This window comes from Gymnodraco acuticeps, unplaced genomic scaffold, assembly GCF_902827175.1.
Source record: "Gymnodraco acuticeps unplaced genomic scaffold, fGymAcu1.1, whole genome shotgun sequence".
Classification (NCBI taxonomy): domain Eukaryota; kingdom Metazoa; phylum Chordata; class Actinopteri; order Perciformes; family Bathydraconidae; genus Gymnodraco; species Gymnodraco acuticeps.
Genome location: NW_022991958.1, coordinates 209583 through 353761, shown reverse-complemented (window position 1 = coordinate 353761; position 144179 = coordinate 209583).

Sequence of the window (144179 nt, the reverse complement as noted above, 5' to 3'; positions counted from 1 at the left end):
TATATACAATTATTATTATTAATAAAAATAAATAAAAAGAATGTTCATGGTTCGATCCAATAAGAGGCTTTTTATGTTACTATTTTATTTGTATTCCTCTGCTCTCTTGTTCTGAAAGATTGGCAAGTGGTCTAAATGTTTAATATTGCTGGAGTGGAGCCTACGGAAGTATGGGAGTCTCCTCATTTCTGCCCTACGCTGCTCCTCACTATGAGGATCAAGCATGTTGAGTAACCCAAAGTCTTTAGTTACCTAGGGGGCTAGCCATTAAACGCAATACAGCACCGGGCCTATCCCTCCAGTCATATATCTACTCTGCTCATGCTAAAAAATTAAAAAAACAGTCAAAAAACCCATTTGTTAAAAATACTGTTTCTGTTTGGCATGAAGCACATGTCTAGGAGATGCTCCCAAACTATCCCAGTTCTCCCCAATATAGGGTAATGACAACTTTGTCCCCGGAAGAGCGGATGGGGGATTCAAACAATGGGCTGCCAAGGGTCTGAGTAATATAAAATACTTGTATACAGAAGGAACACTTATGTCCTTTGATCAGTTGGTTCATAGATATGCCATCCCTAGAAGCCACTTCTTTAAATTCCTGCAGTTAAGGATCTTCATATCAGCACAGACTAAATGCTTAGATGAGCCACCATTGTCAGTTGTGGAGAGGGCCACTCTAAATGATATGGATGCTCGAGGCCAACTATCAGTCATTTATGTTCTGCTGCGGTCCAAATCAAAGGACAACTCACACTCAAGACTCAATGCTTGGAGAGATGATTTAAAAGTAGACATTACAGAGACTGAGTGGGAAAATGCTTGTTTAAAGGCACAAACCCAGATTATACTCTAAAAACGAATTCAGGCGACCTTTCACCTCCACTTAATTAAATGCATGGTTGCAAGATAAAAATGTGAGTTAATTGATTTAGATAAACATTTTAAGTTGCAAACATTAATTTATAACTTGTGTTGACGTAATAATGTTGGTAATTACATCAACTTAATATTGTGTGTCATTTGAACTCTGATTTCTGCGTTAATTGACTTAAAACTAAATTCAAGTTGTAGTAAGTAATGCAATTGGCTTGATAACTTAATTGTTCTACACCTTGAGTTAAGGATTTCAAGTCCACTCCCACTTAACATGCCTGGACAAGTTCCCACAGTTAAGACAAATAGAAATATACAAAGGACATTTTAAGGCGAGTGTCATCTTTTGTCATTCAAATACAGTAGATAGCCTTGTAGTTGCACTGTATAGGCAAATTTCTGTTTGACCAAAATGAGCAGCCTTTGAACTCTGAATAGTTCTGTGAGAGGGTACAAAGTAGTAGAGGCTACTGTGAGAATACAAATACTTTGGTTACTATTGTGATATCGCTTTTTATTCAAAATGAATCTCGGTGAAGCAGATCAAGGACATGCTTCTTGAGGTAGGATCGTTATTTAGAGTTGTCATTGAAATGCAAGTTGTTGGCAGTCACCCATTCAGAATATATTCATTTAGGTCAGGGGTGGGGAACCTTTTTCCTCTCAAGGGCCATTTCAATGTTTTCAACATCCTCCGAGGGCCGTACAAATTATTGACCTCTGCTTAAAAATACTAAAATCACAGCCCACTCATTTCACCTTTCTTTCATGCTGTGCAAAGAAAAAGCAACCTCTTAATCCTGATATCTTGCCATGACTCACGCATGCACGTGCTCGGTTGTGGCATGACCACCCAAACAGAAAGATATGGACACAAGATGTGTGCAAATGTATTTAGACTCCTGTGAACATGATTTAAGTGGGGGGGGGACCTAACCTCCTCTAGGGGGGTCTGGGTGCATGTTCCCCAGGGAAGATTTGTTTTTTTAAATGTTGAAGTTAAAAGCATCAATCTGGTGCACTTTGAGAGCAACATTAGGAGATCTATGGATACATCTCTCAACACCCAGATGAAACAGAACTGTAAGCAGATTTTCTTTTTCTTTATGGATATTTTACAAATCACTCCCCTTTCAAACTGTATTCTTGTTTATTAATAACAACTTTTGTTTACTGTCATAGTATTTTATACCTGTTTACTTTATTCTCTTATTTGTTTTATAACTATAATGATTATATAAAGATGTGCCTTTACCTCACTGGTTGTAGAAAAAGCTTCTTATATTCGTTAGCATTCGTAACCAGATGCTAATAACAACAAAGTTATTGACTGTATGATCAGTATGACAGATGAACAGATCGCCACTGGGCTTTCAACTAAGACACAGCCACGCAGAAACTGCAGCATGTGTACGGCTCCTTATGGGTACTGCAATTTTTGGAAGTGCCGGAGCGGAGCGGCGTTCTGGTGCTCTCCTACTACAAAAACCTAGGGGTACGCAAAGATGATTTCAGTCTAGCAAGGGTAACAACAGCAGAGGTACTCATTAAACTGAGCGCCCTCCAACCTAACAAGGCCACTGGCCACGACAATATCCCCTCCAAATTCCTCAGAGACACAGCAACCGCCATCTCACCAGTCATAGCTCACATAATTAACCTCTCCATAAAACAGGGAAAAGTACCCAAAGACTTCAAAATTGCAAGAGTAACCCCCCTGCACAAAAAGGGCAGCAAATTGGACCCAGGCAACTACCGCCCTGTTTCTATACTTACCTCCATCTCGAAAGTCATGGAAAAAATAGTATATGAACAGGTCGAAAAGTACCTCGCGGAAAATAAACTAATCTATGAATTTCAATCTGGCTTTAGAACATCCCACTCCACTGACACATGCCTTCTTTATTTGAGCGACCACATCAAACAAGAAGTGGACGAGGGCAAGTACTGCGGCATGGTGATGCTGGACCTACAAAAGGCTTTCGACACTGTCAATCACCCCATTCTGATTGACAAGCTAAAAGCAATTGGTTTTGATAAACTATCGGTGAGCTGGATGCGGTCCTACCTGGAGGGGAGAGAACAGATGGTGGATGTAAACGGTACTCTGTCCCCCCCCCTCCCAGTGAGCTGTGGTGTTCCACAAGGAAGCATATTAGGTCCGTTACTGTTCCTAATTTATGTAAATGACATGTCATCAGCATGTGACTGCAACTTGTTCCTGTTCGCGGACGACTCAGCCCTGCTGGTCTCTGACAGGAACAGGTTGCAGGTTGAAAAAACCCTCAGCTCCGAGCTCGGCAGAATCTGCACCTGGCTCGCCGATAATAAATTATCATTACACCTGGGTAAAACAGAGTCCATTCTCTTCGGTTCGAAACATAATCTCAGCAAATCCGACGACTTCTCAGTTGCAGTGGGCGACATTATTGTCACAAGTAAGAAGGAAATTACATACCTAGGATCTATTCTTGAGGCAAACCTCTCCTGTGATAAAATGGCATCCAATGTAATAAAAAAAGTCAATCAAAGAACTAGATTCCTATACCGGATCTCCTCTCTGGTAAACAAAAACACCCTGAAAACTCTGGCAGGAGCACTCATTCAAGGGTACTATGACTATGCTTGCACGTCATGGTACCATAGCACCTCCAAGGCGCTAAAAATAAAACTTCAAACATCGCAAAATAAACTGGTCAGACTACTGCTTGACCTTTCATCTAGAACCCACCTCACCTCTGCCCACTTTGACAACCTAGGATGGCTTAGAGTAGACGACAGAGTACAGCTACTTGCAATGGGCCTGGTCTACAAGATCCACTACACCTCTATGGTACCCATGTACATGTCAAAATTCTTCCCAAAGGTCAAGGAATACCATGATCATAACACCAGAGGGAGCTCCACAAATCATGTGAAACCCAGATTTGGCACAAAAAAGGGGGAATACACGTTTCGCAATTATGCCACATCAAGGAGAAACGCTCTTCCCACAACTGTAAAGGAAAGTAAAACTATACTTACCTTCAAAACCTCTCTTAAAGAGCACCTTCGGGGGAGAGCATTGCAAAACTGGCCCCGGTAATGGTACAAATCTCAACCTGTCGTTCAATGGACAGCTTCCCCCCCACCCCCATCTATGTATATACTCGCATTTTAGACTCTGTTACTAACTGTATATCTGTAGACTTGGTATGTCTTAAATGTCCGGTTAGGATGTATTAGAATTTAGAACGAAATCTAAAATGAAAATTGTAAATAAGCAATCTGTATATAAAAAACCACCTGTATGTAAATTGTAAATAAGCCATCTGTATGTAAAATATGTCTTATATGTCTTAAATGATATGATGAATTGGAAATGGGGGACCCTGATGTAAAGAAGACGAAAGTCTTTCTCTGGTCTGCATCCCCTTAACAATTGTATCTTTTGAGCTGTACTGTACTGTACCCAATATACAAGCTGTTAATAAACTTTTCAATCAATCAGTCAGAACTACACCCCTGTCACACGAGACATATACCACGTGATGACACATTAGGCTTGTGTTGTGTTCAAGGACCCTGACCTTGGCCAGGAAAAACAGGCACTCACTTGTTTAATTATTTTGCAGTCTAGATTTCTTTAATTTTTTTCTTTTTTGCGTGTGTTTATAAATTACCTCGAGGGCCACACCAAATGGTTTCGCGGGCCGTATACGGCCCGGGGGCCGGAGGTTCCCCACCCCTGATTTAGGTCATTTCTCTTTTTTTCCTTTTTCAAAAATAGCACAATACAATTGAAGTATGCAGAGAACTATAGCCATCCGCTGCCTTGTCGTGTACCTTGGAGAAAAGGAAGAGGACCTTTTCAAGGAGTTTAGCGGCGTATTTAAACATCTTGAAATAACATAAAATCCATGGGCACAGTGACACAGGACAAAAGCACTGCTCTCTGTCAGTTACATTCTGAAGCATATTGAACTTTTGGCCACACCCCAATCAATAATAGCTTAGCAACATTCAGCATGGATAGGTGTTGACAGCAATGGCATGGGAAAAGGATTGTGTAACATTTGAAAAGTGGCTTCTGCTCTTCTCTGAACCAGTTCACATATTGTATGGAACCTGCAAAACAGATGAGAAGATACACTAAAACTTGCACGGTTGGGATTGACAAAATCTGTCCACATGCATTTAAACACTAGGCAAAGTACTCAAAAGCACCTCTGTGTGTCTTCAGGACCACATTGCCTTGACAACACACACATGCAGACTCAATAGGTGAAAACAATACCAGTGTTGCTTTAGCAGCTGGTAATAATGGCTCTGAATTAGCTAAGAGTGACAGTTTAAAAAGTATGCATTACCTAATTCATTATCTCTGATGCGCTAACCTATGATTTAATGTGCTTCAAAAGGACATGAATATCGCCTTCATCAGTGACCGGTCCACCCCAGGATCTGACCATACGATGGCAACCATCGTGGTCGAGGGAAACAAATGAATGAGCATTCTGCGTTAAATGTGTTCATACTGTTTGAAATAATGACTGTCGGCAGTGCAAACATCTTTGTTACATCTCTTGTGAAATGGATGTGTGTGATCTGCAGACTGGTGGCCATTGAGAGTTTGTTTCTGTAGTTTTACAACAACTTTACAGATGTTACATATTTGGCACTGGTTTTAAATATGCAAAGGCCTCTAACTTCGTTGTGATGGCAGCATGTATTTGCTGTGTCCCCGTGTCCCATGGTAATATGGCTCATGTGTTTATTTATTATTTGTGGGGAAATTAAAATTTGTGTTATTTATCTTTTTTTTCAAGATTGAAATGAAGTCAGCGCAAGTTCTTTCAGGAAGACTGGGTGTGTATACATTCACTCCGCAGCTGCATATAATCAGCTCATCACAGGCGTTCTCTTTAACCTATTACATTTCATCTCATTCTCCAGCAGCCAATCAACGAGCTGCAGCCAAACTATAAAATGGTTCTCCTCTCTCCTGCAGTCAGCTGTGATTTCAGGTGTTCATGCACCTTATCATATGGCATGTGTCAATAAATGTTCAAACTAAATGAATTCTCTCCTGATTGAAACATCATGTGTTGAAATAAACAACTGCAGTTCAAAATAAAAAGTGAATTGCCTAATATTTTTGTTGTGGAATCAATTAATTTCTTTCTTTAAAGGCAAACACATGAAAAAGCTAGAAAACAAACAATTGAATACAATATATTTGGAACAACTTCATTTATAAATGGTTGTCAACTTAAAAATGTGTGTTCACAATGATGGTAATTAAGTACATACAACTTCAAATTCCTTTTAAATCATGTGGTAAAACTAGTCGGAACAACTTAATCTTTGGAGTAATCAACTTCAAAACTTGTGTTTATGCTACCAATTATTAAGTAAGTGGTAATTAAAAACACCTCTGATTGTAGAGGAAAAGCCTTCTCCCCTAACTCAAATAACTTTGTTGCTTTAAGACAATTTCATTAGAAGTTGTCTTTAACTCAATAAAGATCGATGCAAACTGTTGCGTTGATTTTCTTTGTTGAGCCAAGGCATTTGTTTTTAGAGTGTATAAACACTGCACTGAAACTGATACAATATAAATGGCTGTTCAGAACCTATGTGACACCTGTTAAACTGAATCTGTATAATCCTAACATTCCTGATAACTGTTCCAAATGTGACGATAATGTTGGTACTCTGCTGCACTGTATGTGGGAATGCCAACAAATCCAATCATTCTGGAAAGATATAGTTAACCTGATTGCACGTGTAACTGCTATACAGATTCCTCTCGACGCAAAGCACTGTATATTAGGTATATATCCTGACCAATTTGTACCAAGCCATAAAGCAGTGCCCTTGATTAATATTTGCCTACTTAAGGCTAGAAGAGTAATTGCACTGAGGTGGAAAAATACGGATGGTCCTACACCTGCATTGTGGCTGTGGGAAATGGCGTCCTGCCTCGCTTTGGAAAAATGAACCTATGTGATCAAAAATAAATTAAATAAGTTTAAGTAAATATGGGACACATTCATGCACTTCCTTGAAAGTGATCAAATGGAAATTGATGAGGGAATTTGATGGATATCGCTATCAAACACTGATAAATAATAAGGAATAATAACAATGCTGCTCCTCCGCCAGAGGAGTTTAGAACGAAAGACGGATTACGTCTTTTTCACCTTAATGTTCGCAGCATGATTAATAAGATGGACTCCATCAGAATATGGGCCGATTCGACTGACTCTGATATCATTGTCCTTTCTGAGACGTGGCTCAAAAAGTCGATTACAAATGATATGATAAATATAAAAGATTACAATGTCTTTAGAACAGACCGTGTGGGAAAAGGGGGCGGGGTTGCGATTTATGTTAAAAACCATTTAGACTGCACCTGCATCGAATCCCTAACAAAACCAAAATGCTTTGAACTCTCTGTAATTAAACTATCGCTCCCAAGTGGTTCAGACATTATAGTGGTCGGATGCTACCGCCCGCCCGCTGCCTCAAGCGAAGCCACGAATATACTCTCCAATCTTCTCCATAACTGGACTAAATCCGAGATGGTTTTACTCGGAGACCTAAACTGGGACTGGCAAACGGATTTACAAAACTCTTTCAAGGACACTTGTGACTCTCTCTGTTTGGTGCAACTAGTTAACTCGCCAACTCGGTTAAACCAAAAAGATTTAGAGAAGTCCACTTTGATTGATGTTATTCTTACAAACGCACCTCACCGTTTCTCCGCAGTAGGCACGTTTTGTAATGATATAAGCGACCACTGCGCAATTGCTTGTGTGAGAACCTGTAAGATCCCTAAAGGAAAGCCACGTTTCATTCACAAGAGGCGATTCAAACATTTCGATGAGCAGGCGTTTCTACATGATGTTTTTAATAGTGATTTACACATTGTTTCACTTATGACCGATGTTGAGTTAGCATGGAATTATTTTAAATCCACCTTCTTGGCTATATGTGACAAGCATGCTCCTTTTAGGACATCTAGGATAAGCGGTAAAGACAACCCCTGGTTTAATGATTCTATATCCTCTCTCATTCGACAGAGAGACACTGCCTGGGCTAAAGCAAAGAAATCGAATATTCCATTAGATTGGAATCTGTATAGGACATTAAGAAACAAATGCACTAAGCTGATTAAAGACTCTAAATGTGCCTACTATCTTAATGCAATACATGACAATTTGAATAACCCTGCAACGTTTTGGAAACTTGTTAAATCCTCCTCAGGTTCTATCACTCCAAACAGCCTTCCTGATCTCTTAAGGGTAAATCAGAGTGAAATCAAGGGCAAAATGGATATTGCAGACAGCTTTAATAATTATTGTATTTCTGCTGGCTCAATCTTTGATTCTAGCAACTCAGGGATGATTGCTGCAGAAGGAGAGCCAGGTCCTCCGCCACTTGACCCTGATCAACTGTTCACCTTTGCCCCCATCTTGACCTCTCAGGTTCACAAAGCTTTAATGAGCCTAGATGTAAAGAAATCTTCAGGCCCAGACAAGATAGAGCCGTTCTTCTTCAAAGTTGCTGCAGGTCTGATTGCAGAACCCATAACCTCTATTTTGAATCTCAGTCTTTGTGCTGGTAAATTGCCTAGCTCCTGGAAGTCGGCCATGGTTCTCCCCTTGTTAAAGGGCGGAGACCCCTCTGACCTAAATAGTTATCACCCTATTTCCAGACTGTCTGTAATGGCCAAAGTCTTTGAATCTCTTGTAAACGAACAACTGAAAAAGTTTCTAACTGACCATAATATTCTTAACGAGTCTCAGTCAGGCTTCAGATCAGGCCATAGTACTACTTCAGCGGCTATGCTAGTCTCAAATGACATAATTGAAGCACTAGACAAGAAAAAACACTGTGCAGCATTGTTTGTTGATCTGTCTAAAGCTTTTGATTCTGTGGATCATGCATTGCTACTGCAGAGGCTTGGCTGCATAGGTCTTGGCAAAATGGCTTTGAGCTGGTTTAAAAACTATCTATCTGAAAGAACTCAGTGTGTCTCAGTAGAAGATTATACCTCAGCTGCTCTTACTGTAAACAAAGGTGTTCCACAAGGTTCTATTTTGGCCCCTGTCTTATTCTCCATCTTTATAAATGAACTAGGAAATGGGATAAACCCAGCACGGTTTCATTTATACGCCGATGATACAGTTGTTTACACAGTGGCTTCCTCTTTAACCCAGGCCATAGAGCTTCTACAGGATGCTTTTAATACACTGCAACACTCCTTGCTAAGGCTAAGACTGGTCCTTAATGCAAAAAAGACCAAGTACATGACCTTCTCTCGCTCTCGAGCTAATACAGCTGTCCCTCCGATTCTGACACTGGAAGGGACATGCCTTGACAAAGTAGCATCCTACAAATATCTGGGCATATGGATTGATGAAAAGATGGCCTTTGATGTTCATATTGGGAACCTACTGAGAAAACTTAGACCTAAACTGGGCTTTTTCTTCCGTTTAAAGAAATGTTTCCCGTCTGAAGCCAGGAAGACAATTGTGCAGAGTTCCTTTCTGTCTGTATTAGACTATGGCGATGTGATCTATATGCATGCTCCTTCCTCCCTGCTTAAAAAGCTGGATTCTGCGTACCATACTGCTATACGTTTTGTAACGGGTGCAGGCTCTCGCACCCACCACTGCACTTTGTATCAATCCCTAGGATGGTCCTCTCTGTACCAAAGAAGACAATCACACATGTTGATTTTTATCCTTAAGTCATTGCTAGCTAAGCTGCCCTTATATATCTCCAGACTTATGTCCCTTTATACTTGCTTTTTTAATACCAGACGAGCAGCAAATGGGATGCTTTTAAATGTTCCTTTGATGCAGTCAGAGCTTGGTAAAACTGCATTCTCCCACTATGCTCCCTTTTTATGGAATACGCTGCAAGTAAAACTTTGTCGAGAGGCACTTCCTACTGTAAATGCTTTTAACGGTATGCTACGATTAGCCCTTCATGAAACATGTAACTGTTTTACCTGATGCTATTGCTGATGTGATTATGCTTCTTGCCACTGCACAAATGGCCTTCTGTATTTATATTTGAATTGTATGTTTTTTGTTTAATGCCCTTGTTTTATGTTGAAACTTGTTGTGTGCCGTGTTGGTCAGGACTCCCTGGAAGAAGAGATCTTGTATCTCAATGGGACATTCCTGGATAAATAAAGGATAAATAAAATAAATAAATAATAATAATAACGATAATAATTATCTCTAAATATAGAAACAAATTATTCTTTCGTATACATTTTTTGTATTATTGTTTCACATCCTTTACTTATATCTGATTGTATTTACTCCTGTTTCATTTCAATCTGTGAGGTTTCCCTGAATGTCCGATGTTGAGGGTGGAGGGAGAGAAGGGTTATTTTCCCATGTGTCAATGTATGTATGTATGTTCTTTCTATGTTGAAAAACCCAATAAATATAATGAAAAAATATATATATATCGCAATATGGTTTGTTGAGCTGAGTTGATTATTGAAGCTTACTGGTTAACGTTCATCATATTAAACGAACAAACCCAAACCTTTTTGTTTTTATTAATATTATTACCAATACTTACTTATCATTACTCTGGAGAAACCGACTTATTGTGGCAGCAGAACGTGAACATGTAACTTAATGCCTGCATTTAAGGACAACAAATTGCGTAGTCAATGCTTTAGGGACAAGGAAATGATTTGTTTAAATATTAGATATGACGTTATGTGTGCTTCTGTGACAATTAAGCTTATTCACTGCATTACATTTGTTAAATAAGTGTGTATTTTACCCTTACGTGTGTGTTACAAATGAATGTGAATATGGCATAGGACAAATATTTAAATTGACTGTCTCATGAAAAACGATTCCAAAATAAAAAGGACCCCAACTAGACAATAATACACAATCCAACTGATAAGATACAGTAAGGGCTGTGATAACAAAAAGATTATCACATGAAGTTTGCAGTGAGACAACTGAACAGCATGACACTATAGTTGCACTAAGTTCTGATAACAGTTGAATATTATTTAATAATAAGATATATTTTAATTTTGATTAACTGCAGACTGTTCATTCATAATCTGATTATCTTTGTAGCACAAAGTGATGAATTTAAAAAACACATTACAATAAAAAAATATATTATTTCTACAGCCGCTTAATAAACAAACACACCTGCTCTGCAATAATGTCATATGTTTGATGTTTCTTGTCATTTCTGTTAGGAAAGGACATACCTGAAGGACACGACTGCCTCACCATTTTCTCCGAAGGGCCAGAAGAAAATGAAAAGCTGATATGAGATTAAAGACCAATACAGGACATTCACTAAGAAAATACATTTTATTGTGAACACAAAGATCTGCACACTGAATAGTGTGTAGTCAAACAGGACCATCATTTGTTTGTGACAGTTGTCCCCAGTATGGGCTCACAGATGCAGTTAGGTGGTTTCTTCATCAGGCCTGGTCCTCCTCCATCAGGCCTGGTCCTCCTCCATCAGGCCTGGTCCTCCTCCCAGAGAAAGACCGCTCCACCTCAGTCCTCTCCAGCAAAACCCACAGACAGGACATCCGTCACGCTGAGGTTTCTCCCAAAGTCTCTGCAGCTCTCTGGACACCACGCTGTCTCAATTGATCCACACTGAATATGAGAGGGGAAAACGTGTGTAATAAATGCATTAGACAATAAGAAATATGAAGTTAACTGTAAGGAGTTGCTCCGTTTTTTTAAATAAACAATACTGTAGCTCTTTTCACGACACAGACACAGGTCGGTTCTTTAAAACGGGCGTTTATTTCTTGGGAGTTTTCATCCTGTAGCCTTCCCTCTTCCGTTACGCCGTGAGAACTACAACACCGAAATGACACGTATATAATAGCCAAACATATTAGCATATTGTGCTACACATATGAATGAAAATAAGAAAATGAAAACATAAAACTAATACCTCGTTGGCCGCTTGTCGTGAAAGGAGATTAATTTAGTTCCTTTTCTGCATAACTTTGTCACAGACTTCTTGTCACATTAAAACTTTATCACAGACTTCAGCAGAGCTTCAAAAAAGACGTCAACCCACGTTGAGTTGTACAGTGTAACAGCAAAACACGCAGTACCAGCACATGAATAAACATTAGTTCCTAGGCACAAGAAACACACACGCATATCGGTTTAACATGTAAAACAAACTGTATTAAATCATGTCATATTTATCGATTATAAAATAACATGAAATAAAGTATTTATTTATCTAATTGAATTATGACATTAATTGTGTTATTCTTTTTAATTAAGGCAACTTCGTTACGTCATTTACAAATACTATTACTGAATTTCAATATCTCACGTCTGAAAGTTTGATTTAAAAGAAGAAGAGGCATATAAAAGGAAGATTGTTATTTCAATAAATGTAGTTGATTTTGCCTTTTTAATTGTTTAAAGTAGATTGAACAGGTACTTAAGAGTTTTAATACAGTCTGGTTGCGGAGGAGGCACACAGGTAAGAGCACTAACTAGCTACCATCACATGTAATTAAGCTTGCCTTGAATTTATTAAAAGTATAATTAAGTAACAGCAAACAATCAATAACTAAAATGTTAATGATGATGTCGGCTACTTAACATAATGAACTTACAAACGTTACCTTAAGGGTCAGTTTAGTAAATTAAACAATGTAACTTTTAACGCTCAGTTGTAACGTAATCAGAAGTTTTGTTTCAATTAATCACGTTTAAATCTAAGAACACCTCGCTTTGTCTCTAGCATTATAATGGCAATGATCTTTGTAAAGTTGTATATCTCCCACACACAATGTCATTAATGTGTCTGTAGGAAAAACCTTATAGGAAAAAATGAAACACCAATAAGAATATTTGTCAAAGGTGTCTTTTTAGTAATGATGGGAACGCAGTTCCATTGTGTACTTTGGAGTTTTCATAATTGTTACATTGAAGTTTGTTCTGTTTGTAGAAAAATAAACAATCCATGTTAAAATGTAGATTGAAGGAAAATAGTGCCCCTTCAGTTTTGACCCCACTGCAAGCAACTTAGTACATGACAATGTGGCTTGAATGTACAAGGCTACACTATGTTGAAGTGTGTATATATTAATTACAAGCATATGGGAATATTGTGTCCTGCATGGATTTGTACAGGAATAGTGATGGTTAATATGTTTAATGTTGACCAGCTCTGCACAGAAAATTGGAACCATAGGTGATGCCATGCAGACTTCAGTGGAAAAAATAACAGAAACTGCTCTCACAATCTATCTTCACCTTTCATGGGAAAACGTCTCATTTTGCCAACAGTGTACTGTAGTATCTATCATCCGGAGTGCCTTTGCCAAATGCTGAAAGACTGAAGGAAGGTGAAGGCTTTTTATTTCCATTTGATCACTCTCAAGTTGGATCTCCACCACAGAAGGTCTTTGATATCCTGCAAAAGGATGTCTCAGAGGAAGCCTTTTATGATAAGCCAGGCTGGGTCGACCCTGAGAGCGTAACATGTAACTCGCCACTAAGCCAGCCAGCATGCTCATTTTCACGCCTCTTTAGGCTGGGCTTTCCTTTAGTCTCTCTGTGCTGCAGTTGTTGCCCGAGAGAACAGTGAGTACACTTTGTTCTCTCTGTAAAATATGGCTCTGTGGTCGGAAATACTTCTACAGTTTATGCCAATAAATCCCAAGACTCAAAAGTGTTCAGCTTGGCACACACAGGCATCTACAACTTAAATGTAGCGTGTTCTATGGAGAGGCTTCAAATGAACATTCAGAGCATTGTCATGGAAGCGTCCATGTTGGGTATGATGGTAGTGGTAGAATATTGTTTTAGCAGGGGCATTCCTGGAATTCAAGCAGAGGAAAAAAAACATTACACTCAGAACTTAGTCACTTAAGTCAAAGCCCAACAGGTAGTTAAGTACAGTATAACTCCAACCTAAAGCACACGTTTCACGTTGAATTCCATGTTTCCAATGACGTTTGAAATTGACTATTTCACTGTAAGAATCCGCTGATCATTTACACCTTATGATCTGACTTGCTCTAACTACAATGGCTTGTGACAGATGATCCTGAAGTTCTCATTGTAATGTATCAGAAAAATGTATGTGTTTTGCAATTTTGAAGGCTGTTCTGCTTTCAATATATTTATTTTCATATGAACAAAAGTTAGAGAGAAGCAGCTATTAGCAAAGGAGAGCTTAATGTCAGGCTACCGACAACAATGCTTTCAAACAAATATGTATAAAACAGACGGCAAAGCAATACATCTGTACAATACCTCACCTCTGGCTGGCAGAGAACTCCCTGCTTCATTGTCAATTAAGTTTCTCCCTTTCTATAATCATGAACAATTTGCACATACTGTACATATTGTAGCCTATTTACACTACCTGATGGGATATACTTTTAATTAAAAGATACTGTGCACAATTGTATATTATATTGTAAGTATATAGTACCCCATTTGTACATGTTGTCACTTCAGTTGGTTGGTAGTAGTAGTCCCATGGTGGAGATGGGGGATTGTCTGTCTTCCTTTAGTCTACTGTCCGCTCCTTAGTTTTGCTGACGTTAAGAATAAGGTCCTGGCACAAAAATGTCCTCTCTGTATGCCATCAGGAATTGAATGGATGTATGTAACTGTCATGGTTTTGTCACCCATTTTTCCACCTTTTTATTTAGAAATATCTTGTGGCTTGTCTGATCCTACTTCCTGTGTGTGTTTGCCTTCCTGTCTTTAGTTTCCCTGGTGTGTCTGATTGTCTGATTGTGTTCACCTGTTGCCCTTGTGTTTCTGCCTCCCCTGCCAAGCTGTTTCTTGTCCTGTGATTACCCTTCTGTGTATTTAGTATTGTCTTCCCCTGTGCTCCTTGTCTGTTCATTGTCTCTTCATGTCCTTGTTCCCTGATCGTCTATGCTTGTCCATGTTACCTGTAGTGATGGCGAGATGAAGCCTTATGAAGCTTTGAAGTAGTGATGGCGAGATGAAGCCTTATGAAGCTTTGAAGCTTTCCAGTCAATTGGTTTGCAAAAGGGTTCATCTCATGAGGCTTCATCATGGGCTTCATTTGAACACAAACCCCCTGTTGGTCAAAGTGTGTAAAACAGGCAGATTGGACATCTCAACAGTGTGCTCTATCTCATACCGAGTTCCCATTGAGTAAAGCCTTAGAATAACTCTAAACAACCAACATTAAATCATATTTTCATGTTAACAATATTGTATTTATTCCAGTTTAATGATTGTGATTGAAAAGCCTAAGGAGGCTGGTAAACATTGCCAAGAGGGATTTGTATTCCTTAATAATATTCGTAAACTTAACCATGTTGTAGCCTGAGAAAGGCTAAACCATATCAAAGAATACATTTATTAACTACATTATCTCATTTAGCTGTAGCTTTTATAAACAACAAAAAAGACTTATTAACCAGTCGTTGAACCAGGGACCCTGCGGTTGTGAGTCAACTGCTTTCCAGCTGAGCCACAACACACACACTGAATCCTATTTATTCCTGTATTTATTCATTTATTCATGTTTGTATTCCTACATTTATTTATGGTTTCATTTATTTATACTTATGACATGTTCCGACCTCTATATAAGTGAGGGTCTGAGCTCTCTTAATTCCATCGTGTCACCGGGCCCGGGTACAGGAGGGGTAATATCGTTCTTATTAAACATCCATGGGTAATATGAGCGTTGTGGTTCAACCGATCTAAAGCACTTTCTGAAGCAGTCACGTGGTATTGAGGGGCAGCGAGGCTTCGTTTGTCATCGGTGACGTCACTGGCCCAAAACGATACAAGCCTCGATACATGCTTCACAAAAAACTTCCGGGATTACTTGACACACGCTCCGAAGCCTCGGCGCAATACGTAACATCACTAGTTACCTGCCGTTTTTGAAGTCCATGTTACCTGCCGTTTTTGAAGTCCATGTTACCTGCCCGTTTTTGTCCATGTTCCTGGCTGCTTATAAGTTTGTTATTGACGTGCTCCCCGGTTTTGTTTATCTTAAGTAGTTTCTTGTTTTTCCTGTTTTCAACTTTTTAATAAAGCTCGCCTTTTGTTACTTGACCTTTTTTAGTCCTCTTACTGCATTGGGGTCCTATTCTTCCCCAACCCTGACAGTACGAACAGACCAAGTATGGACCCAGCAGTAATTTTTGAGGATGCTCTTGATCAGCTTTCGTACAAGATTGTGTGTATTTTTGGAGTGTGGAGGAGGGCTCCTTGTAAAGAGGCTCAGGAGGCCGCTCTTTCACATGCACGCCGGGAAGTGGCAGATAAGCCCTGGATGGGAAGCTCACTGCCAGAAATGTTGAGGACATTTGTGACTTCCCCAGCCAAGCAGGCTAAGGCCCCACCACCTTCTCAAGTCCCCTCTAAAGTCCCTTCTCAAGTCCCTTCTCTAGTCCCTTCTTAAGTTCCTTCTCTAGTCCTCACTCTCAAGTCCCCTCTCAAGTCCCTACTCAAGTCCCTACTCAAGTCCCTTCTCTAGTCCCTTCTCAAGCCCCCTTCTCAAGTCCCTTCTCAAGTCCCTTCTCAGGTCCTGTTTCAAGTCCTGTCTCAAGCCTCTTCTCAGGTACCTTCTCAAGTCCCATCTCAAGTCCCTTCTCTAGTCCCTTCTCAAGTCCCTTCTCAAGTCCCTTCTTCATCGGGGGTCCCGCCGACTCATGTCCCAACGCCATGCTTTGTCCCGTTGGGGGTCCTGCCGACTGCTGTCCTGCCGGGGGTCCTGCCAACCCCATATCCTGTTTCATTGGGGGTCCAGCCGAGACCTGTTTTGTCGGGGGTCCTGCCAACTCCATGTCCTGTTCCGTTGAGGGTCCAGCCGACACCTGTTTCGTTGGGGGTCCTGCCAACTCCATGTCCTGTTCCGTTGAGGGTCCAGCCGACACCTATTTCGTCGGGGGTCCTCCCAACTCCATGTCCTGTTTCATTGGGGGTTCCGCTGAGGGTCCTGCCAACTCCGTGTCCTGTCCTGTTGGTTGTCCCACCGACACCTGCTCCACCGGGGTTCCTGCCAACACCATGTCCTGTCCTGTTGGAGGTCCCGTCGACACCTGTTCTGCCGGGGTTCCTGCCAACACCAGCCCTTGTTTCGTTGGGAACACCTGTCCCGGCAACACCGGTGACTATCCCGCCGATAAAGTGTCCTGTTCCGTCGGGGGTCCCACTGACACCAGCCCATGTTCCGTCGAGGATCCCGTCTATGCCTGTCCCGCAGGCTCCGGCTCCTGTCCTGCCGACACCGGGTCCTGCCCGTCATCCGGAGCTGACCCGTCGGCGCCTTCCTGTCCGTCCTCCGGAGCTGTCTCGTCACTGCCTTCCTGCCCGTGCTCCGGAGCTGTCCCGTCACCGCCTTCTTGCCCTCCCTCGAGTCCGGCCCCCTTACTTTCGCCGCCACGGCTTTCGTCCTCGAGCCCGGCCCCCTGACTATCCCAGCCGCTGCCTTCGCCCTCGTGCCCGGCCCCCTGATTTCGCCCGCTGTGGCGTTCGCCCCTCCCCGAACTTTGCCTTGCCGCCGGGCCGTCCGCCCGAGACCACCTTCTCGAACTCTGCCTTTCCCTTGGGCTGTCCGCCCGAGACCCCTTCCTGGTCCTCTGCCGTGCCCCCGGGCTGTCCTTCTGCTTGTGCTGCCTTACTAATTATTAGCTATCATTCAGTTATCATATTTTTCTACGGGGGAAATATTTCACATAGTTTCCTGTGTTTTTAATTCTAATGAAAGTCATATTAATTCATTATTTGTTTTTAATTATTGTCAATCAAGACTTTTTGCATCTTATAAATTGCTACTTTAACTGTAGATTACAGTGATATATATTCCCACATTAGCAAAGATTACTCTATAATTAGTAAACAACACCAAGATTAAGAGAAGCAACCACTGCATCTTCCCCAACAGAGGAACCATTTTTTAAATGCAGGTTCATTTGAGCAAGAAAGCAGGTTTTGGTTAAATTGGGCCAGGCTGTCCGGGGCTAAGCCCCGGCACATAGGACGATGCTCTGACGTCATCACCCTCGCACAGTCATATGTTAATAAAAAATGATATATGTTAAAACTTTTCTCGTTCTTAATATATGTTATATTTAGGGTCGATATGTGTTGACTTTACTTTAAAATAACAGATCACTGTGACCGGATATAGTTTTTTCGGCTTAGTGAACGTACGTCTCTTCCTTGGAGGAGCAGCATCGCCCGGACTCCGCTACTCCTCCGTGCAGAGAGTTTGCAGCGGTGTGTGTCAACGATGTGCAGTCAAGGGAGGCATGGATTGGCCATCGGGAGAGTTGGGACTTATCGCGGTGGGCCGCTGCCTTTGGTGGGCCGCTGCCTTTGGTGGGCCGCTGCCTTTGGTGGACCGCTGGCCAGCTGTGTGTTCTGGAGAATCACAGAACGGCCGGACGTCAACGGCCCGGTTTGCTGACGACGATTAAATTGTTTCATTTTACAACTTGTTTTATTGTCTTTTTTCTTTAATCCTGTACCTTTAGATTGAAATCAAGCTTTACTTTTAGTTCCCCTCAGTGTAAGTGGTTAAACTTGCCTATCATAATTTGTTATGATAAGTTCTATTGCCAGCAAGCTTACTGCTAGCATGCTAAGTAGCTTGCAAGCTCTCGACAACTTTGGTAGCTTGCAAAGATAGCAGGTTTGTTTACGGCAAGGGAGCTAGCCTTATCGCTAACTGCAGTGTAAGATACCACATTTATTTCAAGATAGATTTGTTTTATCCACTCCCGTCTCAAGATTGACAACAAACCAGCGACGTGCAGTCAGGGGAGGCAGGGGAGGCAGAGCCTCACCTGTCATACTCCAATGTAACGGAAAAACAACTAAAGAAAAACTAAATAGTAATAATAATAAAATGTCTCCACTGATCTGTGTTGTAAGTGTGATTTCTGTATGATTCCAATCGCTATTTATAGTCAAAATCAGCAAATTTACCGAGCTCCGCTACAACTATGGGGCGCGATGAGGAGTAAGGCAGGGACGAGCTCTGCCTCTCGTAAGCCCACAGTAACTTGCTGGAGCGCCGGCACTAATGTAGCACGGGCACTTATTTTGTGAGCGCGCTCAAGCCAGTTACTGTGTGGTGAGGTGAGGCACAGATGAGCTCTGCCTCACCTCAGAATGCGTCACCCCACAGAAACTGTCTGGAAAGCAGGCCCTAAGCGCATGCCTGTTACCATCTCACTGTATGTCGCCAATGTAATGTTTGTAGATCCCTTTATTACATTTATCCTCGCCATCCATGGTCTCTAAATAACTTATTTCACATATATGATATTTAGGCTCGCTGGTCTCATCATACAACAGCAATGAAAAAAGCACCAGGGGAGGCAGCCATAACCTCTGCCGCACTGTAAAACCACACTTGTAATGAAAATGGGATCTTACTAAGAGAGAACAATCCAATATTTAGATTTTGGGTATCCTTTTGTTGAACGGTCTGTTTAAAATGAATTGAAACATCAGACCAAAAAAGCTTTTGAAAATAACAGAATATTTCGATTAAGGTCAAAATATAATATTTGTAAATCTGAGAGTCAGTGCCTCACCAGCCTCACCAGCCTTTTGTGGAGAAGTTTATACATTGATAGCATGCCTAGCTATAGCAGGCTTGTTAACAGAAAACTCGTAAATTAATCCATGCAGAGATTTGAGCACTGTGAGTATCTTGTAAGGTTTATTTGTGAGCGTGTTTTTTAGTAGTGGTGGGGGGGGGGAAATCATCTAGACGCAATAGAAGCACGTTTTTCTCTCTCTTCCTTTGATTTGTATCTGCAGTACGTAGGTGGAGCTCAGCAGCAGAGAAAGACCGAGGGTGAATAAAACAAGAAAATGAGAGCAGTGCTCAGCCATTTTACCCTCATGTTGATTTGTATTCCTTTCTTAGACCATGAAAATGTGTTGTTGTCTCTCAAGCACCAACAGAAACACTGCAATTTTATTCCATTTGTGTCCTGCCTCCCATCCTCTGTAGTGATGGCTCTTCAGAGATCTGCGTCTGGCTGCTGAAAGCTTCTTCTTCTTCTTTCATGGAACAATGCCGATACCTTTTCATTCTTTGTATAATAATAAGTCGACTTAAAAGAGACGCATGTCAATTCAAGAAAAATGCAGCCTTGAGAAAACAACATGTGAACACCAGTTGAAACCTATTACTTGTGCGCTTACTTACATTGCCAGCAGCATAATGCTTCCTGTGGGCTCTCAGTTCTAGGAAAAGTCTAAATGAGTTGGGATAATGAAAAAGAGAAAAACATTCTTGTATTCCTGCTTTTCCTCATTTAACAAAAAGTAGATGTTGTAGATTCATGGTTATACGAAAGTTGCTTGCTATAATTGCAATACTACTATATTATAATAATAAATGTCACTACAGTTGTAGTAATAATATAATAATTAAAAAGGTAAAGCGTGTATTAACCCACCCTCAAATAATATGCCCCTGACCTAAACTGTAACTTTTTGGAGACAGCATTAATTGGGGGTGTCGCTACAGGCACAAGCAGTATATTTTTCTGTATTGTCGCATTCATTTCAAAATAAGTGAACTGTTAACTTAACTGTTCCTTAAATGGCCAATGCTCAATGGTCAATTTAAAATGTGATTGGATAACAGTAACACTAAGAAAGAAAGGTTATGGGTAATGGGAGGCTGTGGCTCAGTGGGTAGTGTGCTGGACTTCGAATCACAGGGTATCAAGTTCGAGTCCCACTGCGTCAGCATGTCGTTGTGTCCCTGGGCAAGACACTTCACCCCAAATTGCTCCTGTGGGGATTGTCCACAGTACTGAATGTATGTAAGTCGCTTTGGATAAAAGCGTCTAACAAATGACATGTAATGTAATGTAATGTTATATTATAAAACCCTAGAAACAAGTGTCTCAAATAGATACAAAAATAATAATATTTGCGTATCGCTTATGTGTCTGAAATGTAGTGGTTGCTAACAAGTGACTAAATGAGACTACGAGACGTCATGAGCTGTGCCTTTAGCTTAGCGGTGGTGATGCGCAGACATGTGACTTTGATGTCGTTTGTTTATAGCCTAATGTTATCTTTTTATTTCTGAAGGTTGCAATTATGCTACGCAAAATAATAAGTGTTGATTATATGTGAAAAAATCTGTTAGTATCATAAACGTTGGTTTGCCACAGATCTTATTTCCTGCAATATTAAAAAATCTAATGAAAATCGCGTTGCCGTTTCATTGAAGGAGCCCTTGTGATGATAACGTCATCACTGCAAACACTGAGTTTTTTAAAGGGTGTGTTAAAAATAACGTATGCAAATTATTCTAAATTTAAAAAACAATGCAATCCCACACTGTTGCTTTGGTAAAAATTAAAAATAAATGTGTCAAGTGATTCCAAGCAATTTTAAGAGTTTAGTCAACTTTTTGCATTTTTTGAGTTGGTGAAACGTACTTTTTCTGTTTTCCTCTACTAAAACTTTTTTTTAAATGTGTCAAGCGGTTCCAAGCAATTATAGGAGTTGGGTAAACTCACTAATGTGATTTTTGCTGCAGGTGAAAAGATGAGCTGAGCCTACAATTAAAAGCCAAGATATTAAGTGTAACCAATGCGAATAACAATTTGCTAAGAACCACATAAGACATGAATAAATAAAGTAAATGATAAAACACAATTGAGTTGCCGGAACCTATACGACAAACTCTTCCTGATTTCAATCCAACCCTTTAAAGTGTCATGCTATATTTGAAAAATATATTGTAGGGCCATAGCTATATAAAACATGTCTGTGAAGTGTTTTTGGGTCCTTAGAGTGAAAAAAATAAGAGGAGGCGGAGCTAATGCCTGACCAGAATTCTACCGGAGATAAAGTTAAATTTGGTGGTGATAAAACGCCATCCTGTTTAAACCACGTCAAGGATTATTTCTGAAACAGTATGGAGTTCAAATGCTTTTTCTCTTGCGGGTTTATCACAAGGTGAGTTCCTTTCTTTATTTCCTGCTTTTTAAACACATGTGCTCTCTAGGACAGGTTAGCTCTGAGTGTTAGCGAGGCTTGCTAATGTAAACAAAGACGTCCAAAACACGTCAGGCATTGTTTCTGTTAGCAACTTTCTGTGGGTCCGCCGCCGAATTGACGTTAATTTGGATGGAAATCTGTATCCGCTCGTTGTACACCCGTTTTTAAAAGATTTGGGTACGGAGAAAAAGCATGGATGTATAATAAGAACTGGATACGGCGTGGGAGGCGGGGCCTCATTCATTCCTATGAGAGTTGCTCATTAGCGCATGATGATAAAATGGCCCGTCACAGATTACCCGGCATGCCTGAGAAGTACCCGTATGTGCGCTCATAGCGTGTCACGGAGGTGATCTCTGGGCTCATAGATCTCGGCCTCCGTTACGGGTTGTTTAGTTTTTTGTTGTTGAAAAGTGTTCCCTTTCCCCATGTCTGTCGTTGATTGTGTGCACCTGGTGCCCTGTGTTGTCTCCTCCCCCTCACCTGTGTCTTGTTGGGTTGATTGGGTTGGGCATTTAGGCTCTGGGGTTTTGCTGTTAGAGAGGCAGGTAGTGTGTGTGAGATCCTTGTGGCTGCAGGCTGTGCTGTGCTCAAGGAAACAACAGCAGGATTAAGGCTGTGTGTGTCATTGTGTTCATGCTGTAATAAATGCCCACACCGGGTTGTATTTTGGACGTTCTGCCTCTGCCTCCTTGCTTGGTCGGGCCGCTCAATTGTCAGCCTCACATAGCGCATGCGCAACTTTAACCAAAATGCTCGTTCACATCAAGCACGTCAATTTGCGTACACGTAACAGCACCGCACGTTCATGACAGCATGGTAATGATTTGTTATTATGATGGATTTGATATTAACGAGGCGGCAGTTAGCAGCTAGTGGCTAGCTAGTGTTAATCTGTGTTCTTATTCTCGCGTCCAGGAAAGAGAAGCTTACAAAGGAGACTAAATTGAGTCTCTGGAGGTTCAAATTTGGTACTTTAATTAATAAAAAAGGCGCGGTAAAGTCACAAACAGGATTGTTCATTCAGAAAAACAGCTGTGTTCTGGCTCTCTGGTGAGCCAAGGGAAAAGAGAGGCCGAACCGCTCAGGTGCAGCTGTTATATATCCTCTGCTGGCTCCTCCCTGCGGGCCGGCCCTCCACATCTTAATGTCCGTTGTTACGTTAAACAGAGGATTCAGACATTGTACATTCAATATATACTTAAACACGCCTCTTCTCCTCATATTGTCTTTCATCACTTTTCCTTTAACACATTCTAAACGTTGTAGTTAATATTCTAAAAAATACAGAAAATACTTCACGGCTGGTTTGGTTCTGGTCATTCCGGAAGTTGTCACATCTTACCCACGTCTGTAAACAATAACTTTATTCAAATAAACTGTACCTTCATTTAATATTCAGCAATAATAATACGTCTATAGTTGCAGTGTTAAAATCAGTAGGTTTTTGTGTGCATCACTCCATGTCATTTCGCTACTAAATTCACCTCTATAAGAAATGGTAAACTAGCCACATGCTAACTGCTAACCGGAGATGAAGGATTTTCAGAATAAAAGCTTAACAACTGGTTGTGCACAAGAGTTTTCTGGTTTTTCAGTATAAAACAGCATTTAACTGACAGTATGTTTAAACTACATATATACCATCAAAACATTGATTTTAATTTCTAACACTAGTAATTATGCTAATGTACACATCAATCGTTATGTAATTATATTACGCTGTAACAGGATCTAGTGATATCCAAGCAACAGAGCTTCATTTACTGTAGCATGAAAGAATGATTGCACTGTATATATATATATATATATATATATACTTATAATAAGTAATATTAACTTTATTTAATACAACATTTACGGTACAAGATTTAATCATACAGCCCATGTAGTATGATAATGAATTATAGCAAATATATCCATTATTACAGCTCCGTGGGGTGGCAGTAAGACGATATGGGTCCTTTCTTATTGTGCATCCATGGGTAACGATAGACGCAACTCACATTGGTTTCTCAAACAGCATCTCTGTAAACTACGTGTATTCACTGAATTTCACTCTCTGCCTTTAACGGCTCGTTGTAGCTCCAATAGCTCCAGCCCCCACCCTCCCTGTGAGCACAGTGTGCTCTGATTGGTCGGGACACGTAACATGAACGTGCCGGGCGGCGCGGTCCCGTGGGTTAGATGCGCGTTCTTAATGCAGAGGGAAATAACTCTCAGAATAACGTTATTAGCACATTTTTACAACTTGAGGAACGAATGTTTTTAATAAGGGCTATACAAGTGTTCATACTGGGTAGTTTATTTAGTTTAAAAAAAATTATCCAAATATTTACAGACCACTCTTTCCCCATGTAAGTCAATGGGGGAAAAGTGTTTCCGGGCCTGGCAACCAAACGGAAGTGTAGTACCGCTGTTTGGCCAACACGAATATTTTCATCTGAGTCCGACGCACTTCCTGGGGGCTTGAGGAAAAGAGACAGGGTTTTATTTTCTGACGCTGCGTGAGTCCCCCGACGCACCGGGGACACATATTTATGTATAAAAGACATCACAAAGTGCATTTTGCATGATAGGTCCCCTTTAAATATTTGATAGCATTGAAACATTGCAGATTAAACAAATACATTTAAAAAACAGAAAGTTATAGACATGTTGTTGTGCAGCGCCACTAAATTGGAACAGTCTGCAAACATGTTTAAAACTGAGCACTTTGGTTCCCCTGCATCATTTTAAAACTCAGCTGGGTGACATGCTGTTTAATTCTCATGGTACCTGTCACTGTGAATAGAGTTTGTAAACTGTACCCTGTACATTATGTTGTATATCATCCTTATTGTTGTTCTGTTGTTTTTATGTTACATGTGTAACTAATGTCCTGCAGGTCACCCTTGAAAAAGAGATCTTTTGATCTCAAGGGGCTTTCACCTGGTTAAATAAAGGCTACAAACAAACAATGTTAATACATTTTATAACAGTTTTCATAAGACAGTAACAAGTTTGTTTAAAAGCGCAACACATTAACATACATGGAGACACATGGTTATTACTTGATGGTTATTCCAACTGCATCTGGCTCGTGAGCAACATATAACTTCATGCTGTGCATCACGAGCCTGTTGCACTTAGACCTCTGCTGTTCCCTGTATATACAAACAAAACACTAAATTGAGTACAAATCAGGACACACCATGTGTTTTCCTCAAAACAAAAATCAAATCCGTCTTGAAATCATAACGAGCCAGTTTACATTAGCTGTTAACAGACGGTATAGAGATGCTATTCACATGCATTACAAGGGGTTTAAGCCATTAAAAAAAGGCTGGTTGGCAAGAAAATGAACCACATAGTCATGGTATTGATATAGTTCATAAAATGTCCAACTACTTATTTTTAACCCCACCTCATGCTCAGAGATTCACATACATTGGCACATGGGTCCTAGAATGAATAACAACAGACAATGATTTCAACTTTTATCTTGATAAGTGAGAGCACAGGCCAGTCTACATGAATGCAGGGCAAGGCACGTTTCTGTCCAAAGGTTCCACGATGGAGTAGATAATGTTTTAAAATATCACTTTGCGTGGTGACACTAGTGCTGCATAGTTTACATCTTCATCCCATCTGTGATTCAAAAAATAGAAATGGGTACGTTTACCCTGGGGTAGACATTAAGGGTAACATTCAGGCCAGTGGAATTTTATTATCACTGGCCCGACCATTGTAACCACTGGCCCAAGAGCATTCGTCCAAATATTCAACTAATAATGAAGAAAATGAACACATTTGTTGCAATAGTAATTAATGCACAAACTACATTATTACTTTGAATCATCAGTTCTTCCTCATTTTCCTCAATTGTTCATATTTGGTTTATTAAAATAATTATATTGTGGTCATTGTTAAAAAAATGTAATAATGCGCTTTCTGCCTTCCTGTCATTAGGAGTTAGACATGTAATGGTTATGTACTAGCCTAGATTAGAACCCTCATTATCCTTCTGGGACATTTCCCTATAGCGAATACCTTTATATTTGTCTACTCTTCAATCAATGTGTTAGGGTGTCAGCAGGCAGGACCCAAATGCAGAATAAACAGGAAAAAATAACTTTATTTCAAGGTCTTAAGGAACAAAACAGAACACTACCTCGTGAACACAGTCAACGACAAACAATGAACCAACAATGACAGACAGAAAAACCAGAACTGAAATGCACACAAGACTAATCACACAAACAAGACACAGGTGAGGAGGGAGGAGAAAACACAGGGGCACCAGGTGAACACAATCGGGTAATCAGGTAGGAGGGAAAACTGAGGTTACCTACTGTAACCCCAGCTTCTATGAGTAAATGGCGCAGCCCTCTAAGGCTATCGCTATTGGGTTATCCCCCTGCGCCCCCGCGCAGCACTGAAACACTTGTAGTCCACGCCCACCCGCTAGGTGGGCCCCACCCTCGGGCCTCCTTCCGGTATAAATAGGAAGGGGGCCCGGCACTCTGCTCCCATACAAAATAACTTTTCTTCAGCTATTCGTAGAGCCAGTGGGGCCCAGTGCTTAGAGGGCTGCGCCAATACTCATAGAAGCTGGGTTACAGTAGGTAACCTCAGTTCTATTTCGTATATGGCTTCGCCCTCTAAGGCTATCGTTATTGGGTTAAGGGCGAAGCATGATGTAGTCTGCGCCCCACTGGGTCCGCCCGGCACTAGAAGCACAGACACACCTGCTCAATAACACCCTGTTGTGCCATGCGTAATGGCGCATCACCGTCCCTGGAACATAGCAAAACATGCCTATCTTCCCGACGGGCTGAAGGCTGGGAACAATACATACCGGCCGCTGTGAGAAAGTAGAGACGAAGGTCCCACCTTGCCCCGCGACCATAGAGGGGGAACAGCAGCTCTCTGCGTGCGGACAGGTAGGAGTCAGCGCACAGCTGGATCCCTGACGTGACTCACTCTGACCGGCACTCCGTACAAAGTGTGTCAGAGGAAAAAGGAACATCCCTCCTATAAGAGGGAAAAAGGGCCGCTCTCCGCGTGCCGAAAGGCAGGAGAGAGGCGCACAGCTGGCTCCCTGACGTCACTCACTCCGACAGGACACCCAGTACAGGAAGTGTCAGAGAGGAATGGGAGACATCCCTCAAATAAAAATGAATACATGGACAGGGAGAAGACCAAGATGCAGCAGTGCAAATATCTTCCACTGACATTCCTCCGTGCAAAGCCGTGGAGGAGGACATTCCTCTGGTGGAGTGCGCAGTGATGTTCTCCGGGGGCCCCACCCCAGAGGAGACATATGCCTGCGACACAGCCTCACACACCCAGTGTGACAGCCGTTGTGCAGATAGAGGTTGCCCGATCGAGCGCTCTCTATAATGCACAAACAGGCACTGAGAACGGCGCAAGGCCGCCGTGTGCGCCACATAGTAAGACAGCGCGCGCACAGGACAGAGGAGATGAGACGTGGCTTCTTCCTCCGACCTGTAAGGAGGGGGGAATAAGCCAGCCAGGGTGATCACTCTTGACCTAAAAGAGTTGTGATGACCTTAGGCATGAAGCCGGGTTAGGGCGTAAAACAGCTGCCTTGGATCCGGAGACCTGACGGAGCCACAGAGAGAGCAGAGAAATCACTCACCCTTTTCGCTGATCGAGCCAAAAGTAATAACTACTTTGGCTGAAAACAGTTTAAGGGGAACCTGATCAGGTTCAAATGGGGCTTTGCTGTAGTGCGCGTAACACCAAAGCCAAATCCCACTGAGGCACCAGTGTGCGTGACACAGGTCTGAGTCTCCATACTCCTCGCATACAACGGCTGCTGCGTTCTGCGAGCCCCTCTGTTAATTTCGCCCGGAATATACATTGCTCTGATGGAGAGCAACGTGTGTGTGCGCGCCCAGAACAGCAGCCGCCTGGCTGCGTTCAGAAGCTGCACAGATCGTACTCCTCCCTGGCGATTGAGGTAGGCTGCTTCCATAGCCGTGGCCTGTTGTCTGTGCAAATCAACACATGTTTGATTGTACAGCAACGGGACGACTCCCCCGTTCTTTTCCGAGATTTAGAAAATAGCGTGGGTAAAAACCGCGCAAGACACTGTTCCTGGGATAACAGGAGTGTTTCTTGTATCCCATGGGAGAGGCTTCTCTGTGATGTGCCGTAATGGTCGTCATGGTGATGAGCCACGCCATCGCCGCCGCTGCCCGTGAGGCAAAAGGGCTGCGAGGGAGTTTCCACACGCTGCATTTCACTCCGTCTCTCATCATGAGGCGCGTACACGCCCAGAGGATGAGAGGTGTGTGTATGCTGTCCACACGAGGCGTTATAACGGCGCTCGTGGATTTATTATGACCGTGTGTAGGAGGTATATCTCGGACAGAGGAATGCCGCGAGGTCTGTGGTTTCATAACCGAAAAGTTATAACCACCAGGCCTCTGCAGCGAACCCTGCTGCCTTCTAATCAACAGATTGGAGGCAGCTGGCGTAGTTACCGCGCTCTGCAGCTTATTAACCGATAGATTCAAATGTGCAGGCTTTTGTAACGAACCCTGCTGGCTATTAACCGATAGGTCATAGGCAGCTGGTTCACCCAGAGTGGGGGATATGTGAAACACATTTGAAACTGATGACTCAGACAACATGTTGGGAAATAAGCTTCTTTTATTTTCCTCACACTCCCCCCCAAACCGTCAAGGCCGGCTCTGTTTCCTCGGCGGCTCTCGTGGAGCAGACGACGAACGGGAGTACCTCACTCCCTTTTGACCCCCCCTCTCTGCTGGTGGGGGGGCGGAGGCGCGGGACGGTGCCCCTGCCGCCGCCGACGGACGAGTCTGACGCCTCGGCTGCGGTTGCTGTGAGCGTCTCTCCTGTCGCTGTGGCCGCTGAGGCTTCGCCGACGTACTGGCGGATATTATCCGCCTGCTCCGCTGCCGTCTTCATGGACTCCACCATGGCCAAAAACTGGGGTCCGATCAGCCCGGACGGGCTGTTCGGACCCCAGTTTTTGGCCATGGTGGACCTTCAAGACCTTCCTGGCTGACTCTGTAACAGCCGCCTGTTGCAGCCAGAGGTGGCGCTGGATCTGCGTCATCCATGCTGCGATCCTCGCCTGGGAGACAGCCACGGCTGCGCACAGCGTGAGTGCCGTGCTGGCCGCCTTGCCGATCTCCTCCGCCTCCTCTGGTGCCACGGTGGTGGACCGCTCCACCAGCGTAACCACCGAGTTGGCCAGCAACGTGATGTTGTTTGCCGCCGCAGACGCCTGAAACGCACATTGGTGCGCCCGGTCAGCCTGGCGGGCGACTGGTCCTTGGGGGAGGCCAACATAGGGCGCCGTCCGGCGATCAAGTTGGCCTGCCTAACCCCAAAGAACGCCGTCAAGCTCGGTTCCAGAGCGGGGGTGGTTGGGAAACCCTCCTCTGTGAATCCCTCCACCTTAGTGAAGGGAACAAAGGTGGCCACCGGAGCCCTCAGGGTCATCGGGTTCGCCGCCGCCCCCTCCTGGTACCTCCTAATGGCGGGGAAGTGCGGCCAGATCGGGTCACTCCTGCCCGTCTGAACCCGGGAAAACACTCCGGCCATGTCGTCCAGAGCCACCCTGTGCCGTCCTGGGGGAACGGGGAGACCTCTGCATGATGCTGCTTTGCCGATGATCTCCGGCAGCTTCAGCATAATGCCACCCAACGCCGGTAGCGCCGTGGCAACGGAGAAGGGGACCGCGTGCTCGGCCGTCACACCCGTACCTCGCTCGGACCCCGTCTCCCCCGTCCGGGGGAGGGGAGAGCCGCATGGCGAGCCATGGAGGGAGACGGGGTAGGAGTTGTCCGACTCCTGCCCCGCACTCGGCTCCAGAGACAGGCTGTCGTCCCTGCTCTGGACGGGCCAATCGTCCTCCTCAGCCACAGCAGCCAGAGCGTTCGCTCTTCGCTTCCTGTCGGCTGACGGGAGACGGGCACAATGCGAACAAGCGACCTGCTGGCTGAGAGCCGCGTCCACGTGCTCTGGCCCCAGGCAGGATTCGCATATCTCGTGTAAGTCATAACTCATGATGTACCCCGTCTTACATGAGGGACAATCACGGACACAGTTGTTGCTCATGACTCGATTTTTCCTGTGCTTCAGTACTGTGCTGGTTGCTGAAGAAAAGAGGGAGCAGAGTGCCGGGCCCCCTTCCTATTTATACCGGAAGGAGGCCCGAGGGTGGGGCCCACCTAGCGGGTGGGCGTGGACTACAAGTGTTTCAGTGCTGCGCGGGGGCGCAGGGGGATAACCCAATAGCGATAGCCTTAGAGGGCGAAGCCATATACGAAATAGAACAGACAGAAAGCGACAGGCAAGACAGGAGGTGAAGACTTTTCAAAAATAAAACATGAAACCAAAGACAGAAAAAGACAAAACACAACACAGACAGATCGTGACACAATGTTTATTTATATGGCCCAATATCACAAATGTTACATTTGTCTCAGTGGTCTTCACAGTTTGTACAGAATATCAGTATGACAATACGACACCCTCTGTCCTTAGACCCTCACATCGTACAAGGAAAAACCTCCGGAGAAAACCCACAGTTTAAAGGGGAACATCGGAGAAACCTCAGGGAGAGCAGCAGAGGAGGGATCCCTCTCCCAGGACTTGATACAAACTTCCGTTCGAAACAGTGAATACAAGAAAAGTGAATAACACTTGCTAGTTAAAAAGCATTAATTAATAACTCAGGTGGTATGCTTACTTGTTTTACGATGATTTGAAGTAGTTCAGAAGCAGGCACATGTACAGCTGCCGATGAATCGTTGTAAAGAGGAACAGGCAGTCTCACACCGCGGTATTCTCATTTGAGGGCGTGTCATGACCGTGGCATTGACAAAAGCATTTTTATGAAGTTTTCATTTCATTTATAAGAAAGTTCAGAAAATGTGACTATTAATTTATAAATGAATGAGTTCTTAAAACATGTTCTCATTGTTCCTTAAGTGTTACTTATTTAAACGCACATTGAAAAAAAATCACTTTAGGGCAAATAAATTACATTAGAAAATATAGTTGTATTGACTTACAGTGCATGAGCTTAAAATGTAAGTCTCACTATGCACATGAGACCACATGTGGTACGTTTTAGCTGCATGTTAATCATTTAAAGTGAACATAACTTTGCGTGAGTTCCTGCTGCGTGTTGTGAATGTGTGTCCATCTCCAGCACTGACCGTCCTCCATTGACTTTATCCATTCACACTGAACAGAGGGTTGGAAACAAACACAGCATTACTCCTCCTCCTCCACTGCTAACGTCTGGATCAGAGCCAGGCTCTCCATCCAACCCCCTCATCCTCCTCCCCCCTTTCTTTCCTCCTCTCTTCACAGGGTCCTTGCCTGGAGGCTGGAAGCGCTCCAAGTAGCGGCGGGAGGGGGAGGGAGATGGAGAGGAGGGGTGGCTTGTGACAAAGAAGAGCAGAAGCTCTGAGCATTGCAGGGCAGAATGAATTACCCTCAGCCGCCCCAAAGCCTGAGGGACTGTTGGCTCACTGATGGCTCTGTTCATGACATCTAGACGCAGATGCTGCAAAAGTTTGCAGGGAAAAGACAGTGCTTCCAGGGCAGCCCTCCGAACACCCCAAGGGGGGAGAGAGGAAATGTGTAGGCCATCTCTTCATGCACTGTAAAAAATGCAAATGACTTAACCTTTCTTCTGGATGTATGTGGAGAGAATCCTACTGCACTGGCAGATCATGTTGTACTATTCTATAGATCTTGCTTAGTTTATGTTAATGTGACCTCTTTTTACAAATCTTTATGAGACAAGGAAATACATAGCCAAATGGAAAACATGCGTTGAAGCAGCACCAGGCCACTGTGGGTCAGGAAGTGGAAACATGTAAACTTACTCTTACAGAAAACATTGACTGTATTTGCCATCAGCAGATATTGTAGAAATAAGCAAATAAACTATGGTAAAGGTATGGTTTAAGTTATAGGCAATTAAAACATTGGGTTAGAGTTAGGAAGATAATGTGATTCTATTAACAAAGAAAAGGAAAAGTTAATTGCAAGTCTATCATAGGACACTCCAGTGTCTGACAGGCTACTTGCAAATCAAGCAACCCAATCATGTCTGACTATGTTGCAAAAAACACAATGATCTCCTCAATAAAGACTTAAATTATGAGTTTTCTTGTTTATATGATGACAGCATTGACTTTTACATCACTGGTTTCTAGATTTAAGACCAGTAAGTATAATGGATCCAAAATTGGCTAGAGCCGGCTACAAATTCTTGAAATTGCAGAGAATTCTGCACCAAAAATCTCTTCAACAATTGCGCATTGTGAGTAGAGTCATCACAGAGTCTATGCACTCCTGTAGATAACCTGTGATGATTTAAGGTGGTCAAAAGTGTACATTTGATGTTAATCTGAGCACAAAATAAAATCACTTGTTTGCAATCTTTTTGCAGTGTGTCCATCTGGCCCCACCGAGCACTGCGACAGAAACTGACTGTCGAGCCATCTGATGGCACTACGCCTTGCCCAGCGGGTCTTTGCAACAGAAGTGGCCCAGTCCTGTTTTGTCTGACCCACAATTCATGAGGACAGCCTCAGAGACAGAGAATATCCCTGCCAGAAAGCATAGCAAAAAAAATACCGGGCTAAACCAAGTGTACCACATAAAGGAGACAAGGAACTGTATCGAGAGAACAAACAACCATGCAACCATGCAAGAAAAAAACTAAAACCACACAAATGCATCCTGAAATAGTTGTCTTTAAAGAACCACACATCCAAACCAATTCCACACAAAGGCACCAGTGAAGGCCTCTCACCCATCCTGAATACACTACAAACACTGCCAGCTCCCAGAGGAAAGAACATCATTCAGTTTTCAACAGTATGCAGATAGATGAAGGATAGATGTATGTCTGTTAGTAACAACGTTCCAAATCAATGTGTCAATATTTGGTACAGTTGACTTAAAGATAATACACAGTGTGGCTCATTACTGGTGTAAAATCAGATTTTGTATTTTGGTCATCCTTATTAGAATGGTTCCAGACTTGTGAATCACTGCACATATATCTGAGTTGTTCAGTGATTCACACAGGACTGCTGTTGTGCAAACTGTTTCAGCTGGTTGGTGGTTTTGTTCTTTGTAGATAATTGGCAACAATTGACAGTGTGTAGGTCTTTTACTGTAATGGTGTACTTTGGCTAGCAAAAATGTGAACTCTTGAATTCTTTCAACGTCCGGGTTGATCTAAAATCATGCCAGCAGGACAAACATGACATTCACTACCAATAGTTTGAGAGAAATAATAATTAAAGTTGATGCTTTTAACAGTCCAAATACTTAACATGGCAGTGCTAGGATTAGGCTAACAGAAGGAAATGTTGTACTTATTGTAAATAAACTATGGCTATACTTGTACACCTACAGCACTTACTTACTCTGCAGCTGTCAGACTGAGCAGTGAAGCTCATTTAGATAAAGTGTGAGAGCCAGCATCTTCCGGTTGGTGCTCATAGTAAAAAAAACATGCTATATAGTAGCACAAACAGATGATGGATTCCAAGGGGGCCCTGCTAGCCTTTCTTACAACAAAGGTGATGCGGAGTTGAGCTATTGTTGTCAGTGGCGGCCGGCCCATAGGGGCGCTATGGGCGCCGCCCCCCCTCTTCCCACATGTTTGATTGTCATTACAAATAAAATATAAATAAAAAAATATATTTATTTTTTATTTTTAATGAACAAGGTAAATATTATATAGTTGGTATCAGTAAAATGTATAATCTACAATAAAATCTCGTTTTAAATTGTTTTACGATGTCTAAAGTTTGTGACAGTCGCAGATTGATCTCAGTGTTTCTAATAAACTGTAGGGGCAGGGGAAAAGGTTAAGGCATGTAGTTTAGATTCAAATGAAATGAAAATCTATGATGCATGTGTATTATCCTTGCAACTACAGTCGTTAAATGTCCACTTTTATGTAAGGTTTGAGGGTGTGGTTCTGCAAGCCTCATTTGCATATTCACCTGTCGCTGCGCGCCCAGAGGCTTTTTAGTGGGCGCGTCAACAGGATGCCAGGGGTGGTTCTCACGGGAGCAGGGGCGGACTGGCCATCTGTAGAATCTGGAGAACCACAGAACGGCCGGTCGTCAAGCGCCGTTGACGGCCGGCACTTTAAAAAAAAAAAGGTTTAACGTCATCATTTAAATTGCGCTGACAGCCGACAGAGGGCGACAGCGGCCGCTAATGCAGTTGTGTGGTTTTTATGTCAAATAATCACACACGAAGAAGAAAAAAGACCGGCCACATGAAGAGAAGGGATTAGACGCCACGGCAGACAGGGAGAATGAAAAAACATGGTTAAAAATCAAAGAAAACGAAAAGAAAAAGGTGGGGCCGAGAAGGCAAGAGAAAAAAAGATGAAGTCAAAGGCAGGTGAAGCATATAAATGTCGCAAATTGACAGACCTTTTTGGCAGCAGCGCTGCTACAAGTACTATCAGCAGCAGCAGCTTAGAACAAGTGCAAGATGATGAAGAGAATGATGTGGGCGCGAGTTCAGATATACAGCCAGCCTCCTGCGTTCATGATGAGGGACAGAGTTGAGCTGGTGGAAGAACCAGCTCAACTGGCACGTATACAAGTGCAGGGCAAGAGCAAGAGGTGGCTGAGAATTATCCCTTGAACTCAGTGGCGTTTTCTCCTGGAGGCCAAGGGATGCCAGGCTTCCCCTGTTTTTTTGTATTGTAGTTATAATATTAATAAATACATAAAAACACTTCGTTTAGTTTCGGTAATTATGCTGCCGGCCCGTCTCTCCCCCATTCTCATTGAGTATTTTACAAAGAGTGAAACAGCGCCCCTCTAGATGTTATGGTGAAACAGTAGATTGCACTCTGTTGTGAGAGGAGGCCAGCCGAAATTGGCTTCCCTTGGTGAAAAAAAATGGAGGGATTGACCAATCAGATGAGGCTCACGTCATGCCTCACAATCCAACCAAATCGCATCAACTTCTGTTCGTACTGTAACTGTCATCACTGCCCTTAAAAAGTAGCAAGCAACTGAAGCAAGTGCAATTATGGAGGGTGGAGTATTTCATCAAAAATAATTTTACTAAACTTCCGCTACAGCAGCAACTAAAAATGAAATCTGATGACAGGCCAATGCCCAAACTGGAGCTGTGTACTGAGATGAAAAAAGGAGCAAATCGGACGTAAAACTTTAAATAATAAACAGCGGATTTCTAACATTTGACATTTCATGTGGCCGGACTGGGTCAGTTTCCAGGGCTGAATTTTAGTCCCAGTCCGCCCCTGCACGGGAGGAGGAAGCCTGTGTGTGGTGAATGTGGGTATTCAGCGGGATAGTTAGCATCAGAGGCTTCGTGAATAAGAATGTTGAAGCACTGGAGCATCATGTTAGGTCAACTTTGAAAAACTTTGAAGAGAAACTGGTGGACTGTTTACAAAGGCGTGATGAAAAATGGAAGGCAGAAATCCAAAGGCTGAAGCGCGCCAGCCTCCCTGCTGTCCATAGGCCCTTTGTCAGTGCTGGTGCTAGTTTTCAGACGTCTTATGGTCGCACCACTCCAGCTCAACCACCTCTCATTAGTGCCTCTCACACCCATGCTCCTTCTCTTGGTACTGACACTCAGGTGTCGGGTCCTCAGATTAGTTATCCCACTCCTACTCATTCTGTTCCCTCTGCTGGGGTTTCTGTCGGCCGAGCAGAGATTGCCAGAAGATAACTTGATACTATTGATGCTGCGCCACACTGCAGGACATCATTCACTGACCTACTTCCGCTGGGACAACCACCAGGAGTTATTGACAACACAAACCCCATCACACCTGTAGGAGCAGTATACCGCCATCCAAGCAGTACGCCGGTGGTGTATTCAAAGCCTGTCATTCATATGGAGTTCCCCTCTTTTGGTGGTTCCAGGGAGGTTGGAGAGGTTTTGAACTTTGTGGATCGCTGTGAAACATTCTTTGAAGTTAGGCCATTAACAGATGCAGAGCTAATAGGGGCTTTATCTGGGGTTCTTAAGGGGCCAGCGCATAGTTGGTGTGTAGCAAAAAGCACAGTACACAACTGGCCAGAATTCAAAGAAGCTTTTCATGCAGCTTTCCTACCTCCTGATTACCTCATGGAAGTGGAGGAGAAGTTGAGGGATATGGTGCAGTTACCCGAACAGTGTTTGAGGGATTTTGCCTATGATTACCGAGCCCTTTGTCTACGATGGAAACCCGATATCACCGAGGCGGAGTCGGTGAGGAAAATACTCAACAACTGTAATCCCAGAATAGCTGGTTGCCTTCGGGGCACTGTCAGAACCGTGGACCAACTGGTGTCAATACGCACATTAGTGGAAAAAGATTGCACAGCTGCAACAAAAAGCAAAAGAGAAATTGAACAAAAGGCCCCAGGAAAAGTGGAGCGCTAAGAAACCTGCTGATGTAGTGACCATAGTGCAGCGAGGAAAGCGAAATCCAGTAAGTCTCCTACATGTCCCCGTAGAGGTGAGAGGAATGCAGTGTAAAGCTGTTTTTGACACTGCATGTACATATTCCCTCATGCGGCACAGCCAATGGCTGGATGTAGTCCGGAAAGGGGAGCAACTGAAGCCCAGTGAGAACCAAAGCTTTGCTCTGGCTGACGGGAAGACATGCCATGGAGCCTTAGGAAAGGTACAGCTACTCTACGGCTGGCATGACATGATGTGGTCGCTAGAAACATACATCATCGATGACAACAACCTGGCATTCCCCATCATTCTAGGCTTGGACTTCCTTACCAAGACCTCAACCATTATCAACCTGGGAGACCGAACATATGGAGTAAAGGGGCCAAGGGATTACGTGTTCTATTCATTCCTTTCTCAACCTGCTGAGATCCCGGCAGCTCACCCCAGTGTTAGTCTCATAATAGCACTTCCGCTATCCAAGTCATTTCAAGAAGAGACTGCCCCAGATTTTTCAGCTCATCCACCAGAGGTTAGAGAAATCTTGAAGGCTTGGCCAAAGGTGTGTTCAGGCAGTTTAGGGAAAACTAAGGTAGAAGAGCACAAGATATTTACTACAGACGAGGTTCCAGTGCGCTGCAAAGCATACAGGGTATCACCCCACAAGCGTCAGATCATAATAGACCAGGTAGAGCAGATGCTTAGGGATGGCATTATTGAACCGTCACAGTCAGCCTGGGCGTCCCCAGTGGTCTTGGTGCCAAAACCTGACATGTCCCCAAGATGTTGTGTTGACTTTCGACCTCTAAATGCTAAGACTCGGCAAGATGCCTATCCTATGCCACTTATTCATGAGTTGTTGGAGTCATTGCATGGAGCCTCATTCTTCAGTACCGTTGACCTAAAATCAGGCTACTGGCAAGTGGCAATGTCAGAGGAAAGCAAGGCCAAGACAGCAGTAATCACACCGATAGGCTTCTACCAGTTCAAGTGCATGCCATTTGGGCTGAAGAACGCCGGTGCATCTTTCCAGCGATTGATGGAAAAGGTCCTGGGGGAGCTGAGGGGAAAAATCTGCTTTGTGTATATCGATGATGTAATCATCTTTTCACCCTCACAAGAACAGCACCTCAACGATTTAAACGCTGTGATGAAGAGACTTCATGAGGCCAATTTAACACTCAATCTGAACAAATGCCATTTCTTCCAGCAAGAGTTATAAAGTTCCTTGGCCATATAGTGTCTGAGAAAGGGGTTCAGGTGGATCCAGAGAAAACACTGGCAGTGAAAGAATATCCTACTCCTACAAATATCAAGTCACTGCAACGATTTCTGGGACTTGTGGGATGGTACCACAAATTAATTTCCCACTTTGCAGATATGGCAGCTCCCTTGCATCGCCTGACAAGGAAAGCGGTGGAGTGGATATGGAGCGAAGAATGCCAGCAAAGCTTTGAACACTTGAAACAGGCTATGGTCAGCGCTCCCATCCTAACACAACCTGACCACTCAATTCCTTTTGAGGTGCAGACAGACGCTAGTGACGCCGGTTTGGGTGCAGTCTTAGTCCAAGCTACTGAGGAAGGGGAGCAGGTGATAGCTTATGCTTCACGGGGATTGAGAGGAGCCGAGTGTAACTACTCCACATCAGAAAAGGAATGTCTAGCTGTTGTATGGGCTGTTGAAAAGTGGCGACATTTTCTTGAGGGAAAATAATTCACTGTATACACAGACCATGCTGCTCTGACTTGAGCCTTCAACTGTCCGAAGACCTCTTCCCGGCTGACTAGGTGGATCTTACGACTCCAGCAATTTCAATTTAGGGTCCAATACAGAAAAGGCCTGCACAACATAGTGCCTGATGCTCTGTCCAGAGCGGTTGCACATCCATCCGCAACTGCTTATGTTGTCTCAAACACCTCTCACTGTACTTCTGACTTACCAACCACCCTATCAGACATACGAGAGGCCCAGGAAAGGGACCCTGAAATCAGTGACATGGCAAAACAGTCTGCTGCCATTTGTAAGCCAGATAGGATAGGGTACACTGTGTTACAGGGTATTCTGTATCGGCGGTCGCCTGTGAGAGTAGACGGAGACAAATATCAGCTAGTGGTTCCCAAGAGTCTAGTAATATATTTTCTGGAGTACTTCCACAACCATCCCCTGAGTGGACATCTGGGCAGACTTAAGACTCTTCTTAAGATCCTTGAGGTGGCTTGGTGGCAGTCTGTTAGGAAGGATGTGTGGGCCCATGTAAAGTGTTGCAACACCTGCCAGGCCTACAAAGCGGATAATCAAAAACCAGTGGGGTTCATGCAGCCTACCCCTGTGGAGGAGCCCTGGGAAAAGCTGGGGATTGATCTTATGGGACCTTTTCCCCGCAGTAAAAAAGGCAATTGCTTTCTCCTCGTGGTTGTGGATTATTTCACAAAGTGGGTTGAGATGTTTCCCCTAAAAGACAGCAAAACTCACAAGATTATCGCTGTCTTGAAAGATGAGATCTTCACCCGTTTCGGTGTCCCACGTGAGTTGGTTTCTGATCGGGGAGCGCAGTTCACTGGCCATGAAATGGCCAACCTATGCATATCCTGGGGAGTCACACAAAAGTTCACCACCAGCTATCATCCTCAAGCCAATCTCACGGAACGGTCCAACCGGACCATCAAAACGATGATTGCTTCTTATGTGGGGACACAACATAAGAACTGGGATCAGTGGATCAGGGAATTTCGTTTTGCCGTCAATGCTGTCTATCATGAGACAACGGGGCAAACACCTGCAGTCCTGGCACTCAGAGGATCCCTGAAAGGCCCACTGGAGAGGTTGATCAGCCCTCCACCTCCATCTCATCAACCTACATATACATTACTGGAAAGACAACAAAAGATGGTGGAACAAGTAAAAAAGAGAGTTGGAGTATGCCAAGCCAGACAAGCCAAGTATTATCATACCCACAGGAGAGGTGCACAACTCCTGCTGGGAGACCTGGTCTGGGTCCGCACTCACCCACTCTCTAAAGCATCAGAGAACTTCTCAGCAAAGCTTGCGCCTAAATGGTCGGGTCCAGCTAGAGTGGTGAGAAAATTAGGCCCTATCAATTACCAGATAAAGTGGAACGGCCAAAACAAGAAAATGGACACTATCAATGTGGTCAACCTAAAGCCCTACTTCGGGGTGCAGCCGGGGGGGGGGGGGGGGGGGGATCTGTGACAGTCGCAGATTGATCTCAGTGTTTCTTATAAACTGTAGGGGCAGGGGAAAGGTTAAGGCATGTAGTTTAGATTCAAATGAAATGAAAATCTATGATGCATGTGTATTATCCTCGCAACTACAGTCGTTAAATGTCCACTTTTATGTAAGGTTTGAGGGTGTGGTTCTGCAAGCCTCATTTGCATATTCACCTGTCGCGGCGCGCCCAGAGGCTTTTTAGTGGGCGCGTCAACAGGATGCCAGGGGTGGTTCTCACGGGAGGAGGAAGCGTGTGTGTGGTGAATGTGGGTATTCAGCGGGGTAGTTATGTTTACTCAGCATGTATATATGTTAAAATGCAATGGGGAAGTGACTGAAAGTAACCGTATGTGGATATTGCATCGACCGACCTGGAAGCACGTCTCCTTGGAGAGGACGCGCACAGATAGAGAGAGATTCTCTCCGACACAGGGTGAGATCTCTCCTTTGTGCTGGACCTCGTGTTTCCTTTTCTTTGTGGAATATAGCCTGAAAAGGCCTACAAACATTTCTGTTTTTGCCGCCGACGGGTGCAGGAGCAACAGCCTTTGTTGTCAATGAACAATAGCCTGGATTAGGCAGTAAAGACACTTTTTGTGTGTCGCAGAGCGGACTGTTTAATTTTGTTTGTGTTGTTTGGCTGGAAAACTGTCAATATAATGGATCCATGCATGAAATCTGTCTCTGTTTATTTTGTTTAAGGAGCAGATTATCCGTTTATTATTTATGTTTACCTTTATAATATTATTTCATTCAAGAACCCCTTGTGCGTTTAATTAACACAACTATTTTAAATAGTTGATCGTTACAAGTTACTGATAAGTCACATGTTTCCTGCCTGGCCGCAGCGTGTATCATTACCCTCTCTCGTCCGGGCGGTAAGAAAGGAGCCCTCAGCCAGAGCAGCAACAGTCAACAAGCTGACTGTTGCCTGTGTGTCTGTGAGTTGTTTGGACTCGTATCAAAGGTGACGCTACAGTAGTTGTCGAGGATGGCTGCGTCTGCAGGTGGAGACTCCGGTGCTAGTGGATCGCCGGAGCTGTAGATTAACATTTACATGCTTATAGTAGTTGTAAGAGCAATGCCTGTAGCACCAGCATATGTGTGGGCTGGACCTGTATTTTTACAGGAAAGGAGTGAGCAGAGGGACGAGTTGTCGATTCTTGTTCAGTTTTCATCTTCCTCACCCTCTCAGACTTTGAGTTGCGCGCGCTGCTAAAGAGACGCGCTACCATGGAAACCAAACAATGCTGTAGCTGTATTAAAGTTTGAGTGGAAACAATCGTGAGTAAATCTGATTTTGTCAGAAATCGGGAGAAATGCGGGAGAAATATGACACCGGGAGAGGGCTATGAAATCGGGAGGGTTGGCAAGTATGACACACACACACACATAATGTTCGTCTTTAGTCTCCTGATTCGAAATGGGAATTAAATAATTTGAGTGTTCCCAAAGCACCAGTGTTCTGCAGTTTGTGTGGGCATACTGTACTACATACTGCCCTAGTATGGTTTGGTCACTATTTCCATAGCCCCACCAAAAATATTTTCCACCAGCCGCCACTGATTGTTGTCCTAAAAACAATAAGAAAGGGCTGGGAGCATTTTGTGATGAAACACTGGGAGGAGGCTCTACTCTGTTTATACTTTTAGAAATGGAAATATTGGTTTGCTTGAAAGACTGTTATGAACTTGGTTACACAAGGATAAGGACTCAAATGCACGACCCGGGAGCCAAAGGTAAAGTACAATTAAGATACTTTATTTGCACAAAAAAGGCAACAAAAGAAGATCACTCTTAAGAGATGACAAAAAAGGTTTGAGCAAGGCAAAACAGAAAATCACTCACAACGTGAGGAACTAAACTTATAATAAGTTTCAGGAGCCAACATAGGCTTTGAATCAAAACGAGCTGAAGAGCATAGCTCTGTCATGAGGACAAGACGAACTGACACTGAACGCTGGGAGACTGGGGAATTTAAACACTCAACAAGACACAGGTGAACACAATCAGGGGCTGATACTGATGAGGGCGGGAGAACACATGAGGAAAGGGAGTCAAGGGACCTGAAATGAGACGTGACAAAAACAAAACAGGAAGTGAAAAACAATACAAAATAAACATGAAACATGATTGACTAGCACTTTTGAAGGTGCACAACAGTACCCCCCCCTCTAGGGCCGACTCCTGACGGCCCAGGCCGATCATAAAAATCCTGAATCAGGGTTTTATCCACAATAAACCTCGCAGGGACCCAGCATCTTGCCTCGAGACCATAACCCACCCAATCCACCAGGAATTGTTTTCCTCGACCCTTATTGCGGACCTCCAGCAACTTGCGGACCTTGTACGTTAGGCCACCTTCGAAGAACTGGAGTGGTGGAGGGGGCTTGGAGGCGGGAATAAGCGTGCTCTCATGAACTGGCTTTATCTTGCTGACGTGGAATGTAGGATGTACCCCCATGGGTCTGGGAAGTCTTAGGCGCACAGACACCGGATTGATGACTCTTGACACCGGAAAAGGCCCCACAAACCTTGGAGTCAACTTCTTGGAAGCCACCTGAAGTGGTAGGTCCTTGGTGGAAAGCCACACCTTTTGACCCGGTTTATAGATGGGAGCGGCCCTGCGGTGGACGTCTGCTACAGCCTTCATCCGAGTCGAACTTCGAAGCAGAGATTGGCGAGCTCCAGCCCAAACTCGGCGACAGCGTCTAATCAAGGCGTGAGCTGATGGTACCGTAACTTCCCCTTCGTCGGTTGAGAACAGCGGCGGTTGATAACCATTGGCACAATGGAAAGGCGAGAGACCTGTGGCCGCCGTGGGAAGAGTATTGTGGGCAAACTCCACCCAAGTGAGGTGGTCGCTCCAGTTGGTCTGGTTCTGGAAAACGAGACAGCGTAGTGTAGTCTCCAGTTCCTGATTCAGGCGCTCCGACTGTCCATTTGATTGAGGGTGGTAACCTGAAGACAAGCTGACAGTAGCACCTATGAGTCTGCAAAACTCCTTCCAGAAGGCTGAAATGAATTGTGGACCCATGTCGGAAACAATGTCATTTGGAAATCCGTGGATCCTGAATATCTGGTTCATCATGACCTCTGCGGTACTCTCGGCAGAGGGGATCTTGGTTAGCGGAATGAAATGAACCATCTTGGAGAACCGGTCCACCACTGTCAGAACCATAGTTTTGCCTCTGGACAAGGGGAGACCTGTCACAAAGTCCATAGGTATATGTGACCAGGGACGTTGAGGAATCGGCAGTGGTTGGAGCAAACCCATCTTGACCTGGGACGAGGTTTTATTGCAGGCACACACCGGACAAGCTGCTACATACTCCTGCACTTCCTTCTTCATGGCTGGCCACCAGAAACGCTGCTTAATCCTGTACATAGTCCTTTTAACTCCAGGGTGGCACGAGATCACCGACGTGTGGGCCCAGTGGATGACCTTGGAGTGGAGAGACACAGGAACAAAGAGCAGGTGGTTTGGACACTTGCTAGGTACTGGGTTTAATGTGTTAGCCTGTTTAATGTCCAACTCTAGTTGCCAGGAAAAAGCTCCGACCATACGGTTTAATGGAAGGATGGTCTTGGGCTCTACAGAAAAGGGTTCTGGTTCGAAAAGGCGAGACAAGGCATCAGGCTTCTGATTCTGAGATCCGGGGCGGAAAGAGAGAGTGAAGTTGAACCTACTGAAAAATAGAGTCCACCTGGCCTGCCGAGAGTTGAGGCGTTTAGCCTTTCTGATATAATCCAGGTTCTTATGGTCTGTCAGACTAAGAACGGCTGTTCTGCCCCCTCCAACCAGTGTCTCCATTCCTCAAGAGCAGCTTTTACAGCTAACAGTTCCTTATTTCCCACATCGTAGTTCTTCTCTGCCGTCGTCAGCTTCCGCGACAGGAAGGCACATGGGTGTATCCTGTTGTCCTTCAAGGATTTTTGGGACAAAATGCCTCCAATTCCCTCATTGGAAGCATCGACCTCGACCACAAACTGGCGCTGGGGATCCGGAATGGTGAGAATCGGAGCTGTGGTGAACCTCTCCCTGAGGAGCTGGAAAGCGCAGTCAGCCTGGGGAGTCCACTTGAAGGGAACTTTGGAAGAAGTCAGAACATGCAGAGGAGCAGCTACAGAACTGAAGTTTCTTATAAACTTTCTGTAGAAGTTTGCAAATCCTAAGAACTGCTGAACCTTCTTCCTGGAGTCTGGTGTTGGCCACTTGGAAACTGCACTGACTTTAGCAGGTTCCATCTGCATCTGGTTTGGTGAGATTATATATCATAGAAAGGCCACCTTTTCTACGTGAAACTCACACTTCTCTGCCTTGACATATAATTGATTTTCGAGTAGTTTCTGCAGAACCTGACGGACATGGTGAACATGGGACTTAAGAGTCTGGTGAGAAAATCAAAATGTCATCAAGGTACACAAACACAGAAACATTCAAAAATTCCCGCAAATCCTCATTCACAAAACCCTGAAACACAGCCGGTGCATTACACAGTCCAAAAGGCATCACAAGGTATTCATAGTGACCGCTCTGAGTGTTAAACCCTGTTTTCCACTCATCCCCTTCCCTTATTCTAACCAAGTGATATGCATTTCTTAAGTCCAGCTTGGTAAAAATCTTGGCAGTCTGAAGTAGCTCGAAAGCAGAGGACATGAGTGGCAGAGGATAGCGGTTTTTCACCGTAATGTCATTAAGAGGGCTGTAGTCTATGCAAGGTCTCAGAAAACCGTCCTTTTTTCCTACGAAGAAAAACCCCGCTCCAGCTGGGGAAGATGAAGGACGGATAATCCCTGATTTAAGAGAAGAGGAAATGTAGTCGTCCATTGCCGCTCTCTCTGGCCTTAAGATCGAATACAGTTTTCCCTTGGGAATGGGAGCCCCCGGTAAGAGATTAATGGGGCAATCAAAAGGTCGGTGAGGAGGTAACGACATGGCTTTTGATTTGTTAAAGGCTTCCTTTAGATCATGATAACATGACGGTACTTTCTGTAGGTCAAGATAGTCTGGGTGATCTATGACGATCCTACTAGGGTCTGTTGGTGCTTTAACAGAGCGTGAATGTTTACACCTGTTAATGCAATCCTCTCCCCACTCCTTAACCTTTCCTGAGCGCCAGTCACTGTGTGGGTTGTGGATTTTTAACCACGGAAAACCCAAAATAATCGGATGCTGAGCCGATTCAAAAATGTGAAACTGCATAACTTCAGTGTGGTCATTATTTACAGTGATCTGGATAGGTTCTGTGCAGTGGGTGACTGTAAACAACAAACGTCCGGCTAAAGCACTGGCGTTAATGGGGGAAGATAGAGGAACCGTCTTTATACGAAGCTGTTTGACTATGCCCCAATCCATAAGACTTTCGTCCGCTCCTGAGTCTATTAGCACTCCTTGGGTAATGACCTGATCATTAATACAAATGTTTACCTTGGTAACTGGACGAGGAGGAAAGTCTGTGGGAAACTTGCTCACCAGCGCCCTCCTCTTGGCTGGTAAACTTGCTCTTTTCCCGGACATGACGCGAGTTGGTGACCCGGCTGGCCACAGTAGAAACAACACCCTTCTCGTAGCCGGCGCTGTCTCTCCTCCATGGAAAGCCTGGTCCTTCCCAACTGCATGGGTTTATCTGCATCAGGCGGAGGTGCTGTCCTACAACGGACCGAATCCGCTGGCTGGAAAACCTCCTCTGGTGGAAAGGCACGTGGAGAAAAGCCCTGGAAACTGGGATGTCCGTCACGGCTGCGTCGACGTTCTCTCTCTCTTTCCCGAAGAAGGTTGTCGATCCGGATGGAAACGGCGATGAGAGATTCCAGGTCCCGGGGTGCCTCCAGGGGAGCCAGCTGGTCCTTGATTGGATCTGATAATCCAGTCAGAAAAGCGTCGCGAAGAGCCGGAATATTCCACCCGCTGTCCGCTGCTGCCGTGCGAAACTCGATAGCATAATCCACCACCTGGCGCTTATGCTGCCACATCTGGAGTAGTCTTCGGCTGGCTTCTGTTGCAGGTGATGAATGGTCAAAAATACGACTCATAGTGTCTCTGAAGTCGGGTAATGAGTAACATAGTTCTGTGTCTCTGGACCATTCTGCAGTAGCCCAGGCTGCAGCTCTTCCCGTTAAATGGGACACAATGAACGCCACTTTACCATGGTTTGATGAAAAAGCACCTGGGTTGTGTTGGAAATGCAGGTCGCACTGCACCAGGAAAGCTCTGCAATTGATGGAATCACCGGAAAACCTCTCCGGGAGAGCCAGCCGTAGTGAGGAAGACACAGCCTGGCTTGGATTGACAGCGTCAACAGGATCCGCCATGACTGACGTCATCGGCGGAGCAGTCTGAAGGTGAGTGATGAACTGTTGCATCTGATTCGTCAGCTGTTGTATCTGTGCAGAGACGGAAACTTGAAGTTCGGCCTGGTTTCCTACCAGTGTCTGCACTCCTTGGCTGATTAATCCCAGCTGTTCCTCGTGATAACAAATCCTCGCGCCTTGGGCTGACAGGGCGGCGTGAAGAGCTTTTGGTTCGGCTGAGTCCATTGTGGTCAGTTCGTTCTGTTAGCGATGCCATGATCTTAGGGCAGGAATACCGTGAACATAGTTAACGTGACAGAGGAATAAATACACACATAAACCATCAGCTGTGCTTCAAACGGAAGTGACGGAAGTGTTTTATTGCGCATGTCCCTTTTATCACGGGAATACAGGAAGTGATTAGTATAAGAGTATTAAATAAACAGAATTCATATATTACATTTCATAATTCAACACCCCCACTTACTCTTATACTGCACAATTTCTCAACATGAATTCAAATGTAAACACCTTATACACCTGCACAATAACACAGTGTTTGAAACTTCTGGGGTTATTTACATTCCAAACAAATACTTTACAAATGTCTCACTTTTTACCTTTGTTGCAGGCTTAGTGAAAATATCAGCAACCATATCAGCTGTAGGGCAATAGTCAATGGTTATCATGTTATCACTCAGTACAGTTCGAACAAAATGATCGTTGACGACATACTGGGTTCTTGGATAGAGCAATTGCACCCTGGTTATCTTCAAAGATTTTTACAGGAGTATATTGACCCTCACTATCCATGCTCTCTATTAGCTGCACAAGATACACACTCTCTTGTGCTGTGGCAGCCAGTGCCATGTACTCTGCCTCACATGTCGACAAAGCTACTGTTTGCTGTTTCTTTGATCTCCAAGAAATAACAGGCCCATTGCTAGTTAGACTAAAACAGTACCCTGTTATACTCCGTCTGTCATTTTGGTCTGTTGCCCAATCCGCATCACAGTATGCAACAAGTTTCAGTTTTTCATCTTGTTGTTTAAAACATAGCTCCTGATTAATTGTGCCCTTTAAGTACCTCAATACATGTTTAGCAGTTAACCAGTGTTGTTCTTTTGGCTCTGAAAAATACTGTGACAGTTTACTGACTATCCAACTTAGATCAGGCCGTGTAGATGTCATTAAATATATTAAGCTGCCTACCACTTCACGATATTGTGTTGCATCAACAGCTTCACCATCATCATCAAAGTTGTGTTTCTGTTCACATGGGGTGGACCTTGGCTTACAGTCATTCATACCAAACTTTTCCAGTATTTTTGTAATGAATTTCTTTTGACCCATCTTTATTTCTCCTTTTTCCTGAGTAAAGTCAATGCCTAGGAAATGTTTAAGTTTCCCAAGATCCTTCATTTTGAATTTTGTGCTCAACATTTCTTTCACAGTATTAATTGTGTGAATATCATTAGCTGCGATAACTAAGTCATCCACCCAAATAATCAGAATGATCCTCTCATTTTCTATTCCTTTACTGTAGACACAGTGATCAGCTGGGTTTTGTGCAAAACCGTTCTCACAGAGATGATCATGCAACATTTTATTCCAGTTTCTTCCAGATTGTTTTAACCCATACAGTGATTTATTCAGCTTGCAGACTAGCTTTTCATCTGTGTCTGACTTGACCTCAAAACCTTCAGGTTGCTGTACATAGAGCTCACAATCAATTGGAGCGTGTAAATATGCAGTTTTAACATCCATCTGATGTAGGTGTAAGTCATGTTGAGCTGCCAATTGCATCAAACTTCGTACTGATGTCATGTTTGCAGTCGGGGAAAATGTCTCCTTATAGTCTATTCCTGCCACTTGACTATATCCCTTGGCAACATATCTGGCTTTATATATCTCAGTCTTTTCTGTGTTTTCTTTGATTGTATAGACCCATCTACCCCCCACTGCATTTTTGCCCTCTGGTAGTGTGGTCAATGTGAATGTGTCATTTTCCTTAAGATAATTCATTTCCTCCTGCATAGCATCAGTCCAGAGTTTTGACTCTGCTGAATTCATGGCCTCTTTAAAGGTGTTTGGTACATTACACATTACTCTGTAGCAGTAGTCAATATTTACATACTTCTGGTCGTCACACTGTACTTTACATTCATAGTCCTGTAAATACTGAGGTCTCCTCCTTTCTCTTTGGGGATAGCTTCTATTTTGACCTTCTGCTCCCTTTCCTGTCTGAGTGTTTGTGTCATCTGTCTCAGTTCGAGCCTCCTGTGTCTCTTTTGGACACGAGTCAGTCCCCTGGGTTTCTGGCTTGGTGGATACAAACCTTTTCTCATAAAAATCACCATCACTTGCCTCAAAATCAGTCTGTGTATGTCGCTCGACTATACTTTTTGTGACAAACTTCACTTGCCTGTGTTTTCGAACACTACCAGTGTCTGGGCTGTTTTTATCATACCCTACAAAAATACCCTTCTCACACCTCGAGTCTAACTTTTTCTTTTCCTGCTTGTATGCATAGCATACAGATCCAAATATATTCATTTTCGAGAGGTTCGGCTTACGTCCTGTCAGCATATAATAAGGTGTCTGTCCTACACGTCTGTTGTAACATCTGTTACGTATTACAGCTGCAGTCATGACGGCATATGTCCATAGCTTCTTTGGTAAATTGCTCTCAAGAAGCATGCATCTTGCCATTTCAAAAAGTGTTCTCCAGTTTCTCTCAGCTGTCCCATTTTGATGGGGTGAGTAAGGTGCTGAAGTTTCATGTCGTATTGCATGTTGTCTAAGGAGCGATTGAAAGTTTGTCCCGGTGAATTCTGTACCGTTATCAGACCTTATACATTTGATTTTACCATAAGGTGCGACATCAGCAATGAATTTTTCTGTGGCTTTGAAAGTATCACTTTTAGCTTTTAGGAAATACACAAATACTGCCCCTGAAAAGTCATCTGTAAAAGCCAATGTGTATCTGAATCCCTCCTTAGCCTCTGGCTCAATGGGACCTGCTAAATCAGTGTGTACAAGATTGAGCGCTGCTTTAGCTCTTGCATCTGGTTGTCTGTTCCTACTCTGAGCAAATTTACCTTGAGTACACACTTCACAGTTAAGGTTAGATTTATCAATCCCACCCTTAATTTTCATCCCCTCAGTGACTTTTTCCAGTTGTGACACATCATCATAGTTACAGTGACCAAGTATTTCATGCCATGTTTGAATGTCATAACATCCATAACATGCATCGTCCTCAGCTTCACAGTCCACAGTATTTAAAAAATAAAGTCTATCATATTCCTTGATGTCAAATATTTTACCTCTCTGGTGAATCAGCTGGTTACAACCCTGACGAAAGTTCACTGATGCTCCGTTGGCTGTCGCTGCTTTAACAGAGAAAATGTCTTGTGGATAGGACGGTATATAGAGCGCGTCCTTCAGCATCGCTGTCACTTGTCGTCCCTCCGTGTCTTGCAGGCAGACCTCCGCCTCTCCTTTCTTCAAAGCGACACCACTTGTTCTTGTCCCGTCAGCCAATTCAACAAAATGGTCTTTCGGTTGAAAAGTCTCATCGAACCTTTTAAACTTGTCGATGTTCGTTATTATGTGTGACGTTGCTCCGGTGTCGACCATCAGCCCTTTATGTGTAACTCCGGTTACTGGACTGTCACGTACTTTAAAAACAAATGAGTGGTCCTCAACGTCAGTTGCTTGTTTAGCATTGTCTCTCTCTTTGCGTCTGCAGTTTGCATCTATATGTGTGGAATTTTTGCAAAAACTGCACCACTGTCTCTGGTCTTTGCTGCTCGCACTTCGACACTCACGAGCCTGGTGTCCTTTCTGACCGCAGTTGTAGCAGGTGATATTGGGGCCATCTCTCCACTTCACCCAGCCACTCGCTTTCATAATATTATCAGATTCCTCACTCAAGTTGGCATTGTATTTTTCTGTGCTTTCATAGCTCCTCAACTTTGTTTTGAACTCACCAAAAGTTAGCTTCTCATCCCCTTGTGTAATGTGGATGGCAAACGGCCTAAAACAGATTGGCAGTCCCTTTAAAATCATGGCTATCAGCAGCCCGTCGCTAAGAGTCTCTTCAGCATTTCTCAGTGCTGTAATTGCCGTTTCGGCACGAATAATATAGTCAGTGACGCTCTCATTAGCGGCTTTCTGCAGCGACGTTAGTTCAGTGAAGAGCAGGGGTGCCCAACCAGTCGATCGCGATCGACCGGTCGATCGCGGGGAGATTCCCAGTCGATCGCGAGATGTGTCTAAAAATAGAACAACAATATTCTGTTTTATCGTTAATGTCCTATGACATAATCTTCCTGTGCCAGAATAATGCACTTGAACGCATCAAAGCTTTGTGATTGGCCGGCTAGACCCCATGTGTCGGGGCGTGGCTGGTCGGCAGTGGGCACTATTTCGCTGAGGTTGTCCGTGTCAACAGGAGTGACAGTCCGCACACACACAAGACCGCAATTATGGCAGAAGCAAAAAAGCCCAAAATATATAATTTTCACTCCGAGTGGGAGGATGATTATTTGTGTATCTATTCCAATTCAAAGTCCATCTGTCTCATCTGCAATGCGAGCGTGGCTTTATCGAAGAAGGGTCATTTAGGAGCGGCATTTCAAAACAGTGCACAAACGCTACGAGACGGAATTCCCTCCTAATTCTGCCCTACGCTCCAAAAGGGGAGGGGCCTGAAAGGACAGCTAAATGCACAGCAGTCCATTTTCACCAGGCCCAACAACAAGAGCAAGGCTGCTACCATAGCATCTTATCGTGCCGACGCGCTTTTGGGGGACAGTACAAATAACAGTAGCATTTCAACAGGTTTTTGATATAATAAAAACTCAAGTTAGATACCGTTATTAATCAGCTGTAAGTTTTAGTTTGTTTGAACTTATTCATTATAATTATTGTACAAAATGGTATAAGAATGCAAACTTAAATTGATTATAGTCTATTATCAATTCAGGTTAAGAAACTAGTGTTGCTTGCATCCTATTTTAAAGGCATTTATTTTTATACTCTACTAAAATGCAACAAAAAAAGGGTTTGATTCTATTAATTTTGTCTTTTTTATTGCACTTTGGCAGCAGATTCCTGTGTAGCTTCAGATCTGAGTTGTCTTATTACTATAGTAAGCCTAATTTTAATGGCAAAGAAAGGGTTCAGAGTCTTTTCTTTTTCCTGTGTCATATGTGGCAGCACTGTTCAATGTTTCTTGAAAACATTACCCACTGTAGTATGTGACGTGTGAATGAACTCCAACTCTGTATCAACAACACTGTTGTGTAACTTCAGTTAAATACTTGTATGTGTGTAGATTAGAAAGAGCAGGTAAGATAAAGGATCTGCAGTATTTTATGGAGTATTAATCGTACAAAAGTCAGTTTTATACAAGTAGAAGTGTGTATTTACCTGTTAGTTTACCTGGTCAGTAATGGCTACGTCTCTCTATTTGGACTGGTAGATCTCGGCAGACTGGCAACTTTAAAAGTAGCTCTCGGTTCAAAAAAGGTTGGGCACCCCTGGTGTAGAGGCTGATCACCCGTGGTTTCCCTTTCCCAGCGTAGTGGTCCCTCAATATTTGTAACGCTTTTCTTCCGTTGTCCGCTGCTTCTCTCATGATCAGTGAAAGGCTTTTATCGTCCAGTACCTGGATCAATTCCGCATAGGCTTCTTCGTTTTTCTGATCATCAGCCTCATCCTCTTCACCTGGCTCCTCTATGATGGCAGCCTTCAATCCTAGCAGTCGCAGATGACCCAAAAACTTTGTCTCCCATAACTCGTAGTTCTTCTCATCTCCGTCGAAACACAAACGGTTCCACCGGCTTCCATGGTCCCTCCTGGGCCCATAACCTGTTAGCGATGCCATGATCTTAGGGCAGGAATACCGTGAACATAGTTAACGTGACAGAGGAATAAATACACACATACACCATCAGCTGTGCTTCAAACGGAAGTGACACGTTTTATTGCGCATGTCCCTTTTATCACGGGAATACAGGAAGTAATTAGTATAAGAGTATTAAATAAACAGAATTCATATATTACATTTCATAATTCAACAGTTCTGTTATGAACTTGGTTACACAAGGATAAGGACTCAAATGCACGACCCGGGAGCCAAAGGTAAAGTACAATTAAGATACTTTATTTGCACAAAAAAGGTAACAAAAGAAGATCACTTTTAAGAGATGACAAAAAAGGTTTGAGCAAGGCAAAACAGAAAATCACTCACAACGTGAGGAACTAAACTTATAATAAGTTTCAGGAGCCAACATAGGCTTTGAATCAAAACGAGCTGAAGAGCATAGCTCTGTCATGAGGACAGGACGAACTGACACTGAATGCTGGGAGACTGGGGAATTTAAACACTCAACAACAAGACACAGGTGAACACAATCAGGGGCGGGGCTGATACTGATGAGGGCGGGAGAACACATGAGGAAAGGGAGTCAAGGGACCTGAAATGAGACGTGACAAAAACAAAACAGGAAGTGAAAAACAATACAAAATAAACATGAAACATGATTGACTAGCATCAAATTTGCGTGGCGAGTTCTCGCGTTAGCCCAGTGGTTCTCAAACTTTTTCTGTCAGGCCCCCCCTTTGGAAAAAAAAAAAAAGTCGGGCCCCCACAACAGAAATAGTCAGGTTCAGTGGCGGCGCCAGAGATTTAATTTGGGGGTGCTGTGGGGAAGCTTGACGTTTCATAGAGGGTGCTCAAACATTTAGGGTTTCCCATTAATGTACCGGTCGCTACAGTGGAATTTTCTACTGCAACACTCCCCACGCATACACACAGTGTACCCGCCGCGACTGTTACAATGAAGGCTCGATAATCAGCTCACGGCATAGGTGTAAGCAGGGGTAAAGTGCTATTTTTATAGGTGGTGTGTGGACCTCACATACTGGGGTCCGGGGGCAAGCTCCCCCGGGAAGATTTATTTTTCAATATTGAAGTTAAATGCATCAATCTGGTGCACTTTGAGAGCAAAATTAAGAGATCTATGGATATCTCTCTCAACACCCATTTCAAACAGAACTGTAAACAGATTTACATTTCTTTATGGATATTTTACAAATCACCCTTTTAAACTTTATTCTTGTTTTACTGTCATATAGTATTTCATAGCTGTTTTTCATTTATTCTCTTATCTTTTTATAACTATAATGATCATATAAATGTGTGCCTCGGAAATAATTGTTTACATTAATGGTGACCAAAACGTTTGAGACCTACTGAGATAACACTGAGAGCCCTTTAGCTCACTGAGTCTCTCAGTCTGACAGGAGAGGATTCTCCTCCACTTTGTTGTTGAAAAAACTCCTTCTATCCGTTAGCGTGCCCCCCACTTTGAGAACCACTGCGTTAGCCAATCAGCGTTTAGGATCTCAGCCTGCCGTCACTGACTTTGGGTCAGAAAACCAAAACATCAGCCGTTAGCTGTTAGCACACAGAGCTCACAGCTCTTCATATATGTTAGAAAGTTATACATTTACAAACCACAGACTGTCTATGGAATGGCGAATATGGTGGCTGCTTTATTTATGTCTTTAGGACGTCGTTGTGAGTGTGGACGGACTAGCAACAACGTTAGCTTAGCCTGATCGATCCGATCTCCTTTCAGGAAACACACATTTAAAAGAGTTTCGTCTGCCATCTTGTGTACCAACCCAGTCTCACAGCATTTCGTGTTATAGTCACGAAATGTAATATATTGATTCGTGTTCACCAACACGATTTTCCCCTTTTTATCGTGTCACACAGAACGATTTTAAAAGCAATGTATTTCTATTGATAGAATGTTTCGTGCCTGCACCACGTCTTTTTGTCCGGTCGGGTCTTGGAAGACCGAAAGTTCATAAAAAACATTTTCTTACTCAATATCAAGCCACGATTATTGTTTTTATTTTAAATTATATAATGTCGGACTTTTTTTGCAGTCCGTGAGGAAAGGAAATGGGGCTCAGAGCCTCAGAATACTGAAATATGTATTTTTAAAATCTTTTTTTCCTTCTAATTTGTTATTATTTTCTAAATAACACACTGTTATTTACTTACCAATAACACACAATTATCCTTGTTTTTATTCTATAATATCGGGCTTTTTTGCCGTCCGTCAGGTACTGAATTTCAAAATAAAGTCACCGGAAACAGACGTAGGCGATACACACCCACTGAACTGATTACCCAAGATCTATGGTTGAAGCTCGGTGATTGGATGTTTTAGCCGCAATGCACATTGGGATATGGTGTTTATCACCAACTATCAAATATCTCGCCTGATTGTTGGCACTTGACAATCACCTTCCCTGAATTTTACTCAGGTGTAACTAAAGTCTGATTTAAGGGTTGTTTATATTTCACATCATTACTCAGAATCTGCAAAGTAACTCAAATAAATGTAGTGGAGTACAAATACCAGGTTAACCTCTGAATTGTAGTGGAGTAGAATTACAAAGTAACAATGAGCTGTCATGTGGGTGTTTATTAATGCTGCGCATTATGGACACAAGCGATTTTCACCCATTTATTAATTATGTTTTACATTTGATAACACCAATGTGTTTCTTTTCCCTACATACGGTGGCCGGCAGGTGCAAACGCAAACCCTGAAAACAAATACAAAAAAGAAACGCTGCATTTACAGAAATGATGCAAACTAAATACAACACACAAGTCCTGAAAACAAACGCAAAAGAAAAACGCTGCAAATACAAAAATGATATGCTAAGTCAATAACACAAACAAAAATAAACATACTGGAAGTGCTCCGCCTCTAGGGGGTGTGCTACGTGGAACAGATTGATGTCTGACCAGACCATGGATGTATAATATCGAGGCGAAGTCCCTCCCCTTCCGGTGGGCCTCATGGGACCTTATTTCGGAAAAATTATGTATTGAAGTCAATGGAGAGAGAAAACGTATCTTTCGATCCCGTTTGAATTGTGCCATGAATTACACATCACGAAATATGACTACTACTCTTACTGTTTAACATTTTGGGTTACTTAATGTTACTTCATGTTAAGGCTAATAAAAATGACAAGGCTAAGGCTGTAATGCTAACTAACGTGCTTGCTACTAGCTAGGTAGCTAACTTGTCCAGCCACTCCTGGTCCTTTCAGCAGTTGGGAGGCGAAAGAACGAGCAAGACCCATTGCTGGTATGATTACAACCTGGTACAAAGCACACAGGCATCTTGTTAAATTACATTTTCTTATCTTAGCTATCTCTTATATTTTAGCGGAGGAAAACAATTATGACATCAGTTATGACATCACTTACGCGACTCTGGGATTTGTAGTCTTTCTAGTTGCGTATTTTTCATAGTCTTATCCCTTACGCAAAGAAAATATATTTCCCCATATATTAACTGTCAATATATTACATTATTTAGTGTTCTGATTTACTGGTTAATTGAAAAGATTTAATAAAGTAAATCTTGCTGTTCGCTACACCAACTGATACTGATTAATAATCAACATGAACAAAATATGTATTCATATCTGCAAAATATAGATATATAGAATAATATATTGTGTTAATATATTACAATATATTGAAGATATATATAATAATATATTGTGTAAATATATTGCAATATATGGGATAATACATCAGTAATTGCCGCTTTTCATATATTGAGTAATATATGTAAATATATATAATATATTGGTTGTGTATATATGTGAACATACATTTACTATATAACATTTATATGGGGACATGTATGTACTATATATTCAGATGTATATGGGGACATGTATGTACTATATATTCAGATTTATATGGGGACATGTATGTACTATATATTCACAATTATATGGGGACATGCATGTACTATATATTCACAACTCAGGATAGAGGATCCAAGACACAGGACTACAGCAAGAGGATCAGCCTCGACTCCGGATCCCGGCGTATATATAGATACAAAACAAGAAAAAAGATTTGGCTGGGTTAATCGGAAAAAGAGAATACACAGACACAGACAGAGAGGGGAAAGGTAATTGGATAAAAGTTATTCTTGATAACTCTCTAGAAAGATCTCATGAACTTCCCCACTCAATCTATCAAGACCCGAACAGTTCTATTAGATATAGGATAAGAAACAGAGATAGGGAGCACAACAACCTATCTCTTCGTCAGATGCACTCCCCCACTTATCTAAGCGACTCTGTACCCCGTTACCCTCTACAAGGCCATTAGTGCCTCAGCTTGATTGTTTATTTTACTTGTTTTGCAGGTACTTCACCGTGTTAGGCAGCCTATCAAACAGATTTGCAAAGGCCTTAAAGAAACGGGAATCTGGCCGCTTGTTTCAAATAGGCCAGATGTCCACCCCATATTATTTCCAAGAGAGAAAAATGATGAGCTGAACTCACAGGTAAGTACCATTTTATTTATTGGATTTATGTTATTCAAGGGATTTGTGTGGTGTCTCGTCAATTGTGTTAGTTGTGTTTGTTTTATGTCTGTCACTTCATGTTTAGTCAGGTATGTAATTCCAAGTCTAGTCAGGTTTCTATGTAGAGTCAGGTTTTCTTGTTACTTCACGTCTTGTCTGTCTATTTTATGTCTGTCATCTCTAGTCAAGTCCTCATGTTTCATGTCATGTCTCATTTTCCCATTTCCTGTTTTATTTTGTACTTACCTCTGGTCTTTCCTTTCAGGTCCTGTTAATTCCTCACTTTGGGTGATTTTCTGTCATCGTCAGCGTCTGTCCCGCCCCTGATTGTTTCCACCTGGTCCCTATTCCCTCATGTATAAATAGTCCTTGTCTCCCTTTGTCTTGTGCCAGTTCGTCTTGTTTCAGTGTGCTTCCATGTCCAGAGACCCAGCGTTAAAACCAGAGAGGAGAGTTTTGTTTGTTTGAAAACGAGAAGTTTTGTATTGTCCTCGCATGAGTGATTTTTTGTTAAAACTTTGTTTTATTTTTTCATTAAAATCTGAGCCGTTGCATTTGAGTCCAGTATTTTTGTACCCCGTTCTAACAGAACGAACTGGCCCAACATGGACTCAGCCGACTCAGAAAGAATTAAAGCGAATGTCGAAGGACAGAGAGCAGAGCTTGCTCACCATGCTGCACAGCTGGTCTCCATTAACAGAGGAGTTGGTAACCTCACTGATCGCCAAGCAGAATTCCAGGAGGCTGTAACGAATCAAGTTAATCACCTGGCGGTTCAAGTGCACGGAGCTCTTGCCCAGCTCGAAGCTGGATCATCTACACGGTCTCCTACTATGCCAAGCCCATCCGCTGGTGCTGCTGCAGACCACATTCCCTCTTCTGGAACGTCGCTTCGCCTTGCATCTCCAGAAAAGTTTTCCGGGGACTCTGGGGACTGTCGCCCCTTTCTGGTACAGTGTGAACTGCATTTCACCCATAACCCCTCAGCCTTTATCTCAGACCAAGCTAGAGTAGCCTTTATGCTGTCCCATTTAACCGGGCGAGCTGCCGCCTGGGCTACGGCCGAATGGTCCTCTAATTCTCCAGTGTGCCAGTCAGTGAACATGTTCTCAGAGACTCTAAAGCGTGTTTTTGATCACTCTACACCAGCCAGAGAGGCCAGCAGAGTGTTAATGCAGATTAAACAGGGATCCACAAGAGTGGCAGATTATGCGATACAATTTCGCACTTTAGCAGCAGATAGTGGGTGGAACACCCCAGCCCTTATTGATGCATTTATGAATGGATTAAAGGATTCTATTAAGGATCAATTAGCACCCCTGGAGCTACCAACAGATCTTAACTCTATCATTGCAATGTCTACCCGCATTGATATTAGACTTAATGAAAGGAACAGTGAAAGGTTAAGGACCAGGGTGCGCCCATCTGCCCCACAACGCCCATGGATAAACAATACACCTCTGACAACATCATCCGAGGAACCAATGCAGCTGGGCGGAGCCAGGATCACGGCAGTGGAACGACAGCGCCGTTTCCGTGAAGGATGCTGCTTCTACTGTGGACAACATTGCCATGCTGCATCTTCCTGCCCGTTAAAAGGACAGGCTCATCGGCGCGACGGAGGGCGCTGGTGAGCCGATTTTCTGCAGCTGACTTTCCTCCACGTTCATTGACCAAGGTACAATTACAGTTACGTGACCACACCATGACTCGGGGTACTAGTGGATTCAGGAGCGGACGAAAGTCTGATGGACTGGGGTCTTGTTAAAAGACTGGGCATTACTACTGTTCCTTTGACTTCTCCTGTAGATGCCAGTGCCTTAGATGGCAAGCTGTTATTCAGAGTAACCCATATAACTGAACCCGTTCAAGTAACCATAGATGACATTCACACAGAAACATTAAGATTCCACTTATTTGACTCTGCACTTCACCCTATAGTTTTGAGACTTCCATGGCTCCTCAGGCACAATCCGAATATTGACTGGCGGTCGGGAAACATAAAGAACTGGGGCTCTGATTGTAAAGTAACCTGCTTAGCCTCCCCTGGGAACTCCAGACAGTCTGTTAATCAGACAGACATCCCCAATAGAGTTACCACTGACATCAAGTCAGAGTATGCTGACCTGTCCAGAGTGCCTGCATGTTATCTGGACTTAAAAGAGGTTTTTGACAAGACTAAGGCTACTTCGCTACCACCTCATCGACCTTATGACTGCCCTATTGACCTTTTGCCTGGAGCTCCGATCCCTAGAGGTCGGCTTTACTCCATTTCTGCACCAGAAAGAGGGGCCATGAAGACGTATATTGACTCTTCCCTTAAGTCTGGACTCATTAGACCGTCATCATCACCTGCGGCTGCAGGCTTTTTCTTTGTGGGCAAGAAAGATGGTTCTCTCCGTCCATGCATAGACTATAGTCCACTCAATGCAATAACGGTCAAGAATAGATACCCCCTTCCACTAATGTCTACAGCGTTTGAACTGTTGCAGGATGCCCAAGTATTCACCAAACTGGACCTCAGAAACGCCTATCATCTCGTCAGAATTCGGGATGGGGATGAGTGGAAAACAGAGTTCAACACTCCGAGTGGCCACTACGAATATCTTGTTATGCCTTTTGGTTTATGCAATGCTCCAGGTGTTTTTCAGGGTATGATCAATGATGTGTTGAGGAACTTTCTTAACAAGTTTGTCTTCGTCTACCTTGACGACATCTTCATTTTCTCACCGGATGAGGAAACTCACATTCAACATGTCCGCCAAGTACTCCAGAAACTGTTGGAGAATCAACTGTACTGCAAAGCTGAGAAATGTGAGTTTCATGTCAAGACGGTCTCCTTCCTGGGTTATATCGTCACCGCTAACCATGTTCAGATGGATCCAGTAAAGGTTAGTGCTGTGGAAGATTGGCCAACTCCCACAAACAGGAAACAGATCCAACAATTCTTAGGCTTTGCCAATTTCTACAGAAGGTTCATAAGAAACTTTAGCACCATTGCGGCGCCATTACATGCACTAACCTCTTATGTTGTTTTTAAGTGGAACACTGAGGCGGAGAAAGCCTTTCAAAGACTCAAGACGCTGTTCACAACCGCTCCAATCCTCACAGTGCCTGACCCGCAGAGACAATTCATTGTGGAGGTGGATGCCTCGAACGAAGGCGTCGGAGCGGTGCTCTCCCAAAGGTCTGCTCAGGACAACAAGCTCCATCCTTGTGCGTTCTTGTCACGGAAGTTGACAGACGCAGAGAGGAATTACGATGTGGGGAACAAGGAACTTTTGGCATTAAAGATAGCCTTAGAAGACTGGCGTCATTGGTTAGAGGGGGCGGAACAACCATTTCTAGTATGGACTGATCACAAGAACCTGGAATTCATTAGAAAATCCAAAAGACTAAACCCACGCCAGGCTAGATGGTCATTGTTTTTTAGTCGCTTTAACTTCACCTTGTCATACAGACCAGGCTCTCAGAATGTGAAACCAGATGCTTTGTCACGCATGTACGATCCTGAACCTGCTGCCAAAAAACCTGAAAGCATCCTTCCACTTCATTGTGTGGTTGGGGCAGTGTCATGGCAAATATAATCTGTGGTGAAGCAAGCACATGGTGAGAGCCTGCCCCTAGTGGTTGCCCGCAAAATAGGTTGTTTGTACCTGTTTCAGTTCGCTCCCAGGTAATTCACTGGGCTCACACGTCTTTGCTCACCTGTCATCCGGGGGTTAAACGCACTATCTTTATGATAAAGCAACATTTCTGGTGGCCGGCTATGGAGAAACAGGTGGCAGAGTATGTGGCAGCCTGCACCGTTTGTGCCAGAAACAAGACCTCCAAACAAGCTCAGATGGGTCTGCTGCAGCCTCTTCCTGTTCCACACCGTCCATGGTCACACCTCTCCATGGACTTCGTCACTGGATTACCCGTTTCCGAGGGAAACACCACAGTCCTGACGGTGGTGGACAGATTCAGTAAGATGGCACATTTCATTGCATTACCCAAGCTCCCCTCTGCCAAAGAAATGGCAGAGGTCATGTTACGTGAAGTTTTCCGCATTCATGGTTTTCCCAGGGACATCGTATCGGACCGAGGCCCCCAGTTCATCTCAGGTTTTTGGAAGGAGTTCTGCCATCTCCTGGGTGCCACCGTCAGCTTGTCTTCGGGTTACCACCCGCAGTCCAATGGCCAATCAGAGCGGATCAACCAGGAGCTGGAGACCTGTTTGCGGTGTCTCGTTTCCCAGAACCAGGCATCGTGGAGCAAGCACCTGGTGTGTGTCGAGTATGCTCACAACACACTGCCCACCGCAGCTACTAGACTTACTCCTTTCCAGTGTGTTTATGGGTATCAGCCACCCTTGTTCCCTGCCAATGAAGGTGAGGTCACGGTCCCGTCGGCACACGCCATGGTCCGTCGGTGCCACCGGATCTGGGCAGGTGCTTGTCGTGCTCTCCTGCGCAGTGCCAGCCAGATGAAGAAGGTGGTGGATCGGCATCGCAGACCTGCTCCGTCCTATAGGCCTGGACAAAGCGTTTGGCTGGCTACCAAAGACTTACCCCTTCATGTAATGTCCAGAAAGCTAGCCCCAAGGTTCGTGGGTCCTTTCCAGGTGTCTAAGGTGATTAACCCAGTGTCTGTGCGCTTACGTCTACCCAGGTCGCTCAAGGTCCATCCAACGTTTCATGTGGGGAAGGTCAAGCCTGTAAGAGAGAGTCCTCTGGTGCCCGCCTCTAAGCCCCCACCGCCTCCCCAGATGGTTGATGGTGGTCCTGTCTACACTGTTAAGAAACTGCTTGGAGTCCGTAACCGTGGTCGAGGGAAACAATTCCTCGTGGACTGGGTTGGTTACGGTCTCGAAGAAAGACAATGGGTCCCTGCAAGCTTCATTGTAGATCGGAGTTTGATCACTGACTTTTATCAGGATCATCCAGGAGGGTCTGGGACTTCCGGAGCAGTCCCTAGAGGGGGGGTACTGTGGTGTCTCGTCAATTGTGTTAGTCGTGTTTGTTTTATGTCTGTCACTTCATGTTTAGTCAGGTATGTAATTCCAAGTCTAGTCAGGTTTCTATGTAGAGTCAGGTTTTCTTGTTATTTCATGTCATGTCTCGTTTCCCATTTCCTGTTTTATTTTGTACTTACCTCTGGTCTTTCCTTTCAGGTCCTGTTAATTCCTCACTTTGGGTGATTTTCTGTCATCGTCAGTCCCGCCCCTGATTGTTTCCACCTGGTCCCTATTCCCTCATGTATAAATAGTCCTTGTCTCCCTTTGTCTTGTGCCAGTTCGTCTTGTTTCAGTGTGCTTCCATGTCCAGAGACCCAGCGTTAAAACCAGAGAGGAGAGTTTTGTTTGTTTGAAATCGAGAAGTTTTGTTTTGTCCTCGCATGAGTGATTTTTTGTTAAAACTTTGTTTTATTTTTTATTAAAATCTGAGCCGTCGCATTTGAGTCCAGTATTTTCGTACCCCGTTCTAACAATTTGTTTGCAAACACTATCATGCAATTTTATTTGTTGGGGGCTCTTACACTGGTGTGTAGATCTTAAATCAATGCTTTACAATTTTAAGATAACTCTGTAGCATATAACATGAGCTTCAATCTTAGCAAAGAACATGTTTGTATTTGATCCCCTATAGACTATGATCCAGAACATCCACTGGCCACAGCCCAAAAGTGACAGCGATGAGGACAAGGACGACGCCGTTCCATTGGAGAAAGTCAGTCTTGTCACAGGCTTTGGGCTTGTGTAGCTACACACTGACTCAGTTTGTTTTGTATTTTTCTGGAGAAGGGTTTGCCTCTCTATTCAATACACTGTGTGAGATACAGGGTTACAGTTGGTACACCTACCGTGTTTTATAAATAAAGGACATTTGGAAAAAGACTGTTTGTCCATTATCATTGTTACACTTTAACAATGCCCGAACCCTTGAACAGTATACTCCAAATAGTTATTTTACAAAAATGTTACCGAAAGTAAAATGAATGTAATTCTGTTGCTCTGAAACGGTTTTTGATCCTGACTGAAAATGCATCTCAAAAAACACTTCCATTAATTTCTCTTCCAAAGTATAAATAAGTCAAAAGAAAAATGTCAAATCCTGCAATTGAGATTAACTTAATCAAGCATAAGCTATGTAAATATAAAATGATTAACCTTCCATCATTGCCAAATAACTGAAATCATGACACAAATCATACTTTAGTTGTTAAATGTAACAACTATCGGTGCTCAATTAAGTTCTCAATGTATTGGACAGTATTGAGATATATGTCCACTCCGAAACATTCAGATTCTTCCAATGGATCAATGTTGTCTTGCAGTTGCATCATTTCAAGGTCTGAGAGAGGGAAGTTCAGCGTAGGGACATTGACCCCGGTATGATGCTCATTTGTGTATCCACTCTCTTCCGATTGAATCTCTGGTATGAGTAAACCCTAAAAAAGACAAAGTGCGTGTACAAATATTAAAGCAAGCACTGTGCCATTACTACTTCTTATTACAAAATATGTGATCAGGTGAAATAAAGGGGATATGCAATTGTTCTATAATAATAAAAAATGGAGTGATTGTGGAATAATGTTAAGGTAATAGTGTAATATTATAGAAAAGTGTTCTTGCTTGCACCCAGCAGAGGCTTTTTTAATCCAAGAAGGGGAGTTAGATTATGAATCAGATAACTTATTATACTGTTTGGGTTTTTATTGATTGATAATAAACAAGAGATAGTGATGGTTTTGAAAATTCATAATTTACCTCAGGCTCTGGATCTGCAACAGGATTCAGGTGCTGGCCCACCTGCCACAACTGATTGGGTGTCAGATGTTGCTCTGTCCTGGTGGGATGGTTGGCCCAGGCCTCACTGAACACATCCAGGTTGGCTTGGATGCGTGGCAAGAAAACGTAGTGGCAGCAGAAGATGTGCAGGACGTTACTGATGTCAAGCAGGTGTTGTTCCTCAAGAGAGTGCAGGGTGTTGTAAAAGTCACCCGTAACACTCATGAACACATCACGCCAGAGGCGTTCAATTCTGTGAGAAGGAAAACACAAAGAAATGTTAAACTTAAAAGAAAATTCAAACTGTTCACTATGAACAATTTAAAGTTTCCTAGTCATTGAATCAATGGCAATGTCTCTAACTGAAAATTGCATTTATTTAAAAAAAAAAATCAACTGACTTGACAGGAGAGTAAAACATAACATTAAGTGAGTTTTCAAAGTTTTCAAATGTTTGCGTGGCTGGTAAATTTCTGTGAAAATTGTCATTTTCTTCTTTGTGAAGGAATGGTCTCAACATGTGCTTATGAAGGTTTGTTAAAGGGAATATTAAGAAGAAGAAATATGCTCATAAGCTTACAAAATTAGGTTTAACTCACCGTTGATTGTGTACGCTTTTCCCTGCAATGAAGCTGTTACTGTCAGTTCCACGAACTGAGAACATTAATTGTGCTACTCCCACATTTTCTCCACCATGATCTCCTCTCACTCTGGAAAATAAATCAAATAATTATGCATAGTTAAAATGTACGTATTTGAAGGTCCAAAAAACGAGGGGTTCAATTCCATAATGATCTACATCCATAATGTGATCACAAATGGCTCTCTGGACATAAATATTTGAGATATCTGGACAGGTCCTTAACTGTAACCCTTAAGAGTTCTCTTTCACTTTATTAAACCTCGAGTTATCTTCCACACCTGAATGAGATTTTGAATAGATTATATTTTAATATTTTTGTACAGTACATGAATCTCAGCTGAGGGATGGGAAAATCTGACATGTAGCTTATATATTGTCATATGTGAGGGGCTCACATAGAATTAACAATTGATATGGCTGTGTCCGACAGCACTTTTGTGGCCTGGAAAGGTACAGTTTATAATGGCAATTGTTTTAATTTATATGTTCAGATTGCCTCTTTGAACTAACAGTAAAGCACGACAATATTTGCAATGAATGAGTCCCATCAATAATAAGTAAAGTGGTCATCACTGATGCAGCCATTGGAGAGGAACATCTCCCTTTTTAGCCGCTCACTGTCTCAAAATCTGATTCTAAATGTTTAATGTTCTCTATAAAGATAGAACTAATACACAATTATGAATGTATAATATAAGCTGTTTTGTGTATTTAATCATGCGTTGGTCTACAATTGAATGATGGCTTCTACATATTTCACATAAGCAGACAATGAAAACATTTGTCCTTCATGCTGATAACTAGTGTATCAATTACTATTCTAAACAGAGTAGTGTGTTGAATCCTTATTTCTTGCATTTGAAACAGGTACAATAAAAAAGTGAACTTACTGTTGTGTTCGACTTCAGCCAGAAACTGTACATGTTTGCTACAGGAGCCACAGAACACTTGAACTGTCCCCTGATGGTCCTTTTTCCGTGGTACTCACGTGTTATTTGCCTGCACTTGATTTGTCATCTCTTTTAACAATGTTCTTCCCTCACTTTATCTTCTCTTCACGTGAAGCTCTCCTCTCTTCAGCTGGTGTAGTAGTTACTGTAGGGACGCTAACGCTAGCTGCGTAAATATGACGCTCTTTGTATCAAAACGAAACGTACCTTCTTAAATAGGCCCTTTCTCATTTCATCAAATCCCCCTCCTCGACTCCTCGACTCCTCGGTCCTCCGGTAGTGACCCGGAAATGAATTGTAGCGCGCCATGTTGAAGGACATCTCATTTCTCTAAATGCACTTCGACTTCGAGGACCGAGGATCGAGCGTCGAGGAGGCTCTCTGGAGGAGCTATAACCGAGGATACACTGATGGGTCCTCCACGGTCCTCCACGGCTCCTTCGTGGATGTATTACCGGGAACAGAGATGTTTGATTGATTGATTGATTGAAAAGTTTATTAACAGCTTGTATATTGGGTACAGTACAGTACAGCTCAAAACATACAATTGTTAAGGGGATGCAGACCAGAGAAAGACTTTCGTCTTGTTTACATCAGGGTGGTTTCAAAGAGTCGTGACGCACGGCCGGACTTATCTCAGCCAATGACAGCTCTGCATGCATCCCCTGGATATTATTTTATTAACTGCTTTCATCGCAACGCGTTTTTTACAGTGAGAACAGCTGTAAGGTCCATGCAGAAAGCAGAGCAGTGTGTATAATATATATCACTCAGTATAACAGGCCTACTCTTTTTATTTGCTGTAGTTTAGTAGATATTGTGGAAATTGATGTAAAGTATTATGCAGAAAATGTGATGCAGCATATTTTTGGTATATTCATTTTAATGTCACCCATATATAAGAGGTGTATTGCATCATGTTATCCCTAATATATGTGTGGGTATATACATTCCTGTGTGTTAATAGTTGAAGGAACAAAATACATTTTTCCTCTTTAATATAGAGAGGTTTTTTATAGATTCCTGAAACAATGTTCCCTTTTTCTTAAAAGTAGATTAGCGCAATAGTCTTTTTCTTCCACTTTTACCCTTTTATCAAAAGGGTGTTTTTAGGCTATTTTTGAGGAGGTAAAATGCAGAATCACTTGTGAGTTCTGTTTTGAGTGAAAAGATTACCCCTTTGAGTGTTTTTCTTGGTTAACCATTAATAGGCTTTGCAAATTAACAAGAGAACTGTGAGGGACATTTTCCTCAGATATAATGGTTAAATTCTTCTTAAGTTAATGATGCGCATCCTGCAGGCCTTGAGAATTGAGTCACACAGTTAAGAGAGACAATGGTCCTTCTGATTGTGGGTGAGCTGACTTCGGGTGGATGGAAGTTCAGAGAGGGCCTGGGGGTATGAAGACAGTTAGGCGTTGTTGGTTAGCTGGCCCTGAGGAGGTCATGATGATGACTGTTAAATTCCCAACAAGTATGGCTTTCATAAAGAAAAACCTATGACTCTTGTGTGATAAGCTACATGATAAGATGTGTTTTGCTGCAAACTGAGCCTGTTTGGTTCTCTGCTGGCACGCGCTGATTCGCTGTGACACAGCATCTTTTGCATCTCCCAATGAGATGACCTGAAAAGATGACCAGCTGACCCAACCCCTCCTGTTTGTTTTGGTATGAAAGCCTGGTCGGCCTTGGGTTCTCTCTCTCTTCTCGGGCTGCCAGGACCGAAGGATCTAAGCAGCACGCGAACAAGGGCAGGAGTACTCCTTACATTACAGTATATTATATTGTATTATATTGTATTGTAATGTATTATATTGCATTGCATTATTACCTTTTATAATTAAAACAGATTATTGTTTAACTGGTATCCTGGTGTTTTCTGATTTCCTTCCTGTTATGATTTTAAGTAGGACTCGCCAAAACGACACGCGGAGCCGAGTTGGGTTGTAAAAACCTCAAGACTCACAACAGGTGGTGACCCAGACGTTTGCGAGTGGGAGTTCAGAGGGAGTCACATCAGCAGCCAGCGGACGAAGCTGTCCAGGGTGACACCTCGAAATACTTTCTGACAACTAAAAACAGAGCTCTATACAAAATATCAGGTAAGCACGGATACCCGTTACACTCAAAATCTGTGATTTGGCTATATTCAAAATGTTTAGAGTTGTCAGGAATATTTCTCAGTGTCTAGTCTTCACGCTAAAGATAATGCAATACATATTTTAGCATCGATAGGTAACTAACTAATAATAATAAGATTAATAAAGCAACGGTTGGAAACCTCGTGGATTTTTCAGAATCGCACGACTGACTCGTTAGCTACACGTGAAGCGATGAGGAGTGTAAGATGAAGGTGAAAGGCCCCGTGCGTTTTTTTCAGAAATCGACACGGCTAACCCATCGGGGGAGTTCAGTGGTTTCTAACGATTCCATCCAGAACAAAATTGAATAATGTTTTCCAGTCTCATAGGAACTGCAGTTGCATTATAAGTGAATCCAAGAGGAGATACGCAAATTTCAAATAACCATTTTGAAAGGACCGGAATCTCGTTCTCTTGTTCTGTGGGGTTAATCTATCTGGCCAAACGTGACGATAAAGAGATAATGAGACCCCATGATAATGCCACATCGCTGAAAAGCGATGTCGAAGCGCGTTTGAACGTCCGTTATCTGTTGAAATAAACATCGCACCATAAAGCTGGATAGACTGTACGGGGAATAATTTTCTGTGAATAATTACTAATAGATAAGGGAGAAAAGTCAGATAAAGACGCGAAGTTTAAGCTTGTTGCTCTCAGAAGCATTCTTCCCCTCAAGTGAGGTGGAACTCATTCCTGGTGAGGTGCCGCCATCTGCTGGACGTATTTTGTAGTATTTCTTGCATACATTACATTTGACTGGCGCCTTTATCCAAAACGACTCACAATAAGTGCGTTAGACTAGGAAAATACAATCAAAAACAAAACAGGATCATTAAAATATATCTGGGTTTATAGCCAAAACATTTCAAGTGCTACTCAACTGCCTTTCGATAAGCCAGTCCGTTGTTAGTATCATAAGTGCTTCTGTTAGTACTTCTTGGTTAATATAATATATATATATATTAATATATATCATTCGAAGTGGAGGGGTAATACTTGAGTTTTTACACTCAAAATAGTTACACATTTGGATTAAGGGCAGGGCAGTTGAATAAATACATTAACTACGTTGGGAATAACGACAAGTATTGTCCATTATATTAATAAATACCACTGAACACACAGCAACCTAGTCAGATAAATATGATACAATCACTATGGAGGGACAGTTTAAAAAAAAAATGATTTACACGTCCCAATTCCCGGAAGTTTCCGAGAGCAATGGGGACAGGCTGAGAGATTGATTCTCAGTGGAACCAAACAGGGAGACAAGAAGAAGGCTTGTGCCGACCTCGGGTTCCTCCATAAAAAAATGATAGAAGAAGACAGAGTGGGAGGAGATGACACTCTAGGAAATCTAAACACAGCTCTAAGTGTTATGAACTGGTCTTGGCTGGTTACATTTTTATTGAAGCCAGACTACAAGTCGTATGGTTTCATTTGTATGAAACCATACGACCACTACACGGACCACTATTGCGGTAAGCATGTTGTAACTTCCGGTTGTTGTCATCTCCGGGTATCCCGTGTGCCCGTTCTGTTGCTGATAGCTTATTATCTTAACTTAATCGATCGTTTTAAAACTCTTGATCACGGCAACTGCCTGACGTTGTAATCACACGTTACTATAACTTAAGCTCTCACAACTCTCCTTCTCTTAGCGACTGTAACTTCACAGTTGCCTACACTCTTTTCGGGTTTGCTAACGGTAGCTACTTTAGCTTGATAGCTAGCCATGGCTCTTTCCCCACCCTCGGGTGCTATTTCCTGCTCTAACTGTCTCATGTTTGGTTACTTCCCTGCCTCCTTTACTGGTACCGGTACATGTGTTAAATGTAGTATAGTTGTTAGGTTGGAGGCGGGAATCATAGCCATAGAAGCCCGGCTCCGCATCTTAGAAAGAAACTCAGCTACAGTAAAGCCCATGTTAGCCGGTGCGGACCGGCAAAAGGTAGCTCCTATTAGCCGTCCCCCGGCAACTCCCGAGCAGCAGGGAGACTGGGTGACTGTTCAGAAGGGGCATAACGCGAAACCCGCAGGTCCCCACCAACCCGTTCACGTATCTAACAGATATTCCCCACTCAGCGAGACACCCGCTGAGAAGCCAACTCTGGTTATTGGTAGCTCTATTATGAGACACGTGAAATTAGAGACCGAAGCCTCCACAGTCACATGCATTCCGGGGGCCAGAGCGGGCGACGTTGAGGCGCATCTTAAACTGCTGGCTAAAAATAAACGTAAATACAGTAGGATTGTTATTCACGTCGGTGGTAATGATGTTCGTATACGCCGATCAGAATGCACCAAACTTAATGTGGAGTCGGTGTGTAGTTATGCTAAAACAATGTCGGACACCGTAATCTTCTCTGGTCCCCTCCCCAATCTGATCAATGATGACATGTATAGCCGCATGTCATCATTTCAGCGCTGGTTGTCTTGGTGGTGCCCAGCAAACAATGTGGGCTTCGTAAATAATTGGACAGCCTTCTGGGGAAAACCTGGTCTGATTAAGAGAGACGGCATTCATCCTACTTTGGAAGGTGCCGATCTCATTTCGGCAAACATTTCAGGGCTTTGTGGACTTAATCCATGACAAACTGGAGTTGAGACCAGGAGGCGGAGTCGCAGTCTTACACGCTTCTCTGCGCTCTCTCCTAGGCAGTCATCCATAGGAATCCCGAACCCAATAAAATACCCAATATTAGCGGTGTGTGTGTCTGCCCAAGGACAAGTTAAGGTAAAACCTAATAGAGGTGTCATACATAATAACCTAATCAAAGTAAATGTAACAACTACTACAGTGCAACAAAACAGGAATATTAAATGTGGTCTCTTAAACATAAGATCTCTAGCATCTAAAGCAATATTGGTAAATGATTTAATATCAGATTATAATATTGATATATGCTGTCTCACTGAAACTTGGTTGAGACATGAAGAATATGTCAGCATAAATGAGGCCACTCCACCCAGCCATATCAATACTCATATTGCCCGAGGCACGGGCCGAGGAGGTGGAGTTGCAGCCATCTTTGACTCAAGTTTACTTATCAATACTAAACCAAAATTAAATTATACCTCCTTTGAAAGTCTCGTTTTTAGTCTTACGCATCCGACCTGGAAAACTTTGCAGCCAATCTTATTTGTTACAGTGTACCGTGCACCAGGTCCTTATTCAGAATTCTTATCTGAATTCTCTGAGTTTTTATCAACTTTGGTTCTTAAAACAGATAAAGTAATTATCGTAGGTGACTTTAATATTCATGTTGACGATGATAAAAATAGCCTTACTGTTGCATTTAACTCTATATTAGATTCTGTTGGTTTTTGTCAGAGTGTAAATAAACCAACCCACTGCTATAATCACACTCTCGACCTTGTTCTGACTTATGGTATTGAAATTGAGCAACTATTAGTCGAACCGCATAATCCTGCTTTATCCGACCATTTCTTAGTAACTTTTGAAGTACTGTTACGAGACTACAAAGCATTAGTCAAAAGCTCCTGCAGCAGAAACCTATCTGTTAGTGCTATAGCCAAATTTAAGGAAGAGATTCCACCAATACTTAACTTGATAGCATGTCTGCATGTAAGGGAGGAAACGTATACAAAATGTACACCACCCCAAATTGATCATGTTGTTGATAGTGCTACAGATGCGCTGCGAATAAAATTAGACTCTGTTGCTCCTTTGAAAAAGAAGAAAATAAAACAACATAGACTAGCTCCATGGCATAATGCCGAAACCCGCAAAATAAAGCAAAAGTCGAGACAACTTGAAAGGATATGGCGTTCTACTAAACTTGAAGAATCTCGTTTAATTTGGCATATTACTCTCAATGAATATAAGAAAGCATTGCGTAAAGCGAGAGCAGCTTACTACTCTTCATTAATAGATGAGAATAAGAATAATGCAAGATTTCTTTTCAGCACTGTAGCCAGGCTGACAGAAAGCCACAGCTCGATTGAGCCTTCTATTCCCATAGCACTCAGTAGTAATGATTTTATGTGCTTTTTTAACGATAAAATTGTTACTCTTAGAAACAAAATTAATGACCTCTTGCCTTTGACCAGTATAGTGTTATCAACAGCTCCTGGAAACGTAAGTTCTAATATTACACTAGATAGTAAACTAGAATGCTTTTCAGCCATAAACCTTGAACAATTAAATTCAATGATTCTCTCTTCTAAACCATCAACGTGCATGTTAGACCCAATTCCAACTAAGCTGTTGAAGGAAGTTTTTCCATTAATTAGCACTTATTTATTAAATATTATGAATATGTCTTTATTATCAGGCTATGTTCCACAATCAGTCAAAGTAGCAGTGATAAAACCGCTTCTTAAAAAGCACAACCTCGATCCAGAGGTTTTAGCCAACTATAGACCTATTTCTAATCTTCCGTTCCTCTCAAAAATTCTTGAGAAAGCGGTCGCAAAACAGTTGTGTGATTACTTAAAAAACAATGATTTATTTGAAGCTTTTCAGTCTGGCTTTAGAACACATCATAGCACAGAGACAGCTCTGGTTAAAGTCACAAATGACATTCTAATAGCCTCTGACAAGGGACGTGTCTCTATTCTTGTTTTGCTCGATCTCAGTGCTGCATTTGATACTATCGACCATGATATCTTATTGCAAAGACTAGAGCACTTAGTTGGCATACAGGGAATTGCTTTAGACTGGTTTAGGTCCTATCTATCTGAACGCTCTCAGTTTGTACGTGTCAATGATGAATCTTCCACGCAAACCAAAGTTAGCCATGGAGTGCCACAGGGCTCAGTGCTCGGACCTATTTTGTTCACATTATATATGCTTCCGTTAGGCAATATTATAAGGAATCATTCTGTAAACTTTCATTGTTATGCGGATGATACTCAACTATATTTATCAATCAAGCCTGATGAAATTAATCATCTAAATACAATTCAAGACTGCCTTAAGGACTTAAAAACGTGGATGACCTTAAACTTTTTGATGTTAAACACGACCAAAACTGAAGTTATTGTACTTGGCCCGAAGAATCTACGAAACAAATTATCTAAGGATATACTAACTATGGATGGCATTAATTTGGCCTCCAGTGAGACTGTAAGGAATCTTGGTGTTATATTTGATCAGGATTTATCCTTTAACGCCCACATAAAATCAATTTCAAGGACCGCCTACTTCCATCTACGTAACATTGCAAAAATCAGGCATATCTTGCCTCAAAACGATGCAGAGAAACTAGTCCATGCATTTGTTACTTCAAGGCTGGATTATTGTAACTCTTTATTATCAGGGTGTACCAAGAAGTCAGTCAAGTCGCTTCAGCTGATTCAAAATGCTGCGGCTCGTGTACTAACCAGAGTTAGGAAAAGGGACCACATTACTCCTGTTCTGGCTGCCTTACACTGGCTCCCTATAGAACACAGGATAGAATTTAAAATTCTTCTTCTCGCCTACAAAGCCCTTAATGGGCAGGCGCCATCTTACCTTAAAGAACTCATTATACCCTACTGTCCTACTAGGGCATTGCGTTCCAAGAATGCAGGGTTGTTGGTTGTTCCTAGAGTCTCTAAAAGTACAATGGGAGCCAGAGCCTTTTCTTATCAAGCTCCACATTTGTGGAATCAGCTTCCAGTTTGTGTTCGGGCGGCAGACACCCTATCCGTTTTTAAGAGTGCGCTTAAGACCTTCCTTTTTGATAAAGCTTATAGTTAGGGCTGATTAGATCCAGCCCCTAGTTTTGCTGATATAGGCTTAGTTTGTCGGGGGACATCTTACTTCTTCCTTCTCTCTGTCTATACCTGTGTACTCTCATGTTCCGATTAACCCAGCTTCCCCAAATGTCTTTCTTTTTGGTGTCTATATACGCCGGGATCCGGAGTCATGGATGATCCTGCGCTCCTCTGTCCTGGATCGCGAGCCCTGGATCTTGAGTCGTGGCTGTGGTCCTGGATCATAGGTCCTGGATGGATATCCTCGTGGATTCATCTTACTATTATACACACATGCATTTCCAAACATTTGGACTACCTATGTTGCAAATGTATTATCTTTTCAATTTACACACGGCATCTATTGCACGTCTGTCCGTCCTGGGAGAGGGATCCCTCCTCTGTTGCTCTCCCTGAGGTTTCTCCCATTTTCCCCTTTAAACTGTGGGTTTTCTCCGGAAGTTTTTCCTTGTACGATGTGAGGGTCTAAGGACAGAGGGTGTCGTATTGTCATACTGATATTTTGTACAAACTGTAAAGTCCACTGAGACAAATGTAACATTTGTGATATTGGGCTATATAAATAAACATTGATTGATTGATTGATTGATATTGAACTCAGTCTCCAAGCAGTGTAGTTTATATTCTGCACATGTATTGAGTGTTCCCCTCCCCTTCCCCCACTCACATGAGGCCAGTGCTATACTGCTAAGCTGGTTGGCCGGCAAGTTGGCATACTGATGGTGGAATAGTGGGAGTAAAGATGTACATGAACAATGAGAGTAGATTAAGTTGTTTTGTTTTTCATGCTTTTCACCAAGGCTCATTTGAGTGGTTATTGTTTTAATGTAGTGTTGTTTTGTGTTATATTGTGTAAAATATAATGTACCACACCCATGTGGTTTATTTGTCACAGTTCATTTTAAAGTCAGCCACCTCATGGCTAGATCTCATCTCTGAGAGTCCATTGGGTTAATGAGTAAGAGGTCCTTTTGTTCTTCAGGCCACATGTCCAAGTTATTTGACCCCATGAGGTCAAGAGTCATTCTGTTAGACCACAATCTTGTGTAAGACAAATCATTGTTCTTTTGTCACATTTTGAATTACATAACATTTCATTTTGATAAATCAATTTATCTATAAATGTTGTTGTTGGAGTTTGGTGTTTGCTAAACATTTTTAGGAACGACATAGTCCTACACTTGGGTCAAATTACATTACTGTGATCTGATTAGTGTGCTCTGCAGGTTTACTATTGTTCTAACCAAGCAGTGGGATTTTTAAGTACAGGGAGGTTCTTTCATAGTGTGTGAAATATGCGATGCTGGAAACATGTAGGTGTTGAAAAACTTAGTTTGGGTAAATATGTCACAATGGATGAAACGATTATTAGAGGGAGTTTTTGTAATATCATTAGTAGACATTAATTGTGTTGTTTAGATGGCAGTTAACTACTAAGACAAATAGTATGATTAGAAAGAGACAGAGTGGAAAGGGTTGGATTTATTTAACCTCAGCGTGCTAGAATTTCTATAGGTAATGCGTCCCGAGACCTGGACTCTCTCTCTCTCTGCCTGTCAGATGGCTAAGACCCCGATCCGCTGAGCAAACAAAGGCCTATCCCAACCAGGAGACTGCTCCTTCTCAATAGACCAGACAGAGAACCAGAACTGCATCCAGAACTATCTCCACCTGTGGCATCCAGAACCAAACAGCTTGCTGACAGGCAGAGATCTACTCTCATCAGTCATGAAGTTCCAAGCTGAGCCACGAGATTAGGCACAAGAGCAAAGTGTGGGACATGAGAGCAGAATCCGCCCTCCATAAAGCAGCAAAGAGACTGTAAAGGAGGAGATTAAATGCAAAGACAAAAACCGCGGCATGATGGGGGCTGCAGATGTAGCTGGGCAGATGGCTGCCTCAAAGACTTACAGCAAATGGATTCAACAGCTGATGGATAAAGGGGGAGGAGTCAGAATCAGAGGAGATGGTGGAGCAGAATGTCACGGTGGCCGGGGTCGCGGCTTGAGATAAACCAGAGGAGAGGGGAAGGGAATCAACGGGAATGAGTGAGTTTACACATAAACACACTTATTATAAGCGCACATTTAAAGAACTTGAATTGACTTGATAAATAAGTGAAGAAAAAGTTCTATTAACCATGAATTAATCAATTGGTAAATTAAAAATAGCAGTAAAGAGAAAACTATGAAAGTAAAATGAGAATCATCCTAAAACACACTGAGGGATAAAGGGGGCACCAAAAAAAGGGTAATTTTAGGAACCACTCTATAAGACAAATCTTTATTTGTATGGATAAGGTTAAAGGGAGAGCTGGTGCCAAAACCAAATATAGTATTCCAATCTATAAAGTATTGGTTTCACCATTGTGCCATAGTTATTACCATAGGAAATCCTTGAAAAAGTAGGGAGTAATTGTCGCATGTTCGGACACCCAGGGTTCCACACACTGCTAAAGAGTTTAACATTGTTTTTTAGGTAGACCAGAATTGAAGATAAATGAGTATAATGACTGATGAAAAGCTACACAGGTCCTAGTAATGGTTTGACTCAAGATAATAATTATATGCACAAGTTTCTGAAATACATCTATTAGACATTTGAATATGGATTAGGTGTTGATAAACTGCAGTAGTAGTACAATAAGGAAGTGACATTTTTTGGCTAACACTTTTCAGGGAATGTGGGAAACAGCTGTTCTGATGAAAAGTTAGAGATATCTTGAACATTATAGTTGTAATCGTGAATTAATAAATGATGGCGCTCCATATATGACAGATTTTTGTAGACAAAGGATACTGGCCTATGCTGAAATGTCAAAGTCTCTGCAGAGCACGACACATGGCCAAAAAGACTGGGACCAACTGACCTTTGACCCTGACCGACAGTGTAACTTGAGAAGGCACTGTCAATGACTGACTCTGGGGTGAACCTGACCAAACTTGACTTTACAACCTGACAGTGTGAGTGTGAATGTGAGTGTATGTCTGCATGTGATCAGTGCAACTGCATGATTTAAAACAATGACTAATCAAGCATGCTTTTGGACTAACACATTATTCTGGGGCTCAATAAAATTCCACAGAATTGGAAAACCGCACTTGTGCACTCCCACACGAGGTGGCAGTTTGCAGAATGTGGAACTCAAACTAAAACATGAAGATTCTGTTTCTTTTAGGACTGAAGGATGGAGAGAAACACTTCATTTCACTGGAGTGTTTACTGTGGAAATGATGGATGTACATTTGGGAAAAATGTTTGGTATTTTCTTATAATCCATTATTACCTGAAGGTTTTCTTCCCATACAGGATTTTGGTTACACATGAGTTCATGTGTAAAAAGAGGGGAGTGTAAACTTCACAATGTACATTTTTCATTTAGGGACTGAAAGGAACCTGCTGCCCCAACTCGGATGTTCAATCTGACCATTGATTGACAGTTTTAGAATTGACCTGCTCCATATCTGGGGATAAGATACTGTTTGATGGATGTTGACATGTCTCTAATATTGATTGAGTTATAACAGGTAACACAGATGCAGAATTAGTGGCCAAGGGGCTACTGTGAGAGATGTAACTGCAGAATGGAATACTGAAGAAGTTGACCTGTGAGTAATGTTTCAACAGGTATAAAAGTAACTGAGGTTTGAAATGTAGAAAGAACATATTACAGTTAAAGCTAAAACATAGTAATGTAATGAGACAGAATTTAATTTAGACAACATCATGTAACGAGCCTGGTAAAGAAGTAAAAGCCATAGACTTTATTGTTTAGGTCATTATGGGGATATACATTTAATCTAAATTCATAATAGAAAGACATTTGATGACAGTTTGTTGGAATTCTGTATTCATTTTTTCAGTGTGATAATATCTAAGCACTTTTTAGTATCGTGATTTTGGTTGTTTTTGAATCCATAACATTAGTGTGTTTCTTTACCAGAAACATTAGCAGTTCATATTATATTTAGATTTTAAAGGGGATCTCAAGGATTTCATTTAAAAATAAACACAAATGCTTGTCAGAAATTCAGAGCTATTGAAATATGTTATTTAGTTTACCTAAAGATGTTGAGGTTCTTATTTAGTTGGCACAGTCCAAGTATTAAGATTCTGAAGCTGCACTGGCAGATAGGAGGTCTACAATTCATTTAGAAAACCTGTTCACAGACGGCTGTTGTTTTAAGACACCCCACCAACAGGCTCCAAGCGGCCTACGCAGTGGTGTGTCAAACAGCTGAGGGCCCCGGAGCCCTGAGCGTAGGCTTGAGGGATTTGTATCAGATTTCTCCACACAGGTTGGTGATGCAAAAAGGGAGACGCAGGAGGCCGACACAGCGGAGTTCGTCTGGCTGAAGGTCATCAGAACAAAGTGGCTCAACCCCAGGCTCTCCGGCCCCGACCGAGTGACCCAGCGGATCTCTCTTGCCGTCTGCCTAGGAGAAAAGGGGGACAGCTTGTACCACGGGAGCCAGTGTGCGGCGGGGAAACCACCTACTAGGACCAGGGGAGGACATCTCTCCAGCAGTCGACCCGGGAGGCATCATCAGCGGGCCGGAGAAGGAGGATCGGGAAGACATCTCTCCAGCATCGACCCGGAAGCTGACATCAGCGGGCCGGAGGAGGAGGAGGAAGACATCTCTCTAGCAGGCAGCCCAGAAGCCGCCGTCAGCGGGCTGGGGGACTTGTCGAGGCAGCAGAGGAGTCTACTTCTCTCTGATCAGTTCCACCCGTGAAGGGAAAGCCGCATCTCCCCCTCCCTATCAGCTGTCCTTGTGGGCTATTCCTCCGAGGGGGGGCTGATGATTCACCACAAGGAGACTCAGCTGCCCCCTCATGGTTCCTTCACTGCCATGGAAAGTGGTGTTCTGTTCCCAAAGATTTCAAGTACTTTGGGTCTCAGCTTCGGATGGATTTATACAATGTTTGGGGGACGGACACAGTGGAGAAGAATGACAGTGGTGTGTTTCGGGTGCCTTGTGTAAGTTGCTCTCTTTTAAAAGAGTGCAAAAGGGGGAATTGTGGAAATTGATGTAAAGTATTATGCAGAAAATGTGATGCAGCATATTTTTGGTATATTCATTTTAATGTCACCCATATATAAGAGGTGTATTGCATCATGTTATCCCTAATATATGTGTGGGTTTATACATTCTTGTGTGTTAATAGTTGAAGGAACAAAGTACATTTTTCCTCTTAAATATAGAGAGGTTTTTTATAGATTCCTGAAACAATGTTCCCTTTTTCTTAAAAGTAGATTAGCGCAATAGTCTTTTTCTTCCACTTTTACCCTTTTATCAAAAGGGTGTTTTTAGGCTATTTTTGAGGAGGTAAAATGCAGAATCACTTGTGAGTTCTGTTTTGAGTGAAAAGATTACCCCTTTGAGTGTTTTTCTTGGTTAACCATTAATAGGCTTTGCAAATTAACAAGAGAACTGTGAGGGACATTTTCCCCAGATATAATGGTTAAATTATTCTTAAGTTAATGATGCGCATCCTGCAGGCCTTGAGAATTGAGTCACACAGTTAAGAGAGACAATGGTCCTTCTGATTCTGGGTGAGCTGACTTCGGGTGGATGGAAGTTCAGAGAGGGCCTGGGGGTATGAAGACAGTTAGGCGTTGTTGGTTAGCTGGCCCTGAGGAGGTCATGAGATGATGACTGTTAAATTCCCAACAAGTATGGCTTTCATAAAGAAAAACCTATGACTCTTGTGTGATAAGCTACATGATAAGATGTGTTTTGCTGCAAACTGAGCCTGTTTGGTTCTCTGCTGGCACGCGCTGATTCGCTGTGACACAGCATCTTTTGCATCTCCCAATGAGATGACCTGAAAAGATGACCAGCTGACCCAACCCCTCCTGTTTGTTTTGATATGAAAACCTGGTCGGCCTTGGGTTCTCTCTCTCTTCTCGGGCTGCCAGGACCGAAGGATCTAAGCAGCACGCGAACAAGGGCAGGAGTACTCCTTACATTACAGTATATTATATTGTATTATATTGTATTGTAATGTATTATATTGCATTGCATTATTACCTTTTATAATTAAAACAGATTATTGTTTAACTGGTATCCTGGTGTTTTCTGATTTCCTTCCTGTTATGATTTTAAGCAGGACTCGCCAAAACGACACGCGGAGCCGAGTTGGGTTGTTAAAACCTCAAGACTCACAACAATATCTACTAACAAAGAGTCGATATTTTTCTAAAACCATTTAGTGCTTCACATAATAAAATACACAACGGCTGTTAGGCTGTTAGCTGTAGGTGTGTGTGTGTGTGTGGTACAGTGTGTGCGTAGATGCAGCGGACAGACAGGTCTCAGTTGGTGTGGTGTCCTCTGCTTACTTGTAATACTTGTAAATAAAACTTTTGGCCCGTAATTTATTTTCCTCATTGTAGCGACCAGAGAGGGGGGGGGGGGGGGATATATCCAGTCTCTGATAGTGTTACGTTATGAGAGTGCTCTGTTTGATTCTGAAATTGTATATATTTATATACATATATATATATGTGTGTGTGTGTATGTGTGTGTGTCCGCATCTGTAGCCTGTTATTGTCTCATTATACCGCACTGAATGAATCAAAGTAAATATATAAGTCATCATGAACACATCTGTCCATCAGACAGAGGGCTGCTGTGCCTCCTGTCATCATTAATGGACGTCTCTTTAAAATGACCGCTCAGAGGAGAGGAGTTCTCATTTCTCTAACCGCCTGCTGCTTCCCCTCCTCTCTCCTCGGCTCCTCGGCTCGCATCTCCTGTGGGCGGGACTAAGTCTCGAGGAGGGGAGTCGAGGAGGGGAGTTAGAGAAATGAGAAAGGGCCATAGAGCGCCACAGTGATACGTCCTAAAACCCGGAAGTAAGCTGCGCATGGGTTCCTTCGACAAAAAACCAATGCAATTTCTCCATCGGATTTTGGAAAATAGCTCGAAATAAGGTCTGTGGTTGAGACACATTTAAGAGACGGATCACGTTTTGTTCAGTCGGATAATCTCCACATGTCTACCCTACTTTTATCATTTTCTAATTGAAATCCACTCAAATAATGCAGTGAGTTTTTCACCTTGTAATAAACAGCAGCTCCCACTTGGGGCAGTGCTGGGGCAGCAGAGTCTGCATATGAGGGAGGAGAGGAAAAGCAGGCCAGGTGTGGTTGTTAATGAGGCTCAATGAGTGGCAGCTGGGTGTGGGCCATGGATGTATAATAAGAACTGGATACAGCGTGGGAGGCGGGGCCTCATTCATTCCTATGAGAGTTGCTCATTGGCGCATGATGACAAAATGGCCCAACTTTTGAGAGAGTGAAACGTCACAGATTACCCAGCATGCCTGAGAAGTACCCGTATGTGCGCTCATAGAGCATGCGCAACTTAAACCACGCACCCCAAAAGGCTCGTTCCCATCAAGCATGTCAATTTGCGTACAAGTAACAGCACCGCGCGTTCTGGATTGTTATGATGGATTTGATATTAACGAATAACGAGGCGGCCGCGGCAGTTAGCAGCTAGCAGCTAGCAGCTAGCGGCTAGCTAGTGTAACGTCCGAGCCATTAGTAATTATGCTAATGTAGACATCAAACGTTATGTACTTTTATATTACGCTGATGTAACAGCATCTAGTGATGGTTTTGTTCAGCATTGCCAGCTTCACTGTTGAGCTTTATGTTGTGCCCAGCATTCTCCTGTGCTCTGAAATCAAAATGTGGATACGCATAAAACAACACTAAAATAAACACTACAATACAACTTGTTATTTGACACACACAAGGTTGTTCATTTGTGTGTATAAATATATAACACTGTATACATATATACATATACAAGTATAATTAATACAACTGTTAATTTGATTAGAGCTTTGACACATATATTTATGTTTCTTGGCACACAACAAAACACAGGAGAGAAACCCTCTGAGTTTCTGCAGCGACTGCAAGCATTGCTGAACACAGCTAGTCAGAGAGGTGGCATTTCAAATGCAGAAGCAAACAGACACTTGTTGAGACAGTTTCGTCGTGGATGTTGGGATCAGTCACTTCTTCTGGCATTACAGCAAGAAATTAACTCTGCAACACCACCTGACTTTTCAGACTTCTTACTGCAGTTGCGTACAGAAGAAGATAGGAGAGCTTCTAAGCTTGATCGTCTGCATCGTAATTTTGGGGGAACAAAAACAAAATCATCTGTAAATATGCAGCTTGTGCCAGAGGTTTTTCCTTATGATGCTAATGTACTCCAGAAGTACATGATAGAAACAGAATGTGTGTGTGTGTAAGAGTGTGGGCAGTGTTCGAATTGTTTGATGATGTGCTTTTTTGATGCTGCGGGGAACCAAGAACTAGCAGAACCGACGAAAGTTTTTGGAGCTGCAGTTTTTGTCTTTTCCTCACCAGAGAAATGATTATAAAGGATTCTACTCACCAGAGAAAGGATTATAAAGGATTCCACTCTCCAGAAAAAGGACTGATGGTCATTGGATTACCAGAGAGAGAAACTACAGACTACCCGGGTTCAATTATTGTTGTTTTGTCCATGATAGCAGATTGGGTTTCACTGGGGTGGATGAGGAGTTTGTGAAAGTGTTGTATGAATGTTTAATAAAATGCCGGCTATATTAATTTAATATTGTTTTTTCTATTTCTATTATCTTCTACTCCTCATTGAAAGCAACCTAGTACATAGAAGTGTTACATAATCATAAATCTAATAGATAGATTTATGATCGACTTTGTCCACTTCAATCAACTTTCTTTCCTTCAGCTTCAACTTCCATCACTTGTTCGTTCTCTCTATGTCTGGTCAGACATCAATATGTTCCACGTAGTGCGCCCCCTAGACGCCTGGAGCACTTCCTGTGTTTTTTTTTGTATATGTTTTTGGGTTTGTATGTGTTTTTGACTTTGCATATCGTTTTTGTATTTGCAGTGTTTTTCTGTTGCGTTTTTTTCGGGGTTAGTGTGTTGTATTTAGTTTGCTTTCATTTCTGTAAATGCAGCGTTTTTTTGTTGTATTTCTTTTCAGGGTTTGTTTGTTTTTCATTTCATTATTTGCAGGTGTTTCCTGGTTATGTATGCGTTTTTGGCCGTTGTTCAGCGTTTGCACCTGCCGGCCACCGTACATAAACCTCCAGGGGTGTACACAGTTTAATACTGGCAACTTCTAATTGTGGAGAAAACGTCTTTTAAAACTACAATTCCCTGTGCCATAGAACATGTTGCGAAACACAATAGCCAGCACACTCTTAGCCCGGCTTAGTTGACTTTACTAGGAATTCGCGTGCAAACCCGTTGCCTTAAACCACTTAAGTTTTTACACATGCAAGAAACTTAACAGGTTACGTTTTTACACAAGCAATAAACTTAACAGGTTAAGTTGTATACACGTAGAACTTTAAGTAGACTTATCTTAGTTTACATTTGTAGTCTTATCTCAAAATCATTAGTTCACATAAATGATGTCTTAGTTGTATGAAATAACTTGTTTAAGTTAAATATAATAAATAACATTATTTATCAATGCTTAATATCATGTGTTAATATAACAAATGTCTTTTAATAAAATTAATTGTACCATTTTGATTTGGTGATTGTATTTATACATTGTTTTACCAGAATGGTATGGAAGGGAAAACATGAAACAATACATTTAAATATTCCAATGTTTTTATTGACAAAAATAACCTCGTCAACCAGAAGGCAAGCAAAGACAGGAATTAGAACCCACAACATTTAACAATATGTGTGTGAAAAATCACACACCTGACAGTGAAAGTCAGCGAACAGTGCTGAACATTATGATGTCACTGGTAGCAGCTGAACAGCAGAAACAAGTGTCAGTGCATTTCTTTACATTGTAAGCTGGTTCTTCAATGTTTGCAACCTTGGCTTTAGTTCATCTTAGCCAAACGTGAGAAGAACCTTTTGGATGAACTGGAATGTGAGCATCATAGTCTTGGGGTAGTTGAGATGCAGTGCGTATGTAAGACCAAACAGAAATCGCTTTTGGCAGGTCTTGGAGGTTGTCGATCACAACTTGTCCCTCAAGGATGATCTTCAGCGAGGCTGGACTGCGATGCAGGGAAGATGAGGGACTAGCACCTTCATGCTCAACCAGGAGGATCCCAATTTCAATGTCGCGGAACGAGTCCTCATCATCAGTGTCCTGAAACGACGAGAGGGGTCTGCCTGCAGACCTCCACTCTCAGGACAGTTCCGGTGCAGACCTTCACTCTCAGGACACCTCCACTCTCAGGACAGGAAGTGCACGCTAAGAATTCCAAAATAAAATCACCACTATCAGTACAGTGCCACTTTCCAAACAGGAAATGCACGCAAATACAAAATAAAATCGTACTGACATTTATTATCTATATATATCATAGATATATTTTTTCTATATCATAGATATATAGATATACGACATCTTGTATTTTAGTTACACCCGCTAGACAACAGTGGAAGGTTCGAGAAACAACCGTGTTTGCCGGGTGCACCGCGGCGGAGGTGGGGAGGTTCCAACTGGGAACCTCCACCCCGCCGCGGGACCCGTGGGACCCCTGAACGGTGCGTCTTGGTCACGCTTCATATCGGCCGGCTCGGGAAGGAAGAGACACGCAGTATGGGGGAAGTCCCCCACTCTGCGTTAATATATGGATGAGTGGGGGGGGGGGGGACACGGCTGGACACGGCTGGACACGGCTGAGTTACACTACTTTTTAGTTACTTTTGAGTTACTTTCACCAAAATAACCGCAAAAGAATGGCTAGGTATTTCAAATGCGAAAATGTAGTTTAGTGCAGCTCATTATACTCTGAACAAAAATATAAATGCAACACTCTTGTTTTTGCTCCCATTTTTCATGAGATGAACTCAAAGATCTAAAACATTTTCTATATACACAAAATAACCATTTCTCTCAAATATTGTTCACAAATCTGAAAAAATCTGTGATAGTGAGCACTTCTCCTTTGCCGAGATAATCCATCCCACCTCACAGGTGTGGCATATCAAGATGCTGATTAGACAACATGATTATTGCACAGGTGTGCCTTAGGCTGGCCACAATAAAAGGCCACTCCTGCCTTCTAGTGGGTTGCCATGTTTGCGCATGGCGCTATAATCACGTTTTTTCGAAAAAACTAAACGTAATATCTCACTACAAAAACAAAAGCAAATATTTAATTTTAAACAGTCAAGTCCTTTCAAGTCATCTATCTCAAGCTTAAGTCAAGTCTCAAGTCATGAATACCAAGTCAAAGTCAAGTCAAGTCTTTTATCAATGTTAGTCAAGCAAGACTCGAGTCAAGTCATGTGACTCGAGTCAAGTCATGTGACTCGAGTCCCCACCTCTGAAAACTGGTATGACATCATCATGTGAGGTTGACTTTGTGACCTGGACAACATTTCAGCTGCAACATTAGCTTGTTGATAAGCTTGGGATATGAGATCTTTTTGTAGCCATTCGTGGTGAAGGCATCTGTGCTATTGTATGCATTATTTTTGACCCAACATTTCTACAGGCATGGCAGAATATGGCACTATTTCCACATGAATATTCTAGCCATTGTCTATTTGTATACCACGAGCTGCAAAATGACCGCCTAACCCCACTGTACAGGCGGGTACTTGTTTAGATATACCTGGGCAGGCGCTGTTTTGCGGTGGTATCCTGGCACCTGCGGGCCGCAGAGGGGCGGCGTAGTTTCGGGCGACGAAGACTGCTGCTCCGGGCGCGAGGGCGGCGAGTCAGGCGGTAGTAAACTAGTGTCCACAACGGAGGGTAACGTGATGTCCCCATATGACCTGTTGCTACTGTCTGCAGTAGATGCAGTGTTGCTGGCGTTTAGTGATGGTTGCTTTAACCATTTTCGTATAAATGATTATCCACAGATGTGTGTCACTGCTGTGGAAGCACTTTGGAGATGATGCACGCACAGCGGAGCAGGTCACGCGCACCTGACACAATTTGTTGTTTGTATTTTTCGCTCCGTTCTCTTTTTTGAATAGAGGGTGCATAACATTTAACTGGGGGTGCAATGCATGCCTATGCACCCCCGAAGAACCTGACGCGAAGCCTGAAGGGTAAACACCAGGTTTACTAATCTACCCGCACAATGTTTCTCTGGTGTCGGAATGTCTCGCTATGTTAGTACATTCTTAAAAAACAAAACACCATTTAATTTTCGGGTTAAAATGTGTTGTAACTGCGTTATATATTACCCAAATTTCACCAGTAATGCGTTACAGCAAAAAGTAATATATTACTGTAACTCCGTTACTTTTGTAACGCGTTACACCCAACACTGTTTGTGTGTAAAAGGTGTAACAAATAGTTTGACCATCAGCAGCTTTGTTAGACAATACATAACATTTGAAAGTTAGCCAGCAATGACTGACTGACATCGGCATCATTATTCCCCGCTTCATAAAGCATAAAGGAAACGGCCTTAATGAGCAGCAGGGTTGGGAGTGCCACTTTAAAATACGATACGATATACTTTATTGTCCCCGTAAGGACATTTGTTCTGGACTCCGTCCTGCAGTTTCACATACATATACATACAGTATACAAACATAGTAGACATTAAGAGACATACACATATCATCAGTCATACACCGTTTGAACAAACACAATACACAGATGTACATACTGACAATGGCGACCTATTGCACTACCCCTCATGGCCAACATTTAAAAAGTATATTTCATTACATTTGACTACATTTCATTTCATGTGAATGTTAAGAAGCTTAATGGACATAGGTCGGAATGAGTGCTTATTCAGCCTGCTCTTGGGAACCCTGAATCTTCTACCAGAAGGTAGGAGCTGGAATTCTGGGTGGAGTATGTGGGTGGGATCAGACACAATTATTTTTGCCTGTCTGATAATGGACTGCTCGTATATGTTTTGGAGAGATGGGTGTTTTTTAACCCCCATAATTGTCATAGCAGGCGAGCGATCTGTGACTTTGACTGCACTGTCAAGTTACCATACCAGGCAGTAACACCATACCTAATGATGCTCTCCAACACTGCATGATAGAACAGTAACATGAACTTCTGGTCCACTCCGAAAAATTACAAAAAAATACGTTCCGTTCCAATAGTTACATCTGATAAAATGTAATCAGTAATATTATCAAAGTATCACAATATGAAAGAAATGTAACCTGATTATTTTCCATTACTTTTGGTTCATCTCAATATCAATATCAAATGCAATGCAATTAAAGACAAGATCAACAAATTAACAAAAATGTTTTTAATTACTGAAGTTTATCCTGAGTATGTAATCCCATACAAGTACTCAGTATATTCAATGGGTGTTTGTGTGTGTGGGTGTGGGGGAGGGATACTGCACAGCTGGTTGTAATGTCACTTTACCCACTGTTATCTACGCCTGTTATGCTTGTGTGACGTAGTCGTAGACATTACTGTGTTTTCCTCCACATGATATTTACTCTTTCCAGGGACGTGCTCCCGTTTCTTGCATGTCCCCATTTTTGTTGTTGTCCTTGCTGTTTCTTCTTGTTTCATTTCTGATAAATAATTGTTCTGTTCCCTAGTCAGAGTTAGGTAGCGAAGGGTTATATCCTTAGTATTTCACTCTTCGGTACAAATATGTCACGATCATTCTCCCTCAAACTCTATGAGTGACCCTCAGTGCTGTCGTCATGTTTCAGTTCAGTGTGCTGCGTTTCACATCCAGAGGCTGAAACTCTGCAGTCAGTCACCTCACCTTCACAAAGCGACTCCCCTCCCAGGGAAGTCAGAGCAGAGTCACATCAATTAGACAGCTCTGCTTGTTAATTAGCTGGTTAATGCGTCACAGCGTGTAGGAGGAAACATATTTCCACTGGCCTGTATTTTCCTCTCCTTCATCTGAATGTGCTGTGGTTGGCCAAGGCTTTTAGTCTTTACAGGAACACTTTTCATATCTGGAATTCCCAAATGGAAGACCAGGAATAGGTCGGATGTATTCTCAACAACTCATATTGACTGAGTTTAGCTGCTGTTTAATAAGTGCATGTTTACATACTGCATCTCTTGGTTTTCAGCAGATAGAGCTTTCACAGGCCTGACCAACCTCAGTTAGATGATCCATGACTTTCCAGCTCTTCTCAGAGGATGTTTTGGTCTATTGTTTCAATAATTGCAGTCTGACAAGCAGAGACGCTGAGGTGTTAAAGTGCTGACTCAATGCAACAGTGAGATGTTCTGATCGTCCATCCATTTAAAAAGGCACTTTTAGCAAAAAGTCGCCACAGCAGCAAAGAGTGAGAAGTATGTTCCTCTTTAACATGCACAAACTGCTGTTGCATTCAAATTGTATGAAGGTTCCACTTTTGTAACTGTCTGCCAAGGCTGTGTTACAATGGCATCCAGAGCAACTACAGTAAGGGAAATGTGAAAGAGCTGATACTTTTGGAGTTCCTTAAATGATTGACGTCTTCACCTGCGTATAGATAGCAGACAGTTCAATAGAGAGAAACTGTATAGAAGCAAAACCAGCTTCCATCATCCCGTCGCCTCCCAGTGACCATTTTTCAAACTGAGATTAGGGTCAGGATTCACAAATTACTAGAGACTACAATCTATCATCAATGCATTCAGACTGTTCCTTTAAGTCAGCGGTTTTCAAAGTGTGAGACGCGCCCCCCCGGGGGGGAGCCAGAGAGCTTCAGGGGAGGTGCAGCATGAGAAACAAATAACGAGAAACAGTTAAATCTAGCTAGTTAACTTCAGCTAACTTTATGCAAGCGGCAACATGGATCGATTTTTAGTGAAGTTACCTAAAGTGAAATAGGTGACAGCGTCTGGCAGAAAACATCACTTGCACACTTTTGGCTGTCTGTGGAGACCGAGTTCCCCCACTTCGCCAAAAAGGCTGTAAAAGTGCTCATTCCCTTCATTCCGCCTCCCTGTGTGAGTGTGGGTTTTCCACATTGACTTTGATCAAAATCAAGAACCGGTCAAGCAGGGCCGGATCTACCGGTTGCACCCCAGTTGGCAGCTTTGTTTTGAAATAAAAGTTGTGGCTCATCGGACATTTATGAGAGAAAATCCCTAATGTCGAGTCCGAGTGCAAGTGAATGCAGCACAAGACGCGAGCCCTGGCGCGAGCAAGGAAATGTGATTGGCGGCGATTTAATTTGAACGGGACGGCGCTTTCGGACCCAAGTACACGGAGGAATGAGGTATTTGCGGTCCACAATGACAGAGAAGAGACTGTCAAGTTTGGCTGTACTCAGCATTGAATCAAAACGCACTAAAGCTTTAGATCTTAATAAGTTTGTGAGGCGTTTTGCTGAACAAGATGGTAATCGCCGCATTCAGCTGTTATAGGCACAGTGGCGGCGGGTCATTAGGGGCAGGTGGGGCACAGCCCCACCTAGTGTCAGAAGAAAGTATTACAAATAATGATTACAAAAAAATACTAAAAAATAAATAAAAAAACATATAAAATATATTTTAAGGTCATGTTTAATAATCTGATTCGTCTGTACATTTCTGTTTTAGTCTGTGTTCTTCTAATTAGTGTCTAGAGTGCCGTTTTGAGCTGTTTAGAACCTTGTGGGACAAAACCCGATCCTGCCCCTCCCTCTCACAGTCTAAGTGAACGGTGATTGTAAAAACTACACTGCGCATGCTCAGAGTATTTTTCTATTTAATGTGTGTGGCAAAAAAATAAGGACCGTAGGGGCATAGTGCTCCCATCCCCACCATACGTCATCTCACATAATTCAGAATTGATTGGCTGTAAGTACTCACGTGTGCAGTGCTGCGAAACGTCACGTGTAGTTTGAAGAGGAGACGAGAGAGCAGCATATAGCTAACATCACCAGCGATTAAAAGAAGTAAAAAACTGAAAGAAAATGAATGAAGTTGACCATTTACTGGAGCACACATTTGAGACACTTAGTCTCGGAGAGAAACTGGAGGTAAAGCGCCTCGGTGCCCACCATCCACCGGATTTCCAAATGGTCCAGTCTGCGGGAAAAGTTAAACGTGGGTTTAACGCTGAGTGGTTTGCTAAAAAGAAATGGCTAACGGCGAGCATCCAGAAGAATTCCCTCTTTTGCTTTCCTTGCCTGCTTTTTGGTGAAGATCAAGGTACTTGGTCGAGGACAGGTTACAAGGACTTAAAGCATCTTTCGGAGAGGACAATGAAGCATGAGAGCAGCAACAGTCATTTGGAAAATGCCGTAAAATTGGGATTACTTGGAAGGGTGAATGTTGCAGCTCAGATTGACAGCGCCTACAGACGCGGCATTGATTCTCATAATAGGAAGGTGGAAGAAAACAGGTACGTGCTTGGTCGGATCTTCACCTGTATTAAACTGTGTGGGAAATGTGAGACAGCACTGCGGGGCCACAACGAGTCGGCGGACTCTCTGAATCCAGGGATATTCAGGTAAATTTTCGAGACAATGTGTGAGGGCGATTCCAGGCTTCAACGGCACTACGAAGCTCAGCTTGTTTTCAAAGGGACATCAAGCACCATACAGAATGAACTCTTGGACTGCATGTATGATGTGTACAGGGAGGAAATAGCCAAGCAAGTGGACAACACATCATTTGTTGCCGTTCAGGCCGACGAGACAACCGATGTCTCCTGTAAATCGCAAATGGTGATTGTGCTGCGATACATTATGCCTGACCTCACAGTTACAGAGCGTTTTTTGGAGTTTGTGGAAGTAAAGGACAAAACTGGTGTAGGTCTCTCTAACAGCATCAAGGCTGTTCTGGAACCCCTGAAGCTGAAAGAAAAGCTAATCGCTCAGACCTATGACGGGGCGGCCGTCATGAGCGGTAACGTGCGCGGGGTACAGACGGTGATGAAGGAGACGTACCCAAACGCTCAGTTTGTTCACTGCTACGCCCACCAACTGAACCTGACCCTGCAGCAACTGTGTTCAGCAAGGATGAGCATCCTGAAGGTGTTTTTTGCAGATCTAACTGCTTTTTCCACTTTTTTCTCCGGTGCTCCAAAACGTGTTGCAGCTCTTGCAGAGGCAACACAGAGACGCATCCCACGGCCACCGGCTGTGAGATGGAACTTTAAAAGCAGAACTGTGAACGCGGTTTGGGAGACCCGAGATGCACTACTTCAGTGTATGAAGCATATACGCGCACAACCAGGATGGGATGCGGTCACCATAAGTGAGGCATACGGCCTGTCAAAGAAACTGCGGGACCGAGCATTTATGCAGCTCCTGGAGTTTTTTTTCGTTGCTTATGCCAGAAGTGGATGTTCTATACAACACTCTGCAAAAACGAAGCATCGATGCACCTGGGATCAACAGCGCGCTCTGCCGTTTCAAGGAAAATGTTCAGAAAATGAGGCAGAAAACTGATGCATTGGCCGCCACTGCTCATGATGGAACAGACGAGCCAGGCCGACGAGTCAGCAGCACAGCGCCGGTGATGAAGGAGGCTTGTGACACAGTCATCTCACAGGTGGAACAGAGGTTCTCACAGAGTGACCATTTGATCGCTGCAAAGCTTGTTGACAGCTCATTCTTCCCACAGCATGTCCTGTCATTTCCTACACCTGAGCTTGACTGCGCCGTGAAACTGTGGCCTGCGTTGGGAAACAAGGAGAAGTTGAAGTCTGAGCTGACCACGCTCTACCGCCACAGTGAGCTTCACACTGGAAACACTGCCCTGTCTCTGTTGAAATCCATTCACGAGAACAACTTGGAGGAAACGTTTGCTGAGACTGTTATTTTGGTCAAAATAATAGTGACAACTCCGATGACGACATCCGAGTCAGAGAGGAACTTTTCCACCCTCAAAAGGATAAAGACTTTCACTCGCAACACCATGGGACAGCCGCGACTTAACGCATTGGCCATGCTTTCAATTGAAAGCCAGTTGATCCAGCAACTACAGGACTTCATCCCCAAAGTGATAGACACATTCTGTCAGAGGAAGGACCGCCGTGCCGCTTTTCTTTTCAAGTGAGCCTTCAGCTTTGGTAAGTTCAGTTATGTCATATATTTTGTTGATCTTCTGTGTTTTGCCTCTGCTGGATCGATTGATATTGTGACCTCGATGATGAGTGTCTGTGTTTTCCTTATATTTACAGTCTATGGTGTTTTAATGCTAAAGCATTACGGTTGTTGTTATTGTTAAGAATTACTTTGTGATGGTGACCTTTACTCCATGTATGAAGGTGCATTACTATGACATCCCCACGCTGTGTACGTAAATGTATGCGCTCACAGTGTTGCTCCTGTGGTCTTCAGTATGTAATTTGACACTCCCCCTCTCTCTCTCCTCCCCCCCTCTCTATGTCCCCCCTCGCTCTCTCCTCCCTCTCTCTGTCCCCCCCCTCTCTCTCTCTCTCTCTCCCCCGACCTCTTTCTGCCCCCCCAGTTTTGTACACCTAGAAACGCCACTGTATAGGCATGCCAACTTGATGCTCTGCTCACGGATGACTCGATGAGCATTCAAAACTGTTAAGATGATGACCTTACGTGTGTAAATATTATGTTTTCTTTGTGGGGGTCTGCCCCCAAAAAACAGTTTTAAGTCCTGAGAAAGTCAAATAAAACTACACTGCCCAGCCAAAAGAAAGTAACCACTTTGATTTAACTAGGCCAGTAGGTAAGGCGCATTCCACTGGATAATAATACCCCTGCATTATAGCAACAACAACAACAACAATAATAATAATAATAATAATAATAATAGCAATAATAATTGGGAGGGGGGGTGCGGCTGTTCTTATGTTCTCTGAGGGGAGGCTCACCTTCCCACACTTTGAAAACCACTGCTACTGGCGATTTTGTAATACATTTTATTGGAACAGGTTTTTTAGTCCCAATAGAATTTGTTTGGGAATAAATATTTGATTTTTAAGTATAAAATCAAACTGACACATTTTCATGACATTTACTGAACACCATTAAGTGGCCCGCTGGCCTGAGACATTTTTTTTTTATATATGTATTGTGAACGCAACGCTGGCATAATATGATGTGGCCTACTGGCCTCTAATAAACACACAGGACTAAAATAATACGTGTTTAATTCAGCCCAGATGCCATGAATGCGGCATATATTGAAGGTGTCCAAAATAAAGTTGCACCGGTATGAGGCGCAGTGAGAATCACGCACCTTTCAGACTAGCGAATGGGCACATTTACATTTCAGGAGAATATTGAAGATGTGACTGGTTGTTCCACTCTCCGCAGCGAGACCAGCGTGCTGCCGTTTACGTTAGTGTGGACTGGACCGACTGGACCGACTGAAACTGACGGCAACGTTAATTGTTGTGGAAGGATGGACCCCCATCCTGCAAAAAAAGGAGGAAAAGTGGCGCAGAGGGGGAAAACGAGAAAAAGAAAAAGCACGCGAGGAGGAGGCAGCGAAATGTGGTAAAATCACAGATTTATTCAGAACCCCCCGTATGGTACAGAATGGCGAAGCAGGAAGTACAGTAAGTTAGCGAACACTATGAGCCACATTTCTTTCTATATTGTAGCCTGATGTGCACATCGACTGACTGTCAACAACACAGTTTCTCAGTCCAATGCTAAGTTAGTGGCAGGCTCTGTGTGACTGGAGACTAAAAAGGCTACAAAAACCCCAAACATGTCTTTAAAGAGCCTGTGACACGAGTTTTCCCCATCATCCAAACCCTTGAAAATCGTTACTGAACTGATTTTGGATATTTGTACTTTGATAACCATTAATCTGCCCTTCAATGTTGACCATTTTCTGGATCTTCTCGGGGATTCTTCAAGTCCCGCCAAATTATGTGTGACGTCATTGCGGGCACAGCGCTCCAGCTGCACCGTTCAGGATCCCAGCATCTGCATGTAAACGCACGATGGCGCACACAGCAGCAAGCTCAGACAGCGATGACAGTTTAATTTTGAACGTGTCTGAGAGCTCATATGAGGCTGAAGGATCGCTTTATGTTGTATCTGTTAGAAGTTTAGGAATTAGGTGCGTCAATATGGGCGATCATACGGTCATGTAGCCAGTGGTGGACTGGGACTAAAAATCAGCCCGGGACTCTCGACCGGCCCACTTCGGTACCGCTAGTAAATTGTCAACGGGGGGAGTGGGGGATGTGCTAGTGACTTATCCGACCGGCCCACTTCGGTACCAGCCCATCGGGATTCGTCCCGATGGCCAGTCCGCCACTGCACCCAGCCCACGTAAACTGTCAACGGGAGGAGCCTCGCTGCGGGGAAACGGTGGACCTAGTGTCCCGATCGGAGTGGGAATAATAATAATAATAATCCGTGCATTTTATCCATTAATTTCCCCAACATTGTCGTAAAAAAACCACACGTTTAATCCATGTTGGTGTACTACAACTACAAAAAGCATCGGTTTGTTTTCTCATTAGGAAATGTAGACCGGCTCAAACAAACGATTTTTAAATCATCATCCTCACGATCATTTAATGTATCATATGTTCGCCGAATTGACATGAAAGCACTAATAAATGTAGTTTCATCCACTTGAGTTTACAACTACAAAAATAATCGATTTGTTTTTATATCACATACGGGAGGAAATTCAGCAGCTCTCACTACCAATTTGTAATCCTAATTTAATCATCATCTTCACCACGATCATTTATGTTTATGTTCGCCGACTTGACATGAAAGCACTGACAAATATGAATATACTGTAGTCAACTTCATTAAAACGTTATTAATGTGCCTAAACTCAGTAATTCACTATTTCTACGCATGACAACACACTTTGTCCGTGTTTGGCTCTCTCGCCGCACAGTGAAGCGTTCCCGTATTGACGTCACTTCCGGCTTCTCCCAAAACTTCAAAATGAGTTGAAGGAATTTCCCCGCGATGTTCGAAATTATTGATAATTATCGGAACGGTATCGCAACTTATTTTTTAAACTGGCGGTTCGAGATGACTAGTAGCCCAATATTTCATTGCACAACAGTTGTTGGGAGGCTGTCACGGGCTCTTTAATGTTACTCAAGGCAAATATATGTAATATAACCGTTAGACTGCAGCTAACTGTGGGGCTACAAACCCCTCATACAGTGAGTGAATCACTTGAGATGTTGTTTGTGCAACAAAGGGGAGACAATCATTATGGTATTAGGCCATGCAAATACAGGGGCAACTAAATGATAAAATAAGTGTTGTATAATACTGTATGTTCTTGAATAATGTTATTTCATAAATAGTTGTTAATATAATGATTACATGTTCTCCTTATTCAGTTCCACTATCAGATGATGCTGATGGTGATGACCCTGAGGGAGAGATGCAGGCAGAGCTCAGTGCTGGGACAGAACTGGCAGAGGAAACTGTTTCAATAGGCTATCACTATGAAAACACTGAACAAAACCAAAGGAAATGTAATGACAACAGTATAAGCAAGCTAGCCTGTTCATGTTCTCTCAATAAGTTACTATATAGTTATTGATAAGAGTTTAATCCTTATGCTGGTTCTTATTCAGTACCAGCAGATGCTGAGGAGGTTGACAAGACAAGTCAAGATTCAGGGTCCAGCACAAGGGAAATTGGAACTGAGGAGAAAGACAGCGAAAGAGACGCACAGGAAGTTGACACAGAGGCCTTTTCATTGTGTTGCTCGCCCTCAGCCAACCACCCACAACAAACTTCCAAGAAAGCCATTCCCAAAGTATTCCACAGCAAGGATGGGACAAATAGAAAGTGGTTAACTTACTGTGAATCATCGCACTCTCTATATTGCTCGCTGTGTCTCATGTTTGCCAGGCCTGCCACTGACAATGCTTTTGTGAAAGGAGGATGCAGGCATGGAAGCATGTTCACCAAAGAATTGAAGAGCATGAAAGAAGCGGGTTGCTCCCCCCGGACCCGCCATAGGATTTGAGGTCCAACCCCCAACACTTTTTTAACAATATCCTATGTCCATATGTTTCTATTTGGGTAGTAGTTAAACTGTAGGGCTATCACTACGGGCAGCAACGTTGTAAATATTGACGATACATCCAGCAAAACGCCCCAAAAAACTGGTAGTGGCCTGGCTGGGTGTATAATTCCCGGCCTGACCTATGGTCCCAGTCCGACCCTGCTGAACACCTTCATGCTCCTGAGAGGATTTAAACTTTATTTTCTTCTGTGAAGTGGAGGCAGATCTTTAATAACAGCTAATTCAACAACTAAAGGTACACCGGTCTGAATGGTTGCCCAATCCTTTATCTTAATGGTAATCTGTGATATTTCAGACATTCTCGTAGTGTGTATTTATTAGATATTGCATGAAAAATGTAATTGTCTCTATGCAGCAAATGATTCTCTAATTAGCTTAGTGTTTTCTGGCCATGAGCTCTCATATCGCCTTCTTCTGCTCCATCTTTTCCCAATCCACCCTTTCTCAGGAGACCGTGGAGCTTCGACTGTGGCTCAACCCAGATCCACTGAGAGATGTCTTTGTTCACAATAAGGATATCCTCTAAAATTAGACCCGGGAGTGATTACACCGCTGTGGTTTTTTGTAGTTCACAAATTTTCTTTTGTCGTCCTTTTCATCAAAGGGGACAGCTATAGTTGTTTTAATGTGTCCACACTTCAACGAGCAATTTGTTTGTGATTAGCAGCCAAATCCATAATGATGATGTGAATGTTTGAATCTAACTGCATAATTGGCCTCTTTCATTGCCAAAGGCAGGTAAAGCAGCACAAACAATACATGTCTATGCTGCTGCCCGCTATCTGTCAGCTGTGTAAACTCACGTGCATGAATACACTTGCCTTACTACACACACACACACACACACACACACACACACACACAGACATGCGGGCAAATGCATACACAATGATGATTTTGTTCCATCGCCCACACTAACACAATCTATTTTATATCACAAAAGCATTTCATCCATGAGAGCCTTCTATAAACAATCTCAGTGCGGCTTTTGTCAGGGCATGACTGCTGGTTTCAAAATATGCACATTGAGACGTGCATACTGCGCCGTTCTTTATCTACTGCAAACAATGATGGAGAGATGGTTTTCCATTTCAGATAGCAGGACCTTCGTTTTAGTCTATTTATGTCTCTGCTAAAGTGGGTCTATTGGTGAAATATAACATGGTAACCACCAATCTTTGAATGTTTCTTTCATCGTTTGAAGTAGGTAAAATGATGAACAAAACTCAAGCAGCTCTGTAATATTTCAAGTGTACAAGTCTGAATTTGAAGTCTATCAAATTAAATCTGTAGGAGATTTAATTAAAATACAAAACCCAGAAATGGTCAAACAGCATAAAATTAAAACTAGCCGACTTCCTCTTGGTTTCATGTCTCGCTCAAATGTACCTTTTTTGGTTATCTCATGTGTACATATAACCACTGAATTTCATACCTGTAGAATTTTGAAATATATAGGGGCTGCGTTCTAGGCGGAGCTGTTGAGCCATTTTGCCACACAAATATGCACAAACCCTATTTTACATACATTTAAACTATAGGTTTGCATTTTTTTAATTCAACGTTTTTTAACATTTAGGCCCTCAAACCTGCAATTCATTGGGGAATTTTTTCTTTTTTCTTATTTTGAGCTTCACAGTGGTACCAAGGTGAAAGGTCAGTGGTCAACAGTAATCATCAGGCTTAGATATTGTTCAAACTACAGTAATGTTTCTAGGTATCATAGTCCGGGGACCACCATGAGGAATCATGGAACATTTCATAGAAATCTCTGCAGACATGTTTGAGGTGTTGTAAAATGCTCTGCACCAACTGACATAACCATCTTTAGTAACAGAGCAGCAGTGACTAAAGGACTGCCACACTACAGTATGTGGGTGAAGGTATGATGTTAAGTACCACTGGTGTAAAAGATCATTTGTATCACACATTAATCATAGCTATAAGTCCCTGCTGCACATGTGCTGAATGAATTACACATGAAACTGAGTTTTCATTGTTTGACATTTTTTTTTATACAAAATGAAATGATCTAATTGGTGTTTAAATATTATCATTTTGGTTAAATGGTCCTTGTGTTTACTTTAATTATCTCTTACTGCATAAGCCCTCCCAAGACCCTTTACCTGTATGTTGGTGTGTGTGTGTGTGTGTGTGTGTGTGTGTGTGTGTGTGTGTGTGTGTGTGTGTGTTTATGAAGGAGAGGCTTAGGTCACACTGAGAGCTCAAGGTCTGTATGAAGACACAGGAGTTTTTTTTTCAAACGTCTCTATTTCCTGTTTACAGACAACTCACACTGACCTTGTGTGTGTTTAAATTCATACCAGACATAATCATGAATGTACGTTTTCATTTTTCTATTGTGTGATGATGAAACCCCTTTATTATTTTTGTTATAATGTTTTTGAGAGTAAACAATAATTAATTCAAAGACAGTAGCCTATCACAGAGACAAAGGAGTAAATATAATACAAATATTCTGCAGCATAGATCACCTTGACAACAGGACAATACACTGTAAAAATGTTGACTGTCAAATTACAGTAAATTACTGTACACTAGTTGCATGGATTTCACAGTAATTGACTGTGAATATTTCACAGTAATTTACTGTAGATATTTTACAGTAAATTAGAATAAAAGTACAACTAAATACTGTGACTTTACAGTTGCCATGCCCATGGAATTACTGTGATATAGCAGTACAGAGCTGTGGTATTATGGTACCTTGATGTACATCAATTACAGTAATTACCTCTATTTTCACACTATTACTGTAGAAGTAATGTAACACAGTAGCCAGTAATTTACTGTAAATATACAAATGTAAATAATACGATAATATATTGTAAATCGGACTAGTTCACTGGGATTTTACCATAACTACACAATTCAATCAGCTCAATCAACAAAGAAAAACAAAGAAAATGCCCATTTTAACTTTGTATTACTCCATTGTAATACACATATTACCTCTACTCCGCGGTAGTGGCTCGTGCTGAGACCCGCAACATGAAAGAATACACGCAATAACCGGTACTTGGTAACGAGCATTTATTGATAATCAGCCGTTTGCTCACACAAGCGAAACGGGAAACAAAAAGAGGTCTGGAGGACTGGCCAAAAGGAACAAACAGAAGGAGGGAACCCGAGCCAGCCACACCACGGGCCGTAGGACCCAGAACTCCCCCCCCTAACCAGAAATCAATTATAAACCCTATGGGAAACAAAATCAAGCTGCGAGAACTGGACTACCAGGTCCTCCAGGCTAAACATAAACACACCTGCAAAAATATGGCCTACAGCTCAAAATGGCAAAGAGGTATTCTAAGGAGAGTGTCTCCTGGCGTTAGGACAGGTGAGACATCCTTCTCCTCCAGCTTCTCTTTATATATACACGGCTGAGTGGAATTTGGAACACCTGGGCAGAGGCGGAGCCAGGGGCAGACCAGGTGCACCTGGGCAGAGGCGGAGCCAGGGGCAGGCCAGGGGCAGACCAGGTGCACCTGCAGCAGGGAGACAGAAATAAAACAAGGAGGGGAGCACGTAACATGTCTACAGACATCCACTCAAAGCCAACAATTTTTCTGAAGAATGTGCTGACATGGGGGTTTAAATTGCCATGCCTCTTTTTGGCTTTCGAGCCCGTCTCAGGATTAATGCCCAGGATACACCTGAAAACACTAAGCCAAGACAACAATTTCAATTTTACATAGATGTATATGTTGCCTCATTTATTTTAAGGCACATGCAGCGGTGCCCCTTTCAATTTAAGTAAAACCTGCACCAAAGAAAGAAATTAGTATTTAAAGCCAAGCAAGAGCGATGAAAGCAAGAAAATCACATAATGTGTTGTGTTATCACAGAGGATGGTCTGAATACAGTATTTTACTATGAAATAATACTGTAACATGTTGTGAAATCCTGGTAATCATTTATCCTGTACATTCACAGTAATTAACTGTGCCTGCATTGATTTCACTGTGAAATTCAAAAGTACAGTATTAAATTGTGAACATTACAGGTAAAGACTGTAAAGTGGTAAAACAGTAATTTATTGTGAAATATTACAGCTAAATATTGTGAAATCTTGGTTATATTTTACAATGCAGTGATCGGTTTATTCTTCTCTTAAAGGTGGGGTATGTAATTTATTTCAGAAACACTTTTTGTTATATTCCATGGAATGCTCTTAACATCCCGATAGCAATGAATATATTAAATGCTTTTACAAAAAATACATTAAAAAATGTCATCTGTGGAAGCCGTGGCGCTGTAAAAAGCACGACCAATCATTTTAGCCTACCTGCCTGTCAGCCTTCCATCTGTGCCTATGATCTGTGCACAAACTTATCTCATGCCCTCATTGGTCATGTGCGCGTTAGTGTGTGTTGGAGGAGGGGCTCTGTAAGGAAATAGCAGTTTTTTTCCGGTTGTGTATTTTCAAATTCTAGCGCACTCGAGCTGGTTTCTCCAAAATTACCTACCCCACCTTTAATAATAATAATAATAATAATAATAAATTATATTTATATAGCGCCTTTCAAGGGACCCAAGGTCAAGGTAGTTGATAAGAACTAATGTAATTTATTAACGATCTTTGCATAGAGCTACCGTTGTTAAAGGCAATTATATTTCCCAGGTACCTTATTTATTTCTGATGCGAAACAGCTCAAAGGTGACCAGTGACAGCTGAAAGTTATTGGTATTGATTAGGGCTGTCAAGTTAACGCGTTAATAACGAGCGAGTGAGAGAGAGAGAACGGGCACACCTTACGTGTATTGTTGTTGTTAGCATCTGGTGCTAGCTAGCTGCGCTAACGGATATAAGGAGCTGTTTCAATGAAAACAGAGGAGTGTGGTGACACCATGTTGGACCATAATTCACCTTTTGTATTGTGTTGCCACACGGACCCTTTAGTGGGGACACGTAGCTTTAGCTCGTCATTCCTGCTTAGCTTGTCATACTGAGCAGACGCGTATTTACCTTCTTGATGTTAAATGATAATAAAGAGTGGAACTCCATTCTCAACATAGCGCCTCCGATCCCCTTTCATCGGCACTACAGGAGCGACAACTGTGCCGAGCACTTGACTTTATGCAGGAAGCCAGACAGTGGGACATTGTACGAAAAGTCAGCACACTCAGCACGGATAGTGCGCGCAACATAATTGCAGCGTCCAGGCAGCTCCCGTTCGAGCATATGCCTTGAGTTGCACATAGCTCCAACGATCCATCACAGTAGAGGTTTCACTAGCAGGAACCACGCCACAACAGTGTGATGTGTGTACGTTTATTGAAGTAACATGTGAATGATATGAGGGGGGTGAAGGGATGATCTGGGAGGACGAGCTATGGTCCGTGCAGTGGGAGACTCAGAGTGGGGGTTCCGTCTCCGGCATGATCTGCGTGGGCTGATTACGGGCCCCCAGACGATACCTGGAATTAAGGTGTTAGTATACACAGTATATAAACATGCACCGTTTAAATATAAATGGTGACGGGCAGAGGATGGAGGGATGTAGGGATGAGGGATGGAGGGATGTAGGGATGAGGGATGAGGGATGTAGGGATGAGGGATGGAGGGATGTGGGGATGAGGGATGTAGGGATGTTGAGGGGATGGAGGGATTGAGGGATGAAGGGATTGAGGGATGAAGGGATTGAGGGATGGAGGGATGAGGGATGTTGAGGGGATGGAGGGATGAAGGGATGTATGTTTGTACGTTTATTGAAGTAACATGTGAATGATATGAGGGGGGTGAAGGGATGATCTGGGAGGACGAGCTATGGTCCGTGCAGTGGGAGACTCAGAGTGGGGGTTCCGTCTCCGGCATGATCTGCGTGGGCTGATTACGGGCCCCCAAAAGAGTCGGATTAAAGCAGCTGACTTAAGCGTGTGCGTGTCTGACATCGTTTAGATTGTTGCGGGTGTAAGCGTGGTACGCTTGGGATGACGAGCGGCCGAGGGCCTAGATGGTTGGATAAGAGATGCCCGGTCTAGCTGCTGTGGACGCTGCGCCGATGCGGGAGAAATGGCTCTAATAATGTTCTGAGAATGCCCCCAAAATGTGCGGGATGTTCTGAAAGTGTTTCTGGACGTGTGTTGCTTGAAAATAACATGCCCGGAACTAATGACTACATCTTCACTTCTAAATTCAACTAAACATTACCTTGAGGAGTTAGAATGATGCGCGCGCGGTTTGCCCAGCACCAGGCCTCCGTTACACTCTAAAGGGAAAATACGTTTATGCCGTAAATGTTAGGTTGGGTTGTGGGGGCGGGTGCTCCTGATATGAGCAACGCCGCGGAAAGAGCAGATGTGAATTAGGCGGCAGTTAGAGCGAAAGCAGCCTAGTTCATTGAAGTTATTACGCATCATCCTGCCTCCCTGCGGGTGATAGACGGTTAAAGTCTGAGGCGTTGCGTGATGGAGAGGAAAGTGAGTGAGGTGTTTGAGATGGTGGAGAGCTGACTAAGCATGCTAAGGCCGGGTGGGAGGGGGCTCCGCATAATTGGCAAGAGAGGGATGCGCGTGCTGCGAAGATGCGGCAGTAACGCTCGGAGTCCGGAGCGCCCCGGTATGTTCCCTGGTTGAACTACTTGATGCGGCCGGCGGCATGGCTAGCGAAGTTTATTTTATTATTTTAATTATTTTTCCAGAGAGAGAGACCGGAGCGTCTGCACACAGCGAGGGTCAGAGAGAGAGAGAGACCGGAGCGTCTGCTCGCGGCGAGGGTAGGAGAGAGAGGGACCGGAGCGTCTGCTCACTGCGAGGGTCGGAGAGATAGAGACCGGAGCGTCTGCTCGCTGCGAGGGTCGGAGAGAGAGACCGGAGCGTCTGCTCACTGCGAGGGTCAGAAAGGGAGAGACCGGAGCATCTGCTCGCTGTGAGGTTCAGAAAGAGAGAGACCAGAGCGTCTGCTCACTGCGAGGGTAGTGTCTGCTCGCTGCGAGGGTCGGAGAGAGAGAGACCGGAGCGTCTGCTTGCTGCGAGGGTCGGAGAGAGAGAGACCGGAGTGTCTGCTCGCTGCGAGGGTCGGAGAGAGAGAGACCGGAGCGTCTGCTCGCTGCGAGGGTCAGAGAGGGAGAGATGGGAGCATCTGCTCCCTGCGAGGGTCGGAGAGAGAGAGACCGGAGTGTTTTCTCGATGCGAGGGTCAGAGAGAGAGAGACCGGAGCGTCTGCTCCCTGCGAGGGTCGGAGAGAGAGAGACCGGAGCGTCTGCTCGCTGCGAGGGTCAGAGAGGGAGAGACGGGAGCGTCTGCTCGCTGCGAGGATCAGAGAGGGAGAGACCGGAGCGTCTGCTCACTGCGAGGGTCAGAGAGAGAGAGACCGGAGCGTCTGCTCACTGCGAGGGTCAGAGAGAGAGAGAGAAAGACCGGAGCGTCTGCTCACTGCGAGGGTCAGAGAGAGAGAGAGACCGGAGCGCCTGCTCTCTGCGAGGGTCAGAGAGAGAGAGACCGGAGCGCCTGCTCGCTGCGAGGGTCAGAGAGGTAGAGACCGGAGCGTCTGCTCACTGCGAGGGTCGGAGAGAGAGAGAGACCGGAGCGCCTGCTCGCTGCGAGGGTCAGAGAGAAAGACCGGAGCGTCTGCTCGCTGCGAGGGTCAGAGAGAGAGAGACCGGAGCGTCTGTTCCCTGCGAGGATCAGAGAGAGAGAGACCGGAGCGTCCGCTCACTGCGAGGGTCAGAGAGAGAGAGAGAGAGAGACCGGAGCGTCTGCTCACTGCGAGGGTCAGAGAGAGAGAGAGACCGAGCGTCTGCTCTCTGCGAGGGTCGGAGAGAGAGAGACCGGAGCGTCTGCTCGCTGCGAGGGTCAGAGAGAGAGAGAGAGAGACCGGAGCGTCTGCTCACTGCGAGGGTCACTGAAGGTAGAGAAGAAGAAGGGATGGAGGGATGAAGGGATGTATGTGCAAGGGGATATTTGTGAAGCCTGTGAGCACAGGGATGAGAGAAAGGTTGACATGAGCTGCGACATGTCAGACACAGAGAGCGGCACGGGGGGCGATACTACCTGGCCCCCACCTGGGGGTGCTGGTGAGTCGGGCTGTGTCCGTGGAGGAGGATGGAGGCCTGTGACGTCAAGACCTGTGGTGCGCGCGCGCCGCACGGTGGTTGGCTCTGGAGCGTGAAGAGCTGTGTGTCTCGTTGTTCTTGCCGTTGTGCTGCTGGGCTGCGGAGCGCGGCTCCGTCCGAGAGGCGTGTCGAGTGCGCCGCTGCGAGTGGCCGGGGGCTGCGAGTGAGGCAGGCTCACGGTGGTGGGGAGATTGGAGCTAGCTGTGTCTGTTGTGGCCCCGGCTGTTAGCCCTCACTGGCGGAGTAGACGAAGCCTGGGACCTGTCTGGAGTTGGAGGTATCTCGTTGGGGGAGCTTGAGTGGGAGCGGTGGCGGCTGGTGTGTGGGACACTGATTGCCGAGCGCACGCGGCTCCGTTCGGATGCTTGGCTTAGATCCGACTGCTGACCCGAGGATGGCGGGTAGCCGATGTCGAAGAGATCTTCATCTGACTCCGGCGAGTTGATCAGCAGTTCGGGATCCATGGTGAATAGAATGTTCTCGTAGTAGCGTTTAGCTTGTTAGAACCGTGACGACGCGCGGCGTGAATCACGGTCTGCCTGTCAGTCTTTGAAAGGATGGAGACGAGCAGTGGCCGGAAGTTTTGCCGGATATAAATAGGGGTGGCCGTGGTTCGAGGTGGAGTTTTAGGCGTGGCCATGCTCCTGAACCTATGTTAACATTTTAACCTAATTTCTCAATACTCAAATTTCCCCTCCTCGACTCCTATCCTCGACTCCCCTCCTCGAGACTTGGTGCCGCCCACAGGAGATGCGAGCGGAGGACTGAGGAGGGGAACCGAGGAGAGAGGAGGGGAAGCAGCAGGCGGTTAGAGAAATGAGAACTCCTCTCCTCTGAGCGGTCATATTAAAGAGACGTCCATTAATGATGACAGGAGGCACAGCAGCCCTCTGTCTGATGGACAGATGTGTTCATGATGACTTATATATTTACTTTTAATTCATTCAGTGCGGTTTAATGAGACAATAACAGGCTTCAGATGCGGACATATACACACACATATATGTATATAAATATATACAATTTCAGAATCAAACAAGTATGAGAGCACTCTCATAATAACGTAACACAATCAGAGACTGGATATATCCCCCCCCCCCCCTCTCTCTGGTCGCTGAAATGGGGAATTGAAATGACGGGCCAAAAGTTGTACAAGTATTAAAAGTAAGCATAGGACACCAAACCAACTGAGACCCGGCTGTCCGCCGCATCTACGCACTGTACAATACACACCTACACACTGTACCACACACACCTACAGCTCCTAAAGCATAATCAGGCTACAACTGTATTTTATTATGTGAAGCACTAATTGGTCTTAGAAAAATATCGACTCTTTGTTTGTAGATATCTACTAAACTACAGAAAATAAAGAGAGTAATGTAGGCCTGTTATACTGAGTGATATATATTTTACACACTGCTCTGCTTTCTGCACGGACCTCACAGCTGTTCTCACTGTAAACATCGCGTTGCGATGAAAGCAGTTACTAATATAATATCCAAGGGATGCATGCATAGCGGTCATTGGCTGAGATAAGTCCGACCGTGCGTCACGCCTCCACCGTTCCCGTAAATGCATCCGTGGAGGAGCCGTGGAGGAACCATCAGTGTATCCTCGGTTAGAGCTCTTCCAGAGAGCCTCCTCGATGCTCGATCCTCGGTCCTCGAAGTACATTTAGAGAAATTAGATGTCCTTCAACATGGCGCGCTGAAATTCATTTCCGGGTCACTACCGGAGGACCGAGGAGTCGAGGAGGGGGAATTTGAGTATTGAGAAACCTCCAGTGTCTCTCCACACACACACACACACACACACACACACACACACACACACACACACACACACACACACACACACACACACACACACACTTTTTATTGTATGAGAGAGGTTCCAGGTTGAATTGAGGCAGATATTTGTAATGTTCAGAGGTTGTTATGTTTAATATTCATGAGAATATATGTGTTTGATCAAATGATAATAAACAAACATTTGCATAAAGCATATTTGTCCACTCATATGTTGATAAGAGTATTAAAAACTTGAAAAATATCCCTCTAAGGAACATTTAGAACAGATCAAACATGTGCGATTAATCACGATTAACTATGGACAATCATGCGATTACATATTTTAATCGACTGATAGCCCTAGTATTGATATGTGCACTGTTGCTATAACGCCCCAGAATGCACCGCAGTTCCCATCCTCTACAGCCACAGAAAACATAACACAACTTCCCCATACAAGTTTCCCCAAGTGGCATATTTAATTAATTTCAAAATACTTTATGCATCCTTGAAGAAGCTATCGAATGTATATGGCAAATACATTATTTTATCAAAGAAATGTAACATGTGTCTTCCATTGTTCTTACCTTCATATACCTACGCCCTCCTCTCTTCCTTCTTCCTCTCTCTATGTTTCCCTATCTCCTTCACCTCTGACACAGACTGACCCTGGTCCAGCCGGCGTTGTGGAGGCTCAGATAACACAGACACGCCCTCTCAGTGTTTTCAGTGTTTATCTGCTTCAGCGCAGGCTAAGGACAAAGGGATGCTTATCTCCACCTCAGTGTTAACCTGAAGGACTCTGCTAGCCGGACACAAACTGTACAGTGTTAAACGCAGCTGAATTGTCAGTATTTTTTTCACAGCCACAACACAAGTTAACAATAGACATGGTTTTATTTTATTTTCCTAACATAATCATTATGGGTCTTTCTTTTTCTTGACCCTGTGTGCATTTACAGCTATTTCAATCCAAATGTTCATATCAACAATGGGCCAAAAAGCCTTAAAGAATGTGAAAACTGTCATGCTATACAACCTGTTAAGCCCGAGAGACCCCGGTACCGGGGCCCTCCTGCAACATCTTGCAGGAAACAGTGTCTGAGGGCATGTTCATTTAATAAACTATGAATGTTTTATATCCATGTAACGGGAATAAACTCATCTAACTGATCATTTTAATTTGTTTTCTCCAAAAAAAAAACACAATGCTAACAATGAGCCTCTGAATTAGCAACGAGCGAAAAATGCTAACAGATGACTGCACCGAAATTCACTCACAAAACCTTATTTATCTTTGCTGCACATCCAACCCATCGTTTCACATCGTGAGGTGACGCATAATCGAGGGGTACCCTTCATTATCACTCAATTATACGAACTCTCGGAGATAATAACAAGAACAGACATCAAAATATATGGCACTAGGTAGCTAAAAACGCTTATTTTTGGACGGACACTATAATTTACAGTTTTTTACAATGTTCAATCTGAATTTTCTTGAAAATTAAAAACATCTATATTGATTCTGACTTTTCTACATCCAACTCACAGGTTTATCATTACTTTGAGAACAACGATTATTAATTTAACCCTTTTAGAAGGGAAGATATGGTCATTTGTTCTGGGAATGTCATTTTCGAGCCTGAGACCTGAAGAACAGGCTCAGGGCTAAACTGGTTCCAACACTGCAGTTCTCCTCCAGAGCATTTTATTCTGTTGTAGCTGATTGTTTTGGATTTGCTACCCACGTAATAACTATTTTGTTTATCTCTGCTCTCAACACTACTGTGCCCAAAGGACACAGTCAGGGACTAGAGGGTGAATTTAGTGGAGCATTTAGCAGCTGAAGAGAATACAAAAATCCCTCGAGAGTTGTTTGAGAACCTTCTATAAACAATTTCAGTGTGGCTTTTGTCAGGGTATAATTACTGGTTTCTTTATATGCACAATGATACATGCATACTGTGTCATCTTTATCTTCTGCAAGCAGTGAGATTGGACAAAATATTCTCTGCTTTTGAACAATAGTAACTTCAAATGTTGTTCAGGATGGACCACGATGAGGTATGGTCAATTTCGTGAGATGTCACATTAGAGAATTTTTACTTCATTCGAGAGTTGTTTGAGACCAAGTGAGAGATGCAAATCTCCATCAACTGCCAACAGGGGGAGGGGGGGGACACAAACACCACTCCAGTAATGTAATACATCTACTCTGTGTATGCTACACTCTAAGAATTGAAATATGGATGTTGTTTGCATGAATTGCCTATGGTGAAATTATTAACTTAATCATGGCAAAGAAAACAAGTTGTCACACAATAGTGTGAGGTTCTTTCTTTTATACCATCAATGAATTACCACTGTAAAGAATAGAGGACCACAAGACAGATTTTAAGTAATGTATTATGATAAATAATTTACAGTTTAAAAATATAAAATAAATCTATTGATAAAAAAACAGGTTATAACAAAGTAACAATAACATGTAATAAAAGACTATTAAAATGACTAAAGTACTTATTCAAAGTAAAAGCACTCGAGATTAAGACAAAGCAGAATATTGATGGTGGAACATTATGTTGTGTTTTGCATGGGGCTTTTGTTGTTTTTGTGTTTTACTTGTTGTGTGCTCCTTTTACCCCTCACTACTCTGTCTTTCTGTCTCTGCAGGGCTGGTGTGTGACAGGGGGGCGTGGCTGGTTACTCCTGGCTGCAGATGAGGCACACCTGTCCCCACTCACTTGATTACCTGCTCTTTAAGAGCCTGGCCCTCACCTCACTTCTCTGCCAGAGTATTTTACATGCTGTCCCGCGGTCCGGAGTGCCTTTCTGCAGCCTGGAGTCTGTTGTTGTTCACTTTACAGTTAGTTAAGGAGTTCTTTTTGAGTTTTTGTCGGGAACGTTTTCCCGCAGCTTTATTTTTGGATTTACTACGACCAGCCAAGCTCCCTGTCGTCAGTACCTGCCTTGGACTACTTTTGTTTATTAAAACACATTGAAACTTTATTTTTTGTCAGTCTCTGCTTTGGGGTCCAAGTAGTATCTAAACGTCACACATTACGGGACATCATTCACTGTGGTATTTAGTGTGTTGCACCACGGACCAGTTAGTGGGTGGTACCTGGTTACAGGCGCGCCGGATTCATTTTAGAAGTGGGGGGGCCAAAAAAAGTGCGTGTGTATGGTCCAATCCCAAACCACGCCCTACACCTATACACACACCCTCCGTGACGGAGTGAACTCCGTGGAGTAACACATGAGGCTCCCTCCTGTCTGTCAGATGGAGGGAGTAAATACAGCAGCAAGCTTTGGGACAAACTCCCCTCTCTCTGGCAGAAACAGGAAATGCGTAACTGTATCTAGGCCTAACAACGGTTTCAAATCAGCATCTCTTAGACAAAAAAATGTAAATGAATAACTCAAATAAAACTCCAAACATCTTTGGTTACTTTTTTGTAAAGCTCTTTTAGTTTTAAACCTGATGTTTATAAGCTTCTTAGTTTTTGCAATAGTCTGTAAATATACACAACTTTATAATAAAATGCACACATTTACCTTTTTCTAGACTAAACACAGGTATGATCCTAAGTTAAACAAATATGAGGTTATCATGAGGTTGTTAACATCGCAATTTATCACTATCGTTTAGTGGTTTTGCAAAGAATGAACCACTCTCTGTTTTTGTACCATTCTGCGTTGAAGTACCTTCTCTTTGCTCAAATAATCTACTACTAGCGGTCTCCTTTTTTCCGATAGTTAGCTGTACAGCTTTACCCGCCTCAATGTCCCGACAACAAACCTCCATGCAGTCGGAACCAGCCTGTTTTGGTTCAACGACGGCGGCGGTGGGGGCGGCGGCGGTTTTGACAGTTTCTGCGGCCGCAGAGGTGCTGCTTTTGGGTTCATCTGGCTTCGCTGCTTCTATGATTGATGAAGGTCCAGGCTCCGGAGATGTGGATGTCAGGGATGTGACCTTCCAGTTGTTACATTTAAGTTTAGATTGACTGTATTTGTGACCTGCTCCATCGAAATAAGTCGCATTGACCCGAAGACACATTTTGAGTTGTATACACGGTTGGAAAGAGGATATTCCTAGATTTCTAATGATATCAGGATTGTTTTTGTACTCCAAATATTAAGCGAAATATGTCACATTATATAATGACTATCACCGAGTCCTCATTTTGAGAAAAAGGCCTTAAAAGTTTCCTCTTCTCTGGAATCCATCGATCTGATTGATTATTAGTGGAGCAAATGATCAAATACTACGGAGGGATGATATTTTCGTTTGGAGGGGAAGCTCGCGAGTGTGTGTGTATACGTGTGTGTGTGTGTATACGTGTGTGTGTTTGTGTAATTTTGCGTTTGTGTGTATTGTGTTTGTTTCCCGGGGAAAACCCTCACAAGAAACACCGGCTGTTGTTATGCCTGCAGTGACGTTAAGTTACTCCGTTCTCCGCTTGTAATTATGCCGAAGCTTCAAAGTTGTATTTATCATCTGAATTTGCCGAAACAAGTTTAATATTCTGAAAGCCAAGACTTTGTTTAATTACAATCAGATGAAAACAAACTGTAACGGACCCTGCCGTGTTATCTATGATTACTATACTCTTACATTCATAATTTCAGCGGAGGGAGGGGGGCGGCTTTGCTGGCAGAGCAGATTGCGAGTGAGAGGTGCCTGTCTTCGTCCCTTTACAAGCTTCAAAAATGTATTTATCGTGTGATTTTGGAAATAAAAGTTTCATATTCTGAAAGCCAAGACTTTGTTTGTTTAAAATCAAACAAAACACCCGAACCCTGAAAAAATAGTTTTTTACGTAAATCCACGCGGCACAGTTTCATGGAAACACATCAGCTTTTGGACGACAGTCAATATGGATTCAGGAAAGATAGATCAACATCTATGGCACTAATGGAATTAAGTGAGGAAATAGCAAACTGCATGGACAATAAAAAAACAAGCAGTGGGAATATTTATAGACTTACAAAAAGCATTTGACACCATAGATCACAATATTTTACTGATAAAACTGGAACGGTATGGCATCAGAGGGGTGGGATTAAACTGGGTGAGAGATTATTCAAGCAACAGACAACATACACATAGAAAGAGTATATGAAATTAAGTTCCTTGGTGTGGTTTTAGACCACAAAATCAGCTGGAAACCTCATATCACTCATGTAAAAGCAAACTGGCTAAAACTATCGCAATATTGGGAAAAGCCAGACACATTCTGGACTACAACTCATTGCATACTCTATAACACACTAATATTGCCATATCTGATTTACTGTGTGGAGATTTGGGGAAACACGTACAAAACCAACCTACAGCCGTTATGCACATTACAAAAAAGGGCTATAAGAGTTATCAATAATGTTGGATATCTTGAACACACTAATGTATTATTTTTGAAGTCACACATATTGAAGTTCATTGATCTGGTTAAATTTAAAACGGCACAAATCATGTACAGAGCCAGACATAATCTACTTCCTAGGAAATTAAAAACATTGTTCATAGACAGAGAGGGTGGGTATAATTTGAGAGGAAATCTACATTTTAAACAACTCAAGGTCAGAACAACTCTGAGAAGTATGAGTATAACAATCTGTGGGGTGATTTTATGGAATGGTTTGGAGCAGGAGTTAAAACAAAGCACACGCATAATTCAGTTTAAAAGGATGTACAGAAACACTTTTTTGGAAAAATATGAGAACGAAGAAAGGTGATTGAAGACGAGAAATTATTATATATGTATGTATAAATGTAAATGTATGTAGGAATAACTTGCATAATGATTTAAAGGACAATCATTGATCAAGTAAGGGGTGGGAATTAATAAGCATTTGCTTCCTCCTACTCCCTTTCGGACAAATATGATTTATTATTATTATTATTAATATGAAGACTTTTTTTGTTTTTTTTGTTGAATATACAAATATTACCATGAATGTGGATAAATACTGTATTATAACAATACGGTACTCTGTTTTTAACATTTGTTATTTGTTATTTGTTATTTTTGAATCTGTTCGAAATAAAGACTGAAAAGAAAAAGAAAAAGAAAAAAAAATCTGCTGCTGCGAAAATGTGGAGCAGGGCTGAAAAGTGGGGGGGCCAATGGCCCCCTCGCTTCCGGCGCCCTTGCCTGGTTACATTACATTACATTGCATTTAGCTGACGCTTTTATCCAAAGTGACTTACTATAAGTACATTCGACCAGGAAGACACAACCTTGAAGAAAACAGAATCATATAAGTACATACATCAGGTTTCATAGATCCTTATTTTTATTTTTTTGTAGCTATTATGACGATGGCGGCAGCAGCAGCAGCAGCTTGGCGTGGGGGTGCCTTCTCCGGTCGTACTAAATCAGAAGTTTACCGAACAACTGATAATAAGGTGATTGTGGAAGATGAACTTTTGAACTTCCTTGTCATCCAAATGAAAACTCTGAATCATGATGACATTGTTTTATTGGCCTCAAACTATTTCAACTCTGAGTGGATCGAAGCCTCGAAGAAGATACTGTTTGAGCTGTGTCCTCAAACGACGCAGCGCTGTGTTACACACAAAGGAGCACAGAAAGACACTAACAATATAAAAGCGTGCTTGAAGGTGCTAAATGAATGTGGGGAGAATATACCAAGATTCGTCACTATCTGGATGACCTCCCACCAGTTTCTTACGACCACATTGATGTCTCAGCATTACTGGGCGGTTGGAACAGCTGAATAAGGACATGTGCTGTGTGAAAAAAACGCTCGAAGCTCAAACTGATGCCTGCGAGGGTCTGCGGGTGACGACCATGGCCATCGATGACCGGGTGTCCGCAATTGAGAAGCCCTGTGGATCTACCGGCGTGGTCCCAGGGGCGGGGTATGTGAGGCCATGCAATCAAGCGCGGCCAGCAGCTGTGTGTGCTGACCAGGAGGTAACAGTGGCTGGAGGAGGCTCCAGCAGCTCTGTGGGATCCGTGTCCAGGCCCGGACTGGCCATCGGGAGGACCGAGAGGTTTCCCGATGGCCTGGCCTGCTAAGTGGCCTGCTGGCCTGAGGATTCTTTTTTTTATGTATGAATTGTGAACGCAACGCTGCGCAAATGTGGGTCTGACTCTGCCTCACAGAGAGGGTGACTGGCTGTCTCCATGATGTGGCCTGCCGACATGGCCACTTTCATACAGATCATACTAATGTCCTCGATTGGTCTCTATGTGTCATTCAAGCTCGGGAGGGTATGTATGTGTGGCGCGAGAGAGAAAGCGCATGCACCGGTTACGTGTATTGTTGTTGTTAGCATCTGGTGCTAGCTAGCTGCGCTAACGCATATCATGAGCTGTCAACAAGGTGGAGGAGAGTCCTCTCCAGTCAGACTGAGAGACTGATAACTACAGCTCAGGTGAGGTAAAGGACTCTCTGAGTGTTTCGATAGTTAACTTAGTCAGTTATCTCAGTGGGTCTCAAACGGTTTGGTCACCATTTATGTAAACACATATTTCCATTTGAAGGGGGAGTGATTAGTAAAATATGGATAAATAATAAAAAAAATGTTTTAACTAGGTGAAAAAAGGGTAAGATAAACTTGTTAGCTCAAACTAGTCTTTGCTGCTGCCTCAAATGCCCCTTTCACACCAGCGCTTTTTTAGCTCCGGCTCGGAGCTGGAGCCTGAAAAGCGCCGGGTTTTTCCTGTTCACACCGCAGCGGCGCCGGCTCTTAGCTCCGGAATCGGGTTCACTTCCAGCTCCAAAAAATTGTCGGTCTAGAGGCAAGAGCTTCGGAGCTAAGAGGTGGCGTCGCTTACGTCTCTCTTACGTCAAGGCGTGCAGGAAACTAAACCCACCTCCCCTGAACATGGGTCGACTGTCATGCCTGCCTACAAGCAGTAGTGCTTATAAACACACTTTATAAAGTCAGGCAACACTAACCAGGCTTCGTGTGATTCTGTTTATTTGTACCTTACTTTGACCATCCGTTCACTGTTATTGATCATTGTGGAGAGAGGCAGACGTTTTGTTTTGTATTATAGCAGCTATCGGATGGAATCAATACATGGGCTGCACAGGTTGTCGTGTCCGACTATCACAAGTAGAATCATAATAAAAATACGCCAGTAAAATGTGCCTGTAGAAAACGGTTTATGCCACAATAGGATAGCAATAGCAAGTAGTCAGTTTAGCTTCGGTTGCTATGCTAACATCACCCATTTTATACCAGATAAACTTTCATAACAACGTTGTGATACCAAACAGCGTCAATTCAGACTGACACACATTCACTTAGGCTAAGGGGAACTGGGGATATGTATCAGCTGCTTGTGTGAGTCGGACAGTGAATACTTTAGAGCGGCCGCAGCAGTGTGAGCTAACCGGGAGCTAACGGAGGAGAATAAACTCCCGTGGAAGAGCAGCCAACACTGCAGCGGTCGGTAAATGCTGCAGAAACACATTAATAAACAATGAACCACGGCACTCTGGAGCAAAGTATAAGGTTGGAGAAGTCGTTATTTAATTGAATCTGGCTTTGTGTGATTAAAAGCAACACGATCATCGACCCGACGCAGTTCCCCGTTGTTGTGAGCGCCGTAATGCCGTTGGGGAGCAAATCAGCGATGTAAACGGTGACGTCATGACGCAGCAGCGGCAGCACCAGTCGGGTGCTGGGCGGTGTGAACAGAGCAGGAGCAGAAAAGGGAAACCGGAGCTGAACCAGAAAAGCTCTAGCTCGGAGCTAGAAAGGGAAAAGCGCTGGTGTGAAAGCCGCAAAAGAGGAGCAGAGGGAGAGGAGGGAGACGGGTGAGGCTGGTTCAGGAGCACAGACACACTCACAACTATAAATGAACCAAAAACAAATAAATAAACATGTTTCAATGTTTTTTCTTATTGGATATGGTATGCTATTGGTTATGGCCATGTTATTATGATGTTATGATTATTTAAATGTATACAGTTCTGTTTCATATGGGTGTAGTCTCTTTATTTCCCCCTCAAAGTGCACCAGATTGATGCATTTAAGTCCAACATTTAAAAAAAAAAAAATCTTACCGGGGAGCATGCCCCCGGACCCCTCTATAGGATTTGAGGTCCGCCTGCACTTAAAATATGTTCACATAGGTTCCTAAATAGATTTGCACATTATTTTAAACAGTAACCCATGTCCATATGTTTATTCTGGGGTAGTAGATTTAAAGTGTAGGGCTATCACTACAGGCAACAACGCTGTAAATATTGACAAATAAATCCAGAAAAATGGCACAAAAGAAAACTGGTAGTGGCCTGGCTGGGTGTATAATTCCCGGCCTGACTTATTTTCCCAGTCCGGCCCTGTCCGTGTCTACACCACAGCCACCAAAGTCTCCTTTGTGGTCCCGTGTTGTGAAAGAAGGACACAGAAGCAAGGTGACACCTGAGCATAAGCCAGCAGCAAGACAACGGGGAATGCAACACGGGAATCATGCATCTGCTGATGTAAATTACTATAGTACATAAACAATAGGATGCGGGTGGTGTCATATAACAGACGTGGCCTACGTGTGGGGCACAGTGCTGGTGATAAAGTGAGGCGGCTGGTTGTTGATAAACTGTTGGAGGAATGTGATATTCTGTACTTACAAGAGACATGGTTACCTAAGCAAGATCTGGAAAGGCTGAATACACTACATGCTAATTTTCATGGAGTTGGAGAGTCAACTACTGATCTCTGTGATAAAATAGCCCATGGCAGGATACCTGGTGGTGTGGTGATTCTCTGGAACAGTAAATATGATCCTTTGGTTACAGTGGTAAGATTGGACATCGGCTGGGTCATTGGTATAGAGATCAAGTATGAAAATAGGTCATTTATTATCGTAAATATTTACACACCTTATGAATCATATGAAAATGAAGATGAATATCGCAATAGAATGGTATTTGTTAACGCATTCATTAAGGATAATGCCACAACCTGTGTGTATGTAGTGGGGGACTTGAATGCTGACATTTCAGATGATAAATCTCTGTTTGGCAAATGTTTACTGCATTTTTGTAATGATAATAATTTCATACTGTCAAGTAAATCTCTTTTACCTGAGAAAAGCTTTACATATATTAGTGAAGCATGGCATACTGTGTCATGGCTAGATCACTGTATATTCACAGCTGATGCACATGCTTCTCTGGACAACATTGACATTTGTTATGAGTTGGCCACTACAGATCACATTCCTTTTGTATTGACCCTAAATGTTGAACATATTCCGGTGCTATCTGTTGATGACAATAAAACATACACAGGGAGGCTGGATTGGTCAAAGTTAAGTGAGAAGGATATTAATCACTATACCTCACTCACAGACAAATCATTAGACTTGGTTGTAATTCCTAGAGAAGCAATGCTGTGCAGTGACACCAACTGTAAAAATGCACAGCATGGTAGTGATCTATGTTTTTCATATGATCTTATTATTGATGTGTTAAATGCCTCAAGTAAGGGTTTTTACAACAGTAAGAAAAAGGAGCATAGTATAAAACCTGGATGGAATGAACATGTGACTGAGCTACACACTGCTGCTAGAGATGCTTTTAAATTGTGGGCCGAATCAGGAAGGCCGAGACAGGGGTCTTTGTTTGAACATAAACAGTCCACTAATGCCAAATATAAGTATGCTGTCCGCTTCATTAAAAAAAAAGAGGACACAATGAGGGCTGACTCACTTGTCAGAAAGCTGCGCAACAATAGTTGCTATGATTTCTGGAAAGAGGTCAAAGTCATAAACAGCTGTAAGACTTCCTTACTGTCTTCCATTGAAGGAGTGTGTGGGTCAGGCGGCATCGCAGAACTGTGGCGACAACACTATTATGAGTTGTTCAACTGTGTTAAGAGTGATGCATTTGTGGTTGAAAAGGTTGACTCCACTGAAAATGTTACAGTTAGATCAGAGGAAGTCAACAACACTATAATGAATCTAGAAAATAACAAAGCTTGTGGCCTGGATCTCATCTCAGCTGAACACTTAAAACATGCCAGTCTTAAGCTTGCTCCTCTTCTTGCTCTGTGTCTTACTGGTTTCCTTAATCATGGTGTCTTACCAGATTCCATGTTATCTGTGCTACTTGCACCAGTCATCAAGGATAAAGCTGGGAAGATTAATGGCATTGATAATTACAGACCCATTGCTTTAGCTAGCATTCTCTCCAAAGTGTTGGAGAAAATTCTGTTGGATAGGCTGGAAAGGTATATTACCACAGCTGACAACCAGTTTGGTTTTAAAAGAAAACATGGCACAGATATGTGTATTTTTGCTTTAAAAGACATTATAGCAAAAATATAGAAGCCATAATTCCACCATGTTTCTGTGTTTTATTGATGCTTCCAAGGCATTTGATAGACTGAATCATTACAAATTATTTGACAAAATGTGCCAGAGAGGGGAACCCAAGTACATAATAAGGATCTTAGCCTTTTGGTATGCATATCAGACTATGCAGGTGAAGTGGGGCAATACTGTGTCTGAAAATTTTTATGTTGGTAATGGGGTCAAGCAAGGTGGGATTTTATCTCCTTTGTTGTTTAATCTGTACATGGATGATCTGTATGGAAACTGAACTTGTGTAAAACTGGCTGTGTCATCGGAGCTACTGTTGTCAACCACCTTATGTACGCAGATGATTTAATCATCTTCTCCCCGTGCAGTGCTGGCTTACAACAGCTTCTGAGGACTTGTTCCCAGTATGGCATTGATTTTAATATTAAGTATAACGCCAAGAAGAGTCGCATCATGATTGTGCGAAGTAAAGAGGATAAAAAGGCTGTATATCCTAATTTTATTCTCAGTTGCAACATTCTTCTTGTGTGCAGTGAGATCAAGTACCTTGGTCATTATATTTCTGATGATCTCACAGATGACAAAGACATCCATAGACAACGCTGCAAACTGTATGCCCAGGCAAACATATGAATGCGTAAGTTTCACAAGTGCTCTGTAGATGTCAAGGTATCACTTTTTAAAGCTTTCTGTACACCATTGTACACGGCTCACCTGTGGAGTAACTACAAGGCTAGAAGCATACACAAACTAAAAGTTGCATACAATGATCCTTTACGGTTGCTGGTGAGGGTACCAAGATGGCACAGTGCCGGCCAGCTGTTTGTTAACTTGGGGGTACCTGCTTGTCACGCCCTTTTAAGAAAGTTAATGTACAAATTCATGTGTCGCCTAGAAGACTCAGACAATCACGTTATCTCGATTTTAATTAACCCTGTGAAGAGTTCTACCCGGTTCTCTTCCATGATTTGGAGACATTGGCGCAGCAGCCTCTACAGACAGTGAGCATGTGTGGCTAGCTGTGATTGGACTGATTTTATGTTTTTATTTGTTTGTTTTTATCTGTTTTGTGTTTAGCTTTTTATCTTATTTATTGATGTGTGTTTTGTCTTTTTGTATGTGATATGGACCTTGAGTCTGGAATAAAGATTGGAAATAGAGCCAAACATTTCAAGTGCTACTCAACTGGCTTTAGATAAGCCAGTCCTTTATTAGTATATAAGTGCTTTGTTAGTAATTCTATCGCTCGAAGTGGAGTCGAAAGAGATGAGTTTTCAGTCTGCGCCGGAAGATGTGTAAGCTATCTGCTGTCCTGATGTCAATGGGGAGCTCATTCCACCATTTTGGAGCCAGGATAGCAAACCCACGTGCTGATGGGAATTTGGGTCCCCCTCGCAGTGAGGGTGCAGCGAGCTGTTTGGCTGATGCAGAGCGTAGTGCACGCGCTGGGGTGTACGGTTTAACCATGTCCTGGATGTAGGAAGGGCCAGATCCATTCGCAGCATGGTATGCAAGTACCAGTGTCTTGAAGTGGATTCTAGCAGTTACCGGAAGCCAGTGGAGGCAGCGGAGGAGCGGCGTGGTGTGGGAGAATTTAGGAAGGTTGAAAACCAGACAAGCCGCTGCATTCTGGATGAGCTACAGAGGTCGGATGGCACATGCAGGTAGACCAGCCAGGAGGGAGTTGCAGTAGTCTAGGCGTGAGATGACGAGAGCCTGGACCAGAACCTGCGTCGCTTTCTGTGTCAGCTGGGGACGTATCTTCCTGATGTTGTAAAGCGTGTATCTGCAGCAACGGGTTGTAGCAGCGATGTTTGCAGTGAAGGACAGTTTGTTATCTAGGATCACACCCAGATTCCTTGCAGTCTGAGTCGGGGAAACAACTGAGGTGCCGATGTTGATTGTCAGGTCAAGAGTGGGACAATCTTTTCCCGGAAGGAAGAGCAGTTCAGTCTTGTCAAGGTTGAGCTTGAGGTGGTGAGCAGACATCCACTGAGAGATGTCAGCTAGACAAGCAGAGATGCGTGCGACGACCTGGGTCTCTGAGCGGGGGAAGGACAGAATTAATTGGGTGTCGTCAGCGTAGCAGTGGTATGAAAAACCATGCGGGCTAATGACTGATCCGAGCGAGTTTGTGTACAGGGAGAAGAGGAGGGGACCAAGAACAGAGCCCTGAGGGACCCCTGTAGTTAATTGACAAGGGTCGGTGAGGAGGGAAAGTGCAGAGCCTGAAACTCCAAGTTTTTTGGAGAGTGCGAAGGAGGATCTGATGGTTCACCGTGTCGAATGCAGCAGACAGGTCCAACAGGATGATGACAGAGGAGAGGGAGACTGCTTTAGCAGTGTGCAGTTCCTCAGTGACAGCAATAAGAGCAGTTTCTGTGGAGTGACCTGCCTTGAAACCAGACTGGTGCGGATCCAGAAGGTTGTTCTGGTGGAGATAACAGGAGAGTTGTTTAAAGACAGCACGTTCAAGTGTTTTAGACAGGAACGGGAGGAGAGAGACAGGCCTATAGTTTATAACATCAGACGGGTCGAGAGTGGGTCTCTTTAGGAGAGGGTTTACTCTTGCCTCCTTGAGACTGTTTGGAAAGTGACCAGAAGTTAGAGAAGTGTTGACGAAATGGGTGAGAAACGGTAGAATATCAGGAGCAATAGTCTGAAGGAGGTTTGAGGGGATAGGGTCCAGAGGACAGGTGGTAGGCAGAGGTAATGAGGGTAAGAACCTCACTTGATTGTTGTTAGCATTCCAGCTTGACAGTAGCAGGTAGCAAGTTATTATTTTCTCTGTAACCTAAAGTAAAATAAAGTGTGGAGTTCCATACTGAACACACCGCCTCCACCTCGCATTCATCGGCTCTACACTGGTGACCCCGACGTTTTTGAGATAGATTCCGAAGACTTAGTGAACATGGATGTTACGTTCCCTACTGGGCTAGGGGAACCAAAGGGAAGCAACACAACCAGAGTGGAATTGGTAATAATTATAAGTGGCTTTATTATAACCCAGTGTAAAACATAATGGCAGACAAACAGCCTGAAACAAACAAGAGGGCCAACAGCGCCGGCTTAACTATAGAACAAACAAAGGAGGACTCCAAAAGGGAGTTTGGCAGATCATACAGAGTAATAATAAAATAAAAGGGAAAACAAAACCTCACCTTAAACGTGGTACATGTAAATGAAAAGGCTGCACAAAAACACAACTGCTGCGGATCAACAGGCGCTACGCTAACCTGGGTCTAAGCTAACATACTTGAGCTAACATACTTCACTAAACACACAATACTAAACAGTATACTAATCACACAACACTAAGTGCACACTGCTAAGCAGTATACTAAACACAGGTGATACACAGTGTTAACGAGCAAAATGAGTAAGTACAACAAGAGACTAGAGGCGTCTGTCTCACAACACAGAGCCTCCAGAATGATCTTCGTCCCTGTCCTTTGTACTCCTCCCCCGGATGACGTTCCGGAAGCGGGCGGGGATTGGATGACGTCACTCCAATCACCTTTTCAGACGTTGCGAGGGCAGCACGGCCAATGGCATCAGGAGAACTGCGCAGCTCATGCACACACACGCACACGCACACACACACACACACACACACACACACACACACACACACACACACACACACACACACAGAGTTAACAGTACCAGGAAGGCAGCGGCTGTAACAATGGCTGATTGCGAGTTTATATAAAACTGCCGGAGTTTTGGAAGCATGCCGCTACGGCGTGGTTCGCACACCTGGAGGCACACCTTGCCTGCTATCAGGTCCATGACGAGGACCTGAAGTATTTTCACGTGGTGACGGCACTGTGGAGCTCCACGTTGTCCAGGCTGGTTGGATTTATCGCAGATCCCCCACGCCAGGGCAAATATGAGGCGATTAAAGCCTTTCTCCTTAAGACATTTAGCTTATCTGCTAAGGAGAGGGCTCGCCAGATTTTTGATATTCAGGGTCTGGGGGACAGCAAGCCGTCCCAGCTCATGGAGAAGATGCTGAATCTGCTGGGGGGGGAAGATCCCCAGATTTTGTTCGTGGAGACGTTCCTGTGCCACTTGCCGCCCCGGGTTCAGACAGCGCTGGCCAACACGACCATTACTGAACCCCGCGCCCTGGCTGAGGAGGTGACCCAGCAGCCCGGTGCAGATGTGTTGGCTCCAACGCTCAGTGCCACCTCACCGGTTAGGAGGGCTTGGGGGGGGAAGACCGCTACGGCTCCAGGCCGGCGTGGGGACACGGGGAGTGTTTTTACCACGTGCGGTTCGGGACCAAGGCGAAGAAGTGCATCGCTCCCAGCTACAAGCCTCCGAGAAACGAGAGGGCAGGCGCTCGGTAGTGGCCCTGAGCGTTGGCGGCACGAGCAGGCTTCTCTTCGTTAGCGACAGTGTCTCAGGTAGCTGGTTTCTCTGTGACACGGGCGATCAACGGAGCGTGGTTCCTGCATCGAGGGAGGACGTCGCTTGGGGGGGGCACGGACCGCAGTTGACGACAGCTAATGGCAGCCCTATCCGCACTTATGGCGTGAGGCCTATGTGTTTATGTGTTGGAGGGCAGCGGTTCAACTGGGAATTCGTCACAGCAGACATTTCTTTTTTGTGTGCTCACGGGCTCCTGGTGGACGTTAGAAACAAACCCTTGGTTGATGCCTTGACGTTTTTCTCCCTTGTATGTACACTGTCAGTTGCGGACAAGTACCTCGTGGTGTTGGCCGAGTTCCCGGACCTGACGCTGCCCACCTTCTCTGCGCCCACCACCAAGCATGGGGTGGAGCACCACATCACCACTGAAGGACCCCCAGTCAACGCCAGGGCCCGACGGTTGAACCCTTCCAAATTTGCAGTAGCGAAGGCGGAGTTCTCAACCATGGAACGCCTGGGTATCATCCGCCAGTCTGACAGTCCTTGGGCGTCTCCTCTACACATCGTCCCCAAGCCTAATGGTGGTTGGCGCCCATGTAGGGACTACCGCCGCCTCAACGACGCCCGGTTGCTACCCGATGCCGCACATTCAGGACTTTTCGGCGCACCTGGCAGGTAAGCTTGTGTTTGCTAAGGTGGACCTGGTGCGTGGATACCACCAGGTGCCCATGCACCCCCTGGACATTCCCAAAACGGCAGTGATAACGCCATTTGTGTTGTTTGAGTTCCTTCGGATGCCTTTCGGGGCTCTAGAACGCCGCTCAAACATTCCAGCGCCTGATGGATTCGGTGCTGCGGGACTTGCCGTTTGTGTTCATCTACCTGGACGACATACTCTTCGCCAGCGCTTCGGAAGATGAACACCTGTCCCACCTCCGGGCCCTTTTCACGAGGCTCAGCCAACACGGGTTGATTAATCAACCCTGCAAAGTGTCTGTTCGGGCTGTCCGACATTGACTTCCTTGGGCACCGTGTCACCAAGGACGGGACAGCGCCCCTGCCGGCGAAGGTCGAGGCTGTCGCGGCATTTCCTTGCCCGCACACGGTCCGGTCACTCCGTGAGTTCTTGTTACGAACTCAGACACTTAGGATGTAGGACCCAATTGCAAGACCCGGGAGACAGAGGTAAAGTATTTGTAAGATACTTTATTTTCCAAAACAGCATTGAACAACAAAAAAAGGTAACTATCAAATCTCTAGCCGAGATGACAAAAATAGAGAACAAAAAATGAAAGCGCTCACGTAGTGAGGAATCAAACTTTTCAAAAGCACAAGGAGCATAGACCTGACCATAGCAAGAGACAATAGCACATAGACCTGAACATGACAAGAGACGAAACAAACTGACACTGGGAGACAGGGGAATTTAAACACAGGGTAACAAGACACAGGTGGGAACAATCAGGGGCGGGGCTGACGCTGATGAGCACAGGAGACACAGAAGGGATGATAGGTGAAAACAATCAGGAAATTATACACACCAGGGAAACTAACGACAGACAGGAAAACACGGGGAGAAAGACCAGACAATACACAGGGAGGAAAACATGACAAGGAGAACAGAAAAACACCCACTACTAGACACACAAACTTAAAACCGTGACACAACCCCCCCCCCCCCCTGAAGGGACTGATTCAAAAGGGTGGGTGGAGGGGGTCCGGAGGACGGGTCCGGAACGACAACCCAGAGGCAAAACACAGTCCATGATGGTTGTCTCGGGCGGACGACCCAGGGGCAAGGCAGAGTTCATGATGGAGCTCTCGGGCGGACGCCCCGGGGGCAAGGCAGAGTCCATGATGGAGCTCTCGGGCAAACGGCCCGGGGGCAAGGCAGCGTCTTGAGAAGAGAAGAGACTTGAGAGGGGACTTGAGAAGTGACTCGAGAGGGGATTGGAGAAGTGACTCGAGAGGGGATTTGAGAAGGGACTTTAAAAGGGACTCGAGAGGGGACTCGAGAGGGAACTGGAGAGGAGACTTGAGAGGGAACTGGAGAGGTGACTTGAGACGGTCGGTACGCCGACAGGACACGGGGAGCTGGCGTCGGCTGGAGAGCATACAGGAGACGAGGTGCTGGAGTCGGCCAGTACGCCGACAGGACACGGGGAGCTGGCGTCGGCCGGTACGCTGACAGGACTCGGGGAGCTGTCGTCGGCTGGAGAGCCAACAGGAGACGAGGTGCTGGAGTCGGCCTGTACGCCGACAGGACTCGGGAGCTGGCGTCGGCTGGAGAGCCAACAGGAGACGAGGTGCTGGAGTCGGCCGGTACGCCGACAGGACTCGGGGAGCTGGCGTCGGCCGAAGAGTCAACAGGTGACGAGGAGCCGGAGTCGGGACCATGGCTGCTGGGCCCGGTACTTGAGCCGGAACCATGGCTGGAACTGGGGCCGGTACTTGTGCCGGAATCATGGCTGGAAGTGGAGCCGGAACCACGGCTGTATGGGCCGGTTCTGGAGCAGGGATCATGGCCGTGTGGGCCGGTTTTGGTGCCGGAAACATGGCTGTAAGGTCCGGTTCTGGAGCCGGAACCATGGCTGCTGGGCAAGGAACCGGAACACGGAACCATGGCTGTGTGGGATGGTACTGGAGCACGGTATAATGGCTGTGTTGGCCGGCACTGGAGCCGGAAACATGGCTGTTGGGCGCGGAGCAGAAGCCTGGACCCTGGCTGTGTAAGCCAGGTAATGGAGCAAGGAAGCAAAGCTGCGTGGGCCGGTACTGGTGCACGGATCCATGGCCTTGTGGGACGGTTCTGGAGCCGGAACCATGGCTGCTGGGGCCACGGCTGGAATCCTGGCCTTGCGTCTCCTAGAGACCTTTTGGAGGCTCCGTGGACCTCCTAAGGCAAGGCGGGATCCCAATAAGGGGTTTGAGGCTTGAGGCTGAAACTCAGGGCTACTTGTAAAATCCTTGAGCCTCTCGGGCAACAAGCTCCAGAGTCAGGGCTTGCGAGCAACCTCCTGACGTGCCTCCTTCAACGCAGCCTCTCTACCCCGCCTAGATGAGGCGTCATTCCACGTATAAAAAAGGGACTCCAGAGAGTACTCAACACGTTCCGCCTGGAGCATCAAAAGGTCTGCTGGGTCCATAATGGTCAGTTCGTTCTGTTACGAACTCAGACACTTAGGATGTAGGACCCAATTGCAAGACCCGGGAGACAGAGGTAAAGTATTTGTAAGATACTTTATTTTCCAAAACAGCATTGAACAACAAAAAAAAGGTAACTATCAAATCTCTAGCCGAGATGACAAAAATAGAGAACAAAAAATGAAAGCGCTCACGTAGTGAGGAATCAAACTTTTCAAAAGCACAAGGAGCATAGACCTGACCATAGCAAGAGACAATAGCACATAGACCTGAACATGACAAGAGACGAAACGAACTGACACTGAACACTGGGAGACAGGGGAATTTAAACACAGGGTAACAAGACACAGGTGGGAACAATCAGGGGCGGGGCTGACGCTGATGAGCACAGGAGACACAGAAGGGTTGACAGGTGAAAACAATCAGGAAATTAGACACACCAGGGAAACTAACGACAGACAGGAAAACACGGGGAGAAAGACCAGACAATACACAGGGAGGAAAACATGACAAGGAGAACAGAAAAACACCCACTACCAGACACACAAACTTAAAACCGTGACAGTTCTTTGGGATGGTGACCTTTTATCACTGTTTCATCGCCCGGGCAGCCCACATTATGCGGCCGCTGTACGAGGCATTGAAGGGTAATCAGCTGGATGGCTGAGGTTGCCTTTAAGGAGGTCAAGACCGCGCTGGCTCAGGTGGCCCTGTTGGCACATCCCTCACCCACGGCCCCCATTTTCATCACCACTGACGCATCGGACTACGCCGTTGGGGTGGTGCATGAGCAGTGGGTAGAGGGTGCCTGGCAACCACTTGCCTTTTTCAGCGGCCAGCTGACGCCAAAGGAACGCAACCTCCGACTCCCATTCATCGGCTCTACAATATGGTCAATTAGTCCGGTCACTTCTATCAGTGTGTCATGGAGCCTCCTGATGGACAGCGTTCCCCTGTCCGCTGTCTTCCCCTCTGCTCTGCTTCCTGCTCTGACCTTTCTCCGTTCCTCCGTTTCTCCTTTTCCTTGATCTTTTCCTGCTTACCTGTCTCTGATCGCTTAAAATCAAAACACTGTTCGCTATCCGCCTATCATGCTCTGGGGGTGTGGTCTAGTTAGACCCAGCCATTCGCTATTTTGCCAATCCCAGGTAAAAACAAGGTACACAGATAAAACCATGCAAAAACAATGCCATTAAAACCACACAACACAATTAAAAACCATGCAATAATAATCATCAAATCATAAATAAAAGTCAATAAAAGTAACTATGCAACCTGCAACATTATTAAGATACAAACAACTGTGAATTATTATTTTTATTATCAGCCAGAAATATAATATGTATTTCCACTGAAGGTTAATATCTAGCTTTTATTTATTCCATTATTTGCACAAAAAAAGGCTACTTAAAATGTCGCCTTGCCTTTTTGCCAGTTTTGGCAAGTGTCACACATGAATTTCCCCCGTGGAGTATCGAGAAAAAGTCACCCTGCAGGGGGGGGGCTCAATTCACAGGAGATGAGGAGTGCAAGGCTCAACACAAGCTCAACACAAGCTCAACACAATCTGGAGGAAATCCTGAGATTGAGAGATGTAGACACAGAAGTTACATGAGACGTATTTGAATCTGTATGTTGTATGTTGAACTAGACATGGAGAAGCAGGGTTCAGTTATTATGCTCCAAATATCTGGAACACACTCCCAGAATCCTGCAGGTCTGCTGCAACTCTTACTACTTTTAAATCAAGGCTGAAGACTTTTCTTTTTGCCGTTGCTTTTCATGGAACTATTCATATCTCACACTGCACTTTAACTTCCATTCATGTCATTTAAACCAGTATTAGTCTACATTGCTTGTTTTATGTTTATTTGTATTGTCTTGCCTGTTTTTAGATGCCATTTTTTTATGTGTTTCTGCTGCACTATTTCTTAATGCTCTTAATGTCTTTAATTTTTGTAAAGCACTTTGAATTGCCTTGTGTTGAAAGGTGCTATATAAATAAACTTGCCTTGCCATGTGTTTCCATACTAAATAAAGGGGCCTCTCTTTCGTGTGATTAAAAGAAACATAGCTTTTGTGACTTCGTATCACTGGAATTCTTTGTATTCTCACCTTTTTTGTATAACAAAAAACTACGGTAACCATTTGAACAAAAAGCAAATAATGCAGTTGTTTCTCAGAGGACCGTGATTGTTCCACAACAATCGGTGATGACGTTCTTCACGTTACTGCCTGCTCGGCTCTCATCTCCTTCCCATGCTCCTTTGCCTGTTTACTGCCTCACTGACCTTTTTTACAGGTGAGTCCCTTTTCCTCTATCAGTGCTGCTCCGCCACACACTCAATAATCTCTCTCTCTTTACTAGCCCTCGTGAAGGTGCCCCTCTTTGAAGAGACTCACTATTGACACATCTATTCCATCTACATGCAGCCTACAAGCACCACAGTGGCCTCTCTTTGAGACAGATGGGGGGGCCAGCTCCCATAAATCAGCATAGCTGAGATATTTGTGGCCAACTTGGGGGGAGATTTATGCCGACTGCCTATCAGAGAGCGTCTATCAGGCTCTCAAAGAAGGGCTGGGGGGCGGGGAGGCAGACAGGAGGAGGGTCATGGATGGAAGAAGGATCTTTTTCATCTAAGAAAGAAAAGGATTCTAAAGGAAGGAATACATACAATAAAAGAGAGAGGAATACTTATAAAATGTAGTTTCTGATTTCTGATAGAGTAGTCAGCTGAGATGTGAAGTGCCAGGGAGGAGAGATGGCTGGGGGGAAGATGCAGAAGGGTAAAAAGGCAGTGCCAGGTTGTTACAGAGCCCTGAATTTACTGAGGCTGTCATATACAGATAACCTGAGAACGACCCCACACACATTATATTAGCTCATCCCAGAGATCTACAAGACATCACTGGCTGTGCAGAAAAGAAGTGCTTGCAGGTGGTGTCAAGACTGTAAACAAAGGAGAGGGAAGATAATACAGCTAAGGGCTAGGCTAAAGCTAACTCCTAAAAGACAATCACTACACAGCATTTGTATCACCTTGACTCTTACCCCGACCCCGAAGTTAGCATTAAAATGGGATGTTTACATTTGGTTTCAGTACAATGCAAAACAAATCTGTGTGGCCAACACACGTTTATGATACTTCACGTTTTGTTCAGCAGGATAATCTCCACATATTCACACCACTGTGATTTTGAAGGGTAAATGGAATCGTTTTTATGACAGAAGCTTTGGAGATTCATGAGTGGGGTAATAACGAGGGGTTACGTATGGTAACCCTTGCTATATAAGCACAGGCGGAGCCCTCTACTGGACTCTATGGGTACTACCTTATCATGCAAGCATTCACCTACTGAGACTTCCATAGACATAGCCGGCCCCGGGGCGGGCCTACCTGAATGCGCGTGCATCTCACCATATAAAAGGAGGCCTCGCCTCCTGACCGTCATCCTACACCTCTCTTCAGCGAGCGGTATAGGATAGACCAGTGGTTCCCAAACGGTGTGCCGCGGCACAAGTCCGGGTGTGCCGTGGGATTTTGTGCAACCATACATTATCATTGCAATATACAACTACACAAAAATAATTATTTTTTAATTTACTATCAGTACTTTGTAGGTTTATATGTACGTAATCAGCGTGACTTGCGCATCCACATCTCCACGTGCAGTGCTGCATAAACATGGCTGAGTCAGCGATAACTTTCGAGGGGTGGAGGTATGCCCATTACTTTGAGTTCGTCCGAAGAATAGACAGGAATGTGACGGTGAGGTGCAAACTGTGTCCAGGCCAGAAGCTGTTATTCACTGCTGTAAACACCACGTGGTCAAACCTCAACAAGCACCTGCAAAGAACACATGCTAAGGTGAAGCTACCGCACACGCTATTTGTTGTTTGTTTATATCACGTAGTCTGTTCTTCTTCTCTGTCTTCCGGTTGTTGCCTGTTTTGAATGACAAATACACACTACCGCCGCCTGCTGGTAAGGAGAGTTATTGCCACTCACGCATGCGCAGTTCGTACGTGCTCGGCGAGTAAAGTAACGAGTTACTTTATGTAGATAGTAACAAAGTAGTGTAATATATTACTTTTTTTAAAGTAATACATTTATAATTTATAATTTATAATTTGTAGTTCAGGACCATGGACAATGCAGCTTCCTTGCATTGACAGTTCTCTGTGCTGAATTTCTGCTGAGTTTCCTTTGCCTCATTTTTTATTTTGTGACCTGTCTGGTTTAAATGAGTGTGTTGCTGCTTTGATGAAGCCTAATTTGATAAAGTTTCAAATTAATTTCTGAAATATTTCGTAATATAGTTGTCTTTGTCACATTTTATTTGGCATTAGAAAATAATTATGCACATTTACAGATATTTTACATGATATGAGTGATAACACGTGTTATAAGGGCTATTTTGCACAATAGGTGTGCCTTGAGATTTTTACTTGTCCTTTGGTGTGCCTTGGGCACAAAAAGTTTGGGAACCACTGGGATAGACAGTGCCCCGAGTAGAGGGCTCCGCCTGTGCTCATATAACAACGGTTACCATACGTAACCCCTCGTTATATCTCTCACAGGCTCCGCCCTCTACTGGACTCTATGGGTACAGTGGGCGGAGCCCCGATGTATACACGCACTGTCGTCTAACAACACCGTTCCACCTCACTGTCCCTGACCGGCTTTAGCAGCCGCTGCGCCTCACTCACCTCTCCCTCGGTTGTAACCGTGGAGAAGTCCGGGCTGTGGCTGACAGAGCACACCCTGGCGCGCTTGCCTCGCGAAAAGTGTGCTCGGAAAACAGTGCTGAGGGCTCCACCCCGTCCGGCCATAGGCAGGTGGAGAGAGTCCCCTGTCCTGTATGGGCTCACTATGCACCACCTCTCCCGAGTCCCTAAGGAGCACGGGGAGAGCGCAAATGCCCCATGTCCCCCACACTCAGACACTACATGATCGAAATAAACAATGGTCCTTAGCTAGAAAGTCTAACACTAGTGATGACTGGCTTATTTTTTGTGTCCTCAGAAATAAATGTTCAGCCCTTATTAAAAAAGCTAAAGCTGATTACTATCTGAGCTAAACCACTGATTGTTTTAATGACCATTCTAAATTCTGGAAAACAATTAAATCACTTCAGAAGAAGAAGGTTTCTAGTTTCCCAGAAAAACTGAAGGTCAGTGATTCTTTTATTTCAGATTCAGATGGTATGTCTAATGCTTTTAATGCTCAATTAAAAAAGGCTGGTCACATTTTTGATGAGCAAAGTTATGACTCTAAATGGTCGTACTCACAGCAAGTCAAGAGATGAACTCCCTTGTTTTGGATTTAGCTTATTTCTCGGTCTCTGAAGTCTTACAGGGTTTGCACTCAATTGATCCTAAAAAGTCTGCCGGGTCTGAAGGCCTAGATCCTTTCTTTTTTTAAATCGCAGCTCAGATTATAGCACAACCAGTAACTGATATTTGTAATCTCTCCATGTCCACTCACACACTGCCAGCTGTGTGGAAGCAAGCTATGATATCGCCCCTCTTGAAAGCTGGTGATCCCACTGAGTTGAATAACTATTGTCCTATCTCAAATCTGTCTGTGTTATCAAAGATTCTTGAGTCCCTAGTTTCTACTCAGCTAAAACTTTTTTTTAAATTCACACAACATCCTTAACCCTATACAATCTGGATTCAGATCAAAGCACAGTACTGTGACTGCCAGTCTGAAAGACTTAGACGATATTAAGGCTGCTTTGGACAACAAATCTGTTTGTGTTGCATTGTTTATTGACCTAGCCAAAGCATTTGACACTGTAGATCACCACATTATGTCTAATGTTATGTTGGTGTCTCGTTTAGGTCATAACGCCATTTGCTGGTTTCAAAGTTATCTAACCGACCGTAATCAATGCGTCAGGTTGGGTAGTACTGTCTCTGACCCTGTCACCTTGGAGAAGGGAGTTCCACAGGGCTCTATTTGGGGCCCTTGCTCTTTTTATTATATGTAAACAATATTTGTAATCAGATGCAATTTTCTACCTATCATATGTATGCTGATGACACTATTGTATATTCATGAACTCCTCTGGATATGGCCGTTTCCAATTTAAAATCAGATTGTATCACGCTGCAGCATGCGCTTATTGATTTGAAACTGCTATTGAACAGTAAAAAAAACCAAAGCAATGCTTTTTGCTCCCAAGTCAACGTCCTCTTGCCTCTCCATTGACACCCTTGATGGCGTCTCTGTTGAGTTTGTCGATACCTACAAATATCTGGGCTTTTGGTTGGACAGTAATCTGAACTTGAAGTTCATTGAACATTCTAACAAGTTCTAACAAATAAATTGAAATTCACTCTTGGCTTCTTTTACAGACTTAAATGTTGTTTTTCAACTTCATCCCGTAAAAGGTTGGTCTCTGGCTTATTCCTGTCCCAGCTGGACTACAGCGATACCATTTATAGATTTGCCTGTCCCACTGTTTTGGCCAAACTTGAGCCACTCTACCATGCTGCACTGCGTTATATATCAAATGCACCCTATAGGACTCATCATTGCACACCGTACAGCCTAACTGGATGGTCCTCACTTACTATGCGTAGGATGCAGCATTGGTTTATATTAATGTATAAAGCCATTTTAGGAAAGCTTCCACTCTACATATGTGCCAGATTTGCTCCAGTTTGTGACTCTTACAACCTCAGATCCAGTGCCTGAATACGGTTCCAGGTTCCTGCTGTGCGGACTGAGGCTGGAAAAAGGAGTCTTTTTTATTATGGTCCTTGGTCTTGGAATGACCTTCAATCAAGCCTCAAACTGAGGGCACTTGTCTCAATAGCATGTTTTAAATTGAAGTTGTCTGAAGTCCTTACCACCAGCTGCTCTTGCAGTAATAAGTAGTGCACCTTTCTTACTGTCCTAATGTGCACAATGTAGTGACTGCTTTTTCGTCTTTTATTTTCTTAGTTATGTTCTCTATATTTTATATGTTTGTGTTATGTGTTATGTGTAACGTTGCTGCCTTCTTGGCCAGGTCAGCATTGTAAATGAGATTTTATCTCATTAGGCGCATTCACACTGCGGTACTTTTCCCACAAAGGTTCATGTGAACTTAGTTCATGTGAACTCTTTAGTTCTCATGAACTAAGTACAGATCGCGTTCCCACCGGAAAAAGTCCCTGGGGGTGGATTAGGCAAATGAAACCGCTGACGTCACTTGTTCTTCTTCTGCTTTGGGCTTACTGGCAGGCCGCAAACCACTTCACGGCGTATATTGCCACCCGGAGTCCCTGGCCGGAAGTCCCCGGAGTTGGGGACTGGCTTCAGTAGAAGCTGCTGGGACTCCCAGCCAATCAGAAATATAGCTATTTTCTCACAAAAGAGCCGCTCGAAAGTCCCTGCTCTCTAGCAGGGACTTTCGTGGGGGTAAAAAGGTTCACATGAACTAATTTTAGTACCGGCTCTTTTTGGTGTGAACGCGATAAAAGAGTTCACATGAACTAAGTTCACATGAACCTTTGTGGGAAAAGTACCGCAGTGTGAATGCGCCTAATGCTTTTTTATCTGGTTAAATAAAGGTTAAATAAAAAAAACAAAAAATAAACTGACCCTGTGCAGAGTGTGTGTGGACTATAGTGTGGAGGGCTCTCCCCTCCTGCCCCCAGGCAGGCGAGGAGAGCCCTCCAGCCCCGTGCGGGGGCCAGTGCGCACTACGTAAGCACATTACGCCCGGGGAGGGGGTCAGATGCCCACTGACCCACAGTGGTCCTCCCCCTCCGCGAACGAAGCCACCCGGCCCCTCAGGAGGGTGAACTCGAATGGCACCTCATCAAGTTCATCCATCTCGACCACCTCAAGGTCCTGATCCTCCAGCTGCGGGCCGAGCTTCACCCAGAAATGCTCGCCACGATGCCGGCGGCTCAGCTGCGGGATCATGCTGCAGGCATTACAGGCCGGCGACTGGTTTAGACTCTCCCCTCCTCGGCGTGGTTCGGCCCCAGGCACTGGAAGCACAGGCGGTCAGCCCCCGCGATCAGGCTTGCAGATTCGGTGTTCGAGGAGTGGTTTCATGCTGCTTTCAATCTCTTTCTCTTTCACATCTTGCTCAGTGTTCACTTCCGCTCGCTGAAGAGAAAGGAATGACTGTCAGGAGGCGAGACCTCCTTTTATACGTTGAGATGCGCGCGCATTCAGGTAGGCCCGCCCCGGGGCCGGCTACGTCTATAGAAGTCTCAGTAGGTGAATGCTTGCATTATAAGGTAGTACCCATAGAGTCCAGTAGAGGGCGGAGCCTGTGAGAGATATAACGGTACGTCCACACTGCAGCTTTACGGCCCCTACACACGGCGGCGTGCGTTGCCGCTTCAACGCTTCTGCCCATTCACTTTGAATGGGGTGACGTCACGATTCGCCGAACTGCATTGTGGGAGCAAAGCGTAGCTTCTCTCGCGGTGCTCGCTGCAAAAGTAGAGCAATGTTCTACTTTTGCCGCCTCGACGGAGGCGTCAGCCAATCAAATCCCGCGTATGCAAATCTGACAGCACAAGCACTAGCCAATCAAACCGCGTGTATGTTGGGAGAGCCAGACCGCAGTTATTTCCCATATGTCAAAAAATGGAGGAGAAAATTATCGTGGCGGTAGGGAATCACCCGGTACTATATGACCAGTCCCTCTTTACATACAGGGATACAAACCAGAGGAGCCAGGCATGGGGGGAGGTGGCAGAGACAGTGGGTGAAACTGGTAGGTTTTTGCCTGTTTGGGGAGTTTATATCCAGTGTACTTCGTTTGAATGGACAGCTAGCAAGCATAGACAGTATATTTAGCCAGCATGGATGTAGCATGAATGCTTTGCTTTGTATGTCCGGGGCGGGACATTCATGTGATTGGTTGTTGGTCGCGTTGCTCGGGTTGACTCCCCAAGCTCAAGACACGCCCAACGCACGCCGCCGTGTGTAGGCTCCGTTAAACAAATCTTCAACCGCTTCCAATGCTTCTCTGCCCATTGACTTTGAATGGGGATAACGTCACTTTGCCTCGCTTGTCGCCGAACTGCATTGTGGGGGAGCGAAGCGAAGATTTCCAGGATTTCCAGGATTTTCAGGATTCAAAAGTTGAGCAATGTTCTACTTTTGAAGCTGAGCTGGAAGTGTCAGCCAATCAAACCCGTTTATGCAAATCTGACAGTAGAAGCGCTAGCCAATCAAACCGCGTGTAAGCAGGGAGAGCCAGACCGCAGTTCATTTCCTCATATTCCAAACGAGAAATTAGGTAGCAAATCACCCGGTTCTTTACGACCAGAACTATTAACGGGATACAAACCGGAGGAACCAGGGATGGAGGGAGGTGGCAGAGACAGTGGGTGAAACTGGTAGGTTTTCGCCTGTTTGGGGAGTTTATATATATATATATATTGCTCGCATAAAATCCCCGGGGTTTTTTGCTTTGTATGTCGGGGGCGGGAGATTCATGTGATTGGTTGTTGGTCTCGTTGCTCGCAAAAAATCCCCAAGCTTTTAGACACGCCCAGCTCCAAGATTTTCAAGATCTTTGAAAAGCTGCAGTGTGGACGTACCGTAACTGATGTATTTTATGTCGTAGAACCAAACGTCAAAATCTCCTAAGCTTGTGCTATTCTTTCAACAGAGCATTGTGCACGTACACTGCTACAACAGAAGAGATATTGCTCTGCTTGCCTGGAATATCTGAAGGTGAAGCTTGGAGACAGTTGTTCTCCTTGAGTGTGTCATTAGCAGTAGCCTGATACTGAAGATGTGAGGATCTTGTCATGCTGAATAATGTATTTTAAATAAGTAAATTTGACAGGCAGATGTGCGCTTCAGCATTGATTGCATGAATACCAGGTATTTTGTATTGGCAAGCAGCCACACAGCTGCAACACTCACAGGGATTACTAAGTGGCACACATTAGGACAATTTACTTACACTGTGGTTCTGGGAAGATAGTCTGTGGATCAGGCTCTGAGTTATTGTTCCTGCAGTGCAGACATGGTACCTATCTTAGTTTTGTGAAATAAAATGCTACACCTGTCCTGTGGGCATTATGTCTGAGATAAGGTTTCAGGTGTCCTACAAAAATAAACACAATGCTGTGGAACAACTTTTATTCATCATGGTTTCAATCAAACAGCCAGAATAATATGTATCACTTTCATCAAAGGGAAAGGGAGTGCAGCATTGCATACAAAATAATAAGAAGTGATTAATGGAGAACACAAACTGCATGAGCAATAATATAGAAACTCTCTGCATGAGGACTCTTTATTCCAATCCACAAGCATTTAGCGTGGAGGAAGTGTGTGATACGTGTGACAGCTTGAGGAGGCAGCGAGGAACAGAAGAGGCCCCAAAATAATAATATTTTGGAATATCGAATTAAACTCCTTCTTTTAGCTGACCCCATATGTTTGACTTAATCTTTTTTGGAAGGAAATGAAAGTAAACAGCATTCACTGGAGAGCACACTCATCACTAGAGAACTAGTGTTTCCATATGCTGCTGCGCTTCATCTAATTACACTGCTGTGCCGAGGCGCGCTTAAATTCAATACGAGGCGTGAATAAATGCAATGAGGTCGTATGACAATGTGATGCATTTTGGAAAGAAGCACAAGGCAACAGTACACATTGTGCTGCCTAAAAAGACTGATACTGGTAGTTATAAGCAAACAACGTCTGTACTGCTTGTCAGATTTAAAAAAGAATGTGACAAAAGTACACATAGAAGTTGTCTGATCATATCCTTGCATCCGTAAAATTGTATGGAATTTGAAGCTCTTTAGGGCAGGAGAAAAGACTGCTGGTGTGTTTTGGTAAACAGTGACGAGTGTATTAAATTATCTTTTTTATATTTTAAATGATTAACTGTATAGTTGTAGTATAACACATATATATTTGCTGTGTTTTACTATTGTATGTGAGACCAGTAAGTGAAGCCCGACTCCATAAAATAACTGATTCACAACAGAACAACAACAATGATGAACTCGTCTTTGCTCTACATTGATCTCAGCCTTTAATAAAGTTATTGACAGTAAATGGCAACACCAATGTAGGACCTCAATAATCAATCAATCAATAAAAAATACTTTATCAGTCTCAAGGGGATTAATAAATGATAAGGTTAAATCAAATAAATCATATTTATATAAACCTAAGTTGAAGTAAAAATGTGGGACACAGTGTCTAAGGAACAGTACGGAGGCAGGACATCCTCCACAGCACAGACACCCTATGAAGACTCATGGTGAAGACATGATGAAGACTCAGGCTCATGGTGAAGACATGATGAAGACTCAGGCTCATGATGAAGACATGATGAAGACTCAGGCTCATGGTGAAGACATGATGAAGACTCAGGCTCATGGTGAAGACATGATGAAGACTCAGACTCATTGTGAAGACATGATGAAGACTCAGGCTCATGGTGAAGACGTGATGAAGACTCAGGCTCATGGTGATGACATGACGAAGACTCAGACTCATTGTGAAGACATGATGAAGACTCATGGTGAAGACATGATGAAGACTCAGGCTCATGGTGAAGACGTGATGAAGACTCAGGCTCATGGTGAAGACATGATGAAGACTCATGGTGAAGACATGATGAAGACTCAGGCTCATGGTGAAGACGTGATGAAGACTCAGGCTCATGGTGAAGACGTGATGAAGACTCAGGCTCATGGTGAAGACGTGATGAAGACTCAGGCTCATGGTGAAGACGTGATGAAGACTCAGGCTCATGGTGAAGACTCAGGCTCATGGTGAAGACGTGATGAAGTCTCAGGCTCTTGATGAAGCACTTTCCCAATCCTTGTCGGCCCGAACAGTCCGGTAGCCATTCGATGGATATCTCCTGGTGCATACATGTTTTCAGAAAAAACATTAAATTACACTCCAGATATTCCGTCTGAATCCTAGCTAACATCGTTAGCTTGTCCATTCCATTAGCCAGTGATCTTACGTTGCCTAGAATCTCTCTCTACAAGAAAACTTCGAGAGCACACAACTTAATGAGTTACTAATATAAGTTATTAACAGAAAAAGTAAGTAAAGTAAAATCAAATAAGAAAGCTCAAAGTCCTAACAGTACAAATCTAGCAGGAGCTACTAAATCAGGCTCCACGGTTGGCCCATACACAACATTGCTTTCCTGTCAGGCAAAAGATCATGTTTTTTGCTCTTTTATAACATTTGTGTACTCAGAGCCTCAGGATTCTCTCTGTCAGACCGGTTGTATTTACACAATAAACTCCTCCCCATATAGTCGCTGTATGAATAGCAAAGAGCCTACTATGTAACAGGGTTTGAGATTCTTAGCCTCCAGTGCTGTTGAGCAAGTTCACCTCAGGATGTGTGTTCCAGACCTGTAAATGCTACGGGTCTGGAACCGACCTGTAGCATAGAGCAAGACAGACAAAAGGAACAAGACAAATTGTCAGTGAGGGCTGTTGTGAAGGACGAGACAGGACGAGAGGGCGCTTGGAGAAGGAATGGGGAAATTGGGTGAAAGATAAGGGGAGGTTGACAGGCAGAGGAAGAAAAAGCAGATGGGGGTGGACAGAGAGCGAAATTCTCTCTTTGAACTTTTCAAGGTCAACTCCTTTCATCTCTGAATGGAGCCACGGCAGTAGGTTTGCACAGGTTCCAAACACTCACAACTCCTCCGGTCAAGCATGCAGTGAGGGGCCCAGTCCCAGTTTGGAAAGCGGGTCTGTTGATGCCTCCAGGCATAGAGTCTCAACGCTTCTAGCAGACAAGGGCCCTGCATTAATAATGTGCAATGTGATAGTCCCGCCCCTGCATGTTGGCTCCAAACAGACTGTGACAGCAGCTCAGCACACCTGTACTGCTGTGGGAGGAGAAGGGTTCAAACTGTGCATGTCCAACTGAAATACACACTAGCATGCCAACACAGTCTTAAAGGAATACTTCACATACAAAATCCTCATTTGTACCAATTACTCACCCTTTGAATTTGTGAAGACATTTTTATTTGTGCATGTCTCTACACATAAAGAATCGAAAGCGGAGGAAGTTATTCATAAATTGTTTTTAGATGTATGAGGTCCGTGTTTAACATCATGCAGCAAAACTTTATTATAACATCTGTTAAAAAAATGTTTAACAACTCTTGCAGTATAATCCTAGTTATCTAATTTATCCAGTTGCTCACTACATGTTACTTTTCATTAAAACGTATTATTTCTTAGACTTTCACATAAACAGTCTCACCCTTGTGCAGACCTTCTACTCGTATGACTTTTGATTGTGTGCTCACCTCGGAGGCATCACAAATTCAGGATAACACAGAGTCAGTCATTGTTATACAAATGCTCATTATGGGGGGAAAGATTTATTTTTCATCTTTAATGTACCTACTGACGAAGCAAATGTATGTTTAAAATAACTTGTGGTTTGTCATAATGAAGTTATTATTCCTTATTCTTTCCTTTTTTTACAATATGAGAAAAATAATTGGCTTAGTGTCAAATGTCTCTACCTACTGTATCTCTTAGAGAGGCTGTCTTCCCACGGACATTAAGGACAAACATTGTAACAATGCTGTCTAGATGGAACAAAGTCAGAAGTCAGGGGAAGTTCTTATAGAGCCACAAAGAGTGGGAGGAAGTTGGCAGAATGTGGGACTGTAACACCAGAGCATTAGTTTTAACCCGCCATTCACCGTTGGTTTAAACCATGACCGCATCCCTCTCAAACATTAACAATATATCTATGAGAACAAAGTCCCCTAAACATGGTCGTTCCCTGACACAACTGAGTAGCTAACCCCAACCAAACCAAGTAAGATTGTGCATCTACATGAGTTTATCAAAACACATAGTGGTTATTGGAGCCATTAACAGCTTTTTGATTTCTGATTAAAATATTGAACAGATATATTTGAGTTAGAGCATTATTTATGAAGTATTATTTTAGAACTGTTGAGATATTTATGTCATCTAATATTTATATAATTCTGTTTTGATTACGGGCACCTTTTTTGTGAATGAACGAGGTCAGCCTCCACCTGTGATGGGACAGGCATTTAAATGGACGAGAAAATTGTGAGATGTTGGAAGGCCTACAGTTTTCCGACCACATTACTAAGTGCATTATTCTATCGTAGATCTAATTATTTGGCAAATTATGTTACGTATTTTTGGCACATTATTAAGCACATTATTTTGACTCCATATTTGCGACGACACCATCACATGACCTCATGTGGCTTCAAAAAGTTAAGAACCAGGATTAGCTCTTCAGTGGTAGAAACTCGATTTTGACAGGATAACAACTGGTTACTTCTAGAATTGTGTGAGTAACATTCTGTTTTTAGACTTCTCTGTTTCAATGTGTGTACTCTGTATTAATGCTCTGTAGTTGATCTGACTGAAATTGTGATTTTAAAATCTCAAAACCGCTACAGTATCTGTCAGGCAGAAACTTGGGACAAGTAATTTGACTGAAACCTTAAAACTGAACTAACTGACTGCTAGGGTTAACTTTGATTTAAACATTTGTAGAATACTAAGAGCTTTATTGAGTAGGTGTAACTGTATTAAGGGTTAAACTCATAACTTTATAACTTAGGGTTTAATGTAATTGTAAAACCATTGGGCCAATGAAAAGATACGATAACAACTCAGGACGAAGCCAGTCTAGATTTCCTTTTGAGGGCCACCAGCTGCAGAGAGTTAACTAATTAAAGGGACGTGGCCCCACAGCCGTGAGAACTCAGCAATCAGGTGTCCATTTTAGGTAGCCCGTTCCTGGAGCGTCAGCTTCAGCGTCAGGCAGACGAAGACTGACAAAGACATTAGAGTCCTGCGGGAGTAAGACTGACAAAGAGTCACGAGGGAGGCAAAGAGGAGGCAAATCCTACTTTGATTGAACTAAGTATCGCTGGTGTTTTATTTTCTTTAGTTTTTTTTGCCCCTCAGGCTATAATCATGTGTATTTTCTCTATTCCTGTTCATGTGTCTTCTCGCAATTATCACTGGCCGTGTATCTCGTAATCGATATAACCGGCCTGCTCTCGTCTATCCCACATGCTCCACTGAGATCCAACATCTAGTTTCAGGGGGCCTGTGGAACTGCCAGTCAGCTGTTCCTAAGGCTGACTTCATCTCTGGCTACGCTTCCCTGCAGTCTCTGGATTTCCTTGCTCTTACTGAGACGTGGATTACTCCATCCAACACATCCACCCCAGCAGCTCTCTCCACAGCATATTCCTTCTCCCATACACCTAGACCCACTGGCAGAGGAGGTGGCACTGGTCTCCTGCTCTCTCCCAAATGGAGCTTTTCCCTCTTCAAGCTACCTAACTTCACTCCTTCCACTTTTGAATTCCATGCCGTCACAGTAACCCATCCTATACAATTAACCATTGTTGTTCTCTACCGTCCACCAGGCACCTTGGGGGACTTCTTGGAGGAATTAGATCATCTCCTCTCACACATCCTTGAAACTAGCCCTCCCGCTGTACTTCTCGGAGACTTCAACCTCCAGACGGGGAAGATAGACGAACTAACATCTCTGTTAACCGCCTTTGCTTTCTCACTGTCTCCTTCCCCACCAACTCATAAAGCTGGCAATGTCCTTGATCTCATATTCTCAAGAAACTGCGTTACTTCTAACCTCTCTGTAAACCCGCTCCACACATCCGATCACTTCTTCATTTCATTCTCTCTACCCCTTTCCAAACATAACAAACTAATCTCTTCTCATCCTGCACCTGTCCGCCGTAACCTTCGTTCCCTCTCCCCCTCTACCTTTGCCTCGTCGGTGCTCTCAGCCCTCCCTTCCTCTGAATCGTTCCAACTCCTACCTCCAAACTCTGCTGCAGAAACTCTCCTCTCTACTCTCTCATCCTCTCTGGACTCTCTCTGTCCTCTCACATCTCGGCAGGCTCGTCAGTCCCCTCCTGCTCCCTGGCTAAATGATGCACTGCGTGCTAATAGAACCGTCCTTCGGGCAGCAGAGCCGAAACGGTGGAAATCCAAACACCATGACGACCTCCTAACCTATCAGGCTCTCCTCTCCTCTTTCTCTGCTTCGATCTCTCAGGCAAAAAGCACTTTCTTTCAAGATAAGATCCAATCCTCCTATCCCACTCCCAAAAAACTATTTTCCATCTTCTCAACCCTCTTGGACCCTCCCAAAGCTCCTCCCCCTCCTCCCTTCTGTCAAGCGACTTTGTTAACCACTTTGAAAAAAAGGTTGATGATATTCGCTCTTCTTTTTCTGACTCACCTTTACTCACCGCTGGGTCACCAGACCCTCCTTCCACCAACACACTAACCTCCTTTCCCCCTCTCTCTCCAAGTGAGGTTATTACCCTCATTACCTCTGCCCGCCCTACCACCTGTCCTCTAGACACTATCCCTTCAAACCTCCTTCAGACTATCGCACCTGATATTCTACCGTTTCTCACCCATTTCATCAACACTTCTCTAACTTCTGGTCACTTTCCAAACAGTCTCAAGGAGGCAAGAGTAAACCCTCTCCTAAAGAAACCCACTCTCAACCCATCTGATGTTATAAACTACAGGCCTGTCTCTCTCCTCCCGTTCCTGTCTAAAACACTTGAACGCGCTGTCTTTAAACAACTCTCCTGTTATCTGCATCAGAACAACCTTCTGGATCCGCACCAGTCTGGTTTCAAGGCAGGTCACTGCACAGAAACTGCCCTCCTTGCTGTCACTGAGGAACTGCACACGGCTAAAGCAGCCTCCCTCTCCTCTGTCATCATCCTGTTGGACCTGTCTGCTGCATTCGACACGGTGAATCATCAGATCCTCCTTCGCACTCTCCAAGAACTTGGAGTTTCAGGCTCTGCACTTTCCCTCATCACCTCATACCTCAAAGACCGCACCTACAGGGTTACTTGGAGAGGGTCGGAGTCCGACCCTTGTCAATTAACTACAGGGGTCCCTCAGGGCTCTGTTCTTGGTCCCCTCCTCTTCTCCTTGTCCACAAACTCGCTCGGATCAGTCATTAGCCCGCATGTTTTTTCATACCACTGCTACGTTGACGACACCCAATTAATTCTGTCCTTTCCCCGCTCAGAGACCCAGGTCGTCGCACGCATCTCTGCTTGTCTAGCTGACATATCTCAGTGGATGTCTGCTCATCACCTCAAGCTCAACCTTGACAAGACTGAACTGCTTTTCCTTCCGGGAAAAGATTGTCCCACTCTTGACCTGACAATCAACATCGGCACTTCTATTGTTTCCCGACTCAGACTGCAAGGAATCTGGGTGTGACCCTAGATAACAACCTGTCCTTCACTGCAAACATCGCTGCTATAACCCGCTGCTGCAGATACACGCTTTACAACATCAGGAGGATACGTCCCCAGCTGACCCAGAAAGCGACGCAGGTTCTGGTCCAGGCTCTCGTCATCTCACGCCTAGACTACTGCAACTCTCTCCTGGCTGGTCTACCTGCATGTGCCATCCGACCTCTGCAGCTCATCCAGAATGCAGCGGCTCGTCTGGTCTTCAACCTTCCTAAATTCTCCCACACCACGCCGCTCCTCCGCTCCCTCCACTGGCTTCCGGTAACTGCTAGAATCCACTTCAAGACAATGGTACTTGCGTACCATGCTGCGAATGGATCTGGCCCTTCCTACATCCAGGACATGGTTAAACCGTACACCCCAGCGCGTGCACTCCGCTCTGCATCAGCCAAACGACTCGCTGCACCCTCACTGCGAGGGGGACCCAAGTTCCCATCAGCAAAAACACGTGGGTTTGCTATCCTGGCTCCAAAATGGTGGAATGAGCTCTTTCGACTCCACTTCGAGCGATAGAACTATTAACAAAGAATTGCTAACAAAGCACTTATATACTAATAAAGGACTGGCTTATCTAAAGCCAGTTGAGTAGCACTTGAAATGTTTTTGCTCTATGAAACCTGATGTACTTATATGAATCTGTTTTCTTCAAGTTTGTATTTTGTTGGTCGAATGCACTTATTGTAAGTCGCTTTGGATAAAAGCGTCAGCTAAATACAATGTAATAATAAAGAAAGGCACTATCCGACCACTAATAGTGTTTCATATTTGAACAAATACATCAAGTTGAGTCATCACAGTGAAATGTATTTTGATAAAGGTACTGCTCCTCCCTTGATGAACCTGTACGAGCTGTGATGTTCTCCCCACAGTTTGTGGATGAGCCTCAGTGTGGGAGTATGAGACTGTCCTCCTGCCCGTAACTTTAACTCATGACACACTCGGTGTGTGTTGAGCGGCTTCAGAGGAGGTGAGTGGGTGAGCCGACACGTGTCCACTGTTAGAGCCGCTCGACTCACCACGGACACTCTCCAACCCTCTTACTGCTCACTCTCCACCACCGATACTGCAGTGCCTACACACAGGTACTGACAAACAGCCTGCTCCCTTAACAAACAGCACCTTCACCTTAACACACACACACACATATGGATCAGATTTGTGTCTTTTGACTTCTTCAGTATCAAGCAAAAATAAGAGTTTGAGATAAAATAAAACTCAATGACGCAAAACAAATCAGAATCACAGTCGAGTTTATTACCAAGTACCTTTACACATACAAGAATTTGCTTTGCTGTCTGGTAGTGCAAAACAGTGTAACGATGATTAAAAGATACTATTTTTGAGAAACTATTCAGCAATAAAAAATATTTAAAACCAGTATTTACACCACATTTTAATTTAAATATACAATATAACCTAAGAAGCTTAAAAACAAAAAAAAATTGAATATATGGCAAAATTAAAAAATAAAACATATGACTTGCCAACTTATCATTTATGTCCTCATGTAAGTCTAATCAAAAGTCTGATCAGTGAAAAAGAAGCAAAGGGAACTGCAAACTTAGAGATATGTTATAAAAAATGAAAAGACTCATTGTTGCAAATTATTTTTTGTTTTAATGTTGAGTTTACTCTTATTTTTGATTGATATTGAAGATGTTTTGACCGATCTTAATGGCACAAAACCTGACACTCACACCATCCATGAATGAACAGCACAGATTACTAATGAGTAGATAAGGAGACCATACAAGTTTGCACATTAATAATTCTCCAACACAACAAAGCCAGAGGGCCCCCTATAAGCCACCCCAAGGTCAGAGTCCTGTGTGTGTGTGTGTGTGTGTGTGTGTGTGTGTGTGTGTGTGTGTGTGTGTGTGTGTGTGTGTGTGTGTGTGTGTGTGTGTGTGTGTGTGTGTGTGTGTGTGTGTGTTACAGTATATATGATTGTGTGCTCTCCTTCTGTACATCCATGCAGGATATGTATCTGCAGCGGACACACACACACACACTTTGTCCAAGACACGTGAGCTACTTATCAATGAGGTTGTCAGTGTAACCGGCCTTCTGAACCACATTATTGATCATAAAGTGAACAAAACAAGTCATATGTGTGGTGTAGTATTGCATGCAGTCATGTGTTTCACTGGGTGATACGGTGGCCGAGCAATCTGAAGAACAAATGGCTCATGTGTGCCATCGAGGGTCGACACAGTATAAACAACAGTTTTTTCTGTCTTACCAATGATAATAACGACACTAATTGTAATTGGCATTTGATTTTCAAATCGGAAACGTTAATTTTGGAAGTTTGAGTCTCATTGCCCGTCAGACCGTTAGCTGCTATAGGTTCCATATTGACATTATATTTTAAAAAGGTAATTCTTTGCAGTTATCTGCTCTTGTGACTAAGTTAAAGCAACCCTAATCAATAGTTTATGTGTGAGAAAGAGTCACTTGTAATGACATCATCAGTCTCCGCACCATGGAGCTTTACTGCCTCTTATTGTTTTGGTTATTTATTTCCACAAACATAATTCATCAGATCAGAATCAGAAATTCTTTATTTGTCCCGCAATGGGGAAATATACGGCATTACAACAGTAAAGGAAGAGTGCAGGTTAAAGTAAAAAGAGTAAACTTACATATTATATAAAAAGGCAGGCACCCTTTAATAATAATAAAAACACAGTAAGTAATAACAGTTAACAACAATAGGTTAACAAAATAAGTAGCAATCATTTTTTTTTAGTAGCTGGAAATGTTTAAATTGCACATGAGTTTATTTTGCACATGTACCCCCTTCTACCCACTAGACTAATGAGCTGTGGTATTACACAAGGTTTTATAAATACAGTCATTGTTATTGCACATCAGAGATATTACAGTCTGTCTTTGTGTGTGAGGGTCTACTGGGGGCCATGGTGGTCCGACAGTCTGACCGCTGCATGAAGACCCTGCGGTATCTCTCTGTGAATTGTAATTGTTTTCACATTGCAACTGTGTCCGTCTAAATGAAGCAAATGATCAGCATAGAGGATGATCCATACAGTTTAAGGTAAGCTGAATCCAGGGACAATTTTTTAAATCACTTAATAGAAGATAAATCATTTGTAAAATGTATAAATCCAGATGAAAAGCCCACAAGATATGTCTCACAGCATTATAGGTGTATATTTGTTAAATTGGAATACTGAATCTAAACTATGTTAATTGCAGAACCAAAGTAATTGTAATTGTTTTTGGTACACGCTGCATCAATCGCCTCTCCATCTTAAGTTATTTATATTCTTAAGCAACTTGAACCCCCCACTCTTTTTGCTTCTTCTTCTTCTGTGTGCCTGTGTGTGGTGTGTGTGTGTGTGTGTGTGTGTGTGTGTGTGTGTGTGTGTGTGTGTGTGTGTGTGTGTGTGTGTGTGTGTGTGTGTGTGTGTGTGTGTGTGTGTGTGTGCATGAGTGTGTGTGTGCTTGCAAGCGTGTGTGTGTCATGATAATCACAGTATAAGGCTGTATGAAACTGGAAGGAATTGACGCAGATTGTGAAAAGCTGATAACCTGTAAACGCTGCAGTGTCACAAGCTCCTTCGGCAGTTTGTAAGTAAATAAACACTAAAATCAATGTCCCCACTGAGACATTACACAGGACAATGGCTGTCAGCTGTCCATTCACGCCA